The sequence below is a fragment of the Magnolia sinica genome, chromosome 3 (assembly GCF_029962835.1).
Source record: "Magnolia sinica isolate HGM2019 chromosome 3, MsV1, whole genome shotgun sequence".
Classification (NCBI taxonomy): domain Eukaryota; kingdom Viridiplantae; phylum Streptophyta; class Magnoliopsida; order Magnoliales; family Magnoliaceae; genus Magnolia; species Magnolia sinica.
The window spans coordinates 51,062,463-51,206,641 of NC_080575.1; the positions used below are offsets into that span (position 1 = coordinate 51,062,463).

Sequence of the window (144,179 nt, forward strand, 5' to 3'; positions counted from 1 at the left end):
AAAAGCATGAATATACGCTAAATGGGACTCGAAACGCTCGAAGGGACTTGGAGGCCCAAACGGTGCAAATCGGGGGGATCCAAGTGGACCTCGCACACATACGGCACCCCGAGGGGGTGGAGGGGATGGCATCGCTCCTGGGGCGAGTCATAGCCCCGGTGTTGAGGGACCGGTGAGGGCATTTTCGGATCGGCGAGGCCTCGCCGCCCGCTTGGTCTGGGCCTGTCGAGTCGGCGTCGGGCCGACCCTCCAACACGTATGGGGCCCACGAAAAGGTGTGGGAACCCCTTTTTCACCCCCATTTGCTCCCTTCTCATCTCTTACACACCTCTAAGCTTTCCAACTTCAAAAATTTCATTTTCCCTCTCTCAAATCCTTCCTCTATTCCCATATCTTCTTCATTTCCTTCATTCCATACGCACCTCCTACCATTCCTTTCAAACCCATCTTCTATCTCCCTCATTTCCTTTCATTTGAGTGCACAAGCTCACATTTGTGTTTCAAGATTCTCAAAGTCCACCAACCCATCCTATCCCTCCATTTTCTTTCACTTTCATGGCTCTTTTCGAGCTCGTGGCAGCAATTTTCTCCATTTCCACACTTCTTTCTCTCATGGGGAAGAAGAGGGCTTCCACGGATGAAGTCGGGCCTAACCGCCCTACCCATTCAAGAAGGTAGAAAGGCACTGCAGCAAGTACAAGCGTCGATCGGGAGATAAGGATGAAGTGGGATCTCGATCCCCAGGCTCCCCTCGAAAGAGCTCTATTAGCAGATCTGTCACATGGAAGATTTTGAGTGCCGTAGGGTCCTCTTTGAAGCACATGTGGATGAGAAGCTCTTTGGGTTTTATCCGGTAATGAATCGCCTATTGGACGCCGGATGGGGTCCCATATTTGAAGGCAAGTCCCATGCAAATGAGAGCACTGTTCGAGCCTTCTACACCCATATACGAGAGCCATCGTTGGAGCCTTTAGAGTTTAAAATTCCCGTGGGAAGGCTGGAAGCCACAGTTGACGTTAGTTTGATAGCCCGAGTCATGGGGATGTCGTTTGGTGAGGTTCGCACTAGTGAGAAGAGCCTCAGGAATGAGCGTAAAAAAGACTGCTGCACGAGATTTCTTTGTGGCTGGCTGGTCCACTAGAATCTAGGCAATTATCTCCTGGCATCCAAAATGACTCCTGACTTTTGCCTGCTCCACCATATCTTCACCCACAATGTGTATCCCAGATGGAGAAATCACAGCGAGTGCACGCGTCTGATTGTAGACTTTCTGTACCAAGCTGGGCAGGGAGACAAGTTGTGCCTGCCTACGTATATACTGTTACAGATAGTTCAGACTGCACACTCTTAGAGGACAAGCATTTCTCTCCCATTTGGTTGATTTATATGTAAGCTTGCTTGCGAATTCGGCTACAGACTTGGTGTAGAAATTCCTACGCCGATCCATTTCATTAACGACACTACTCTCAACAACATGAATATGGGGCCACGACAATGTCAAGCCTGACTTGATGAGAATAAGGATGAGACGGAAAGTGAAGAAGAAGAAGACAGTGATTAAGAAGGCAAAGATGGGATAGAGGAAGAAGGTGAAGAAGAGAAAGGGTAGGAAGAGGAAGAAGAGGAGGCCCAAGACATTAATGAGGGCTCTTCACCTGCTACATATGAGCCCCGCCATAATCAGGTTGCTATTGAAGCCTGCTTGGCACAGCTTGAGGAGGGCCAAGTCACCCTGTGACAGGAGGTTAGTGAGACCCGAGCCTTCGTGAAACAAAAATTCAAGAAAGTATCTCACACCTTGAGGGCTATCCTGTGTTACCTACAAGATAAGGGTGCCCCTTCACCATCACCAGATTCAGACGTCTAGTCATACATGTAGTCATCTTTTGGGTTGCTTTGTTGCTTGTTTTCTTACCTCTATGTATATCCTTGACAGGCTTAGTAATGTGGTAGAGTGGTTTGTAGGTTTTAGTGTGTGGAACCTTACTTAAATTACCTCACATGCATCTTCTATCATGATCCATGTAATACTGCATCTCATGTATTGTGACAAATTTTGTTAAATGGAATGCATGCAGCTCCTTTTGTTATAGAATGAGTAGAATGCTTAAAGAATTGAGTGTTGTATGCTAAATCTCACTCGGGTTGCACCCTATGTTGTATATAGGGAATGCCACCTAAGGCCACTCGGAGCACGGCATGTCTTTCACTTGGCGAATCGTTTGACGGGGCACCTCCCCTAAGCGATAGCCATACGGACCCTAGTTTGGGCCCAACTCATGAGACCATGTCGGATTTTCAGCTGGCCACTGGCCCCACCACTGGGCCATCACCTGTGGTACCACCTATTACACCATCAGTTCCTGAGCAGAACCGTGCATCTACCTCGATGCCTCATATGCCTCAGGCCGCTCCTCCTCCTGATAGGTTGTAGAAAATGATGCTCTTGATGCAGCAGCAATAACAGAAGCAGCGGTAATTTTTTACCACCATCGCAGGGGCCCTTGCCCAGAGCATGGTTGTGGTTCCACCTACACTACCTGTGCACCCTTCTGAAAATGTGGGTGTTAGCAGCCTATTTAAACGATTCCAGCACTTCCGACCTCCTACTTTTCGGGTACTCACAGACCCGAGGAGGCCGAGTATTGGCTTAACTGCATCTCTAAAATGTTGAAGACGCTGCACTGCACTGAGGTAGAGCAGGTGGAGTTGGTCACCTATATGTTTAAGAAGGAGGCCAGCCTTTTGTGGGATAGTATCCTACGGACCATTGTTGTTGGTTACATGTGGACGTGGGAGGCCTTTGAGATGCGCTTCCACGAGAAGTATTTCCCCCTCACGTACCGCCATGAGAAGGAGGGAGAGTTCCTTCACCTCCGACAAGGAGGGATGACAGTGGCGGAGTACGAGAACAGGTTCACGGAGCTGGCCAAATGCGCTTCGTTGATATTAGCTGATGAGCCGATGCGAATGTGGCGATTTTCAAAGGGTTTGCGACTGAGATACACTTAAAGATGTGTTGCGCTAGTATACCCCACTATGTTGAGCTAGTAAGCATGTCTCTACGAGCAGAGCAGGATGGGGATAAGCTACCCTGTACACATGTGCCTATGGTTCTTAGGCCTCGACCAGATTTGTCGAGCAGGCCGTTCCTCAGCAAGAGGCCCCATGCAGACTCGCCTCCCAAACTTACAGCTCCACCAGCCCCAACGAGGGATCAAACTTGTGGTGCAGTTACTGCAAGAGGTCGGGCCATTTTGACATGTACTGCTTCATTAGGATGAGGGACAACGAATTCTCACCGCCTCAGAGGATCAACCGTCAGATGCCACCAGCCATCTAAGCCCCACCTCTATGGTCAGCACTAGCACATCCATCTTTTCGGCCGCCTGCACCTCGATTTAGGCCACCTTAGTGGCCTATGGCACTTCAACCCAACCGTTCTCAGCAGGCGCGAGTATATGTGCGTGCCGCTGAAGCGCCTGAGGCAATAGTTACAGTCCCTTTGGCTTTCGAGCTCACTGCTCACATATAAGGTACACCAGTATTTCTATTGGTGGACACCGGATCTACTATCTTGATGATTTCATGCTCGGCAGTTAAACGTTTAGGGTTGAGTACGACCCCTATGGTAGGGGTGAGAGTGATCACAGCAGCAAGAACATTTACAAATGCTACTACGTTATGTAACGGTTGTTTGATAGACTTAGGAGGCAGAACCATATGCATTAACCTGATTGTCACTTCCTTATACCATTACGACATCATCCTCGGCATGAACTGGCTTACCAAAATGAAAGCTGAGATTGACTGCGACGTTAGACTAGTGACAGCTCACACGCCTAAGGGCACAACTTTTACATTTCCCGTGCAGGTCAGTTGCCCTTTTCGAGTTCTTTGTTACGCTTCTTTACTGAAGAATGTTGATGATCCGAAACTTGGGAACACACCAGTAGTTCAGGATTTCACGAACGTATTCAAGAAGATACTGAGATTACCTCCTCAGCGCGAGATCGATTTTACTATCGACTTGGTGCCTGGTGCGACACCCATTTTAATACCGACTTATCGAATGCCTCCATGTGAGATGGAGGAACTGAGGAGACAGATCGATGATCTGTTGGATGTAGGCTTCATATGACCGAGTGTATCTCCTTAGGGAGCACCCATGTTGTTTGTGAAGAAGAAGGATGGTTCACTGCGATTGTGTATTAAATATCGCAGGCTGAACCAAGTGACAGTGAAGAATAAGTATCCTTTACCTAGGATAGATGATCGGTTTGATCAGTTGAAAGGGGCACAATACTTCACCAAGATCGATTTACAGTCAGGGTATCACTAGTTGCGCGTCAGGAATGAGGACGTGCAGAAGACAGCGTTCAGGACTAGCTTTGGGCACTACGAGTTCCTTGTGATGTCATTTGGACTCACAAACGCACCGGCCGTGTTCATGGACCTAATGAACCGGGTGTTTCGGCCGTATCTGTTCTGATTCGTCATCGTGTTTATAAATGACATCCTGATATACTCCAAGAGTCGGAAAGATCACGAGGAGCACCTGCGACCAGTCTTCGATACGCTCAAAAAGCACCAGTTGTTCGTGACGTATAAGAAGTGTGACTTCTGGAAGGAAGAAGTGAAATTCCCGAGACATGTGGTGTCCAAGGCATTGCTGTGGACCTTGCTAAAGTGGTCGCAGTTCAAGACTAGGAGCAGCCCGAGTCAGTTACCAAAGTGAGGAGTTTTCTTGGCCTAACAGGCTACTACCATTGATTCATTAGGGATTTTTCCAAGATACCCAGACCGTTGTGTCAGCTGACTCAGAAGGATCTCAAGTTTGCCTAGAACAAGAAGGTAAAAGTAGCTTTTCAGGACAGAAGGACAAGCTGATGTCTGCCCCTGTGCTAGTATTGCCAGAATAAGGGGTCAAATACATGATATATACCGACACCTCTCATGTTGGTTTGGGTTGTGTTCTGATGCAGAAGGATAGGGTTATTGCCTATGCATCGTGATAGTTGAGGAAACACGAGGAAAACTACCTTACGCATGACATGGAGTTGGCAGCCGTCATCTTTGCATTAAAGCTCTAGAGACATTACCTCTACAGAGAGGAGTTCGAGCTCTTTTGCGACCACAAGAGCCTTAGATACATATTCACACAGAGAGACTTGAATATGAGGCAATGGCGATGGATGGAAACCTTAAAAGACTTCAAGTTCGAAGTCTCCTACCATCCTGGCAAGGCCAACCTTATAGCAGACGCGTTGAGCCACAAGAAGATGATAACATTTGCGGCTCTGCAAATGATAGCAGAGTGGGATATAGTAGAGTTTGTGTGAGACTTTGAGCAGAAACTTACGGTAGAGGAGCCGTTCGAGAGCATCACACATATTCACGTTCAACCACTTATCGATGACCGAATCATTGTGGCTCAGAAGGAAGAAGAAGGGTTGGTAAAGCTGAGAAAGCGAGTTAGTGATGATAAAGACTCAGAATGGAGAGTTGGTACGGATAATGGTGGTTTACATTATTGTGGCCGCCTATGTGTCCCAAATCTTCACGACTTGAGAAAAGAAGTTCTCAAAGCTGCTCACAATTCGAAGATGGCGATGCATCCTGGTAGTACGAAAATGTACCAAGACATGAAGCACTTGTACTGGTGAGACAACATGAAGGCCCACATAGCAGATTATGTATCATGTTGTCTCAAGTGCCAGCAGGTTAAGGCAGAGCATTGTCGACCTCCTGAACTACTTCAGCCCATGCCTATAGCTGAATGGAAATGGGATTTCATTTCCATGGATTTTATCTCAGGGCTACCAAAGATGAAGAAGGGGCATGACTCCATATAGGTGATTATGGACCAATTAACAAAATCGGCTCATTTTCTCCCTATCAGAGTTTCGAACTTCGCAGACGAGTTAGTCAGGTTGTACATTAAGGAGATTGTGTGTCTACATGGAGTTCTTATGGAGATCGTGTCGGACCGAGACACGTGATTCACATCTATCTTCTGGACTCGTATCCAGGAAGCAATGGGTGTAAAACTGAAGTTCCGTAACCGACGGGCAGACGGAACGGGTAAATCAGGTGTTGGAAGATATGCTGCGAGCTTGCGTGCTTGATTTCAAGGACAGTTAGGATGACTGTCTTCCTTATGCAGAGTTCACTTACAACAACATCTTCCAGGAGAGTATTGGCATGGCTCCCTATGAGGCCTTGTATGGGCGCCCCTGTCAAGCACCGCATTACTGGGCAAAGGTTGGCGAGAAGAGTTTGATTGGCCCAGAGTTAGTACAGGCGACCTCAGAGAAGATCGACATTATCAGGTGTCGACTCCTTGTAGCACAGAGCAAACAAACGAGTTACACCGATACGAGGCAGTGACCGCTAGAGTTCGAGGTCGGGGACCATGTATTCTTGAAGGTTTCCCCAATGAAGGGAGTTCTCCAGTTTGAAAAGAAAGGGAAGCTCACGCCGAGATTCATTGGCCTATTCCAGATACTAGATCGAGTGGGTGTGGTAGCGTACCGCCTTTCTTTGCCCACACTACTCGTAGCCGTGCATAGTGTCGATGTTGAAGAAATACGTTTCCGACCCTTCCCACATTATCAGATGGGAGCAGGTACAGTTGAGTGAAGATGCTACTTATGTACTGCGATCGACGTGTATTCTAGATAGGAAGGAGCAGGTGCTGCGCAGTAAAGTGATTCCACTTGTGAAAGTTCTATGGACAGATCATACTGAAAAAGAGGCTACTTGGGAAACAGAAGCCGAGGTTCATAAGAACTACCCTCAGATTCTCGAGGAGTATGAAAAGGTACTAATTTTGAGGATGAAATTTTTCTTTAAGGGGGGTAGATTGTAACGCCTCGAAAAAATCCGTACAAAGACATGAGTACCACCTCAGGTAGAAATCGCTAAGGACCGAATCCTTTAGAAATTAGACAGAAATTAATTAAGAACTAAACTGAATTAATCAGCAGATTAGCTTAAACCACTTTAATATATGAACTGCAAGCCCCAAAATGAGTAGAACCGCTAATGCTACGATACCTAAAAACACGGGATCAATCTCAAAACCCAATTACTCTCGGGAGCAGCTTGAAACTCCATTTCAGACCTGGGCTGCGCGTCAAAAGTCCGATAACCATGAAACTATATGGTTATGACTACCTTACTGGACTTGACAACCATCTCGGAAACCAAGTCCAGATAGTATTCAAAAACACAGAACTTGGACCCAGAGCGAAGTATATGAGAAACGTGAATATCTTTAGAAAATGAACTCAGATTTAAGTAAATTGGGCCTTTCACTTGTAAGCCAAATTTAAGGATTCAGACCATCAGAATCTGACCCAAATAGACCCTTAGATTAGGGAAATTTCTTTACACAGGTCAGTGTACTTGTGGCCCTGATCGAGTGATGATGACCGTTAAACTGAAACTGGTCCTCCGTGGTCAATCCATAAATCCGATCGGACTAAAAACTTAACCTGACCTAGATCCAATGTCAGGAAACTTCTTCTGGATGGTATGCAGAAAAGGGGGCCTTCAGATGTGCTTCGTTGGACCGAAACAATCGACTTTTGGCTATAACCTAAGTATACCATGGCCCTGGGGCCATTGAGGTCAATTTTGGGCCTATAGAAGGGCCTTAAAACCCCTCTCTCTCATTCCATATGAATTTCAAACCCTATGAGAGAGAAGAAAGGAGAAAGAGAAGGAAAGAGAGAAAGTGAGAGAGAGAGTGAGGGATTGTAGTAAGGATTCATCCCTGCCGCTCCATGTGCCGAATCATCTTACCCGTATCACTATTCAAATGATTTTGACCCCGTTCTTGGGTAAGAAATCCTAGCCTTAATTTGTTTTAGGGATCCAAATAGAGTATATGGTGAAATAGCTAACCTATTTCATGCTATAGGTAGTCGTTGTGCCGTAAACAACGACGTATTGTTCAAACTGAGTTCGATACGAGTTTACCGGTGAAAGATACGGACTATAAACATTTAGGTTATGGTTTTCAAGGCTTTCAATGTCAGTTAATGATTTATGATTGACTTGATTGCTATCACATATGCCTAGATCCGATGTTTTACGTATATTACATATATACGTAAACTAGGTTGATTTAAATGCATTCTATGTGTTTGCTGAAATGTCTGAATGATTATGGAATTATGATTTGTGCTTATTATGATTGATGTTGGGAATACATGATTGTTATTCGTGTGGCAACATCGGTGTGGAAAGATTTGATATAATATGTGTTTTAACTAATTTATTACATGTATGTAATATGTGTAGTCTAAGTGTTTGATAAAATGCCTGAATGAGAACATGCTTGTTGTAATGCATTTAATGAGGGTGTTGAGATAGGATTCTCGATCCCCTTATCTATAGTTATAGATTCCTTTATGTAACCTATCTTACTACTATATGACTCACGGATGAAATGCTTATGTATGATAACATGTGTAGCAAGTGTTTTGTTGAAATGTTCAAATAAGATTTATATTTAGATTTTGTTGTCACATACTGTCTCTGACTATCACATGTGAATGTTTTTGGTTGGAGTGTGATTGGGGCTATGATGTAGTCCAGGTGATCGGCAATGGTTTACGATCGGTGGCTGAACTGGTTTTGCCATGTTGGACACGTTCGATGAATTCGAGTCGTACACTGTTTGTCGACAGTGGTTAGGCCACGCGGAGTACTTACGCGCTCCATGTCGATTAATTCAATGTATGCTTGTACTAGTTGAGCTTGTCAAGTAATCCGATTGGCCCAATGTATGTTCACCATGTATAGACGCTATTGCTTGAATCCAAGGTACCAAACTTACCAGTGAAATGCCCATTTAACCTTGGTACCTCAATCTGCTAAGACTCATGAGCCGGGCATGGTGGTATGGGACACCATGGTCTAGCTGCCGGCCTACGCTGTGGTGACAAGCCTCCCCATAGTGTCCAGTAAGCAACCCAAACTCATGAACCGAATACGGTGGTATGGGACACTGTATTCAAGCTTTTGGCCTATGCTAAGGTGACGAGCCTTTCTCGTAGTGACCTCGAGTATAAACTAAGGCTCATGTTGATGGTGATGAGCCTCTTCATAGTGACCTAAACTTGCCTGTCCACTGCTTTTAAATCAGGGGTGACGTTGCCCTATAACTTGCCTATCGTATGTGATAAGCTAAGATTGACGACCCTAGATCGATCATCGTTTGGGTAAATGATATAAAGGGAGGTACCTTAGCTTTCCAAACCTGATATATGAATAAGCCTAATTAAGAACTTAGCTAATCACGTACATGCACCGCATTTGCATGTGCCTTTAGTGTTGGAGTTGAGCACAGAGGAAGGGGTGCATGCCACGATCGTGAGATTATGTCGCAGAGGGAGTGCAGGCGAGGGCCTGCATCATTAACTCATAGCATCCTTCCATTAATTAGAGTACATAGGAATGATTGTTGTATTGCTTTATCATTACTACTTGACTGAAGTGATAACATGTTAACCTTTACCTTATCGCTTCAATGAGTCGATCACTCACTCCCACTCTAGGACGATGTTTTAAAACACCAACCAGACTCTATTGTAGTTGCAGATGATGTTGAGGCTTACGTGCCGGAGCCTGACTTCTACGATGACGAGGAGTTCTCCTACATGTAGTTATTAGGCGGGTCTATGTAGACCATGTACTGATCGACGTGGATAACTGGGATGCTGCCTAGATGTCATTACACTTATTATTTTATATTTTGGAACACACATGCATAGTCATTTTGTCCATTTTGGGATTATACATGTAACTATTTAACCTAGTGACATGATCATACTCTGGGGACTCGCAACCATTTATATGCCTTATATATGTATCACAGTCTTCCGCTTGCGTAAATTAACTATCTTTGGAGTATGATATATTATTTTAGTGTAATCCCATTTATGTTTAATGTATTAATACAGACAACATTTAATCATCATTATCTATGTTGCATAAGTGATGCGTTAGAACTTGGGAGTTGGGCTCCTACTCGACCCCCAGTTTTCAGGGCATTACACGTCATTGTGGTACCAACGTCCCGTCTTGCATACCGATCCGATACCCTGGCCAGGAGATGTGGGCCCACGTTCAGTTTGAGGAAAACACCACGTGTTGCAAAACCTAAGAGAATCTCTACAACCGGTCCCATCAATCAATCAATCACTTCATGTCAAGTATGAGAACAACTCCAAAGTCAACTCTCTCCCTCTCTCTTACACACCCATACATGTCAAGTACACCTATCAACTCACATCCATCACTCACACCCATCACCTCTCTTACAACCACCCTCTCTCTCTCTCTTCACATTTTCCATGCAACCAAGGAGGTGCACGTCCAATCACTTCCAAGAGAGGAAAGAGTGTGTTGTGTGGCCCACTTCCTATTCCAAGATCCATCATCCTAGCCCTTCAATTCTCATCACCTTCCATCAAAGTAAGACATAAGAAGATTGGTGTTCCATTGGACCAAGAAGATTAAACGGTGGGTACTTTATAGGCCTAGATTTAATGCTTTGATGATGGACCAAGTGAGGCTTATTGATTGATGGCATGGATCTCACTTTGGACCCTAGATGTGGCCATTGGCCCACCTTGATTCTCATGATAATTCCATGATGGGGCCATTCACTACATGAAAATTGGAAAAAAAGGACGGATTTTGAGACGGTTGTGGACCGTCTCTAAAATTCTTTGGTTTAAAGACGGTTTAGAGCGGCCGTAAATCGTCTCTAAAATTTTAGACGGCTATTGATCGTCCCTAATATTGTCTTAAAATGTTGAATGTCCACAAATCATTTAAGACGGTCGGTCATCTGAGACGATCAAACACCGTCCGCATTAGAGACGGTCTTTGACCATCTTATATGCGGTCATCTAAGACGGTCATTGGCCTTCTGCATTAGAGACGGTCATTGGCCATCTTTTACTCGTAATATGAGACTGTCAAAGACCATCTCTATTAGAGACGGTCCTTAGCCGTCTTATAGCCCTGTCAAAGACCGTCTCTATTAGAGACTATCAATCTCTATTAGAGACTGTCAAAGACCGTCTCTAATGCTCAGGTCAAAAATTAAGAAGCTCAAAAAAATTATGAATTTTGAAAAAAAAATTAGTTGAGAAGCTTAGAAAAATAATTAACAATGTTTAAGAAAATTTTAAATTTTGAAAAAAAAAATAGTTGATAATTTTTTTAAAAAAGATTTTGATAAAAAAATGATATTTTGAAAAAGAAAATTAAAAAAATTAAAAAAAAATTGTGAAAAAATTGACAAATTGTAAAAAAAATATATTTTTTAAAAAAGAAAACTAGATTTTGTATTTTAATAAGAAAAATTGAAAAGTTAGATAACAAAAGTGAGATTTTGATGATGTGTTGTATATCCTTACCGCCCATACGTTTCTCCAACCCATTTTTGGGTCGGGTATAAAAAATTGTGTAGATTTAAATCTTAAGTGGACCACACCACTGGAAAGAATGATAATATAGCACCTTGCCATTAAAAATTATAAAGAGCCCATCGTAGGATTTTAGTAATGTTTATTTGCAATCCAACTTGTTGATATTATAAAGAAGATCTAGATGAAGGTAAACTACAAAGATCAAATTGATCCAAAACTTTTGTGGCCTTCAAAAGGTTCTTAATGGTTATTCATCAAATTGTTTTGATTGGTATGGCCCACCTAAGATTATTAACTTCTTATGATTTGAAATCACATCCTAAAATATGATGAAAAAATATATGGACGGTGTCGATATACATAAAATATATCAAGGTGGGCCCTACACGGTTAGAGTAACACCCATGAAGGAGTTACCTAAAATAGTAAAATGGTACTATAAGGTCACCTCATGGGAACTTCCCATGAGGTTAATCTGTGTGCGCCCCACCATGATGTGTGTAGAACATCAACACCATGCATTTGATGTGTCCCCTTTAAGTCCAAAAATCAGTCATATACGAAACTCAGGTGGGCCATAGCATCTAAAACTATGTGAAGACATCCATAAAACATATAAAAGCATTTGGTGGGGCCCACATGAGTTTTGGATGTGTATGAAACTTGGTCTAACTCCTCATCCAAGTGGGACATACATAATGAATGGGTTGGATCTATGAACCACATCTAGGTGAGCCCAATAAATGATTATGAATGTTTTAATGGGAGGGTAACCCTCTCAACTATAGTATGTAGTGTGGCCCACCCAAGTCATGGATTGACTTTATTTTTATGCTCGTGGCCCGCCATGGAATGGTGCATCTGATTGACGGGGTAGATCCAAAGTTCAAGTGGACCCACCATAGAAAAGAGTGGGATAGTGACACCCACTATTAAAACCTTCTTAGGGCCCACCGCGATGTTTATTTGAGATCCAATCTGATTATAAGTTAATATAGACATGGATGCGGTCGAAACTTGGTCTGATATCCCTCATCCAAGTGGGACACACATAATGAGTGGGTTGGATATGTGAATCACATTCAGGCAAGCCCAATATATGATTATGAATGTTTTAAAGAAACCCTTCTCTACTACATTTAGGTGAGTTACTCGTTACTTTTACCAGAGTAAACTCTATGGGGTCCATTGTTATTTATTTATTTTATCCACTCCATTCATCCATGTTAACAGATAATTTAAGGTTTAAAGAACAAAAAGGAAGCACATCCAAAGCTCAAGTGGACCACACCACAGGAAATAGTATGATTGAACCTCTACCATTTAAAATTTCTTAAAGGCCATAGAAGTTTTGGATCAAGCTGATGTTTGTGTTTTCTATTCATTCATATATTTTTGATATTATGAATAACCTTTAACCATTTTTGGACAATCTGATCAGTCCAGATTGAAAAGTAAATAACTTCAGATGTTTAAATCAAAATTCACTCAAATTGTTGATCAATCTTGTTTGCCCAATATCTCTCTCATATGTAGCATGATCGGGGCGAGTAACTAGTCAATTTGAGGGTAATGATCAGTAAAATAGAGTGAATGGACCAGATATGTAAAATAGGCCAAATATTCTGGTCAAAATTGTGACCTAACTTATTGACCTCGTGAGAACCTGTTATTTATTTATTTATTTTATCCACTCCATAAATCTATGTTAACGGATAATTTTAGGGTGTGATCCCAAAAATGAAGAAAATTAAAATCTCAAGTGGACCACAGCACATGAAACAGTTTGATTGAACATCTACCATTGAAAATTTTTTGAAGGCCAAAGAAGTTTTGGATCAAGCTGATGTTTGTGCTTTCTCTTCATCCATGTCTTTGTGATCATATTAATAGGTTGGATGACAAAAAAAAATTTACTTTAGACCCTAGGAAGGTTTCAACAGTGGAAATCACTATTCCACATTGTTTCTTATGTAATCGTCCACTTGAGTTTGGATCTACTTCAATTTTGGGATCAACCCCTAAAATTAGCATTAAAAATGGATGGATGGTGTTAATAAACCACATAAATTCATAGTGGGCCCAACTGAGTTTATTCAGTACGATAAAAGTGTACTAAGTAACTCAGTACACAATCCGCTCTCTCTCTCTCTCTCTCTCTCTCTCTCTCTCTCTCTCTCTCGTCGGTAGCTAATTTGCGTCCCCCTCTCCTCTCTCTCTCTCATCCTCCTCTTCTCTCTCTCTCTCTCTCAACCTGTCAGTAGCTAATCCGCGTCCCCCTCTCAGACTGTCAGTAGTCAATCCGTGTCTCCCTCTCCTCTCTCTCTCTCGCCCTCCTCTTTCTACTCCAAACCATAACCCATCATCCACCGACGATGTCCATAGTCTTCCCCATCTACGGTAGCAGCGGATCTCGTCCCAATGCATGGCCGCCCAACCTCCATCAACAACAGCTACCATCATAAGAGGCTACTCATCCCTCATTGTCAACAGCAGCTACCATCAAATTGAAGGTACTCTCTCTTGATCTCTATTCCTTCATCTCTGTCTATCTCACTTCCCCTTTCGATTTGGGGATTTCAGGGCTTACAGATTTGGGGATTTTAGGGCTTACAGATTTTAGGGATTTTAGGGCTTACAGATTTAGGGATTTTAAGGCTTACAGATTTAGGAATATTAGGGCTTACAGATTTTAGGGATTTTAGGGCTTACAGATCTTAGGGATTTTAGAGCTTATAGATTTGAGAATTTTAGGGCTTACAAATTTGGGGATTTTAGGGCTTACGGATTTGGGGATTTTAGGGCATACAGATTTTAGGGATTTTAGGGCTTACAGATTTGGGGATTTTAGGGCTTACAGATTTGGGGATTTTAGGGCTTATAGATTTGACCATACCATTCTCTTACATCATTGTAGATAAATGCTGATTTTTTTTTTTGAATTACTTTCATGTAGATAAATTATTGTCAGGATGTTATTTCCTTACTTTTACTGCTCCACTTTTAATCTTTAGTGATTTGTATTAAACACCTGTTGAAACTTGGAATGGCATTTTTCAGGCGCACATCTACTATCGTTCTAGGCACACATCCCTGCATGTGTCACTCTCACTGGGGCCCACATGATTACTGATCCCATTATTAGAACCGTCAAAATCTTCCATATGGAAAAATCCTAACCTTTCATTAGGTTGCCAAAAAACAGGTGAAGAAACAAAATACAACAAAAACATTAAAAAAAGAAAAGAAAAGAAAAAGAAAAGAGAAAAATACCAAGATGTTCTCTAGCTAGGATATTCTAGAATTTTTTATGAAGAGCCCTTGATGGTGAGGTCCATCATATCCGACAATTTGGATTGCCCATGGGCCTATATGATACTCAAGTGAGATATCAGAGCTCTCCATAAGGTGGGACAATATGACCAGGTCTTCTCCCTTAAATCAGGCCATTGTGCCCAAAAATGAGCTATTGGGTACAAAATAAATATCTAGCTAACTAAAAAAATTTAGTTATCCATTTATTTTGTTCATTTTGGCCCACTTGAAGAGTGAAATGTCCTGAATTTTTAGTGATTACATCTAATTAGTGTGCCGCACCTGATGGAAAGTTCGGATCTCCTGCACACATGAAATTGGCACTTGTGCTTGCATGTGGATGGCCAAGATCTAAACTAAGATAATAATATTTATTTTCCTAACTAAGATAATAATATTTTCTTAATGATTACTGCATTTACGATCTAAAGATGGAAATTTTCGACTGAGAGAAAAATTGGCGATTTTACCCAATTATTTTGCACCCTAGCTAAGGTATTAGGATGAACTCTTAGTTCAAAGGAATTTGATTCTTTCTCAATTTTCACTAAGTCAGCCCCATTTCTTTTAGAAGAGATCTAAGTGCTTCCTCATGCTGGTGGCATTCTTTGGAGTGGCCTGACCATTTAGACAGGCCGTGTTTATATTTGTATTTGCAGGTACCACACCCTTAACCTATAGCCTAAACCAATAACCTAAACCGGAACATAAACCCGAACCCGAACCTGAATTCCTAAACCTAAACCTATTCTCAAATCCCAAAACCTATAACTATAACCTAAACCTATAACCTAAACTCAATTCCCTAAACCTTAACCTACACCCTAACCTAAACCTATACTTATAACCTAAACTTATTCTCAAATCCCAAAACCTATAACTTAAACCTAAACCCGAACCCGAACCTAATTTACTAAACCTAAACCTACACCTATTCTCAATTCCCTAAACCTTAACCTATAACCTAACCTAAACCTAACTCTATAACCTACACTTATAACCTAAACCTATAACCTTAACCTAAACTTAAAAACTAACCTAAACCTTAACCTATAACCTATAACCTAAACCTAAACCTAAACCTTAACCTATAACCTAAACTTATAACCTTAACCTAAACCTATTCTCAAATTCCAACCAGAAACGATTTGAGATGACGTTTAATGATACTTTGTTAAATATGAAATTTATGACCATTAGTAACTTGGTTAATTAAAAAGAACTATGTAGTGGCTTGATCCCAATCTGACTTTTTGGGTACGTAGGTAGCCGTTCGTAATGTACTAGAATATCGGTGCAGCCACAAATCTTTTTTTTCCTTTGAATTATAACAGACTGTATGGGTTGCATTTTTCTCTGTCATATAGGTTGTGGCTATCAAAGATATAATATCACCTTCTTATAGGGAAACATTTAATGATGTGTACAGGTAAATTCATTTTTTCTTATTTCTTATATTGTTTCATAGTTATATTTATGTTGGTTTTAGAGTACAAGTAGTGATAAAAATTGTTGGTCGATTGTGGCTTATAGACAAAGGGATGAGTAACAAACAATACAAATATGGGAGGCATTCCCTAGGTATCCAGATGCTTTTAGATATATTTATGTTGTTTTTAAATGTATTAGCTCAAAATTGATGGAGCAGACCCGGATGTGCGTTGGAGCTATCCGAATGAGCGGGGGTCCCTGGAAGGTGGGAACCGCTGTTATGACCATGATGAAGCTGTCCATTTCCTATGGACAGCATTGGAGGGGCTTGGCCATTTGGACAGGCCGTGTTTATGTATTTGTTCAAAATTAATTAAGCAGACCCGGATGTACGTCAGAGTTATCCAGATGTTGAGCGGGGGTCCCTGGAAGGTGGGAACCGCTGTTATGACCATGATGAAGCTGTCTATTTCCTATGGACAGCATTGGAGGGGCCTGGCCATTTGGACAGGCCGTGTTTATGTATTTACTCAAAATTAATTAAGCAGACCCGGATGTACGTCAGAGTTATCCAGATGTTGATCGGGGGTCCCTTGAAGGTGGGAACCGCTATTATGACCATGATGAAGCTGTCCATTTCCTATGGACAGCATTGGAGGGGCCTTGCCATTTAGACAGGCCGTGTTATGTATTTGCTCGAAATTAATGGAGCAGACCCGGATATGCGTCGGAGCTATCCGGATGTTGAGGGGGGGTCCCTAGAAGGTGGGAACCGCTGTTATGACCATCATGAAGCTGTCCATTTCCTATGAACAGCATTGGAAGAGCCTGGCCAATTGGATCAGGCCGTGTTTATATCTGTATTTGCAGGGATCACACCCTTAACTTATAACCTAAACCTATTCTTCAATCCCAAAACTTATAACTACAACCTAAACCTTAACCTGAACCTATAACCTAAACTTAATTCCCTAAACCTTAACCTATAACCTAACCTAAACCTATTCTCAAATCTCAAAACCTATAACTATAACCTAAACCTTAACCAAAAACCTATAACCTAACTTAAACATAAACCTATAACCTTAACCTAAAGCTAAACCATTAACCTTAACCTTAACCTATAACCTTAACCTAAACCTATAACCTAAACCTAAAGCTAAACCTAAACCTATTCTCAAATCCCTAAACTTATAACCTAAACCGAAACCTATAACGTATAACCTATAAACTAAACCTATAACCTAAACCTTTTCTCAAATCCCTAAACCTATAACCTAAACCTAAACCTATAACCTATCACCTAAACCTATTTAACCTATAACATAAACTTAAACCTAAACCTAAACCTAAACCTAAACCTATAACCTAAACCCATAACCTATAACCTAAACCTAAAACCTAAACCTAAACATAAACCTTAACCTATAACCTAAACATTAACCTATAACCTATAACCTAAACTCAATTCCCTAAACCTTAACCTATAACCTAACCTTAACCTATAACCTAACCTAAACCTATAACCTTAACCTAAACATAAAACCTAAACCTAAACCTATACTTATAACCTAAACCTATTCTTATAACCTAAACCTATTCTCAAATCCCAAAACCTATAACCTAAACCTTAGCCTAAACCTACTCATATAACCTAAACCTAACCTATAACCTAAACCTATAAACTAAAGCTAAACCTAAAACCCAAACATAAACACGATCTCGAACCCGAACCTAATTTCCTAAACCTAAACCTTAACATATTCTCAAATCCCTAAACCTAAACCTATACCTATAACCTTAACCTAAACTTAAAACCTAAACCTAAACCTATACTTAAAACCTAAACCTATTCTTATAACCTAAACCTATTCTCAAAACCCAAAACCTATAACATAAACCTAAACCTTCACCTAAACCAAAACCTATAACCTAAACCTAAACCTACACTTATAACCTCTAACCTAAACCTATAACCTAAACCTAAACCTAAAACCCAAACGTAAACCCGATCTCGAACCGGAACCCAATTTCCTACACCTAAACCTTAACGTATTCTCAAATCCCTAAACCTAAACCTACACCTAATCCTAATCTCAACTCCCTAACCTAAACCTAAACCTAAACATGAAAACCTAAACCTAAACCCAAACCAGAACCCGATCCCTATTTCTTAAACCAAAACTTATAACCTTAACCTAAACCTATTCTCAAATCCCAAAACCAATAACCTAAACCTAAACCTTAACCTATAACCTAAACTAAATTCCCTAAACCTTCACCTAACCTAACCTAAACCTAAACCTTAACCTTAACCTAAACCAAAATCTATCACCTGAAACCTTAACCTATAACCTAAAACCTAAACTTATAACCTATAACCTAACCTTAACCTTAACCTATAACCTAAACCTTAACCTATAACTAAATCCTAAATGTATTCTCAAATCCCTCAACCTAAACCTACACCTAATCCTAATCTCAACTCCCTAACCTAAACCTAAACCTAAACTTGAAAACCCAAACCTAAACCCGATCCCGAACCCAAACCCGATTTCCTAAACCTAAACATTAACTTATTCTTAATTCCCTAAACCTATAGCTTATAACCTAAACCTAAACATTAACCTAAACCTAAACCTAAACCTAAACCTATAACCTTAACCTAAAATAAAAACTTATGACCGAAAACCATAACCTCTAACCTATAACCTTAACTTATAACCTATAACCTAACCTAAACCTAAACCTCAAACCTAAACCTTAACCTATAACCTAAAACCTAAACCTAAACCTAAAACCTAAATGTATTCTCAAATCCCTAAACCTAAACCTACACCTAATCCTAATCTCAAATCCCTAACCTAAACCTAAACCTAAACTTGAAAACCCAAACCTAAACCCGATCCCGAACCCGAACACGATTTCCTAAACCTAAACCTTAACCTATTCTCAATTCCCTAAACCTATAGCTTATAACCTAAACCTAAATCTTAACCTAAACCAAAACCTTAACCATAACCTAAACCTAAACCTAAACCTATAACCTTAACCTAAACCAAAACCTATGACCTAAAACCTTAACCTATAACCTATAACCTAAGCTTATAACCTATAACCTAACCTTAACCTAAACCTAAAACCTAAACCTTAACCTATAACCTATAACCTAAACCTAAACCTAAAACCTAAATGTATTCTCAAATCCCTAAACCTAAACCTACACCTAATCCTAATCTCAACTTCCTAACCTAAACCTAAACGTAAACATGAAAACCCAAACCTAAACCTGATCCCAAACCCGAACCCGATTATCTAAACCTAAACCTTAACCAATTCTCAATTCCCTAAACCTATAGCTTATAACCTAAACCTAAACCTAAACCTTAACCTAAACCTATAACCTTAACCTAAACCAAAACCTATGGCCTAAAACCTTAAACTAAATCTATAACCTAAACTTATAACCTATAACCTAACCTTAACCTAAACCTAAAACCTAAACCTTAACCTATAACCTAAAACCAAAATGTATTCTCAAATCCCTAAACCTAAACCTATACCTAATCCTAATCTCAACTCCCTAACCTAAACCTAAACCTAAACTTGAAAACCCAAACCTAAACTTGATCCCGAACCTGAACCCGATTTCCTAAACCTAAACCTTAACCTATTCTCGATTCCCTAAACCTATAGCTTATAACCTAAACCTAAATCTTAACCTAAACCTAAACCTAAACCTTAACCTAAACCTATAACCATAACCTAAACCAGAACCTTTGACCTAAAACCTTAAACTATAACCTATAACCTAAACTTATAACCTATAAACTAACCTTAACCTAAACCTATAACCTAAACCTAAACTTATAACCTAAAACCTAAAACCTAAATGTATTCTCAAATCTCTAAACCTAAACCTACACCTAATCCTAATCTCAACTCCCTAACTTAAACCTAAACCTAAACTTGAAAACCCAAACCTAAACCCGATCCCGAACCCGAACCCAATTTCCTAAACCTAAACCTTAACTAATTCTCAATTCCCTAAACCTATAGCTTATAACCTAAACCAAAACCTTAACCTAAACCTTAACCTAAACCTATAACCTTAACCTAATCCAAAACCTATGACCTAAAACCTTAACCTATAACCTATAACCTAAACTTACAACCTATAACCTAACAACCTAAACCAAAAACTTCAACCTTAACCTATAACCTAAAACCTAATGTCACGCCCCAGACTCGGTAACCGGACTCACAAGGAACCCGATGGCTGGTTCTGGCCGCAACAGCCTCTGTAGTACCCCATTCTCGGCTCCTAAGGTAGGTTCCGATCCTGGGATCCTACAAGGAGGATTTCTATAAAAGTATAATCATTTTCCAATATGAGCATACCCAAGATCATAGCAAGTAAATCTGAGAATAACAAAGGCACACATCGTAAAATCCACTATGAATTTGAACTTTTACAATCATCCATAAGGTCCAAAAGGACATAGATGAGAATAAAAGGAAAAGAGATAGAAATTAGCAACACTGGAGTCCTCACTGCTCAACTCTACTCCAACCTCTGCTGCTACGGCGGCTACCTAGAATCTCCTGCACGCATCAATCGTGCATAAGCTTATAGAAGCTTAGAGGGTGGTGTAAGTGTGTGACAATGGTGCACAGAAAAAAAGTAAGAGGTATAAGAAGAGAAGCATGATTAATGAGCATATCACTAGCCTTACCAAGGCTTACTATGAACGCAATGTAATGAGTAATGGGTGCCATACCAAGGCAATGCATGAATGGGACTTGTACAACCAATGCTAATGCGATGCAAGTAAGTCAGTAATCATATCTAAACCATAAGTCAAGTACATTTCCAATCATAAGGAAATCACCAGGGTCCATTACACTGCTGAATGACTGCCGCTTTGAGACCCTGCATAGTCAAACGAGTGTAAGAGACCTCATTACCCGCTTGTGGACAGCCAATCACCAGCAAGGCCTGACAGTAGCGGACCCATTTACTAGCTGGTCAGACTCAGCCTAGCAATGCCTCCTCACATCAGGTAGGTAAGGCCACACCCCTATCCAACTGACTACATGATAGTGGCAGTCACAGCCTAACGGTATAAGGCCCTCGTGCGCTCATATATTCCACCCGGTCACAGTGTTGGAGCAAATCCTTGGTACCATGAAAGTTTTAGGAATTTCACCCATGGGCATCCTATGCATCTGGTATGCTCAACTAATATTTTCGGTGTCCACCCATATGGCCATCTACGAATACCCCTGTGGAGGTAAGGCCCTGATGAAGTAAGGGCGGATATCCACAAGCTATGCAATGCCAGATGCATGAATCACACAATCACCCATACATCAATCCCAAGCATCCATCTCTCGGGGAGATACTAACATGTCCTACACAATGGTACAACCATGGCCAATCATACCTCAACTAAGCATGCATATGATGCGTATGGGAGTGGGCCATGAAGATGAATAGGGGTGTCAATGAGGTGAAGATGAACTCTCTACCTAACCATGAAGAGTCTAGGTACTTAACCAATTCTTCTTAAGGAATACAACCTCTAGTGGGGGCCCATATACCTGGGGTAGCCCACGAGACTAAGGAGAACAATGGTATGAGCCTAAATAGATGAAACGCGCCTAGCAAGGGTCTATGGTGGGCCTTTAACCACCCATAGAAGCCTATGGGCCTACCTTAGGGCCACCAATGTGGGCATCCAACCACAATTGGTCCCCAAGAGGTAGCCCATCTCTAATTGATCATGGATCAAGTCCCAAGGCCCACGCAACATCAGAAATAAGAAACAGGCAGCCATAATCATACCACAAACACTCATGTTGGGTTTCAGAAAGGCGGCCCAAGGCCTATCCAAAACATGGGTCCAAGGGAAACACACATAGCCCAACCTATATATACCACTGTGGGCTCATAGGGGAAAGGTTAGGGCCTAACATAAAGGCCACTAATCCCATATATTGTGGTGGCTTAGTGGGCAGCCCATTGCTCAAGCCACATGGGCAAATGTCATGCTCTTAGTCAAGTAAGTTGGGCCTACAACCCGACCCAAGTATTAAAGTTGATTTGGTGGGCAACTAAGGGCCCATCTACTTATGTAATCTGGCCCACTAACCCAATACAATAGTATGGTAAAAATGGCCCAAGAGTTCAATGGGCCTATCTGAAAAGTTCCAGCCCAATTGGGCCTAAAGAGTTCAACAACTAGCTACATTCATGGACCCGATTAAATTCAACTGTGGTGGGCCTCAAAAGTGCATTTATTAAGCCCAACATTTAAGGAACCAAAGGTATAAATTATTCCCTTTAAGATCTTCACAATGTGGTGGGCCTCACTCCTCAAAATTTTAGCCCAAAGGCCAAGCATAATTATAACAAGTTGCTGGATTTTTAACCCAACAAGTTTATGGGCCTTTTGGAGTCCAATAATTGTTTAATTTGATTAGGACATCAGCCCAAGTATTCCAGCTATCAATTTAAAGGGCCCCACTACATAGGGTTACATCATACGACACAAGGGAGTAGGTTGGCCACACTGCTAGACCAAAGTCCAGCAGGTAGCCCACATGGGGCATCCCATATAGGCCTAGGCGGTCCAAGACCTGGACGGCCTGGCTATACATACATCAAGGTAGGCTCCATGTACACTAAAGTGGGTCCCACAGGAGATGTACACATAGGTTACACCCTCCCTGCATGGGCCACCCATGGATAGGATGGCTGGGATATACAACACATCAAGGTGGGCCCATGAAGCAGGCTGGACGCCCTAGCCTGGGCGTCCCTGCCTAGCTGGACACTCCCGGCCCTACCACGGCCAAGTCAAATGTCTGTTGGGTCTAAAATTTTATAGAGTGATACTTCCATAGGTGGGTCACACCCTCACAAAATTTCAAAATTTTTGGACACTTAAAAATATTTTATTTTATTTAAATGAAATAGACTGTCCAGAAAATTGGACTGATCTGGACACCATATTGTAATGGGCCGGTCTAGCCACCACCATGGTGTGTACAGGTGTCCATTGGACCTAAAATTTTGTATCTAAGTCATAAAATGGGTGGACCACCTCTCTATAAATTTTTATGATTTTAGGATACCCAAAAGTATTTTAATTAATTTAAAGGATACAATCTGTATAGGGTGGAGTATTGCTGGAATATGACTGTGCTGAAGTTGGGTCATTCCAATGGGTGGGTCATGGGCCTCCAAAATTCTAGAAATTGAGGAAAAAGGTCTCTCATCATGTATACAATAACATAAAACCCAAAAATTTGGCCCGTCATCATCAAAATAATTTATGAATTTCAGTTTACAACAGTCTACATTGCTGGACTGCACAGCAGAAAATCAGGCTGACCACCCCTCTTGGCCCACCCTTTTGAATAACCAAATGGAGTCATTTGGGGCTGAAATTTGGTATAATTGTAGGTGGGGTCCACAAATTTAAGAAAAATATATTACATGGGACCAAACACCCCTCCAAATGCCCAAAAATCTGGTCTTAAGATGACCCAAAAATCTGTCCAAACCACCCCCAAAAGATAATTAAAAGGGAAATAAATCACCATTTTCTTAGGGTGGGGTCCACCTAGATGGGTCACACAACTCTCACACCCAAGCCCCTTCCAAGATCACCCATAATATCAAGCCCAAAGGCTGTCCAAAACATGACAAGAATATGGGGCAACAAGGTGGGCCATGACATCTAACCACTTGGGCCTAGTTGCATGGCACATTAAGTGGGCCACACATACATCAGATTTGTAAATGCTATAGTTTATATCCCTGTCTGTTGTCAAATTTGTGGTGCCAAAATCACTGTTATATATAACTTGCATAAGTGAAGCTCTCTCAAGGATCAACATTCATGAAAAAGCTAAGCTCACAACAAGCAAAGCTCACAAGTACAAGGATCAATCTTGAATGCAAGAACTGCTCACAAGACAAGACTCAAGCTACAAGACTTCAAGAAGAGTACAAGGCAGTTTGTAAAGAACTCAAGACACTTTCAAGATTGAGCTACATCAAGATTTCAAGATTGAACTACATCAAGACTTCAAGGCTCATACTTCAAGGTCACGATTTCCTAATGTTTCAATGTCCTTACTTCATGGTTGAGGTTTCACTGACCTTAGGTTGACCTTAGAAGTAGGTCACTTTGGATACATAAATCGAATGTTTATTTTACATAAGTTTGGTCTGTTCTTCGACTAGTCCTAGGCCTTCTTCGACTAGTCCTAGAGTTGCTTCGACCAGTTTAAGAAATTCCTCGATCAGTCGTGAGTTTGCTACAAATTTCGGATAAAATCTGTTAGGCTTCGACTAGTCCAGGAAACTATTCGACCAGTCGAAGGAACAGTGTCGACTGCATCTTCGACCAGTCGAAAATCTTTGACTCAAAATCCAGCGATGTTTTTCAGGTTCTTCGACTAGTCGAAGGTGACCTACGACCAGTCGAAGGAGACCTTCGACCAGTCGTAGAATGGTCAAAGCTTATCGCGCCTGATTTTTCAAATATCTGTTATTGCTTCGACTAGTCGAAGAGCTCCCTAGACCAGTCGAAGACGCGATCTGCTCACCTATAAATAGGGCACGAATCTCAGAAGAAATCATCGAATTAATTAATCCATTCAAGCCAATCTTCGTCGAACTTCTGAGAGATAATTATGTGCTCCATCTAAGCTAAGTGTGCTTATTTAATATTCTCTTTCCTTAGCTTTATTTAATTGATTTTGTTTCTGCTATTCCAATCTAATTTGATAAGAGGAATTGTTATTCCCTTTCTTTGGAATCAAAATCAATTAAGGCAAGCCCTATTTGGTTTAATTTAAAATCTATTAGAATTAGAACCATTGTAATTGAGTACTGGACATTGAACTTGGACATTCAATCATCTACTCTGATTTAGTTCTACCGGGCTACTACAATGAAGGAGATAATCAGGTATTTTACATTTAATTGTAAATTCCTTTCTGTTTTGGTTTCTTTCAAGATTTGCCAGAAAAATCTTGTTGTATTGGTTATCTGAGGAGAGCTAGGAAAACTCAGAAGTGGGTTTTTCCTAATTGTGTAAGCCCACAGACAAAGATACAATTGTAAAGGTTTTGGGTGAACCTGGGAAAACCTATTTTGTTAGTGAACGCTAATATCCCCTGTGTGAGGATATTAGGAGTGGAGTAACATTCTGTGTGGCTGTTGTTTAACAGTTGGTGAACACACAGGCGAACCACTATAATCCCTTGTGTTGTGGTTGAATGATTTATACTTCTAATCTTTAATTATTCTTTTATGGGATGTATGTATGGTGGTGAATGTTGTAATCAGTTAATTCAAGCATTGTAAGAATTTTGTAATAGTTTAGAATTTATTTTCTGTTATTCCTTTATCAGCTTGATATTCAATTTTCTTTAAAAGTTGTTCCAGCAAGGTTGCCCTGCCATTTTTATGGTGTATGGCTGTCCCTAGAACAATACATTTGTGATTACAATTTATTTCAATTCAGTTTGTATTTATTTCTGTATTCCTCTTTGGTTTGAGATTTGATACAAAGATCTTTCTAGAAATAAGGTTGTCCTACCATAAACTCTGGTTTTTGGTGTAAGGTTGTCCTGAGAACAACATTTGTATCAACCTCTCAAGATCTGAATTTTAAGGTTATTTTACTTTCTTGCATTGTGATTTATTTTGGCTATCATATTCTTTTTAATTTCGCTGTTATAAGTTTTATTTGGCATTGTCCTATTCACCCCCCCTCTAGGACATATAGCTAGGCCTTTTCAAGATTTACTATAAATATAGGAAAGAAAAGATGGAGAAGAAACACAATCCGGCCATGGGGTAGGGCCCCGCCACTAATGGGCCCTCCCAAGAATGAATCATACCCCTACAACTACATTGATTGTACATGCAACATAAAATCACTACATGCATGATCTATAATTGCTATGGATGGTTGGGATGCCATCCCAACATGATCTTTAGGGTTTAGATGACCTTAAGATGGAGTGGATCATCAAATACATCATGATGGGGTCCATGGAGAATGGCCCCATCATGGATCATGACATGCATGTAGGATGGACCAAGGGGCCACATCCATGGGATCAAATGGGATCCCCACCATGGATTGGTGGGTCTCATATGATCCATTTAGGAAGAAAAATAAGATCAAAGGGTAGAAAAGAAGATCAGAAATTATAATCACCCACCTTAATGGATCCCACTCTAAAGTTACATCAATCTTCTCTTCAAGCTCCAAGGGACATGTTTCAATGGGTGAGATGGATTGTTGAAGGTTAGATGGGAGGGAATTTGAGGGAGAAGGGGCTGGAGAAGAGAGGAAGATGGAAGGGAGGTTGCTGGAAATTCTAGCAATGGAGGGAAATGAGAGGGAGGGAGAGAATAAAGAGAGAGAAAAATGCCATTATTATTTTGTAAGAGAAGTCATCATAGCATAGGGAGGATATTACAATGTTTAGGCCTTTAGACTAGGCTTGGGTGGTGTTTGTTGAGATGGGTGGTGTTTCCATAGCATTTTTATGGTGTGTGTGTGTAGTGTGCATGGGGACTTGTGCCATGGGTGATGGTGGTTCACATGCATTCCACTTAAGTGGGCCACATGATCAATGGTCATATAATGAAATGTACACAACTTTTGATCTACATATCGGATTTATGCACAAAATGCGGTGTTGGAATCTCGGAGACGATGCGGTCACAATGACAGTGGTCTCGGGTCAATGTGAGTTGGTTCTACATGATCAAACTCAAGGATGACTGCAAACACTATCTGAGGGTCACGGGTCGGCAGAATTTGACCGGTAGGACCGTAGGACCAAAATGGATAAAGTGCATACCCACACACAAACATGCACACATGCTAACTTGGGACAGGTCTCACACTAAAACCTAAACCTAAAACCTAAATGTATTCTCAAATCCCTAAACCTAAACCTACACCTAATCCTAATCTCAACTCCCTAACCTAAACCTAAACCTAAACTTGAAAACCCAAACCTAAACATGATCCCAAACCCGAACCCGATTTCCTAAACCTACACCTTAACCTATTCTCAATTCCCTAAACCTATAGACTATAACCTAAACCTAAACCTTAACCTAAACCTAAACCTAAACCTTAACCTAAACCTATAACCTTAACTTAAACCAAAACCTATGACCTAAAACCATAACCTATGACCTATAAACTAAACTTATAACCTATAACCTAACCTTAACCTAAAGCTAAAACCTCAACCTTAACCTATAACCTATAACCTAAACCTAAACCTAAAACCTAAATGTATTCTCAAATACCTAAACCTAAACCTACACCTAATCCTAATCTCAACTCCCTAACCTAAATCTAAACCTAAATAGAAAACCCTAACCTAAACCCGATCCCGTACCCGAACACGAACTCGATTTCCTAAACCTTAACCTTAACCAATTCTCAATTTCCTAAACCTATAGATTATAACCTAAACCTAAACCTCAACCTAAACCTACACCTAAACCTATAACCTTAACCTAAACCAAAACCTATGACCTAAAACCTTAACCTATAACCAATAACCTAAACTTATAACCTAAAACCTAACAATAACCTAAATCTAAAACCTAAACCTTTAGCTAAAACCTAAAACCTAAACCTAAACCAAAAAACTAAATGTATTCTCAAATCCCTAAACCTTAACCTACACCTAATCCTAATCTCAACTCCCTAACCAAAACCTAAACCTAAACTTGAAAACCCAAACCTAAACCCGATCACGAACCCAAACCCAAACCCGATTTCCTAAACCTAAACATTAACCTATTCTCAATTCCCTAAATGAATAGCATATAACCTAAGCCTAAACCTAAACCTAAACCTAAACCTAAACTGTAACCTAAACCTATAACCTAAATGTATTCTCAAATACCTAAACCTAAACCTACACATAATCCTAATCTCAACTCCCTAACCTAAATCTAAACCTAAATTGAAAACCCTAACCTAAACCGATCCCGTACCCGAATACGAACCCGATTTCCAAAAACTAAACCTTAACCAATTCTCAATTCCCTAAACCTATATATTATAACCAAAACCTAAACCTCAACCTAAACCTTAACCTAAACCTATAACCTTAACCTAAACCAAAACCTATGACCTAAAACCTTAACCTATAACCTATAACCTAAACTTGTAACCTAAAACCTACCAATAACCTAAACCTAAAACCTAAACCCTTACCTAAAACCTAAAACCTAAACCTAAACCAAAAAACTAAATGTATTCTCAAATCCCTAAACCTTAACCTACACCTAATCCTAATCTCAACTCCCTAACCAAAACCTAAACCTAAACTTGAAAACCCAAACCTAAACCCGATCACGAACCCAAACCCAAACCCGATTTCCTAAACCTAAACATTAACCTATTCTCAATTCCCTAAATGAATAGCATATAACCTAAGCCTAAACCTAAACCTAAACCTAAACCTAAACTGTAACCTAAACCTATAACCTAAATGTATTCTCAAATACCTAAACCTAAACCTACACATAATCCTAATCTCAACTCCCTAACCTAAATCTAAACCTAAATTGAAAACCCTAACCTAAACCGATCCCGTACCCGAATACGAACCCGATTTCCAAAAACTAAACCTTAACCAATTCTCAATTCCCTAAACCTATATATTATAACCAAAACCTAAACCTCAACCTAAACCTTAACCTAAACCTATAACCTTAACCTAAACCAAAACCTATGACCTAAAACCTTAACCTATAACCTATAACCTAAACTTGTAACCTAAAACCTACCAATAACCTAAACCTAAAACCTAAACCCTTACCTATAACCTAAAACCTAAACCTAAACCTAAAAACTAAATGTATTCTCAAATCCCTAAACCTTAACCTACACCTAATCCTAATCTCAACCCCCTAACCTAAACCTAAACCTAAACTTGAAAACCCAAACCTAAACCCGATCCCAAACCCGAACCCGAACCCGATTTCCAAAACCTAAACATTAACCTATTCTCAATTCCCTAAACGTATAGCAAATAACCTAAGCCTAAACCTTAACCTAAACCTAAACCTAAACCTAAACCTATAACCTAAAACCTAAACCTAAACCTAAGACATAAATTTATTCACAAATCCCTAAACCTAAACCTACACTTAATCCTAATCTCAACTCCCTAACCTAAACCTAAACCTAAACTTGAAAACCCAAACCTTAAATCGATCCCGAACCCGAACCCGATTTTCTAAACCTAAACCTTAACCTTAACCTTAACCTTAACCTTAACCTTAACCTAAACCTTAACCTAAACCTGAACCTAAACCTATCTTAAGCTAAAACAAAACCTATGAACTAAAACCATAACCTATAACCTATAACCTAAACATATAAACTATAACCTAACGTTACCCTAAACCTAAAACCTAAACCTTGACGTAAAACCTAAAGCCTAAACCTAAACCTAAAACCTAAATGTATTCTCAAATCCCTAAACCTAAACCTACACCTAATCCTAATCTTAACTCCCTAACCTAAACCTAAACCTAAACTTGAAAACCCAAACCTAAACCTGATCCCGAACCCGAACCCGATTTCCTAAACCTAAACCTTAACCTATTCTCAATTCCCTAAACCTATAGCTTATAACCTAAACCTAAACCTTAACCTAAACCTAAACCTAAACCTTAACCTAAACCTATAACCTTAACCTAAACCAAAACATATGACCTAAAACCTTAACCTATAACCTAAACTTATAACCTATAACCTAACCTTAACCTAAACCTAAAACCTAAACCTTAACCTAAAACCTGATCCCTAACACGAACCCGATTCCTAAACCTAAACCTTAACCATATTCTCAATCCCTAAACCTATAACCTTAACCTAACCTAACTCAACTCCCTAACCTAAACCTAAACCTAAACCTTAAAACCAAAACCTAAACCACCAAAACCTATGAACCTAAACCTTAACCTATTCTCAATTCTCTAAACCTAAAGCTTATAACCTAAACCTAAACTTAACCTAAACCTAAACATAAACCTTAACCTAAACCTATTACCTAAAACCTAAACCTAAAACTAAAACCTAAATATATTCTCAAATCCCTAAACCTAAACTTACACCTAATCCTAATCTCAACTCCCTAACCTAAACCTAAACCTAAACTTGAAAACCCAAACCTAAAGCCGATCCCGAACTCGAACCCGATTTCCTAAACCTAAACCTTAACCTATTCTCAATTCCCTAAACCTAAAGCTTATAACCTAAACCTAAACTTAACTTAAACCTAAAACAAACCCTTAACCTAAACCTATTACCTATAACCTAAACCTAAACCTAAAACCTAAATGTATTCTCAAATCCCTAAATATATACCAACACCAAATCCTAATCTCAACTCCGTAACCTAAACCTAAACCTAAACCTGATCCCGAACCCGAACCCGATTTCCTAATCCTAAACCTTAACCTATTCTTAATTCCCAAAACCTATAGCTTATAACCTAAACATTAACCTAAACCTAAACCTATAACCTTAACCTAAACCAAAACCTATGACCTAAACCCTTAACCTATAACATATAACATAAACTTATAACTTATAACCTAACCATAACCAAAACCTAAAACCTAAACCTTAACCTATAACCTAAAACCTAAACCTAAACCGAAAACCTAAATGTATTCTCAAATCCCTAAACCTCAACCTACACCTAATCCTAATCCCAACTACCTAACCTAAACCTAAACCTAAACTTGAAAACCCAAATCTAAACCCGATCCCGAACCTGAACCCGATTTCCTAAACCTAAACCTTAACCTACTCACAATTCCCCAAACCTACAGATTATAAGCTAAACCTAAACCTCAACCTAAACCTTAACCTAAACCTATAACCTTAACGTAAACCAAAACCTATGACCTAAAACCTTAACCTATAACCTATAACCAAAACTTATAACCTAAAAGCTAACCTTACCCTAAACCAAAAACCTAAACCTTTACTTATAATCTAAAACCTAAACCTAAACCTAAAACCTAAATGTATGCTCAAATCCCTAAAGCTAAACCTACACCTAATCATAATCTCAATACCCTAACCAAAACCTAAACCTAAACTTGAAAAGCCAAACCTAAACCCGATCCCGAACCCGAACCCGAACCCGAACCTGATTTCCTAAACCTAAACCTTAACCTATTCTCAATTCCCTAAACCTATAGCTTATAACCTAAATCTAAACCTAAACCTTAACCTAAAACTAAACCTAAACCTATAACCTATAACCTAAACTTAAACCTAAAACCTAATTGTATTCTCAAATCCCTAAACCTAAACCTACACTTAATCCTAATCTCTACTCCCTAACCTTAACCTAAACCTAAACTTGAAAACCCAAACCTTAACCCTATCCCGAACCCGAACCCGATTTCCTAAACCTAAACCTTAACCTATTCTCAATTCCCTAAACCTATAGCTTATAACCTAAACCTAAACCTAAACTTGAAAACACAAACCTAAACCTGATCCCGAACCTGAACCCGATTTTCTAAACCTAAACCTTTACCTATTCTCAATTCCCTAAACCTATAGATTATAACCTAAACCTAAACCTCAACCAAAACCTAAACATAAACCTTAACCTAAACCTATAACCTTAACGTAAACCAAAACCTATGACCAAAAACCTTAACCTATAACCTATAACCTAAACTTATAACCTATAAGCTAACCTTACCCAAAACCTAAAACCTAAACCTTTACTTATAACCTAAAACCTAAATGTATTCTCAAATCCCTAAACCTAAATCTACACCTAATCCTAATCTCAACACCCTCACCTAAACCTAAACCTTAACTTGAAAAGCCAAACCTAAACCCGAACCCGAACCTGATTTCCTAAACCTAAACCTTAACCTATTCTCAATTCCTTAAAGCTATGGCTTATAACCTAAACCTAAACCTAAACCTTAACCTAAAACTAAACCTAAACCTATAACCTATAACCTAAACCTAAACCTAAAACCTAATTGTATTCTCAAATCCCTAAACCTAAACCTATAGTTAATCCTAATCTCAACTCCCTAACCTAAGCCTAAACCTAAACTTGAAAACCCAAACCTTAACCCGATCCCGAACCCGAACCCAATTTCCTAAACCTAAACCTTAACCTATTCTCATTTCCCTAAAACTATAGCTTATAACCTAAACCTTAACCATAACCTAAACCAAAACCTTAACCTTAACCTAAACCTAAACCTAAACATATAACCTTAACCTAAACCAAAACCTATGACCTGAAACCTTAACCTACAACCTATAACCTAAACTTATAACCTATAACCTAACCTTAACCTAAACCTAAAACCTAAACCTAAGCCTATAACTTAAAACCTAAACGTAAACCTAAAACTTAAATGTATTCTCAAATCCCTAAACCTAAACCTACACCAAATCCTAATCTCAACTCCATAACCTAAACCTAAACCTTAACTTGAAAACCCAAACCTAAACCCGATCCCATACCCGAACACCAACCCGATTTCTTAAACCTAAACCTTAACCAATTCTCAATTCCCTAAACCTATAGATTTTAACCTAAACCAACACCTAAACCGTAACTATAACCTTAACCTAAACAAAAACATATGACCTAAAACCTTAACCTATAAACTATAACCTAAACTTATAACCTATAACCTAACCATAACCTAAAACCTAAACCTAAACCTAAAAACTAAATGTATTCTCAAATCCCTAAACCAAAACCTACACCTAGTCCTAATCTCAAGACCCTAACCTAAACCTAAACCTAAACTTGAAAAGCCAAACCTAAACCCAATCCCGAACCCGAACCCAAACCCGATTTCTTAAACCTAAACCTTAACCTATTCTCAATTCCCTAAACCTATAGCTTATAACCTAAACCTAAACCTTAACCTAAACTTATAACCTATAACCAAAACTTAAACCTAAAACCTAAACCTTAACCAATAACCTAAAACCTAAATGTATTCTCAAATCCCTAAACCTAAACCTACACCTAATCCTAATCTCAACTCCCTAACCTACACCTAAACCTAAACTTGAAAACCCAAACCTAAACCCGATCCCATACCCGAACACCAACCCGATTTCCTAAACCTAAACCTTAACCAATTCTCAATTTCCTAAACCTATAGATTATAACCTAAACCTAAACCTCAACCTAAACCTACACCTATACCTTAACCTAAACCAAAACCTATGACCTAAAACCTTAACCTATAAGCTATAACCTAAAATTATAACCTATAACCTAACCATAACCTAAACCTAAAACCTAAACCTTTACCTATAACCTAAAACATAAACCTAAACCTAAAAACTAATTGTATTCTCAAATCCCTAAACCTAAACCTACACCTAATCCTAATCTCAACTCCCTAACATAAACCTAAACCTAAACTTGAAAACCCAAACCTAAACCCGATCCCGAACCCGAAACCAAACCTGATTTCCTAAACCTAAACCTTAACCTATTCTCAATTCTCTAAACCTATAGCTTATAACCTAAACCTAAACCTTAACTTAAAACTAAACCTTAGCCTAAACTGAAACCTAAACCTATAACCTATAACCTAAACCTGAACCTAAAACCTAAATTTATTATCAAATCCCTAAACCTCAACCTACACTTAATCCTAATCTCAACTCCCTAACCTAAAGCTAAACCTAAACTTGAAAACCCAATCCTTAACCCGATCCAGAAAACAAACCCGATTTCCTAAACCAAAACCTTAACCTAATCTCAATTCCCTAAGCTTATAGCTTATAACCTAAACCTAAACCATAACCTTAACCTAAACCTAAACCTTAACCTAAACCTGAACCAAAACCTATCTTAAGCTAAAACAAAAATTATGACCTAAAACCTTAACCTATAACCTATAACCAAAACTTATAAACTATAACCTAACGTTACCCTAAACCTAAAACGTAAACCTTAACCTATAACCCTAAACCTAAACCTAAACCAAAAACCTAAATGTATTCTCAAATCCCTAAACCTAAACCTACACCTAATCCTAATCTTAACTCCATAACCGAAACCTAAACCTAAACTTGAAAACCCAAACCTAAACCTGATCCCGAACCCGAACTTGATTTCCTAAACCTAAACCTTAACCTATTCTTATTTCCCTAAACCAATAGCTTATAACCTAAACCTAAACCTTAACCTAAACCTAAACCTAAACCTTCACCTAAACCTATAACCTTAACCTAAACCAAAACCTATGACCTAAAACCTTAAACTATAACTTAAACTTATAACCTATAACCTAACCATAACCTAAACCTAAAACCTAAACCTTCACCTAGAAACTAAAACATAAACCTAAACCTAAAACCTAAACCTTCACCTAGAAACTAAAACATAAACCTAAACCTAAAACCTAAATGTATTCTCAAATCCCTAAACCTAAACCTACACCTAATCCTAATCTCAACTCCCTAACATAAACCTAAACCTAAACTTCAAAACGCAAACGTAAACCTGATCCCGAACCCCAACCCGATTTCCTAAACCTAAACCTTAACCTATTCTCAATTCCCTAAACCTATAGTTTATAACCTAAACCTAAACTTAACCTAAACCTAAACCTAAACCTAAACCTAAACCTTAACCTAAACCTAAACGTAAACCTATAACCTATAACCTAAACCTAAACCTAAAACCTAAATGTATTCTCAAATCCCTAAAGCTAAACCTACACCTAATCCTAATCTCAACTCCCTAACCTAAACCTAAACCTAAACTTGAAAACCCAAACCTAAACCTGATCCCGAACACGAACCCGATTTCCTAAACCTAAACCTTAACCTATTCTCAATTCCCTAAACCTATAGCTTATAACCTAAACCTAAACCTTAACCTAAACCTATAACCTTAACCTAAACCAAAACCTATAACCTAAAACCTTAAACTATAACCTGAACTTATAACATACAACCAAACCTTAACCTAAACCTAAAACCTAAACCTTAACCTAAATCCTAAAACCTAAACCTAAACCGAAAACCTAAATGTATTCTCAAATCCCTAAACCTAAACCTACACCTAATCCTAATCTCAACTCCCTAACCTAAAATTAAACCTAAACTTGAAAACACAAACCTAAACCTGATCCCGAACCCGAACCCGATTTCCTAAAACTAAAATTAACCTATTCTCAATTCCCTAAACCTATAGCTTATAACCTAAACCTAAACTTTTTCTAAACCTAAACCTAAACCTTAACCTAAACCTATAACCTATAACCTAAACCTAAACCTAAAACCTAAATGTATTCTCAAATCCCTAAACCTAAACCTACACCTAATCCTAATCTCAACTCCCTAACCTAAACCTAAACCTAAACTTGAAAACCCAAACCTAAACCTGATCCCGAACCCGAACCCGATTTCCTAAACTTAAACCTTAACCTATTCTTAATTCCCTAAACCTATAGCTTATAACCTAAAACTAAGGCTAAACCTTAACCCAAACCTAAACCTATAACCTTAACCTAAACCAAAACCAATGACCTAAAACCTTAACCTATAACATATAAACTAAACTTATAACTTATAACCTAACCTTAACCTAAACCTAAAACCTAAACCTTAACCTAAAACCTAAAACCTAAACCTAAACCAAAAACCTAAATGTATTCTCAAATCCCTAAACCTAAACCTACACCTTATCCAAATTCCAACTCCCTAACCTAAACCTAAACCTAAACTTGAAAAACGAAACCTAAACCCGATCTCGAACCTGAACCCGATTTCCTAAACCTAAAGCTTAACCTATTCTCAATTCCCTAAACCTATAGATTATAACCTAAACCTAAACCTTAACCCAAACCTAAACATAAACCTTAACCTAAACCTAGAACCGTAGCCTAAACCAAAACATATGACCTAATACCTTAGCCAATAACCTATAACCAAAACTTATAACCTATAACCTAACTTTAACCTAAACCTAAAACCTAAACCTTTACTTATAACCTAAAACCTAAACCTAAACCTAAAACCTAAATGTATTCTGAAATCCCTAAAGCTAAACCTACACCTAATCCTAATCTCAACACCTTAACCTAAACCTAAACCTAAACTAGAAAAGCTAAACCTAAACCCGATCCCGAACCCGAACCCCAACCCCAACCCGATTTCCTAAACCTAAACCTTAACCTATTCTCAATTCCCTAAACCTATTGCTTATAACCTAAACCATAACCTAAAACTAAACCTAAACCTATAACCTATAACCTATAACCTAAACCTAAACCTAAAACCTAAATGTATTCTCAAATCCCTAAACCTAAACCTAAACCTATACTTGAAAACCCAAAACTTAACCCGATCCCGAACCCGAACCCGATTTCCTAAACCTAAACCTTAACATATTCCCAATTCCAAAAACCTATAGCTTATAACCTAAACTTAAACCTAAACCTTAACCTAAAACTAAACCTAAACCTATAACCTATAACCTAAACCTAAATGTGTTCTCAAATCCCAAAACCCAAACCTACACCTAATCCTAATCTCAACTCCCTAACCTAAACCTAAACCTAAACTTGAAAACGCAAACCTAAACCAGATCCCGAATCCGAACCCTATTTCCTAAACCTAAACCTTAACCTATTCTTAATTCCCTAAACCTATAGCTTCTAACCTAAACCTAAACCTTAACCTAAACCTAAACCTATAACCTTAACCTAAACCAAAACCTATGACCTAAAACCTTAACCAATAACCTATAACCTAAACTTATAACTTATAACCTAACCTTAACCAAAACCAAAAACCTAAATGTATTCTCAAATCCCTAAACCTAAACCTACACCTAATCCTAATCTTAACTCCCTAACCTAAACCTAAACCTAAACTTGAAAACCCTAACCTAAACCTGATCCCGAACCCGAACCCGATTTCCTAAACCTAAACCTTAACCTATTCTCAATAGCCTAAACCTATAGCTTATAACCTAAACCTAAACTTAACCTAAACCTAAACATAAACCTAAACCAAAACCTTAACCTAAACCTAAACCTATTACCTATAACCTAAACCTAAACCTAAAACCTAAATGTATTCTCAAATCCCTAAACATATACCTACACCTAATCCTAATCTCAACTCCCTAACCTAAACCTAAACCTAAACTTGAAAACCCAAACCTAAACCTGATCCCGAACCCGAACCTGATTTCTTAAACCTAAACCTTAACCTATTCTTAATTCCCTAAACCTATAGCTTATAACCTAAACATAAACATGAACCTTAACCTAAACTTAAACCTATAACCTTATCCTAAACCAAAACCTATGACATAAAACCTTAACCTATAACATATAACCTAAACTTTCAACTTATAACCTAACCTTAACCAAAACCTAAAACCTCAACCTTCACCTATAACCAAAAACCTAAAACTAAACCTAAAACCTAAATGTATTCTCAAATCCCGAAACCTAAACCTACACCTAATCCTAATCCCAACTACCTAACCTAAACCTAAACCTAAACCCGATCTCGAACCTGAACCCGATTTCCTAAACCTAAACCTTAACCTATTCTCAATTCCCTAAACCTATAGATTATAACCTAAACCTAAACCTCAACCTAAACCTTAACCTAAACCTATAACCTTAACGTAAACCAAAACCTATGACCTAAAACCTTAACCTATAACCCATAACCTAAACTTATAACGTATAAGCTAACCTTACCCTAAACATAAAACCTAAACCTTTACTTATAATCTAAAACCTAAACCTAAACCTAAAACCTAAATGTATTATCAAATCCCTAAAGCTAAACCTACACCTAATCCTAATCTCAACACCTTAACCTAAACCTAAACCTGAACTTGAAAAGCCAAACCTAAACCCGATCCCGAACCCGAACCCGAACCTGATTTCCTAAACCTATACCTTAACCTATTCTCAATTCCCTAAACCTATAGCTTATAACCTAAATCTAAACCTAAACCATAACCTAAAACATAACCTAAACCTATAACCTGTAACCTAAACCTAAACCTAAAACCTAATTGTATTCTCAAATCCCTAAACCTAAACCTACACTTAATCCTAATCTCTACTCCCTAACCTAAACCTAAACCTAAACTTGAAAATCCAAACCTTAACCCGATCCCGAACCCGAACCCTATTTCCAAAACCAAAACCTTAACCTATTCTCAATTCCCTAAACTTATAGCTTATAACCTAAACCTAAACATTAACCTTAACCTAAACCTAAACCTTAACCTAAACCTATCTTAACCTAAAACAAAACCTATGACCTAAAACCTTAACCTATAACCTACAACCAAAACTTATAAACTATAACCTAACGTTACCCTAAACCTAAAACCTAAACTTTAACCTATAACCCTAAACCTAAACCTAAACCTAAAACCTAAATGTATTCTCAAATCCATAAACCAAAACATATACCTAATCCTAATCTTAACTCCCTAACCTAAACCTAAACCTAAACTTGAAAACCCAAACCTAAACCTGATCCCGAACCCGAACACGATTTCCTAAACCTAAACCTTAACCTATTCTCAATTCCCTAAACCTACAGCTTATAACCTAAACCTAAACCTAAACCTAAACCTTAACCTAAACCTATTACCTTAACCGAAACCAAAACCTATGACCTAAAACCTTAAACTATAACCTAAACCTATAACCAATAACCTAACCTTAACCTAAACCTTCATCTAAAACCTAAAACCTAAACCTAAACCTAAAATCTAAATGTATTCTCAAATCCCTAAACCTAAACCTCCACCTAATCCTAATCTCAACTCCCTAACCTAAACCTAAACGTAAACTTCAAAATGCAAACCTAAGCCCGATCCCGAACCCCAACCCGATTTCCTAAACCTAAACCTTAACCTATTCTCAATTCCCTAAACCTAGAGCTTATAACCTAAACCTAAACTTAACCTAAACCTAAACCTAAACCTAAACCTAAACCTTTACCTAAACCTAAACGTAAATCTATAACCTATAACCTAAACCTAAACCTATAACCTAAATGTATTCTCAAATCCCTAAACCTAAACCTACACCTAACCCTAATCTCAACTCCCTAACCTAAACTTAAACCTAAACTTGAAAACCCAAACCTAAACCCGATCCCGAACCTGAACCCGATTTCCTAAACCTAAACCTTTACCTATTCTCAATTCCCTAAACATATAGATTATAACCTAAACCGAAACCTCATCCAAAAATTAAACCTAAACCTTAACCTAAACCTATAACCTTAACGTAAACCAAAACCTATGACCTAAAACCTTAACCTATAACTTATAACCTAAACTTATAACCTATAAGTTAACCTTACCTAAAACCTAAAACTTAAACCTTTACTTATAACCTAAAACTTAAACCTAAACCTAAAACCTAAATGTATTCACAAATCCATAAACCTAAACCTACACCTAATCCTAATCTCAACACCTTAAGCTAAACCTAAACCTAAACTTGAAAAGCCAAACCTAAACCCGATCCCGAACCCAAACCCGAACCTGATTTCCTAAACCTAAACCTTAACCCATTCTCAATTCCCTAAACATATAGCTTATAACCTAAACCTAAACCTAAACCTTAACCTAAAACCAAACCTAAACCTATAACCTATAACCTAAACCTAAACCTAAAACCTAATTGTATTCTCAAATCCCTAAACCTAAACCTACACTTAATCCTAATCTCAACTCCCTAACTTAAACCTAAGCCTAAACTTGAAAACCCCAACCTTAACTCGATCCCGAACCCGAACCCGATTTCCAAAACCTAAACCTTAACCTATTCTCAATTCCCTAAACCTATAGCTTATAACCTAAACCTAAACCTAAACATAAACATATAACCTTAACCTAAACCAAAACCTATGACCTGAAACCTTAACCTATAACCTATAACCTAAACTTATAACCTATAACCGAACCTTAACCTGAACCTAAAACCTAAACCTTAACCTATAACGTAAAACCTAAACGTAAACCTAAAACCTAAATGTTTTCTCAAATCCCTAAACCTAAACCTACAACTAATCCTAATCTCAACCCCCTAACCTAAACCTAAACCTTTACTAGAAAACCCAAACCTAAACCCAATCCCATACCCGAACACCAACCCGATTTCCTAAACCTAAACCTTAACCAATTCTCAATTCGCTAAACCTATATATTATAACCTAAACCTAAACCTACACCTAAACCTTAACCTAAACCTATAACCTTAATCTAAACCAAAACCTATGACCTAAAACCTTAACCTATAAGCTATAACCTAAACTTATAACCTATAACATAACCATAAACTAAACCTAAAACCTAAACCTTTACCTATAACCTAAAACCTAAACCGAAACCTAAAAATTAAACCAAAACCTATAACCTTAACCTAATCCAAAACCTATGACCTAAGAGCTTAACCTACAAGCTATAACCTAAACTTATAACCTATAACCTATAACCCAAACCTTAACCCGATCCTGAACACGAACCCGATTTCTCAAACCAAAACCTTAACCTATTCTCAATTCCCTAAACTTATAGCTTATAACCTAAACCTAAACCTTAACCTTAACCTAACCTAAACCTTAACCTAAACCAGAACCTAAACCTATCTTAAGCTAAAACAAAACCTATGACCTAAGACCTTAACCTATAGCCTATAACCAAAACTTATACACTATAACCTAACGTTACCGTACACCTAATCCTAATCTCAACTCCCTAACCTAAACCTAAACTTGAAAACCCAAACCTAAACCTGATCCTGAACCCGAACCCGATTTCCTAAACCTAAACCTTAACCTATTCCCAATTCCCTAAACCTATAGCTTATAACCTAAACCTAAACCTTAACCTAAACCTAAACCTAAACCTTAACCTTAACCTAAACCTATAACCTTAACCTAAACCAAAACCTATGACCTAAAAACTTAAACTATAACCTAAACTTATAACCTATAACCTAACCTTAACCTAAACGTAAAACCTAAACCTTAACCTAAAACCTAAAACCTAAATGTATTCTCAAATCCCCAAACCTAAACCTACACTTAATCCTAATCTCAACTCCCTAACCTAAACCTAAACCTAAACTTCAAAACGCAAACCGAAACCCGATTCTGAACCCCACCCCGATTTTCTAAACCTAAACCTTAACCTATTCTCAATTCCCTAAACCTATAGCTTATAACCTAAACCTAAACTTAACCTAAACCTAAACCTAAACCGAAACCTAAACCTTAACCTAAACCTAAACGTAAACCTATAACCAATAACCTAAACCTAAACCTAAAACCTAAATGTATTCTCAAATCCCTAAACCTGAACCTACACCTAATCCTAATCTCAACTCCCTAACCTAAACCTAAACCTAAACTTGAAAACCCAAACCTAAACCTGATCCCGAACCGGAACCCGATTTCCTAAACTTAAACCTTAATCTATTCTTAATTCCCTAAACCTATAGCTTATAACCTAAACCTAAACCTAAACCTATAACCTCAACCAAAACTACAACCTATGACCTAGAACCTCAATCTATAACATATAACCTAAACTTATAACTTATAACCTAACCTTAACCTAAACCTAAAACCTAAATCTTAACCTATAACATAAAACCTAAACATAAACCTAAAACTTAAATGTATTCTCAAATCCCTAAACCTAAACCTACACCTAATCCTAATCCCAACTCCCTAACCTAAACCTAAACCTAAACCCAATCCCGAACCTGAACCCGATTTCCTAAACCTAAACCTTAACCTATTCTCAATTCCCTAAACCAATAGATTAGAACCTAAACCTAAACCTCATCCTAAAACTAAACCTAAACCTTAACCATAACCAATAAACTTAACCTAAACCAAAACCTATGACCTAATACCTTAACCTATAACCAATAACCTAAACTAATAACCTATAACCTAACCTAAACCTAAACCTAAAACCTAAACCTCTACTTATAATCTAAAACCTAAACCTAAACCTAAAACCTAAATGTATTCCCAGATCCCTAAAGCTAAACCTACACCTAATCCTAATCTCAACCCCCTAACCTAAACCTAAACCTAAACTTGAAAAGCCAAACCTAAACCTGATCCCGAACCCGAACCCAAACCCGAGTTCCAAAACCTAAACCTCAACCTATTCCCAATTCCGTAAACCTATCTCTTATAACCTAAACCTAAACCTAAACCTTAACCTAAAACTAAACCTAAACCTATAACCTATAACCTAAAAGTATTCGAAAATCCCTAAACCTAAACCTACACTTAATCCTAATCTCAACTCCCTAACCTAAACCTAAACCTAAACTTGAAAACCCAAAACTTAACCCGATCCCGAACCCGAACCCGATTTCCTAAACCTAAACCTTAACCTATTCTCAATTCCCTAAACGTATAGTTTATAACCTTAACCATAACGTTAACCTAAACCTAAACCAAAACCTATAACCTTAACCTAATCCAAAACCTATGACCTAAGAGCTTAACCTACAAGCTATAACCTAAACTTATAACCTATAACCTAACCATAACCTAAACCTAAAACCTAAACCCTTACCTATAACCTAAAACCTGAACCTAAACCTAAAAACTAAATGTATTCTCGAATCCCTAAACCTAAACCTACACCTAATCCTAATCTCAACTCCCTAACCTAAACATAAACCTAAACTTGAAAAGCCAAACCTAAACCCGATCCCGAACCCAAACCCAAACCCGATTTCCTAAACCTAAACCTTAACTTATTCTCAATTCCCTAAACCTATAGCTTATAACCTAAACCTAAACCTTAACCTTAACCTAAACCTTAACCTAAACCTATAACCTATAACCAAAACTTAAACCTAAAACTTAAATTTATTCTCAAATCCCTAAACCTAAACCTTCACTTAATCCTAATCTCAACTCCCTAACTTAAACCTAAACCTAAACTTGAAAACCCAAACCTTAACCCGATCCTGAACACGAACCCGATTTCTCAAACCAAAACCTTAACCTATTCTCAATTCCCTAAACTTATAGCTTATAACCTAAACCTAAACCTTAACCTTAACCTAACCTAAACCTTAACCTAAACCAGAACCTAAACCTATCTTAAGCTAAAACAAAACCTATGACCTAAGACCTTAACCTATAGCCTATAACCAAAACTTATACACTATAACCTAACGTTACCGTACACCTAATCCTAATCTCAACTCCCTAACCTAAACCTAAACTTGAAAACCCAAACCTAAACCTGATCCTGAACCCGAACCCGATTTCTTAAACCTAAACCTTAACCTATTCTCAATTCCCTAAACCTATAGCTTATAACCTAAAACTAAACCTTAACCTAAACCTAAACCTAAACCTTAACCTTAACCTAAACCTATAACCTTAACCTAAACCAAAACCTATGACCTAAAAACTTAAACTATAACCTAAACTTATAACCTATAACCTAACCTTAACCTAAACGTAAAACCTAAACCTTAACCTAAAACCTAAAACCTAAATGTATTCTCAAATCCCCAAACCTAAACCTACACTTAATCCTAATCTCAACTCCCTAACCTAAACCTAAACCTAAACTTCAAAACGCAAACCGAAACCCGATTCCGAACCCCACCCCGATTTTCTAAACCTAAACCTTAACCTATTCTCAATTCCCTAAACCTATAGCTTATAACCTAAACCTAAACTTAACCTAAACCTAAACCTAAACCGAAACCTAAACCTTAACCTAAACCTAAACGTAAACCTATAACCAATAACCTAAACCTAAACCTAAAACCTAAATGTATTCTCAAATCCCTAAACCTGAACCTACACCTAATCCTAATCTCAACTCCCTAACCTAAACCTAAACCTAAACTTGAAAACCCAAACCTAAACCTGATCCCAAACCGGAACCCGATTTCCTAAACTTAAACCTTAATCTATTCTTAATTCCCTAAACCTATAGCTTATAACCTAAACCTAAACCTAAACCTATAACCTCAACCAAAACTACAACCTATGACCTAGAACCTCAATCTATAACATATAACCTAAACTTATAACTTATAACCTAACCTTAACCTAAACCTAAAACCTAAACCTTAACCTATAACATAAAACCTAAACATAAACCTAAAACTTAAATGTATTCTCAAATCCCTAAACCTAAACCTACACCTAATCCTAATCCCAACTCCCTAACCTAAACCTAAACCTAAACCCAATCCCGAACCTGAACCCGATTTCCTAAACCTAAACCTTAACCTATTCTCAATTCCCTAAACCAATAGATTATAACCTAAACCTAAACCTCATCCTAAACCTAAACCTAAACCTTAACCATAACCTATAAACTTAACCTAAACCAAAACCTATGACCTAATACCTTAACCTATAACCCATAAACTAAACTAATAACCTATAACCTAACCTAAACCTAAACCTAAAACCTAAACCTCTACTTATAATCTAAAACCTAAACCTAAACCTAAAACCTAAATGTATTCCCAGATCCCTAAAGCTAAACCTACACCTAATCCTAATCTCAACCCCTAACCTAAACCTAAACCTAAACTTGAAAAGCCAAACCTAAACCTGATCCCGAACCCGAACCCAAACCCGAGTTCCAAAACCTAAACCTTAACCTATTCCCAATTCCCTAAACCTATCTCTTATAACCTAAACCTAAACCTAAACCTTAACCTAAAACTAAACCTAAACCTATAACCTATAACCTAAAAGTATTCGAAAATCCCTAAACCTAAACCTACACTTAATCCTAATCTCAACTCCCTAACCTAAACCTAAACCTAAACTTGAAAACCCAAAACTTAACCCGATCCCGAACCCGAACCCGATTTCCTAAACCTAAACCTTAACCTATTCTCAATTCCCTAAACGTATAGTTTATAACCTTAACCATAACGTTAACCTAAACCTAAACCAAAACCTATAACCTTAACCTAATCCAAAACCTATGACCTAAGAGCTTAACCTACAAGCTATAACCTAAACTTATAGCCTATAACCTAACCATAACCTAAACCTAAAACCTAAACCTTTACCTATAACCTAAAACCTGAACCTAAACCTAAAAACTAAATGTATTCTCGAATCCCTAAACCTAAACCTACACCTAATCCTAATCTCAACTCCCTAACCTAAACATAAACCTAAACTTGAAAAGCCAAACCTAAACCCGATCCCGAACCCAAACCCAAACCCGATTTCCTAAACCTAAACCTTAACTTATTCTCAATTCCCTAAACCTATAGCTTATAACCTAAACCTAAACCTTAACCTTAACCTAAACCTTAACCTAAACCTATAACCTATAACCAAAACTTAAACCTAAAACTTAAATTTATTCTCAAATCCCTAAACCTAAACCTTCACTTAATCCTAATCTCAACTCCCTAACTTAAACCTAAACCTAAACTTGAAAACCCAAACCTTAACCCGATCCTGAACACGAACCCGATTTCTCAAACCAAAACCTTAACCTATTCTCAATTCCCTAAACTTATAGCTTATAACCTAAACCTAAACCTTAACCTTAACCTAACCTAAACCTTAACCTAAACCAGAACCTAAACCTATCTTAAGCTAAAACAAAACCTATGACCTAAGACCTTAACCTATAGCCTATAACCAAAACTTATACACTATAACCTAACGTTACCGTACACCTAATCCTAATCTCAACTCCCTAACCTAAACCTAAACTTGAAAACCCAAACCTAAACCTGATCCTGAACCCGAACCCGATTTCTTAAACCTAAACCTTAACCTATTCTCAATTCCCTAAACCTATAGCTTATAACCTAAAACTAAACCTTAACCTAAACCTAAACCTAAACCTTAACCTTAACCTAAACCTATAACCTTAACCTAAACCAAAACCTATGACCTAAAAACTTAAACTATAACCTAAACTTATAACCTATAACCTAACCTTAACCTAAACGTAAAACCTAAACCTTAACCTAAAACCTAAAACCTAAATGTATTCTCAAATCCCCAAACCTAAACCTACACTTAATCCTAATCTCAACTCCCTAACCTAAACCTAAACCTAAACTTCAAAACGCAAACCGAAAACCGATTCCGAACCCCACCCCGATTTTCTAAACCTAAACCTTAACCTATTCTCAATTCCCTAAACCTATAACTTATAACCTAAACCTAAACTTAACCTAAACCTAAACCTAAACCGAAACCTAAACCTTAACCTAAACCTAAACGTAAACCTATAACCAATAACCTAAACCTAAACCTAAAACCTAAATGTATTCTCAAATCCCTAAACCTGAACCTACACCTAATCCTAATCTCAACTCCCTAACCTAAACCTAAACCTAAACTTGAAAACCCAAACCTAAACCTGATCCCAAACCGGAACCCGATTTCCTAAACTTAAACCTTAATCTATTCTTAATTCCCTAAACCTATAGCTTATAACCTAAACCTAAACCTAAACCTATAACCTCAACCAAAACTACAACCTATGACCTAGAACCTCAATCTATAACATATAACCTAAACTTATAACTTATAACCTAACCTTAACCTAAACCTAAAACCTAAACCTTAACCTATAACATAAAACCTAAACATAAACCTAAAACTTAAATGTATTCTCAAATCCCTAAACCTAAACCTACACCTAATCCTAATCCCAACTCCCTAACCTAAACCTAAACCTAAACCCAATCCCGAACCTGAACCCGATTTCCTAAACCTAAACCTTAACCTATTCTCAATTCCCTAAACCAATAGATTATAACCTAAACCTAAACCTCATCCTAAACCTAAACCTAAACCTTAACCATAACCTATAAACTTAACCTAAACCAAAACCTATGACCTAATACCTTAACCTATAACCCATAAACTAAACTAATAACCTATAACCTAACCTAAACCTAAACCTAAAACCTAAACCTCTACTTATAATCTAAAACCTAAACCTAAACCTAAAACCTAAATGTATTCCCAAATCTCTAAAGCTAAACCTACACCTAATCCTAATCTCAACCCCCTAACCTAAACCTAAACCTAAACTTGAAAAGCTAAACCTAAACCTGATCCCGAACCCGAACCCAAACCCGAGTTCCAAAACCTAAACCTTAACCTATTCCCAATTCCCTAAACCTATCTCTTATAACCTAAACCTAAACCTAAACCTTAACCTAAACCTATAACCTATAACCTAAAAGTATTCGAAAATCCCTAAACCTAAACCTACACTTAATCCTAATCTCAACTCCCTAACCTAAACCTAAACCTAAACTTGAAAACCCAAAACTTAACCCGATCCCGAACCCGAACCCGATTTCCTAAACCTAAACCTTAACCTATTCTCAATTCCCTAAACGTATAGTTTATAACCTTAACCATAACGTTAACCTAAACCTAAACCTAAACCTATAACCTTAACCTAATCCAAAACCTATGACCTAAGAGCTTAACCTACAAGCTATAACCTAAACTTATAACCTATAACCTAACCATAACCTAAACCTAAAACCTAAACCTTTACCTATAACCTAAAACCTGAACCTAAACCTAAAAACTAAATGTATTCTCGAATCCCTAAACCTAAACCTACACATAATCCTAATCTCAACTCCCTAACCTAAACCTAAGCCTAAACTTGAAAACCCAAAACTTAACCCGAACCCGATTTCCTAAACCTAAACCTTAACCTATTCTCAATTCCCTAAACCTATAGTTTATAACCTTAACCTTAACGTTAACCTAAACCAAAACCTAAACCTAAACCGAAACCTAAACCTATAACCTTAACCTAAACCAAAACCTATGACCTAAAAGCTTAACCTATAACCTATAACCTAAACATATAACATAAAACCTAACATTAACCTAAACCTAAAACCTAAACCTTAACCTATAACCTAAAACCTAAACGTAAACCTAAAACCTAAATGTATTCTCAAATCCGTAAACCTAAACCTTCACCTAATCCTAATGTCAACTCTCTAACCTAAACCTAAACATAAACTTGAAAACCGAAACCTAAACCCGATCCCAAACCTGAACCCGATTTCCTAAACCTAAAGCTTAACCTATTCTCAACTCACTAAACCTATAGATTATAACCTAAACCTAAACCTCAACCCAAACATAAACCTAAACCTTAACCAAAACCTATAACCTTAACCTAAACCAAAACCTATGACCTAATACCTTAACCTATAACCTATAACCGAAACTTATAACCTATAACCTAACCTTAACCTAAACCTAAAACCTAAACCTTTACTTAAAACCTAAAACCTAAACCTAAACCAAAAACCTAAACGTGTTTTGAAATCCCTAAAGCTAAACCTACACCTAATCCTAATCTCAACACCCTAACCTAAACCTAAACATAAACTTGAAAAGCCAAACCTAAACACGATCCCGAACCCGAATCCGATTTCCTAAACCTAAACCTTAACCTATTCCCAATTCCCGAAACCTATAGCTCATAACCTAAACCAAAACCTAAACCAAAACCTAAAACTAAACATAAACCTATAACCTATAACCGAAACCTAAACCTAAAACCTAAATGTATTCTCAAATCCCTAAACATAAACCTAGACTTAATCCAAATCTCAACTCCCTAACCTAAACCTAAACTTGAAAACCCAAAACTTAACCCAAACTCGATTTCTTAAACCTAAACCTTAACCTATTCTCAATTCCCTAAACCTATAGCTTATAACCTAAACCTAAACCTAAACCTTAACCTAAAACTAAACCTAAACCTACAACCAATAACCTAAATCTAAACCTAAAACCTAAATGTATTCTCAAATCCCTAAACCTAAACCTACACCAAATCCAAATCTCAACTACCTAACCTAAACCTAAACCTAAACTTGAAAACCCAAACCTAAACCTGATTCCGAATTCGAACCCAATTTCTTAAACCTAAACCTTAACCTATTCTTAATTCCCTAAACCTATAGCATATAACCTAAACCTAAACCTAAACCTTAACCTAAACCTAAACCTAAACCAATAACCTTAACCTAAACCAAAAACTATGGCATAAATCCTTAACCTATAACATATAACCTAAACTTATAACTTATAACCTAACCTTAACCTAAACCTAAAACCTAAACTTTAACCGATAACCTAAAACCTAAACCTAAACCTAAAACCTAAATGTATTCTCAAATCCCTAAACCTAAACCAACACCTAATCCTAATCTCAACTCCCTAACCTAAACCTAAACCTAAACTTGAAAACCCAAACCTAAACCCAATCCCGAACCTGAACCCGACTTCCTAAACCAAAACCTTAACCTATTCTCAATTCCCTAAACATATAGATTATAACCTAAACCTAAACCTCAACCTAAACCTAAACCTTAACCTAAACCTATAAACTTAACGTAAACTAAAACCTATTGCCTAAAACCTTAACCTATAACCTATAACCTAAACTTAAAACCTATAAGCTAACCTTACTCAAAACCTAAAACCTAAACCTTTACTGATAACCTAAAACCTAAACCAAAACCTAAAACTTAAATGTATTCTCAAATCCCTAAAGCTAAACCTACTCCTAATCCTAATCTCAACACCCTAACCTAAACCTAAACCTAAACCCGATCCCGAACCCGAACCAGAACCTGATTTCCTAAACCTAAACCTTAACCTATTCTCAATTCCCTAAACCTATATCTTATAACCTAAACCTTAACCTAAAACTAAACCTAAACCTATAACCTAAAACCTAAACCTAAACCTAAAACCTAAATGTATTCTCAAATCCCGAAACCTAAACCTACACTTTATCCTAATCTCAACTCCCTAACCTAAACCAAAACCTAAACTAGAAAACCCAAACCAAAACTCGATCCCGAACCCGAACCCGATTTCCTAAACCTAAACCTAAACCTATTCTCAATTCCCTAAACCTATAGCTTATAACCTAAACCTTAACCTTAACCTTAACCTAAACCTTAACCTTAACCTAAACCAAAACCTAAACAAATAACCTAAACCTAAACCGAAACCTATGACCTAAAACCTTAACCTATAACCTATAACCTAAACTTATAACCTATAATCTAACCTTAACCTAAACCTAAAACCTAAACCTTAACATATAACCTAAAACCTAAACGTAAACCTAAAACCTAAATGTATTCTCAAATCCCTAAACCTAAACCTACACCTAATCCTAATCTCAACTCCCTAAACTAAACCTAAACCTAAACTTGAAAACCCAAACCTAAACCCGATCCCGTACCCGAACACCAACCCGATTTCCTAAACCTAAACCTTAACCAATTCTCAATTCCCTAAACCTATAGATTATAACCTAAACCTAAACCTCAACCTAAACCTACACCTAAACCATAACCTAAACCTAAAACCTTAACCTAAACCAAAACCTATGACCGAAAACCTTAACCTATAACCTATAACCTAAACTTATAACCTATAACCTAACCATAACCAAAACCTAAAACCTAAAGCTTTACATATAACCTAAAACCTAAACCTAAACCTAAAAACTAAATGTATTCTCAAATCCCTAAACCTAAACTAAAACCTACACTTAATCCTAATCTCAAGTCCCTAACCTAAACCTAAACCTAAACTTGAAAACCCAAACCTAAACCCGATCCCGGACACGAACCCGAACCCGATTTCCTAAACCTAAACCTTAACCAATTCCCAATTCCCTAAACCTATAGCTTATAACCAAAACTGAAACCTTAACCTAAACCTAAACCAATAACCTATAACCTAAACTTAAACCTAAAACCTAAATTTTTTCTCAAATCCCTAAACCTAAACCTACACTTAATCCTAATCTCAACTCCCTAACTTAAACCTAAACCTAAACTTGAAAACCCAAACCTTAACCCGATACAAAATGCAAACCCGATTTCCTAAACCAAAACCATAACCTATTCTCAATTCCCTAAACTTATAGCTTATAACCTAAACCTAAACCTTAACCATAACCTAAACCTAAACCTTAACCTAAACCTAAACCTAAACCTATCTTAAGCTAAAACAAAACCTATGACCTAAAACCTTAACATATAACCTATAACCAAAACTTACTAACTATAACCAAACATTACCCTAAACCTAAAACCTAAACCTTAACCTATAACCTATAACCTAAACCTAAACCTAAAACCTAAATGTATTCTCAAATCCCTAAACCTAAACCTACACCTAATCCTAATCTTAACTCCATAACCTAAACCTAAACCTGATCCCGAACCTGAACCCGATTTCCTAAACCAAAACCATAACCTAGTCTCAATTCCCTAAACCTATAGCTTATAACCTAAACCTAAACCTTAACCTAAACCTATAACCTTAACCTAAACCAAAACCTATGACCTAAAACCTTAAACTACAACCTAAACTTATAACCTATAACCTAACCTTAACCTAAACCTAAAACCTAAAACCTAAACCTTAACCTAAAACCTAAAACCAATACCTAAACCTAAAACCTAAATGTATTCTCAAATCCCTAAACCTAAACCTACACCTAATCCTAATCTCAACTCCCTAACCTAAACCTAAACCTAAACTTCAAAACACAAACCTAAGCCCGATCCCGAACCCCAACCTGATTTCCTAAACCTAAACCTTAACCTATTCTCAATTCCCTAAACCTATAGCTTATAACCTAAACCTAAACTTAACCTAAACCTAAACCTAAACCTTAACCTAAACCTAAACGTAAACCTATAACCTATAACCTAAACCTACACCTAAAACATAAATGTATTCTCGAATTCCTAAACCTAAACCTACACCTAATCCTAATCTCAACACCCTAACCTAAACCTAAACCTAAACTTGAAAACCCAAACCTAAACCTGATCCCAAACCCGAACCCGATTTCCTAAACTTAAACCTTAACCTATTCTTAATTCCCTAAACCTATAGCTTATAACCTAAACCTAAACCTAAACATTAACCTAAGCCTAAACCTATAACCTCAACCAAAACCCAAACCTATGACCTAGAACCTTAACCTATAACATATAACCTAAACTTATAACTTATAACCTAACCTTAACCTAAACCTAAAACCTAAACCTTAACCTATAACATAAAACCTAAACCTAAACCAAAAACCTAAATGTATTCTCAAATCCCTAAACCTATACCTACACCTAATCCTAATCCCAGCTCCCTACCCTAAACCTAAACCAAAACTTGAAAACCCAAACCTAAACCCAATCCCGAACCTGAACCCGATTTCCTAAACTTATACCTTAACCTATTCTCAATTCCCTAAACCGATAGATTACAACCTAAACCTAAACCTCAACCAAAACCTAAACCTAAACCTTAACTTAAGCCTATAACCTTAACCTAAACCAAAACCTATGACCAAATACCTTAACCTATAACCCATAACCTAAACTAATAACCCATAACCTAACCTTAACCTAAACCTAAAACCAAAACCTTTACTTATAACCTAAAACCTAAACCTAAACCTAAAACCTAAATGTATTCTGAAATCCCAAAAGCTAAACCTACACCTAATCCTAATCTCAACACCCTAACCTAAACCTAAACCTAAACTTGAAAAGCCAAACCTAATCCTGATCCCAAACCCGAACCCGAACCCGATTTCCTAAACCTAAACCTTAACCTATTCTCAATTCCCTAAACCTATACCTTATAACCTAAACCTAAACCTAAACCTTAACCTAAAACTAAACCTAAACCTATAACCTATAACCTAAACCTAAACCTAAAACCTAAATGTATTCTCAAATCCCTAAACCCAAACCTACACTTAATCCTAATCTCAACGCCCTAACCTAAACCTAAACCTAAACTTGAAAACCCAAAACTTAACCTGATCTCGAACCCGAACCCGATTTCCTAAACCTAAACCTTAACCTATTTTCAATTCCCTAACCTTATAGCTTATAACCTAAACCTTAACCTTAACCTAAACCTAAACCTAAACCTTAACCTAAATCTAAACCTAAACCAAAACCTATGACCTAAAAGCTTAACTTATAACCTATAACCTAAACTTATAACATATAACCTAACATTAACCTAAACCTAAAACCTATACCATAACCTAGAACCTAAAACCTCAACGTAAACCTAAAACCTAAATGTATTCTCAAATCCCTAAACCTAAACCTACACCTAATCCTAATCTCAAATCCCTAACCTAAACCTAAACCTAAACTTGAAAACCAAAACCTAAACCCGATCCCGAACCTGAACTCGATTTCCTAAACCAAAAGCTTAACCTAAACCTCAACTCAAACCTAAACCTAAACCTTAACCTAAACCAAAACCTATGACCTAATACCTTAACCTATAACCTATAACCTAAACTTATAACCTATAACCTAACCTTAACTTAAACCTAAAACCTAAACATTTACTTATAACCTAAAACCTAAACCTAAACCTAAAACCTAAATGTATTCTGAAATCCCAAAAGCTAAGCCTACACCTAATCCTAATCTCAACACCCTAACCTAAACCTAAACCTAAACTTGAGAAGTCAAACCTAACCCTGTTCCCGAACCTGAACCCGAACCCGATTTCCTAAACCTAAACCTTAACCTATTCTCAATTACCAAAACCTATAGCTTATAACCTAAACCTAAACCTTAACCTTAACCTAAAACTAAACCTAAACCTATAACCTATAACCGAAACCTAAACCTAAAACCTAAATGTATTCTCAAATCCTTAAACCTAAACCTACACTTAATCCTAATCTTAACTCCCTAACCTAAACCTAAACCTAAACTTGAAAACCCAAAACTTAACCCAAACTCGATTTCCTAAACCTAAACCTTAACCTATTCTCAATTCCCTAAACCTATAGCTTATAACCTAAACCTTAACCTAAAACTAAACCCAAACCTATAACCGATAACCTAAACCTACACCTAAAACCTAAATGTATTCTCAAATCCCTAAACCTAAAACTACACCTAATCCTAATCTCAACTCCCTAACCTAAACCTAAACCTAAACTTAAAAACCCAAACCTAAACCTGATCCCGAATCCGAACCCGATTTCCTAAACCTAAACCTTAACCTATTCTTAATTTCCTAAACCTATAGCTTATATCCTAAACCTAAACCTAAACCTTAACCTAAACCTAAAGCTATAACCTTAACCTAAACCAAAACCTATGACCTAAATCCTTAACCTATAACTTATAACTTATAACCTAACCTTAACCTAAACCTAAAATGTAAACCTTAACCTAAAACCTAAAACCTAAACCTAAACCTAAAACCTAAATGTATTCTCAAATCCCTAAACCTAAACCTACACCTAATCCTAATCTCAACTCCCTAACCGAAACCTAAACCTAAACTTGAAAACCCAAACCTAAACTCGATCCCGAACCTGAACCCGATTTCCTAAACCTAAACCTTAACCTATTCTCAATTCCCTAAACCTATAGATTATAACCTAAACCTAAACTCAACCTAAACCTAAACCTTAACCTAAACCTATAACCTTAACATAAACTAAAACCTATGACCTAAAACCTTAACCTATAACCTATAACCTAAACTTATAACCTATAAGCTAACCTTACCCAAAACCTAAAACCTAAACCTTTACTTATAACGTAAAACTTAAACCTAAACCTAAAACCTAAATGTATTCTCAAATCCCTAAAGCTAAACCTACAGCTAATCCTAATCTCAACACCCTAACCTAAACCTAAACCTAAACTCGAAAAGCCAAACCTAAACGCGATCCCGAACCCGAACCGGAACCTGATTTCCTAAACCTAAACCTTAACCTATTTTCAATTCCCTAAACCTATAGCTTGTAACCTAAACCTAAACCTAAACCTTAACCTAAAACTAAACCTAAACCTATAACCTATAACCTAAACCTAAACCTAAAACCTAAATGTATTCTCAAATCCCTAAACTTAAACCTACACTTAATCCTAATCTCAACTCCCTATCCTAAACCTAAACCTAAACTTGAAAACCCAAACCTAAACCCAATCCCAAACCCAAACCCGATTGCTGTAATAATGTAGCCTAATCACATGTGACAAACAAAAATGTATCCCTTTTAACGCATGCCCCTTTTTACAAAGCTTTAATTTTTGTTGTTGTTTCTATTAACTTGAATTGAAACACTTTTTTGCATTATTTGCTTGCATTAGTTTTATTTTAATTATCAGTTTTATTTTTAAAAAGTGTGCCTACTTTTTTGGAAGAAGTTTCCGCAATTCTTCATGATTCTGAATTATAATGTTTTGTTGGTTGAATATTTTTTTATTAGATGAAAGACACAAAAAGAAAATTGTTGCTGATTTTTTTCCTTTTTTATTTATGATGTTAAACATATGTGTATTTATGCGTGGATAAATGTAATGTGGGTAAGATTTTTGTGTTTGGATGGATGTAGTTTATGTTTGGATGACTGTAGTTTATGTTTGGATGGATTTACATAGTTTGGGTTTAGATGGATGTGAATGTGAATATGATGAAATATATTATATAACAGGTGTATATCAGGAAGAATACGATGAAATATATTGTAATAGGTGTATATTGACCACCTCATATTTGAAAATTTCTGACGGCTCTAAGCCATCCATATTTTTCTAAATATTCAAATATGAGACGGTCAAAGACCATTCTTTTAAGGGTCATAAGAGACGGTTCATAGCAGTTCTTTTTAAGGACGGTCCATGACCGTCCTTTTAAGGATCATAAGAGACGGTTCATAGCAGTCCTTTTATAGGACGATCCATGACCGTCCTTTTAAGGGTCATAAGAGACGGTTCATGACAGTCCTTTGTAAGGACGGTCCATGACCGTCCTTTTTACAGACGGTCCATGACTATCCTTTTAAGGGTCATAAGAGACGGTTCATAATAGTCCTTTTTAAGGATGGTCCATGACCGTCCTTTTTACAGACAGTCCATGACCGTCCTTTAAATGTCAATAAGCATGACGGTTCATGACCGTCCTTTAAGTAATACGACGCCTCAAAATATGACAACCCATGCGACAGTCCATGACCGTTCTTTTTGGTCATTTGAGATAGTTTTCAACCATCCTTTTTTTACTGTTTTGGTGTAGTGATTCTCCATGGACCCCATTATGATGTTTACTTTCTAGTTTGAAAGAGGTCATCTAGACCTTCCATTTTGGTGGAGAAGGAATCTCCACCGTTGATTTTTGACTTGGTGGGCCCACATGTATTGGGACCCACTTGATGTATGATTGAATGCATGGAAAGGGAGGGCCCATAGTGTCGGGGTCCCTCCATCGCACGTGTCTCTTTCTCTCTCTCTCTCTCCCTCTCTTTTTCATTTTTTGTGTGATAATGTGACCATGTGGCCCACTCAGATGGACCCCACCTTGATGTATGTCTTATCCACACTATCCAACCTTTTTGGTGGCCCACCTAGGCAGCACGTTTGTAGGTGGGGCCCACCTTAGATATGTGTTATATGCAAACCGTCAGAGAAGTGTGAACAGACAGTGTGGTGTATTGAAGCCCAACCTCCTTGGACACACGTTGGAGGTTGGGATGAAAATAAAAATATTAGCTTGATTCAAGCCGTAGGGCGGGCCACTCATGTAGGCCCCACCTTGATGTATGAGTCTAATCCACACCATCCATTCCATTCCCCAGCTCATTTTAGGCGTTGGGCCAAAAAATGAAGCTAATCCGATAATCAAGCGGGCCATACCATAGAAAACAACGATATTGATCGTTAAAGGCTAGGACCCACCTTGATGTTTTTATGAGCCAAAATATGCAGATTTTTGGGCTTGTATGGTCCATCTCAAGTCCTAGAATGCAATGGTTGGGCTGGATTCTCCTGATGCGAGCCCCACATATGAAAAACCACAAACATACACTTTTTTTAAAAATTATATTAAAAAAACTAAGCAGCAGACGCTGCTGCTGCTGGCGTCCAAAGGACACTGTAGCAGCATCCTGCTGCGTTTGACGCTGGAGGTAGGTGGTCCCAACCGTGGGCCCCACCGTGATGTGTGAGAACATCAACACCGTGCATTTGATGGTCCCTTAAGGAAGTGGGCCCCAAAAAAAAAAAAAAAAACAGCCATGGAGTTCAGGTGGTCCATGTCATAGGAAGCAGTGATGGTTGAATGTCTACCATTGAGACCCTTTTGTTGTCACAGAAGTTTTAGATCAATATGAAATTTGTTTTTCCTCTTCATTCAGGTCCTTGTGACCTTATTAACAGATTGGATGATAGACAACGTTATGGTGGGCCCCTTGTGGGACCCACTGATGTATGTTTTGTAATCCACACCATCCATCAGTGTGGACCCCACCATGAGGCATGTACTTTATCTATGTCGTCCATCCCTATGGGACCCACCATGATGCATGTGTTGCATCCAAACTGTCCAACCATTTTTAAAGATAATTTTAAGGCTTGTGATAGAAGAAAAAATGAGACAGATCCAGTTATCAGGTGGGCCATATTACAGAAAAATAGTGGATTTGAACGTCCACCATTAAACCTTTGGGCTTCAAAGTTTGGACCAATATGATATTTGTTTTTCCTCTAAATCCAGGTCTTTGTGATCTTATGAATAGGTTGGATGGGAAATAAACCCTATGATGGGGCCCACTAGAATTTAACCGTGAAAATCATTATCAACACGGTTAAATATGGTATGGTCCAGTTAATCTTTTGATATGATTCATTATATATATATATATATATATATATATATATTGATTTCTAAAAATAGATGAGTTGGGATCGGCCTATTTGAATTGGCCCATTCGACTTGGCCCCTTTAATTCAGCCCATTGATTCAGCCCATTTGATTAGGCTCGATGTGATATATGAGGCCCGTTGTTTGGGCCCACCTTGATGTGTATGAGGCCCATTATTGAGACCCACCTTGATATACATGAGGCCCATGTGATGTAGCCCATTTGATGTATTTGAGGCCCATGGGTTAAGGCCCAATGGGATGAATATAAGGTCCATTATAATGTATGATTCCACCATGGTTTGGGTAATGATATTTATAGCGGGCCGTGCCTTAGGAGCAATGATGGTTTGACATCCACATTGTAAGGATGATGTTGGTTAAATGTCCGCATTATAACTCTCCTTAGGGCCCATTAACAGGCCCCTACGGGTTGTGTGTAGGCCGCCTAGGCCCATCTTTGTTATGAGGATAGATCATCGCCATATAACATGCTTAGTATAATTTCATGACTCATGCCATACGCATCATATGTATGCTTGATATGAGTAGTGACTAATCATAACATATGCCATTGGGTAGATTATTTATGGGACTCACTATAGGAGTTACCCACATGAGTGTGTGGTACGCGCAAGATTGCTACATGATTGACGGTGTGACTCATGCATCTCGCATATGTGTGACATGATCATTGTACGCCCTAGCAACATCAGGGCCATGACCTCCACAGGTACATCATGGATGGCTGTATCGGATACCAAAAATACTTGGTTCTAGCACTGTGGGCACTTAGGATATCCTTGGGTAAAAGTCCCAGAACCTTTTTGGTACCAGGAGATGCTCCAATGTCTAGACTGAGTGGATACACGAGCACAGGAGTGCCGAATACCAGTAGGCCGCGTCTCCCACTATGTCATGGTCGGTTGAAAGAGGGTGTGGCCTTATCCGCCTGAGTGAGGGGGTTGTAAGCTAGGCCGAGTTTGACCAGCTCACAATTGAGTCCACTATCGACAAGCCGGGTAGGTATTGGCAGACTACTGGTCAAGCGAATAGTGTGGTCTATTCCACTCGTTGGGCTATGCAGCTAGGGAGGGGGCAGTCAGTGTGGAGTGTACTAGACCCCGGTGATATCCCAGAGAGGAACTGTACTGATATATATACTTGATGAGGACTGGCATGCTTGTATTGCATCTCGCATATGACATTTGGCTATGTAGGGCCTCGCATCGCATGGCCTTAGTATGGCCAATAGCATTCATGTCTCGCATTGCATGGCCTTGATATGGCCGATAGCATTCATGTCTTGCATCGCATAGCCTTGTTATGGTTGATAGTATTCATGGACTTACCAACATATTTCCACATTACTCTGATACTGCATACTTGGCACTTACCTTGTGCACACACTTGCACCACCCTCTAGGCTGTTGTATGCTTATACATGACCCTTGCATGTAGGTGACGTTGGATCGCAGCAGCGCTAAGGCAGGAGCGTGCATCAGATTATTTTGAAGCCTTTTGATCACCTTGTATTTCTCTTTCCGCATTGTACTTAAAGTTTTTAATATAGTGGATATGTGGTGATGTTGTTTTGTGACTTGGTTATGCTTGTGGTTATGCTCCATTACAAAAAAAAATCAGACTGAAAATCCTCCTTGTAAGATCCCAGGATCGGAATCTAGCATATGAGTGCCGGGAGCTGAGAACGGGGCACTACGGAGGCTGTCGGTGCCGGATTCGACGATCAGAAATTTTGTGAGCCCATTTTTCGAGTTTGCAGCGTGACACATACCCTCCTTACAACAACCATTCCTCCCATCCCATCTCCCTTACAAATCATATTCTCTCTCTCATTCTCTACCCATTCCAAGAGAGAGGACTGTCCAAGCTTTAAGGAGAGCATGGAGCCAAGTGTGGCCCACTTCCTAGCCCCTCATCTCTCATCCTAGCCCTTCAATCTTCATCATCTTACATCAAAATTGAAGCTGAGAAGCTTAGCATTCCAAGGAGCCTAGAAGATTAGCAAACGGTGGGTGTTCATAGTGCTAGATCTTGATTTTTATTTAAGGTCCACACAATTTTGAGGGGCCATCTTGATGTATGCATTGTAATTGCTAGAGGAGCTCATAGTGGCAGAACTCCTCCGCTACACATCTCTCTCTCTCTCTATCTCTCTCTTTCCCATGTGTTGTGGACCCACTGTGATGTATGATCCAGGCCGTCTATCTGACGGGCCACACCATGATATATGCATTTCATTCATGCTGCAAAGCAGCACGTGTGGCCCACTGGACGTGGGGCCCACCTTGATGACGTGCTACATCCAGCACGTGGACCCCACCCATTTGATATATGCATGGTATCTCCACCGTCCAGCTGCTGGATGGTGGGATCCACCTTAATGTATGCTTTGATCCACTCTATCCACCGTCCAACAGGACGGTGGGATGTCCCACATGAGGTACGTGTAATATCTAAATCTCCCATTTGCTGGGGACCCCACCTATATAGTTGTGGTATTGACATCAGCAAGTTCTGTGGGTCTGATCATGAGGTATGTGTTATATTTAACTGTCCGGTCCAGCTGGACGTGAACACCACCATGATGTTGTGGTCTATCCACACCGTCTATCCATCTGTATGAAGGGATAATTCAAATATCAGCTTGTTTCAAATGGTGGGCCTGTAACGCCCCTCATTTTCAGGACCAAGTATATGACCCGTTTCCCAAAAACTCGAGTGTTAACCTATAAAGAGCTAGATTTCAATTTTTTTTATCATTCAGAATTAGCAGTTAACGTAATATGGACAAATCAAATGTAAGGAAAAGCTGCATGATCATTCAAATATACAAGAAGCTGCCTATAATGACTTATACAACCAATGTCTCTGAAATTAACAATTACAAAACGAAATAATATTACATGTGAAACAAAATAAATTATGACAATCTTTGATGTAAAATCCTAGAGCAATCCTTAGCAAATACAATCATGCGCCCTTGTCAATTATAGCATACTTCTCATCAATAAGAACGTGAATATCATCTGGGCCACCTGTGCTACCTTTATGGTTATATAATTGATGGATGAGTGGCTAACTCAGTGTGAATTCCCCTCGAGATTATACGCTACCGCATTAGGTAAGCATAGTTGTAAAAACAAGGCATCCAAAACAATACATGATGCAATCTTATTAGATGCATGGATGCATGAATGCAATCATCGCCCTAGGGATGCTCGTCCGTGTGAACATTGGGCTCGTCACCCATGCAATCATCGACCTAGGAATGCTCATCTAATAGGACAAAATACGACATCACGTATGATAGCGATAGACGCGGGTCTACGTCATGTATGCATGATTAGCCAAACCATTATTAGTCCAGTTACGATCAGCCAATTTAAATAAGCTCAAGGTCATTACGAGGGCTCGTCACCAGTGTTGGCCGACAGCTTGAGCATAGGTCTCATACCATCATCCTCGGCTCATGAGACTACCACCTTAGGATATTTAATGGAAACCCATCGACTAGTGGCCAATCATATTGTAGTATATGGGGCTTACAATCACATGATTGCACAATATAAAACATTGAACCCATATAGGGCAAATACCAAAACAAAGCCACCTAGGTGAATTTCAAAACAAAGCCACATAGGGCAATTATCAAAACTAAGCCACATGGGGCCAATATCAAAACCATGCGATAAAAACCATCCTTAAAAACCACTTAGACACAGCAACCCCTGGATGGTAAGCCCACATCAATATTCAATTCAAGCCACCATTCAATAACCACTAAGTCGCGAGTCCATTTCAATCACATTCAACCAAGTTACATCCCAAGTATGGGTGTACATTTATAAGTGAGGGTTTCCCACTAATGTACCAATTTAAGTTCCACAAGCAATCTACAAATAATCCACAAACATGAAATAAATATGCAGGATCAATAATAAGCATGTAATATAGCAATCAATTCCAACAATTAATACATGTGATTATAACATGGAGATATCCATTATCAATCAAGGTTAAACTAAAAACTATCACTTAAGCTGATGGGAAAATGGAAAGCTCAAGGGGAAGAAATTATCACCTTATGAGTCAAATTGCTCCCAGTGTTGCCAGAGTTCGTTATATACTTAGGGATCGGAATTAACACAATTTAGTAACTAGTTGGTTGCCCAATCCCGTCTTCGAGCAAGGCTTGATTAGCTCCACCTAGAATGACTTAAATCCCTAGAATCGTTGTACCTAAATAACTATTATTAGTTACTCAATATTATAACGCAACGAGGTCTATTAGGTTAACTTGGTTCAATGATTTAGCCCAAACTCGAATCCGGTCTAGGATTGAGAGTGGCGGTTTGAAACTAGAACATGGAGTAACACCAAATAACCTTTATCTTAGAGAAGATAAAATAAAATGTAGGTTTCAAAACTCTTTTACTTTGCTTAACCAAGTTAGCTTGACTAGATCTCGACACAACGCAACTTGAATTGACTCGGTTGTTAATTTTTCTAGGGTAGTTCAAGCCCGCCTCCTTTTTAAGAGGTACGTTCCTAGGCAGGAGTTAAACCCATCCAACCCTTACAAAGACTTAAAAGCCCATTATCCAAAAGAGTTAAAAATGATGGGTGGCCAAGGTTAGCTGGGCTCGATTTATTCTGTCCTAGTAGCAACATTCCAAAACCACCGCCATTCTCATTTCCAAATGGGTTAGATCAACCTCCCATGGTCGGCGGGCCCACCTATTCGGTCCAAATGGGTCTCGGCTTATTGGCCTTGAAATTGCGATAATGACCGCTTTAGTAGAAGTATGAATAGGTCAAAGTGTCCTAGAGGGGGGTGAATAGGACTTTATAAAATTTTATGATAATTTAAATTCCTATTACCATTATCTTGTCAAGATATCAACAATTTAACTCTAATGGCTTCCCAACCAATTAGAGGATCCAATCATAAGACTGAGCAGAATCTAAACAATATATAACCTTAGTCTAAGATGGATGCACTGAGTGACTGTGTGTGGGAGGTGATACTTATTAGTTCTAAATAATCATATCATCATGCATCATGTGAACATCAACAGTAAACATAATAAGAGAGTATGCAAATAACAATCCCAAACACAGTCTTTTATAGTGGTTCGGCTATATGCCTACTCCACTCTCGGTAGATGCACTCAACCCTTGAGTGTACTAGATTTCATTAATAGAGGTTTCAATTCAAGTTTACATCAAACTAGTACAACCTACACAAGGCTGACTCTAGGACCTACACAAGGTACCTAACATGTCTCCATGAGACACAAGTTTATGCCCTACATAGGAGTAAGGGTCAACACACAGCATTCAAGTTTTATGCCCTACACAAGAGCAAAGGATCCACACAAGGAACCTAGGGTTTTAGGCCACACAGGCCAAGGATCCACACATGGACCCTAGAGTTTATGCCCTACACATGAGTAAAGGTCAACACAAAGCACCTAAGTTTTATGCCCTACAAGAGTAAAGGATCCACACAAGGAACCTAACTTTTAAGTCATACAGGCCAAGGACCTACACTAAGGACCTAAGTTTACACCCTACACAAGCACAAGGGTCAACACACAACATCCACACATACTCTTCCGTCAGTGGCCTCCTATGAGGACTTGAAAGGGGTGAGAAGCACCTTTGACCCAAACCTATAAAAGAAAAGATCAAAAGGGTCTCTGGACTCTAATGACTTATAGATAAGTATGTGAGCCCCGTTCAACACATTGATGAAGATCTTCTCCTTATTGATGAAGATTCTTCAGCTCCCTTGATTCACAACACTCAAAGATGTACTAATAAAGTTGACGGGTTGGGTCAATGTTATCTCGGAATCTACTCTAATAAATATTACCTCTTAAAGTAATGGAGAGATTCCAAGGTCGTAGGCATTCAAGGGATCATATCTCAATGATTTGTCATTAAGGTGGTAGCTGGATGATCCTTGAGTGCGGAAGTTCATTCCTCAATCCACTTTAGAGAATATCAATGATGAGGGTGGATTGAAGGATGAACTCCCATGAGAAAAAGGCTTAGGGTAAATGATGTATAGTTACTCTCTCAAAGCTCTCTCTCCTTTTCTCAATACAGCAACCAAGAATAAGCTCTCCTTGAATAGACAAAAAGTTCCAATGGTAATAAAGATGTTAGATTCTGACAGAGTTCGATATTATCGGCCCTGCTTCGATGTCATCAAAAGTATATTTTTGATTCCACAAAGCAAGTTTCGATGATACGAACTCCACTAAAGAATATCCCTAGAACTTTTTGCGAGGATCGATGCAATTGAGTGTGCGTCGATGTCATCAGAGTTTGAATTCTGATTTCATCGACTGTCTGCTTGCTACATCGATCATTTTTATAAATTTCAAAAGAGCTTGCTAGATAATTTTTGATCCATTTTGATAACATCGATCATATGTCGATTTCATCGATATTTGAATTACGATCATATCGAGACATCATCGATTCCTTGGTCATTCCCATATGGTTTACCTTGCAAGATTGTTGGAATAGTTTTTTTCCAGATTTGATCGTATCAATATACCTTCCATATCATCGAGATTTGAAATCTGATGATATCAAGTATTGTTTCAAGTCCTTGATCTTTCTATGTGATTTTCCTTTGAGGCTTGTTGGACAAAACTTGACCGAATTCGATGATATCGAACTCATCTCGATATCATCGAAGTTTAAATTCAGATGATATCTAAGATGGTTCGATTACTTGAGAAATGTCAAGACATTTTTAAAAAGTTGCTAGACAAATCTCAAGGTAATTTGATATCATCAATTCTCATTCGATTTGATCGATATTTGAATGTTGATATCATCAAAATGTTTTTCGATTAATCGAACATGTTGTTCAAAAAACTTTGTGGTTGCTGGACATATAATGGCCTAATTCAATGATATCGATTGGTTGTTGATATCATCGATCGTGAGTGTTTGATGCCATTGATGAGTACTTGATATCATCGAATACAGTCTGAAAAACTTGGAAGATTTTCCTATTTTGAAATTCAAGTTTACAGACATATGATCCTAAGTTTTTCTAATGTTTTTAAAGGTTTCATATACCTAAGTGTTTTGGGACATGGGATGTGAGGCTTAATTTACCTTTGACAAGTTCGGAGTGCACATCCAGTTGAGGCAGACGTTTGATGATCTTCATATGGGGCCCACTTGTCTTACCGACTCAATCCTCACGCTAATTGACAAACTAGGGCACTTTCAAGCCTAGCCCTATTGTTTCTGTAATACGAATGTTGGTACTGTGCATCCCACTACATACGATAGATGCACCAAAACCTCCATAATGGAGAATTTGTTAAACCTTTTAATAGGCCGACAGCTGAGAAACAGTTTGAGAAAGAAAACACAGAAATGAGTACCTGCTCAACCAATACAAGGTTCAGATGTTCTATAACTAGGATCTTCACGTTGGGGAGTTTTTTTTTTTTTTGCTGCACAGGCCATCGGCAGTGTGCCCCCCTACATTAGTGCTTAGATTATCATTGGCCCATTTGTGGTTTGGCCTGATTTTCGGCCTGGATCTAGACTGATTTTAGCCCGATTCTGGGACTGATTTCAACCCAACATATGGCCCACGTGAGGGACTTTTTAGTCCAGATTGTGGCCCAGGTGAAGGCCCATTTTTAGCTCAGTTCATGGGCCAGCTAAAGGCCTGATTCAGTTCATATCTTAACCCAATAGCATGGCCTGATCTTGGCCCAGCTATGGGGTTTCACAAGGTTTAGGCCCACTGCATTGGACGTGAGATGTGGCCCACTTAGATTTACCTCAGACGTGGCCCATCATATGTGTTGTGGCCCACTGAGTACGTGACTCGGTGAGGACCACTGTGAGTGATGGTGTGGCCCACTGAGAAATGGAGGGGTTACCTGTTGGTAATAGGGCTCGGATCTTCGTCCAGTTCTTAGGCTTGGAAGGATAATGACTGCAAGGAGGCTACGTGATGCACCAAGGTTTCCACGGTCAAACTTGAGCCGACCCGTTTTGGCCAGCTGAGCACGTCAACGAACTGGGATCTAGCCGTTGATCACACCGTCTCTGTTCGAGGTGGGACTAAGCTTGAGTGAGATCGAATCAAGCCCCTCAATGAAACTCGGCTTGGCATTTAAGTCACCACCATGACTCGGCAAAGCCCACAACACTTGAGCTCGCACTCCCTTCTTCCTCTCTTTCACTCGTTCTTCCTCCATTCTCTTTCTCTCCAACAGACGGTCTGGTCTTGACCAGATCCTCCTACTCAAGCCAAGACTCAGTCAGACTCGGGCGATAGAGTGACGGAGAAGGAGATGGCTGTTAATGGCGGAATATCGCCTGCAAGGTTATCCTTCAATCTAGCAGTTATGGACTGCTCGGATGGATGCCAGAGTGCTTGTGGAATGGGGATTTTAAAGGTTGAATGAGTTTTGGGTAGTGGGTTTGACTTGGAAGGAGACGGTCGGTTTTCTCTCTCTCATTCTTTTTCCTTTTCTAAAAACCTAGCTAGGACGGTCAAGAGATGCCTAAATGGAGGGCTAGGATTGAAGGATCCCCTCTCATGCGGATCACCAGCCTGGCAGCAACAGCTGATAGTTTCTTTTTTTGGAAAGTGATGTGTTTGTATGGCCTGTTTGCACCAAGGATTATATGCATGCAAGTGCGTAATATCAGGTGGGACGGCTATGGTATTGGTCTTCATCTCCCATTCAACGAGACGGACAGTCCAGATCACACATGTGACTGTAGGTGGTGGCCCACCAATCAAGAATTTACGGACGTTGTCTGTCCGCTGTCTAAAATGAAGAGAGGGGGAAAACCTTTCTTTTTTTGGAAAGACATGAGTCAGAGACGTCTGACCAAGCCCCTTCGCTCAGTGCACAGGGGGTGCACGCCCCCTGGTGCACTTGCGAGCCAGAAAGTGGGGTCCATCGTGATGTTCTGTGAAATCTACTCCATCCACTCTCTTTGTTAGGTTTCATCATTACCGTAGAATGAAGATGGGTTAAGTCTCCAATTTAGGTGGGCCATACAACTCTCTTTACGCATCATAAAAGGCATTTTCCACTTATCCAATGGTCGAATCATTCCAAAATCAAATGTCAACGGTTAAAAGGTCCTAAAGGGGCCATTTGTAAGGCTTTCATCATATATTATTAGCCAATACTAATATTAGTATAGATTTCATTACTTTTGAAAAGGCCGAGCTATATGTCCTAGAGGAGGGGGAGGGGGTGAATAGGACTATGCCAAATTAAAACTTAATAGCGGAATTTAAATAAATTAAATACAGATAGCAATAGACAATCCCACAATGCTGAACTTAAAGACAACCTCAAATGTACGAGTATTGAGAGGTTGATACAGATGTTGTTCTAAGGACAACCTTACACCATAAAAACCAAAGGTTTATGGCAGGACAACCTTACTAGAACGGTTTGTGTATCAAAAACTCAAACTTGATACAGAGAAATAAATAGCAAGGAAAGAAATCTATGATATTACAACATTCTCCACATTTGCATAAAAGAAATTACAACATTCTCCACAATGCAAAAAGAAAATTACAATCATCCATATAAAGAAATAAACAATCAATCCACAAGACCAGAAATTATAGTGGTTCGCTTGTGTGTACACCACCTGTTTAGAAAAACAGCTACACAACTACTCCACTCCTAATATCCTCACACAGTGGATATTAGCGTTCACTATGAAAATAGGTTTTTTCAGGTTCACCTAAAACCCTCACAATTGTCTTTCAAGTGGGCTTACATAATTCAAAAAACCCCCACACTCTGAGTTTTCTGGATCACCTCAGACAAACCAAAACATAGATTTTTCTGGCACAATCTCAAAAACCAAAATAGAAATTTACAATAATGTAAAATACCTAGATATTCTCTTTTTGATGCAGTCTGGAACAACTAAATCGGAATAGAATTTCAACGTAGAAGTTCAATGTCCAAACTCACTTATGAAATGGTTCTAGGTTCTAAATTGATTTTAAATTAAATCATGTTGGGCTAGCTCTATTTGATTTTGATTCTAAGAAAAGGGTAATCTTCAATCCCTTCTTCAAACATAAATGGAATATAGAATACAAAATCAAATATAACAAAGATAAATTAAGAGAATATTAAATGAGCATAATATAGCTTAAAAAGAACACTAACTTATCTCTCAGAGTGGCGTATTGATTTATCTTGAATTGAATGAAAAACTCTGAAATTCGTGCTCTATTTATAAGTGAAGAAATCGCGTTCATGACTGGTCTTGAGGACACTACGACAAGTCGTAGGACCAAAATATTTTTAAAATTTGGGCGCGATAAGATAAAGTCGTTCCACGACTAGTCGTATGCCTTGCACGACCGGTCGAGGGACCTCCACGACTGGTCGTGACTTATCCACAACTGGTCATGTGGAACCTAAAATAGTTGTTGGACTTTGAGTCGTAGCTGCAGGACTGGTCGAGAACGAGTTGAGCACTGTTCACATAACCGGTCGAGCAGTTTCCAGGACTAGTCGAGGCTTAACAAAAAATTTTGAAAATTTAAAACAAACTTACGACTGGTCGAGGAATTTCTTGGACTAGTCGAACAGAGTCCAAGACTAGTTGAGAAACAGTCTATTCACTTATAAAATGATCTAATTGAATTATGTATTCAAAATGACCTACCCTATGGTGAATCTAGGGTCATTCATATCTTAAACATGATGTATGAACATTGAAACTTCTTTTTCTTGAGTTGATAGTCGTTCTTTGAAGTTCACGAAGCTTGAGATCATTACACATGATGAAGCTTGAACTTGTGACCTTTTAAAGAATATTCAAACTTGAATTTATAGCCTTAAGAAGCTTGAACTTGAAATATCTTGAATCTTAAGCTTGAGGTACAAAGTAAAAAGACTTTGTCTTGACTTGGAGCTTGAATTATGAATCTTGAACATTGAACAATCACTTGATGTTGTACTCGAACATGACCATAAAATCTTGCATTTCTTGAAGTAAAGACCTTTGTTCTTGAGTGATGCAAAGTCTTCATTATGTAGAAGAGCTGGATAAGACACAGATTCCAAGAGAGGTTTTAGCACTACAAAATTTGACAATTATAGGAGCTAGAAACTATAACACTTACAATCTCCCCCTTTACAAACATAAACATTATACGCATAAAGAATCATGCATCAGTTATAAAAAGAAACCAGTTACAACCTAGTTAAAGAATCATGTACTAGTTATAAAAACAAAGCATCAATTCACTTTAATTCCTCTAACAATATTCCCCCTTACTTAACTCCCCTTCTCAAAATAGAATTATTCACAAACAACCCATCCACAATCCATATATCATATATCAAGCATGATAACCTTCTCCCCCTTTTTGTCACAATATGACAAAGGAAGAAACCAATGCATGGAAGTGGAAAGATATAAAGAAGGAAGAATAAGAAGAGTATTGAGGAATAAATTATCAAGATAGACAACATATTAATCAATAAGTCAAATTCAAACATAAGTAACCAAGTTCAACCAAGTACTACAAAGTTAAGTCAAGTACAACCTCACAAGACAAACTAAACCAAGTAGCATTAAAGTTATTACAAACCAAGATTAGAAAAAACTAATCAGATCCTAAAGAGGGAGCAGGAATAGATGGATCAATCTGATGTAAATCCTGATTAATGCACCTCATATATTAATGCATTTAAGTAAATTACGAATCCTGGGTTATACAGATCTGAGCCACCTATTCCTCAAGAGAATGCAACCTCTTAGCAAAATCAAAAGGCTGATAATGAGGGTCAGCCTCAGAATCTAATTCGAGCTCATCAAAGATATCATCCATGTTTATGTCATCAGGAGGTAAATCGCCTTCTTCTTCATTTACTACTTCAGCTCCACCACCACCCCCATTGACCTGGCCAGCGACCAACCTCAATTCATCTTGTTTATATTTGAGTTGTTGAAGATGAGGTGTTAAATGGGTGCCTCTCCAACATATGGGTGGCCAACACAGTCATAAGATATGTAAAAGGGATATCACTGTGTCCAGGATGGAGATGGAATTGTATGATGGAATGACAGATTAAAGCAGGAAGACAAACATTTGTACCAAAGATGATGCAATGCAGAAGTCGAACCATGAAAGAGGTGAGTTCGGTTTTATTACCAGAACGTGGATAAAGATTTGAAATAAATATCCTATGAAAGACCCTATATCTGGGTAACAAGTATTTCGAAGCAAGCGCATTGCCATTTTGACTCCATTGCGCATCTATATTGTACAATCTCTAGTAAGTATATGTTTTTCTGATTCAGATGGTTTAGCTACTAGAGTGCTAATTGGAATACCTTAATCATTGACAAGTATGTCCATTAGCCAGAAATCAGATGTCGATCTACTTCAAATGGACCTCTAGTTGCTATAATAAAAGTTAAATTTTCAGTTGAAAAATCAAAAATACATACATACATAACCTGCACAATAGACCAGTATGCCAGCCCACCCCAATGTAGAATGTTAGCCCATCCTACAGATTGTAGAAGAGGAAGGATTTCAAAACGAGCAAGATGTTCAACATACACAGGTCATTCAACTATAACATTTCGCAACCTTAAATCCTGCACATAGGAGGGATCATCTTCGGGTGACCGAAGGTGGCGCCTTATGATAGGTGTTGATCTAGATGTTGAAGGACCACGAGAACTTTTCTTTTTACCTCTACCTTCTATTTGCAACTAGAAAATCAAGGAAACAAAAGGTTGCAAAAGAGATAGAGTGAGTTTTCTCAAAATCAGATTTTGGAGAAGAAAACCCCAAAAACCTTAATGAAACAAGAAATAAATCACTCCAAAGATGAAAAAGAAGTGATATGGACTTGAATCTATAAGGAAAATGGAAATAAAGCACTAACTTGAAGATCTATGGAGATGGGTTCGACCGGTCGTGCTTAGACCCGTTGTAGAAGAAGCCTAAATAAAAGAAAAATAGATTTTTCCCCAAATAAAGGTCAAACCCATGATACCATGACTGGTCAAGTACATGCTCGACCGATTGTACCACGACTGGTCGAGCATGTACTCGACTGGTCGTGCACAACCAAAAATGTGCATTTTTCATTAAATTTTGAAATTTAAACATACAAACTAACAAGTATATACATTAAAATACAAAAATGCATGAATAATCAATTCAAATTGGACATACTAAGATTAAATTTTAATTTAGAAAACCTGCTTTTGTCGAGTGGTTTTGTGAATATGTCAGCAAGTTGAGTCTCGGTCAGAATGTATTCCAAAGAATTGTCTTTTTTTCCACTAATTCATGAATGTAATGATATCTAATGTCAATGTGCTTGGTTCGTGAATGCTGGATTGGACTTTTAGATATATTAATTGCACTGGAATTTTCACAATATAAAACCATAGAGTCCTGTGCAATTCCGTAATCGCTTAACATTCTTTTCATCCATACAAGTTAAGTTCATCTATTACCAGCTGCAATGTATTCAGCTTCAGCAGTTGAGAGCGATACGGAACTTTGTTTCTTACTTTGCCAAGAAACTAAATAGTTCCTAATATAGAAACAACCACCACTGGTTGATTTCCTATCATCAACGTTACCAGCCCATCAGTATCAGTGTAACCAGCTAATTGAACACTAGTATCATGTGGATACCAAAGACCTAGATTAGCTGTACTTGCGACATATACATAATCTTCTTAATAGCAGTTAAATGTGACTCTTTAGGGTCAGATTGATATCTAACACAAATTCCTATACTAAATGCAATATCAGGTCGGCTTGTAGTTAAATACAACAAACTACCTATGATACTGCGATATAATTTAGGATCCACTTTCTTACCTGTAGAGTCCTTTGAGAGTTTTAGAGTTGTACTCATAGGATTATCAAAGTTTTTTCCATTCTCAAATCCGAACTTTTTAACTAAATTCAGTGCATATTTGGTTTGAGAAATGAAGAAACCATCAGGTTACTATTTAACTTGCAGCCCTAGGAAATATTCAATTCCCCAACCATGCTCATTTCGAACTTAAATTTCATAAGATCTACAAACTCAACAGTCATGTTAACACAGGTAGATCTATAAATAATATTATTAACATAAATCTGTACTATTAAAATGTGATCATTGTGTTTCTTTACAAATAAAATCTTATCAACACTTCCCATTATAAAGTTATGACTTAGTAAAAACTTAGTCAATTTTTCATACCATGCCCTGAGAGCTTGTTTTAAACCGTAGAGAGCCTTTTTTGGATGATAGACATGATCAATATTCTTAAGGTCTTCAAAACCCATTGGTTGTTCAACATACACTTCTTCATGCAAATCGCCATTTAAAAAAGTACTCTTTACATCCATTTGATAGATTTTGAACTTTCTAAAGTAAGCAATGGATATAAATAGTCTGATTAATTCAAGACGAGCTACTGTGACAAAGGTTTCATCATAATCGATGCCTTCAATTTGAGTGTACCCTTGTACAACCAGTCTAGCCTTGTTTCAAATTATCTTACCAAGTTCATCAGACTTATTTTTAAAAATTCACTTAGTTCCGATAATATGTTTATCTTTTGGCCTAGGAACTAAGTACCAAACATCATTTCTAATAAATTGATTAAGCTCTTCTTGCATCGCAACTATCCAGTTTTCGTCAGTAAAAGCTTCTTTTACGTTAGCCAGTTCTATCTGGGATGTAAAGCACACGTAGTTACACACATCTTCTAGTTGTTTACGAGTGTGTACACTAATGAGAGGGTTTCCAAGAATTTGATTAGTTGGATGATCTTTAACAGTTCTCAGTTCAGAGTTGTTTTAATTTGATGAAGGATCTAGTTTATCAATTAGAATTACTTCATCATTATCTGAACTTGAGACAGGTGTATTCAAGTGATCATTAATAACCACATTAATGGATTCTTGAATTGTACCAGTTCTTTTATTAAGAACTCGATATGCTCGACTATTCATAGCATACCCTAAAAATATCCCTTCATCACTTTTGGTGTCAAACTTACCCAGATTTTCTCGGTCATGTAAAATATAGCACTTGCTGCAAAAAACTCGAAAGTATTTGACAATAGGCTTCTTATTAAACCACATTTCATGAGCTATTTTACCATTTGATTTTCTAGTTTAAACACGGTTAATTATATAACATGTAGTATTTACGATTTCGGCCCAAAGATTTTTAGGGAGCTTCATACTGTTTAACATAACATTTGCCATTTCTTGAAGCACTCAATTTTTTCTTTCTACTATACCATTTTGTTGTGGTATTTTGGGTACAGAGAATTCATGTGATATTCCCTGATCATTGCAAAACTTCTCAAAACCACTATTCTTAAATTCTGATCCATAATCACTACGAATCTGACAGACTTGAGTCTGTTTTTCAGTTTGGATACGTCTAAGTACCCTTTTAACTTCATCAAGAATTTCTGATTTGTCTCTTAAGAAGACTACCCATGTATATTTGGTAAAGTCATCAATGATTACCAGAATATACTTTTTGCCACCTCAGCTTTCTGTTCTAGTTGGTCCAATAAGATCCATATGGAGGAGTTCGAGCGGTTTAGATGTGACATTGCAGTTCACTTTTTTGTGAGAACTCCTAGTTTTCTTGCCAATCTGGCATTCACCACATATTTTTTCTATTTTTTTTGTATTTTGGGTAGGCCTCTCACTAACTCTCTTTTGCTCAATCTATACAAGTTACGGTAGTGTACATGTCCAAGGCGTTTATGCCATAACTCGGTCTCATCGGTATGGACCATGTAACACGATAAATTAAATGAGCTACAATCACTTACAATATAGCAGTTTTCAGAAGTTCTACGACCAGTTAATATTACAGAACTATTTTTATTTAAAATTTCACATCCTAGGTTAGAAAATTTTACGCTGTAATTTTTATCGCATATTTGAGAAATGCTTAATAAGTTGTGTTTTAAACCTTCTACATATAAAACATTCACAAATAAAGGGAGGTTAGAAAGTTGAACTGTACCTTGGCCAATAATCCTACAGTTGCTACCATCACCAAATGTGACTGAACCATCAGTCATGTCTTTAAGATTGGTGAACAAACCTTTGTCACCAATCATGTGCCTAGAGCATCCACTGTCTAAGTACCACTTTGAATGGCTTGAAGCTTTGAATGCCGTGTGGGCAACCAAGCAAGTAACCTTAGGAACCCATTTCATTACAGTTTTGGGTTTAGGAGTATAGTTGGTCTTCTTGTATTTATAGTTGATATAAGACCGACCCTTTGAGTTAGATTTTAAGAGCTCCTTAAGTAAATCAACAATTTTCTCAGCTAAAGGATTACGAATCTAATTTTTATAGTTGATATTGTTGCTTTTAGGTTTTAAGGAATGAAAAGTTTTAGCACTTTTAGAGTAATTTTGATTTAAACTTTTCCCTTTTAAGTTTGAAGACTCTTATAACGTCTTGGAAAAAATTCGTACAAAGACCCGAGTATAACCTCAGGCAGAAATCACTAAGGATCTGTAGAAATTAGGCGAAAATTAATTAAGTACTAAACTAAATAAATCGAATAATTAGCTCGAACCACTTTCTATATGAACTGCAAGACCCAAAACCATTAGAATCGCTAACCCAACATTACTTAGAAACCTAGGATCAATCTCAAAACCCAGTTGCTCTCGGGAGCACATTGAAACTTCGTATCGGGCTTAGACCGCGCGTCAAAAGTCTGATGACTGCGAAACTATAAGATTATGACCACCTTATTGGGCTTGACAACCATTGTGGGAATCGAGTCCAAATAGTATCCAGAAACGCACAACTTGAGCCTGGAGCGAAGTGTGTGAGAAATGCGAATATCTTTAAAAAATGAACTCAAAATTAAGTGAATTGGGCCATTCGCTTGGAGGCCAAATTTAAAGTTTCAGACCACCAGATTCTGACTCAAGTACACCCTTGGATCAGGGAAATTTCCCTACACCCATTGGTATACTTGTGGCCCTGATCGAGTGACGATGGCCATTGAACTGAAACAGGTCCACCATGATCGATCCACTAATCCGATCGGACCAAAATCTTAACCTGGCATAGATCTATTATCAGGGAACTTTCTTCGACTGTATGTGAGCAATGGACTTCCAAATGAGCTCCGTTGGCCTGAAACAGACGCCTTTTAGCTATAACCTAAGTATACCATGGCCCTGGGGCCATTGACATCAATTCTGGGCCTATATAAGGTCCTTAAACCACCCCTCTCTCATTCCATACGATTTTTTCTAACCCTAGGATAGAGAAGAGAGAAAAGAGGAGGAAAGAGTGAGGAGAAGAGAGTGAGATAGGGATATCATTGCTGGGATCCTTTCCCACGACTCCACCCACCGAATCGCCACCCCATCGTTGCTACACCATCGATTTTGACTTCGATTTGGGTAAGAAATCCTAACCCTAATCTTGTTTTAGAAATCTAAATAGAGGAAACGACGAACTAGCTAACCTATTTCGTGATTTAAGTAGCCATTGTGCCGTAGACAAAGACGTGGTGTACAAACCGAGTTCGTAACGAGCGTACCGATGAAAGGTGCAGACTATAAATCTTTAGGTTATGGTTTATAAGGTTTTCAATGTCAGCAATGATTTATGTCTGACTTAATTGTTGCCATATGATCATAGTTACGACATTTTTGATATATCATGTATGTGTAAACTAGGTTGTATACTAAATGCATTCCATGTGTTCGTTGAAATGTTTGAATGAATAGGAAATTATGATTTATGCTTGCCATGACTATTAATCTACAATTCATGTTTGTTGTACGTATGAAAACTCTTTTGTGAAAGGGTTTGCCATAATATATGTTATAACTTATTTATTACATGTATGTTGAAATGTGTAGTCTAAGTGTTTGATAAAATGTCCAAATGAGAAATTATTTCTTGAAGTGTATTTAATGAGGGTGTTGAGATAGGATTCCCAATTACCATATCTATAGTTATAGTTTCCTTCATGTAACCTATCTTGCTACTATGTGATTTATGGATGAAATGCCTATGTATGATAACCTGTGCAATATGGTTGTTAAAATGTCCGAATGAGATTTATATTTGAATTGGTTGTTAAATGTTATTTTGACTATCACATATAAATGCCTATTATATTTGAGTATGATTGAGACTAATACGTAGTCCAGGCAATCGGTAACGGTTTTCGATCGAGTAGCCAAACTAATCTCGCCACAACGGATACGTTCGATGAATCCGAGTTGTACAGTGATTATCGACAGTGGTTAGGCCACAAGGAGTACGTATGCGCTCCATATCAATTAATTTAGCATGCGCTCGTACCAATCAAACTTGTCAAGTAACCCGATGGGCTTAATGTGTGTTTACCATGTATGGACGCTACTGCTTGAATCTAAGGTATCACTTACCAATGTAAAGTCAGTTTAACCTTGGTACCATGATCCGCTAAGACTCATGAGCCAGGCATGGTGGTATGGGACACCGTGGTCGAGTAGTGGGCCTACGCTGGGTTGACGAGCCTCCCCGTAGTGACCAATGAGTAACCCAAACTCATGAGCCGAATATGGTGGTATGGGACACTATATTCTAGCTGTCAGCCTACGATCAGGTGACGAGCCTCTCGTAGTGACTTCGAGTATAAAATAGGCCAACACGGATGGTGACGAGCCTCTCATAGTGACCTCGAGTGTAAACTCGTGAACTTGCCTATCCACTGCTTTCAAATTAGGGGTGATGTTGCCCTATAACTTGCCTATCGTATGTGATTAACTAGGATTGACGACCCTAGATGGATCATTATTTGGGTAAATGATATAAAGGGAGGTACCTTAGCTTCTCGAATCTATTGTATGAATAAGCCTAATTAAGAACTCGGCTAACACATACATGCACCGCACTGCATGTGCTTTGGTGATGAAGGCACAGTGGGAGTAGCATGTGCGACCGTGAGATGGTGTCACTGAGGGAGTGTAGGCGAAGGCATGCATCATTACCACATTCATCCTTGCATTAACTAGAGTAGTTAGGGAATGTTTATTGTATTGCTTTATCATTACTGCTTGACTGAATTGATAACATGCTAACCTTTGCCTTATAATACCACTGAGTTGGTCACTCACTCCCACTCTGGGACAGTGTTTTAAAACACCAACCAGACTCTGTTATAGATATAGGTGGCGACGATGTCTACGCTGCTGATTGGGATTTCATAGACGAGGAGGAAGAATTCTCCTACGTTCAGCTATCAGGCAGGTTTACGTAGACCATGTACTGATCGATGGGATTACAGGGACTATAAAGATTAGTTGGACATTTACATTTTTTTTTATATTTTATAAATTTTGGATCAATACATGTACATATTCAGCCTGGTAACATACTCATACTCTGGGGATTGAGAAACACTTCTATACATTATATACCTATCTCAGTCTTCCGCTAGCTTAACTTAATTATCTCTAGAGTATGATTTGCTGTTTTAGTATAATCCCACTCATGTTTAATGTACTAATATGGAAACTATTTAAACATCATTATCTATATTACATAAGTGATGCGTTAGAACTCAGGAGTTAAGCTTCTACTCGACCCCCGATTTTCGAGGCATTACAACTTTCCTTTCACAAACTTAGGAGGAGTATTCTTATGTTTGGGTGGAATATTTTTGTTGTAGCCCAAACCGGATCAGTCGCCACATTTTCTGGATCCGGATAATAGTTTTTCTAACTTAGTATCACCTTGGGCATACCTCCATGTATCCTTTAAACTCAAAAGTGAAGAGACTTCAAGTTTTAGTTTTTCATTTTCAGATTTTAGATTTTCAATAAGGGAGGTTTTGAAATCTAAATTGCATTTAGTTTTTTCAAAAGAATCTGAAATGTGGGATTTTTATAAAACAAGAGTATTAAAATTTTCTTTTAAGTTTCAAAAATGTTTCTTTCTGAAGTTTTTGTTTTACCGCAATCTTACAACTTTCCTTGTATAGGGCATTGTAAGCATCTTGAAGATCTTCTTCATTTTCATGATCGCTATTCAAATTTTCTTCACTAGTTGAATCATCATGATCTGAAAAAGTAAACTTGGCTAGAGTCATAAGGGCTTTGACTTCATTACCCGACTTAGTTTCAGAACCTTCTGATTTAAAAGAGGCTTTAGAGCCAGAAGATTCATCCTAAGTAGCCAACATACCTTTCCTTTTAGGTTTGTCCTTTTTAGGACACTTGTTCGCTAAATGCCCATATTCATGGCAGTTGCAACATTGACTATCTTTTAAAGATTTCTAAGTTTTAGATTTAGATCTTTTCTTATCATTTGCTTTTTGAAAATCAATCTCTTTTTACTTTTGAAAATCTTATAAAACTTTTTAGCTAAAGGGGCCATATCTTCTTCAAAATTTTCTAAATCAAAATTACTATTTCTTGAGAAATACATTTAAAATATTTAAGGGTGATAGATTTACCTTTAGGAGCTTTAAAGTTTAACTCATAGGTTTTTAAAGAACCAACTAACTCTTCTACCCTCATATTATCTATATCACGAAGTTCCTGAATCGCGGTCATCTTTGAATTGAACCGTTCAAGTAGTGAACGTAGTATCGTTACACAAACTTTACTTTATGGGATTTTATCACCGAGACCCCACATAGAGTTAACAATGTCATTTAATCTAGTATAAAAGTCCATGAATGTTTCACTTTCCTCCATACATATTTCCTCAAATTTGGTTGTGAGGATTTGGACTTTAGATTTCTTGACAATTGTTGTTCCCTCATGTGTCATTTTTAAAATATCTTAGGCTTGCTTTGCAGTATCACAGGATATAATTCTTTTGAATTCATCCGGTGATAGTGCGCAAGTTATGGCATTTAAAGCCTTTGCATTGGTACTACTCTCATTTTTCTAAAGAGTGGTCCAAGAAAAGTAAGGTGTAATCTCTTTTTACTTTTGAAAATCCATTCAGTCACTGTGGCTTGCCACATGCTCTCATCCATGGATTTTAAGAAAATCCTCATTCTGGCTTTCCAATAGACATAATTGGAGCCATCAAATGGTGGAGGCCTAGTGACTGAAAGACTATCAAAATTTGACATCTTAAATAGCTCAGATCAATTAGCTCAGGAAATAAATCCAAATAGAATAATTAAAACCGAGCTATTAGACTTTAATACCACTTGAAAAGGCCGAGCTATATGTCCTAAAGGGGGGGTGAATAGGACTATGCCAAATTAAAACTTAACAGCGGAATTTAAATAAATTAAATACAGATAGCAATAGACAATCCCACAATGTTGAACTTAAAGACAACCTCAAATGTATGAGTATTGAGAGGTTTATACAAATGTTGTTCTAAGGACAACCTCACACCATAAAAACCAAGGGTTTATGGCAGGACAACCTTACTAGAACGGTTTGTGTATCAAAAACTCAAACTTGATATAGAGGAATAAATAAATAAATAGTAAGGAAAGAAATTTATGCTATTACAACATTCTCCACATTTGCATAATAGAAATTACAACATTCTCCACAGTGCAAAAAGGAAATTATAATCATCCACAAAAAGAAATAAAAAAATCAATCCACAAGACCAGAAATTATAGTGGTTCGCTTGTGTGTACACCAACTGTTTAGAAAAACAGCCACACAACTACTCCACTCCTAATATCCTCACATAGTGGATATTAGCATTCACTATGAAAATAGGTTTTTCCAGGTTCACCTAAAACCCTCACAATTGTGTCTTTCAAGTGGGCTTACACAATTCAAAAAACTCCATACTCTGAGTTTTCTGGATCACCTCAGACAAACCAAAACAGAGATTTTTCTTGCACAATCTCAAAAACCAAAACAGAAATTTACAATAATATAAAATACCTGGATATTCTCTTTTTGATGTTGTCCGGAAGAACCAAATCAGAGTAGAATTTCAACATAGAAGTTCAATGTCCAAACTTACTTATGAAATGGTTCTAGGTTCTAAATTTATTTTAAATTAAATCAAGTTGGGCTAGCTCTATTTGATTTTGATTCTAAGAAAAGGGTAATCCTCAATCCCTTCTTCAAATATGAATGGAATATAGAATACAAAATCAAATATAACAAAGCTAAATTAAGGAAATATTAAATGAGCACAATATAGCTTAAAAAGAACACTAACTTATCTCTCAGAGTGGCGTATTGATTTATCTTGAATTAAATGAAAAACTCTGAAATTCGTGCTCTATTTATAAGCGAAGAAATCGTGTTCACGACTGGTCCTGAGGACACTACGACTGGTTGTAGGACCAACAGATTTTTAAAATTTGGGTGCAATAGGATAAAGTCGTTCCATGACTGGTCGTAAGCCCTGCACGACCGGTCAAGGGACCTCCACGACTGGTCATGACCTGTCCATGACTGGTCATGTGGAACCTAAAATAGTTGCTGGACTTTATGTTGTTGCTGCAGGACTGTTCAAGAATGAGTCGAGCACTGTTCACACGACTGGTCGAGCAGTTTCCAGGATTGGTCAAGGCTTAACAAAAAAATTTCAAAAATTTGAAACAAACTTAGGACTGATCGAGGAATTTCTTGGACTGGTCGAGCCAATACTAGGACTAGTTGAACAGAGTCCAAGACTAGTCGATAAATAGTCTATTCACTTATAAAATGATCTAATTAAATTATGTATTCAAAATGACCTACCCTATGGTCAATCTAGGGTCATTCATACCTTAAACATGATGTATGAATATTGAAACTTCTTTTTCTCCAGTTGATAGTCGTTCTTTGAAGTTCATGAAGCTTGAGATCATTACACATGATGAAGCTTAAACTTGTGACCTTTCAAAGAATATTTAAACTTGAATTTGTAGCCTTAAGAAACTTGAACTTGAAATATCTTGAATCTTGAGCTTGAGGTACAAAGTAAAAAAGACTTTGTCTTGACTTGGAGCTTGAATTATGAATCTCGAACATTGAACAGTCACTTGACGTTGTACTCGAACATGACCATGGAATCTTGCATTTCTTAAAGTAAGGACCTTTGTTCTTGAGTGATGCAAAGTCTTCATTATGTAGAAGAGCTGGATAAGACACAGATTCCAAGAGAGGTTTTGGCACTACAAAATTTGACAATTATAGGAGCTAGAAACCATAGCACTTACAACTTTTATATATTACTTGTAATTAAAATACTTAAAACCTCATACATTTATATAAATATAATTTCTAATATTAACATACTACTAGATGCATGCTATCAATCACATATTTATTAATATATCATTCATAATATACAATATCATATTATACATATCTATGAATTGAGAATTGTACAATATCATGTTTCAAAATCACATTGTTAAATAATATACCATTTTATTAAAATATCTAATATATATTTTTTTTGTATACTTGTTTAAAAAATATTTAATACTACGTTAATATTTATAATTCAATTATATATTGTAAAATTATTATCCACTACATTTAGTTAATAAAATCTTATTTTCGTAATATTTTATACACATTAAATATATACATATCACTCTATTACATTACATTTTTATACATTTTTGTATGATAAATTGATTATCAAAATACATCTATAATTTTTTAGATCTATGTTTGTGTAACATTTTTAATATAATAAATAAAGAAAATATACTTATTAAACATTACTAGATGGTTTAATTCTTCTATCGCGGTGACCAAAGTCCTAACAACGGGTTGTACTGATGATGTGATGGTCCGTCTCAAAAATAATGGATGAATAGCCTGTGTATGGATGGGAACCGTTCCTCAATGGTTGGATTTTGACTCGAATGCATGTGAACGTTCGCTCGAGCTAGGTTTGTACTTATACTAAATAGGGTTACTCGATAGCACCTGAGTACCGAAAGTACGGGGTGTTATAGGGCCACGTACACGTGGACCCACCCCGATGTATGTTTCATCCACACCATCCGTGCATGACGTGGACCCCACCCATGACTGATGTGTTGCAACCTCCACCGTCCAGTAGGTAGGACGGTGGAGCTCTAGCACACATGTGATTTATCCACATCCTTTATCCAACTCCCATGCCATGGGCCTAGGAATGAGATAGATTCAAATATCAAGTGGAGCACACCACCGTCCATTGCTTGGATGTGGGGTCCACATGGTGTACGTGTTTCATTCAAACGTCCACCACATGGACCCACCCGAACGTGTGTGATTTATACACATAATCCAATAATGTGGCGGATTCAAATCTCTGGTGGGCCACGCTCGTTGGACCCAACCTTGATGTATTTGTTGTATCCTCATCGTCCATCAGGGACGATGGGATCCACCGTGATTTATGTGTCTTATCCTCACCATCCAGCTGGGACAATGAGAACCACCAGATGTGTGTGTTGTCCGCACTGTCCAGCTGGGATGGTGGGCCTTACCCTGATGTATGTTTTAATCCACACCATCCATAGTCCACATGGGATGGTGTGACCCACTTTGCTATATGTGTTTCATCCGCACCGTCCAAGAAGGGACGGTGGGATACACTATGATGTATGTGTTTCATATCCACACTGCCCACTCGATGGGATCCATCTGCCAAGTGCAGGGCCCACCTGCTGTTGTGTATGGCCCAACTGATGTATATGAAGCCCAGGTGATGCGGCCCATGGTGATGTACATGAGGTCCATTATGATGTTTGAGAGGCCCATGAGATGAGGCCCATTGTGATGTGTATTAGGCCCATGTGATGCGGTCCATCGTGATGTGTATTAGGCCCATGTGATGCGGCCCATTGTGATGTATTTGAGGCCCAAGTATGAGGCCCATGAGTGAGGCCCAATGCAATGTATATAAAGCCCTTGTGTAGGGCCCAAGGTGATGTATATGAGGCCCATTGTGATGTGTGATTCCACTAAGATGTATGTAATGATGCTTATGATGCCCATCATGTTCCTAGTTGATATTAAATGGGCCATGCCTTGGGAGGAATGACGGTTTAATGTCCAAGTTGTAAGAGCAATGATGGTTAAATGTCCACATTCTAACTCTCCCTAAGGCCCGTTGTTAGGCCCATTCTCATCTCCCCTTAATAGGCTAACCCAAACCGTTGGGCCCCCATTGATGATGGTTATATTACCCATCTTTTCCTTGATTAGGCTATCCCAATCCATTGGGCCCCTATTTGATAATGATGCTTTCCACCATACCCTATAGGACCACCCAAGCCTTGGAGCCCATCTTTTGTTCATACCGAGCCTTCCATAGGGAATGTGGCCCACCTAGATGCATGTGTTTGTCCAAGCTTAGTAACCCAAACCCAAGGCCCACTTAGATGATGAGCAGGACCGTTTGTACAGTTACGTAGTCCTGGATGTGTGGATCCTACCAAGGGCCACCTTGTATTCATATCAGGCCCTCATAGGAAAGCCCAGTTGTCATGATAAAGGGAGTGAGGAAGCCCACTTGTTGTATACCCACTTGACTCTCCCCATAAGACACATCTTATCCTTATATCTAGTTGTTAGGACCTCAACATCACGTATATATCGTCAACACCATCCATTTACTTCTTTGGGACAAGTGTGAGGCCTATCCTTGACGCTAGTACACCATCACCTCTTGCCATATATGGGAGAATATGTGGTACCAGATTTAGTATATCCACTATGTAGTGCCTATCTCGATGTATGGGTTAGACCCGCAGTCCTTCCAGTGGACCCCATCTTAGGATATATGATATATTAGTGCTTTGAAAGGCTAATCTAACATAGGACATACCACATGGACTCCTACAGTTGTAGAAGGGGCATGTCGTTTAGCTCCTACTCTTTGTATGTGATATGTCGGTGATGGTCGATTGTGGATTGTTATTGTCTGTCCTATCAGATAATCATGCCTCTGTACTTTATTACATCGTGACACATGCCCATACACATCATATGTATGCTTGTTATGAGGAGTGATTGATCATAGCATATGTCATTGGGTTGGTTTACTATGAGACTCCTTGTGAAACAGAGTTACCCCACATGAGCGCGCGGTACACGCAAGTTTAATGCATGACTGGATGGTATGATTCATGCATCTCACATTTTATGATATAACCACTATACGCCCTAGTGACATCACGGCCGTAGCCTTCATAGGCATATCATGGATTGTAAGCCCCGTATCCTAGACCGTACCGTTCCATAGGCTTCCGCGGTCTTTCCGGTCGAATTCCGGCAACCTTCGACCCTTAACCGGTATTTGCGCGTGACCTGGATTCTCATGCCGTCAACCCGAGTCGACTCAACCCAGGACTTATACCTTAGCGACCGCGTCGTCGCCGCGGTTCCGATGCCGCGACTTGCGCGCCGAGGCGATACCGTGGTCGGGAGATGTGGGCCAGCGTTCGGTGCGAGGAAAACACCGCGCGTGCGAATTCCAAGGGAATCTCTACAAGGTGTCACATCAATCAATCAATCCCATCATGTTAAGTACACATCAACTTTCACCCTTTCCCAAGCAAACCCCCAAAGTCAAAAAGTTCTTACACAAGCCTTACCTCTCTTACAACTTTTGCCAAAAAAGTCAAAAAGTCTCTTACACTCCCATCCCTCTCTCCCATTCATCACTCCATCACCCATCACTCCCTCTCTCTCTCTCCCTTACAAGTCTCTCTCTCATTTCCAAACTTTCCCAAGCAAAAATCCATACGTATGAGCCTCTCCCCATATCTCCCAAGCTACATGTGTGGCCCACCTTTCCACCCTTAGATCTCTCATCTCAACCATCCATTTCTCATCTTCCTCCATCAAAGAGAAGCACAAGGAGCTAAGGAAGCCAAGGGAGCAAGAAGATCAAGCGGTGGGTGTCTTGATAGGGTAGTTTTTGATGTTTTTAAGATGGGCCAAGTGAGGCCAACCGATCAATAGTTTGGATCTCACTTTGGACCCTAAGATATGGCCAATGGCCCACTTGGATCATCATGATCATTCCATGATGGGGCCATTCTCCATGGACCCCATCATGATGTTTACTTTCTTGCATATTTAGGGTCATCTAGACCGTCTAATTTAGTGGAGAAGGGATCTCCACCGTTGGATTTAATTTTAATGGGCCCACATGTAATGGGACCCACTTGATGTATGATTTAGTGCAAGGGAGGGCCCATAGTGCCGGGGTCCCTCCATCATGCGGGTCTCACTCTCTATCTCTCTCCCTTTTATTTATTTTATTTTATTTTATTTTTTTATGATAATGAGATTGTGTGGCCGACTTGAATGGACCCCACCATGAAGCTAGTATGTTATCCAAACCATTTACAAGTGGGGCCCACTTTACGTGTTTTCGGTCCATCCAAGGCTCAGGTGGCCCACACCGTAGGAAACAGTGGGATTGAACCTCTATCATTGAAACCCCTTTTGGGCCCACAGAAGTTTAGGATCAACATGAAATTTGTTTTTACCCTTCACCTAGGTCCATGCGACCTTATCAACGGTTTGGATGGGGTCTAAACATTATGGTGGGCCCCACATGGAGCCCACAGTGATGTATGTGTTCTATGGCCACCGTCCAGGTGGACGGTGGGGCCAACAGTGATGTAAGTATTTTATCCCCACCGTCCAGGGATGGTGGGCTTGTTGCGTGCATGTGTGGTGTGTGCGTGTGTGTGTGTGTATATATATATAGATATATATAATATTATATTATATAATATTTTATGTACTATATATATATTATATATATTATTTTATATATATTTCACTGGTGGTGGGAGGCCCACCTCAGTTTGCTTGAGGCCGACCTTGATATGTATTTAAGGCCCATTTCAGCTTACTTGTGGCCCGTGGTTGAGGCCCACTTTGATTTATATGTAAGGCCCATGGGTCGAGGCCCATTTGACATATTAGGGGCCCATGGGTTAAAGCCCATTAAGATGTATTATGACCTATGGGTTGAGGCCCATTTAATGCATGTATGGGGCCCAATTGGTGAGGCCCATTTGATACACATAAGGCCCATGTGAGTAGGCCCATTTGATGCACTCTAAGGCCCACGGGTTATAGCCCATTGCAATGTACATAGGGCCCATTGGTGCGGCCCATTAATGTGGCCCACTTAATGAATATAAGGCCCATGTGATTTGGCTCATTTGATGTATTTAAGGCCCAATGGATGTACCTAAGGTCCATTGCAATGTGTGATCCCAACATAATTTATGTAATGATATTTGTGGCAGTCGTGCCTTGGGAGCAATGTTGGTTTGACGTCCACATTGCAAGTGTAGTGTGGTTAAATGTCCGCATTATGACTTTCCCTAGGGCCCATTGTTAGGCTCGTACATCTAATGTGTAGGCCGTCTAGGCCCATCTTTGTTATGATTATCATCCATCCCATATAACATGTTTAATTCCATGATTCATAATCATATGCATCATACGTATGCTTGATATGAGAAATGACTGATCATAGCATATGCCTTCGGGCAGATGGTTTAGGGGCTCCCGTACAGGGGGTGTTGCCCTACATGAGCGCACGATACGTGCAGGATTGCTGCATGACTGGATAGTGTGATTCATGCATTCGTATTGTGTGATATGGTTACTGTACGCCCTAGCGACATCAGGGCCGTAGCCTCCACAGACGTATCGTGGTTGGCAGGATTGGATACCGAAAATACTGTTCTACATGGGGTGCGATAGATATCCTTGGGTGAAAGTCCCTAAACCCTTATGGTACCAGGAGGTTGCTCCAACGTCTAGACCGAGTGGGTGCATGAGCGCCGATTGCCGATTACCAGACGGTTGCGCTTTCCACTGTGTCGTGGTCGGTTGGAAGGGGGTGCGGCCTTACCCGCCCGAGAGTAGGGGGCAATGCTAGGCTGAGTCTGACCAGCTCGAGGAATGGGTCCGCTATTGACGAGCCGAGCCCGATTTTGGCAGGCAGATAGTGAGGTCTTTTCCACTCACCTTATTGCGCGCGATGGGGCGGCAATCTGGCTTGGAGTGTACTAGACCCCGGTGATATTCCAGATTTTGAGTTGTATTGATATGTGGACTTAGATGAGGATTTGTATGCTTGAGTTGCATTTCGCATTGCATGGCCTTGGTATGGTCAACATCATTCTTTACACCGCATGGCCTTGGTACGGCTAATGGTATTCTTGGCATTCATCAGCATGTTCCGCATTACTCTGATACTGCATAACTGCATTACCATCTTGAGCATACACTTTTACCACCCTCTAAGCTTTCTATAAGCTTATGCACTACCGTTGCGTGCAGGTGACGTTGGATCGCAGCAGCGCTGAGGCTTAGACGCGTGGCAGATCATTTTGGAGTTTTTGTTCATCATCCTTGTATTTCCCTTTATGCTCATTATACTTGTAAAGTTTTTTATCATAGTGGAAATGTGATGGAGTTTTTGGTTGTTGTTTGTGGGTTATGCCTTTGGTTATGCTTATTACGAATCAAACTGATGTTGAAAATCCTCCTTGTAGCATCCCAGGATCGGAACCTGGCGAATGGGCGCTGGGAGCCGAGAATGGGGTTCTACGGAGGCTGTCGGCGCCGGATTCGGTGATCGGGAATTTTGTGAGCCCGATTTTCGAGTTTGGGGCATGACATGGATGGCCAAATGGGACACCAAAAATCTTTTTCTACATGGGGTGCTATAGATGTCCCTGGGTGAAATTCCCTAAACCTTCTCAGTGTCAGAAGACACTTCAACGTCTAGACCGAGTGAAAATACATGAGCGCATGAGGGTCGTATACCAGTAGGCCGTGTCTCCCACTGTGTTATGGTCTGTTCAATGAATTCGGGCTGCACGATGATTGTCGAAGTGGTTAAGCCACAAGGGGTGCTTATGCGCTCTATGTCGATTAAGTCAGCTTGTGCTCATACCAATAGAACTTATCTAATAAACCGATTAGCCTATTGTGTGTTTACCATGTATGGACACTACTGCTTGAATCTAAGGTACCCCTCATCAATGTAAAGGCCCACTTTAACCATGGTACCACGATCCGCTAAGACTCATGAGCCGAGGATGGTGGTATGGGACACCATGTTTAAGTTGTCGGCCTACGCTGGGGTGACGAGCCTCCCCAAGTGACCAGTGAACAACCAAGACTAGTGAGCTAGGCATGGTAGTATGAGATACCGTATTCGTGCTGTCGGCCTACGCTGAGGTAATGAGCCTCCCGTAGTGACCGCGAGTATAAACTTTTGAATTTGCCTAACGATTGCTTTTCATTAGGAGTGATGCCCTACAACTTGCCTATCGTATGTGTTTAACTAGGAGTGATGAACCTGGATGGATCCTTTAGTTCAGGTCAATGATATAAAGGGAGGTACCCTACTTTCCCAAATCTGATGTATGAATAAGCTTAATTAAGTACTCGACTAACACGACCATGCATTGCATTGCATAAGTTAGGATGTGCTTTAAAGACGATGAAGTTGCATGAGAGGCAGTGCTGTCATATACGAAATAGGTTGTCGAAGTCGCTTTTGAGGGAGCTTTGATGCGAGGGCATACATCATTACTTGCACTCCATTCCTATATTAACAAGAGTAGTTAGGAAGTGATTGTTACATTGCTTTATCATTACTGCTTGATTGACTTGATAACATGTTAACCTTTGCCTTATAGTACCACTGAGTTAATCACTCCCACCCTGGAACGGTGTTTTAAAACACCAACCAGACTCTGGTTTAGATGCAGGTGTTGATGAAGTCTATTCAATGGAGCAGGACTTTATGGATGAGGAGTTCTCCTACTTTCAGCTCTCAGGCGGGTCTATGTACACCTTGTACCGATGCACAGGGACTACAAGGATAAGTGGCTGTGAGACCCGACCCGAGTTCCCAGGTGTGCATATGTGTGTGTGAGTATGCATTCCGTCCATCTTGATCCCGCGATCCTACTGGTAGAATCCCGGCGACCTGTAACCCTTGGATAGTGTTTGCGGTCATCCGTGAGCCCAGTCGTGAAGACCCAACTCGGATCGAGTTGAGACCTATGCCATTGTGACCGCATCGTCGCCGCGGTTCCAACGATGCGTCTTGTGTGTCCATCCGATGTGTGGATCATAAGTTATGTGCATCTCATTTGTAGCCTTTGAGCATGATCATGTGGCCCACCTAGTGTGGAGGGCACATTTTTTAAGGTGGCCACCCTCTTTTGTGCAAATTCCAACACACACTACCCATACACTACCTAAACCCCCAAATCCTACACCACCCACCACCCACACATTACCCATCCCTACTCTAGCCTAGCAACATAGTTTATATCACCATAGGCTATGATGATTTTTCTCTTATCTAGGAGAGAGAGTGATGATTACTTTTTCTCTCTCTCTTTTCTAGCAAATTTTCATACTCTCCCTCTCATTTCTCTCTACTCTCTTCTCTTTTTCTTTATCTCTTAAAAAAAATCTAGCCCCATTTTCCCTCTTCTCCAGCCCCTTCTCCCTCAAATCCCCTCCCATCTAACCTTCAATAATCCATCTCACCCATTGAAACATGTCCCTTAGAGCATAAAGAGAAGATTGATGTAACTTTGGAGTGGGATCCATTAAGGTGGGTGATTATAATTTCTAATCTTTTTTTCTACCCTTTGATCTTATTTTTCTTCCTAGATGGATCATATGGGATGTACCAATCCATGGTGGGGATCTCATTTGATCCCATGGATGTGGCCCTTTGGCCCATCCTACATGCATGTCATGATCCATGATGGAGCCGTTCTCCATGGACCCCATCATGATGTATTTAATGATCCACTCCATCTTAAGGTCATCTAGACCCTAAGGATCATGTTGGGATGGCATCCCAACCATCCATAGCAATTATAGATCATGCATGTAGTGATTTTATGTTGCATGTACAATCAATGTAGTTGTATGGGTATGATTCACTCTTGGGAGGGCCCATTAGTGGCGGGGCCCTACCCCTATGGCCAGATTACTCTCTTTTCTTCTTCTCTTTTCTCTGATGTATGGATGATAATGTGTGTGTGGCCCATTTAGTGGGCCTTGGATGTCCCAAAATAAATAAAAATAAAAATCCAGCAAGGTGAGATGCCCTTACCACCCAATTCCATGATCATTGGACACCTTAATCAATGCATGCAAGTGTCCTAGTCCTAGTATGTGATCTGGACTTATGTGGGGCCCGCTGAGGAAGGCCACACACCCTTTTTATGGCTGAGATTATTGAAATATAGGTTGATGTGTCCAGCCATGTATTGCTGTCCAAAAACCTGGACTGTTGCATGGATTGTCATGTTCAACTTTGGCATGGATTTTTGGATCATGATTGCCATTATTTTCTTTATAAGTATGGGGTGTAATGAGAAGGTGTGGACCCCACCATGAGGTGTGATGGGTCATACCTCAGATGGCCCATGATATGGTACCCAAAAAAGAGGCCCATAGGGGTGGGCGGTCCACCTTGTTGGGCTGTCCAACCCACATGTATGGAGGGAAAACATACACTTCAACTTGGTTTCTCTAAGGGATGGGCCACTTTTATGGACCCCACCTTACTTTATTTTATTAAGAAAATACTAAACCTCCATTTTCCCCCTCTTGGATGAAGGTTGGGCCCACCTTATTGGTTAAACAATGCATGGACAACAACATCTCTTCCTGGACAGATTGAAATTCCTAATTTAAATAAAATATTTATGAGTATCCAAAAATCATAAAATTTTACAGAGAGGTGGTTCACTCATGGTAGGACCCACCTACAAAATTTTGGGGCCAATGGACACCTATACATACTATGGTGGTGGCTGGACCGACCCATTACAATATGGTGTCTAGATCAGTCCGATTTTCTGGATAGTCTGTTTCATTTAAATAAATTAAAATATTTTTAAGTGTTTAAAAATTTTGAAATTTTTTAAAGGTGTGACCCACCTATAGAAGTATGACTCTGCAAAATTTTAGGCCCAACGGACAATCGAGCTGACTGTGGTGCAGCCTGTAAATTTGGGTCAGTTTGGGCCAAATACCCAGGCCCATATGGGACGCCCCATGTGGGCTACCTGCTGGACTTTGGTCTAGCAGTGTGGCCCACCTACTCCCTTCTGTAGTATGATGTAACCCTATGTGGTGGGGCCCTCTGACTTGATAGCTGGATCACTTGGGCTGATGTCCTAATCAAATGAAACAATTACTAGACTCCAATAAGCCCATAAACCTATTGGGTTAAAAAAATCCAGCAACTTGTTATAATTATGATTGGCCTTTGGGCTGAAATTTTGAGGAGTGGGGCCCACCACATTGTGAAGATCTTAGAGAGAATAATTTATACCTTTGGTTCCTTAAATGTTGGGCTTGATAAATGCACTTTTGAGGCCCACCACAGTTGAATTTAATCGGGTCCATGAATGTAGCTGGTTGTTGAACTCTTTAGGCCCAATTGGGCTAGAACTTTCTAGATAAGCCCATTGAACTCTTAGGCCATTTTTACCATACTATTGTGTTGGGTTAGTGGGCCGGATTACACAAGTAGATGGGCCCTTGGTTGCCCACCAAATCAACTTTAATACTTGGGCCGGGTTGTAGGCCCAACTTACTTGACTAAGAGCATGACATTTGCCCATGTGGTTTGAGCAATGGGCTGCCCACTAAGCCACCACAATATATGGGATTAGTGGCCTTTATGTTGGGCCCTAACCTTTCCCCTATGGGCCCATAGCGGTATATATGAGTTGGGATATGTGTGTTTCCCTTGGACCCCTGTTGTAGATAGGCCTTGGGCCGCCTTTCTGAAGCCCAACATGAGTATTTGTGATATGATTATGGCTGCCCGTTTCTTATTTCTGATGTTGCGTGGGCCTTGGGCCTTGATCCATGTTCAATTAGAGATGGGCTAACTCTTGGGGACCAATTGTGGTTGGATGTCCACATTAGTGGCCCTAAGGTAGGCCCATGGGCTTCTATAGGTGGTTAAAGGCCCACATAGACCCTTGCTAGGACCGTTTCATCTATTTAGGCCTATACCATTAGTCTCGTGGTCCTTAGTCTAGGTCCTTAGTCTCGTGGGCTACCCCAGGTATATGGGCCCCCACTAGAGGTTGTATTCCTTATGAGGAATTGGTTAAGTACTTAGACCCTTCATAGTTAGGTAGAGAGTTCATCTTCACCTCATCGGCACCCCTATTCATCTTCATGGGCCACTCCCATACGCATCATATGCATACTTGGTTGAGGTATGATTGGCCATGGCTGTGTCATTGTGTAGGACATGTTGTTATCTCCCCAAGAGATGGATGCTTGGAATTGATGCATGGGTGATTGTGTGATTCATGCATCTGGCATTGCATAGCTTGTGAATATCCGTCCTTACTTCATCGGGGCCTTACCTCCACAGGGATATTCGTGGATGGCCGTATGTCTGGACACCGAAAATATTAGTTGAGCATACCGGGTGCATAGGATGCCCATGGGTGAAATTTCCAAAACTTTCATAGTACCAATGATCTGCTCCAACGCCGTGACCGGGTGGAATACATGAGCGCACAAGGGCCTTATACCGTTAGGCCGCGACTCCCACTGTCGTGTAGTCGGTTGGATAGGGGTGTGGCCTTACCTGCCTGGTGTGAGGAGGCATTGCTAGGCTGAGTCTGACCAGCTCGTAAATGGGTCCGCTACCTTCAGGTCTTGTTGGTGATTGGTTGTCCACAGGCGGGTAGTGAGGTCTCTTACGCTCATTTGACTATGTGGGGTCTGCAGAGCGGCAGTCATTCAGTAGTGTAATGGACCCCGGTGATTTTCTTATGATTGAAAATGTACTTGACTTATGGTTTGGATATGAGCACTGACATTACTTGCATCATATTAGCATTGGTTGTACAAGCCCCCCTTTCATACATTGCCTTGGTATGGCACCTATTACTTATTGCATCGCGTTCATAGTAAGCCTTGGTAAGACTAGTGATATGTTCATTGATTATGCTTCTCTCCTTATACCTCCTACTATTCTTCTATGCACCAATGTCACACACTTACACCACCCTCTAAGCTTCTATAAGCTTATGCACGATTGATGCATGCAGGAGACTCTAGGTAGGCGCCGTAGCAGCAGAGCGTGGAGTAGAGTTGAGCAGTGAGGACTCAAGTGTTGCTGATTTCTCTCTGTTTTCTTTCTATTCTCATGTATGTCCTTTTGGACCTTTTGGATGATTGTAAAAGTTTAAATTTTTAGTGGATTTTGTGATGTGTGCCTTTGTTATTCTCAGATGTACTTGCTGTGATCTTGGGTATGCTCGCATTGAAAATGATTATACTGTTATGAAAATCCTCCTTGTAGGATCCCAGGATCGGAACCTACCTCAGGAGCCGAGAATGGGGTACTACGGAGGCTGTTGAGGCCAGAACCAGCCATCGGGTTCCTTGTGAGTCCGGTTACTGAGTCTGGGGCATGACAGTGGCTTAGTTGGACACCTTAACATTTTCACATTTTGTATATTTTGAAACAATACATGTATATATTTAGCCTGGTTACATACTCATACTCTAGAGGTTGTGAAACACTTACATACATAAATACATAAGCTTCAGACTTTCACTTGGTTAATTTAATTATATCCGGAATATGATATGCTACTTTAGTATAATCACTACACCAAAATAGTGAAAAAAAGACAGTTGAAAACTGTCTCAAATCACAATAAAGGATGGTTTTGAACCATCGCATGGGCCATCTTATTTTGCTGCATCGTAGGTCATGAACCGTCATTGCTTATTGACATTTAAAGGACAGTTATGGACCGTCTGTAAAGAAGGATGGTCATGGATCGTCAATAAAGATAGGCGTTAAAACAACGGTTATGGACCGTCTATTATGAAGGACGATCATGGACCATCCTTAAAGATGGACAATAAAAGGACTATTATGAGCAGTCTCTGATGTTACACGGTTGCACTTTAAAAAGGGACGGTTATGGAACGTCTCTAAAGAAGGACGGTCATGGACCGTCATGAAAGAATAGACCTTAAAAGGACGGTTATGGACCATCTCAGATTTGAATATTTTAGAAAAATATGGACAGCCTAAAGCCGTCAGAAAATTTCTTGCATTAAAAAAATAGAAAAAAAAAATCAACAACAATTTTCTTTTTGTCTTTCATCTAATAAAAAAATATTCAACCAACAAAACATTATAATTCAAAATTATGAAGAATTGCAGAAACTTCATTTGCTTTTTTTTTCCATAAAAGTGGGCACACTTTTTTAAAATAAAACTGATCATTAAAATAAAACTAATGCAAGCAAATAATGCAAAAAAGTGTTTAAATTCAAGTTAATAGTAACAACAACAAAAATTAAAGCTTTGTAAAAAGGGGCATGTGTTAAAGGGATACATCCTTAATTCCCATGCATGAGAGTCCAATGATGATGAGAACAAGAATCGCAACACAAGGGCCCATAAATACAGCAATGTTATCCTACAAAGGAATAGGATAGTATTAAATGTTAATGCACTTGATCAGATTGTACATAAAGTTCTGATTACAGTCACAGTTTAGTAAAGGTTTGCAGTGCCATGCATGGATGATAAGGAAGCTTAAAAGAACTAAAAAACTAAGCCCTTTTCTTTTCCTTTGCAACAGATTATGTACAATCTTATGGAAACTAAGCAATGAATTAAAAGAGAGTTTAAAAAAAGATAGAAACAACAATAGGTTAAGGTTAGGTTTAGGTTTAGGTTTTAGGTTTAAGTTAAGGTTAGGTTATAGGTTTGAGGTTTAGGTTAGGTTATAGGTTATAAGTTTAGGTTAAGGTTCAGGTTATAGGTTTTGGTTTAGGTTAAGGTTATAGGTTTAGGTTTAGGTTAAGGTTCAGGTTTAGGTTATAAGTTTAGGTTAAGGTTTAGGTTTAGGTTATAGGTTATAGTATATAGGTTATAGCTTTAGGGAATTGAGAATAGGTTAAGGTTTAGGTTTAGGAAATCGGGTTTGGGTTCGGGATCGGGTTTAGGTTTGGGTTTTCAAGTTAGGTTTAGGTTTAGGTTAGGGAGTTGAGATTAGGATTAGGTGTAGATTTAAGTTTAGGGATTTGAGAATACATTTAGGTTTTAGGTTTAGGTTTAGGTTATAGGTTTAGGTTATAGGTTTAGGTTTAGGTTATAAGTGTAGGTTATAGGTTTAGGTTTAGGTTAGGTTATAGGTTAAGGTTTAGGGAATTGAGTTTAGGTTATAGCTTATAGGTTTAGGTTATAGGTTATACATTATAGGTTAAGGTTTAGGTTATAGATTAAGGTTTAGGTTTAGGTTATAGGTTTAGGTTTAGGTTTAGGTTAAGGTTTAGGTTTAGGTTTAGGTTATAGGTTTTGGGAATTGAGAATAGGTTTAGGTTATAAGTATAGGTTTAGGCTAATGTCGTAGGTTATAAGTTTATGTTAATGTTGTAGGTTATAGGTTTAGGTTTTAGTTTAGGTTTAGGGATTTGAGAATATATTTAGGCTTTAAGTTTAGGTTTAGGTTTTAGGTTTAGGTTTAGGTTTTAGGTTTAGGTTATAAGTGTAGGTTATAGGTTTAAGTTTAGGTTAGGTTATATGTTAAGGTTTAGGGAATTGAATTTAGGTTATAGGTTATAGGTTATACGTTATAGGTTAAGGTTTAGGTTATAGTTTTAGGTTTAGGTTTAGGTTTAGGTTATAGGTTTAGGTTTAGGTTATAGGCTTTGGGATTTGAGAATAGGTTTAGGTTATAAGTATAGGTTTAGGTTAATGTTGTAGGTTATAGGTTTAGGTTATAAATTTTTATTAATGTTGTAGGTTATAGGTTTAGGTTTAGATTTAGGGATTTGAGAATACATTTAGGTATTAGGTTTAGGTTTAGGTTTTACATTTAGGTTAAGGTTACAGGTTTAGGTTATAGGTTTAGGTTTAGGTTATAAGTGTAGGTTATAGGTTTAAGTTTAGGTTAGGTTATAGGTTAAGGTTTAGGGAATTGAGAATAGGTTAAGGTTTAGGTTTAGGAAATCAGGTTCGGGTTCAAGTTCAGGTTTAGGTTTGGGTTTTTAAGTTTAGGTTTAGGTTAAGGAGTTGTGATTAGGATTAGGTGTAGGTTTAGGTTTAGGGATTTGAGAATACATTTAGGCTTTTAGGTTTAGGTTAAGGTTATAGGTTTAGGTTATAAGTTTAGGTTTAGGTCTAGGTTTAGGTTATTGGTTGTAGCTTTAGGGAATTGAGAATAGGTTAAGGTTTAGGTTTCGGAAATCGGGTTTGGGTTCGGGATCGGGTTTAGGTTTGGGTTTAGGTTTTAGGTTATAGGTTATAGGTTTAGGTTATAGGTTAAGGTTTAGGTTTAGGTTATAGGTCTAGGTTAAGGTTATTGGTTTAGGTTTGGGTTTAGGTTATACGTTTAAGGATTTGAGAATAGGTTTAGGTTATAGGTTTAGGTTTAGGTTTAGGTTATAGGTTTAGGGATTTGAGAATAGGTTTAGGTTTAGGTTAGGTTATAGGCTATAGGTTTATGTTAAGGTTATAGGTTTAGGTTTAGGTTAGGTTATAGGTTTTGGTTTAGGTTTATGTTTAGGTTTAGGAATTCGGGTTCGGGTTCTGGTTCGGGTCCGGGTTATATGTTTGGGTTAAAGTGCAGGTTTAAGTTAAGTGAATTAAGTTTAGGTTATAGGTTTATATTTAGGTTTAGGTTTAGGCTAAGGGTTTAGGGATTCAGATTCAGGTTCGAGTTCGGGTTTAGGTTTGGGTTTTCAAGTTTAGGTTTAGGTTTAGGTTAGGGAGTTGAGATTAAGATTAGGTGTAAGTTTAGGTGTAGGGATTTGATATTAGGATTAGGTGTAGGTTTAGGTTTAGGGATTTGAGAATACGTTTAGGTTTTAGGTTTAGGTTTAGGTTTTAGGTTATAGGTTTAGGTTTAGGTTTTAGGTTATAGGTTTAGGTTTAGGTTTTAGGTTATAGGCTATAGGTTCGAGCTAATACATAAACACGGCCTGTCCTAATGGACAGGCCACTCCAATGTTGTCCATAGAAAATGGACAGTTTCATCATAGTCATAACAGCGATTCCTACCCTCCAGGGACCCCCGCTCAACATCCGAATAGCTCCGATGCACATCCGTGTCTACTCCATCAATGTTTAATACATAAACATGGGCCTGTCCAAATGGTCAGGCCACCCATATTGCTATCCATAGGAAATGGACAACTTTGTCATGGTCATAACAACGGTTCCCACCTTCTAAGGACCCCCGCTCAACATCCGGATAGCTCCGATGCACATCCAAGTCTGCTTCATCAATGTTTAATATATAAACACGGGCCTGTCCAAATGGTTAGGTCACCCATATTACTATCCATAGGAAATGGACAGCTTCATCATGGTCATAACAACGGTTCGTACCTTCCAGGGACCCCCGCTCAACATTTAGATAGCTCCGACGCACATCCGGGTCTGCTCCATCAATGTTTAATACATAAACACGGGCCTGTCCAAATGGCCAGGCCACCCATATTGCTATCCATAGAAAATGGACAGCTTCATCATGGTCATAACAATGGTTCCCACCTTCCAGGGACCACTGCTTAATTAAATCATAAATTAGCTACCCATCCAAGGTTGGATAGATTGTAATACTTAATACCGACCTTCCATACTTAGTTCAAAAAAGGAAGAAAAAAGAAAAAGAAAAAGAAAGAAATTGCATGTAAAATTACTTTAAAGAGAAAATGCTTTTAACAGCCTCGAAGACCTCTTCAACAAGCTTTCCAGCATCAATCTGACCAAAAGTAACAGCAGTTAGTTGTTGCAAATAGCATCCTTGTGTTCTATAGTTTACGTGAATTTGCAACCTCATGTGTTCTATAGCATAAAACAATATTCATGAAGCATTTATAAAGTCATGGAAATTTATTTTCACAATATTGGCAAACTATTTTTACTAGCAAGTGTTTAGGCAAATCAACTTTTAGTCAAAGTCAACTCCATAGCAGCTTCCATAATCCATTATAGACCTCTAAATCACTAGCCACAATATCTGTCTTATTCCCAACCTCATGTGTCAAGAACAGCACACAACGCCTTTGGTACAAGCAAGGTTCTCCAACAAAGCTAGCTTCTTAACACCTTCCACAAAATTATTGCATATTTGTAATGTTACATTTAGTGCAAGAATAAAATTCATATACAAGCTTCTCAACTTGGTGCAAGTCAACTCACCTTTGTTTAATGCCAATAATTCTATGGATTGTAGATTAATGAAAATGTCCCAATCCTCTTGCTTTACACCAATGGGACAATTTCTTCTTCTTTCTACATCATTATCCAATTTATCATATTCCTTTCGTAAATTGTATTTCCATACCTTCCAAGCTTTGCTTACTTTCGAAAATGCATATTCTTTTAACTCATCATCGATGTCATACGTGGCCTATTTCATTAAATTAATAATCAAACAATCTTATTGAGTAAGAACTAGAAATAAAATCAAGAATAAACATGCTCACTAAAACCATAGACTAGATATTATCTTTAATTGCACTAGGCACTTTGCGCCAATCAGCGTATGAAATTGGACAGTGGGTCCTGCCAAGTTACCCTAAAAATGTGTTGAAAGGTGCTGATGTTTCTCCGACTAGTTTTTTATATTCATTTAATTCAAGTCTCTTCCTTGTATTGCTTCCTTGGGCTGAAGCTGATAAACCACCAAAATGTGACATAATTCCTGCAATTTTATAAAATTAAAAAAAATATCTCATTATTAGGTAATTGGCATTCTACTAATATTTTGATAGCTAAAAAATTGTAACAATCATTACTAAATAGAATTTAACTCACTTTCAAACTAATTTGAATCTTATTAGTTTCTTTTCCATTTCCTATTATGTGAGGTACTCGCCTCACTCTCTACCCATTATTTTTCCTATACATCTTCATCTTCTTCATTTAAATCATCAATTAATGAAAGTGTTGAAGAACCTACATTCATTCTGGCCTCAAAGTAAAGTGGATCTTCAAATGCATATGCATCTTTCGTCAATCTCTTAGGAGCATCCAGTCTAACATGCTAGTCATCTCTAGTTGGATCCGTACAGTAGAAGACCTGAGCTGCCTGAGATGCAAGAATAAATGGCTCATCATCTTCCTTTAAGTTCCGTCTAAACCTTCCTAGATTGACAAATATCAAATTTGTTTTGGGATCTATGAAACATCCATTCAATTTATCTTCAATATGCACCCAATCACAGTAGAAGAGTGCTACTCTGAAGTCGAAGTAGTTCAATTCGAGAATTTGTCTAATGATGCCATAATAAGTGACTTCTTCTTCTATAGGATTCCTATCACTGGCACTTGCCCTGAAGCTAGTTAGCACTTTCATTGAGACTCCACTGTTCTGTGTTGTTCTGTTCATTTCGGAATTCGCAGTGTTAAAAACATATCCATTTACTAAGTAAGTTTATATGATATGCATTTTAAGTCAGGACCATCGGCAATTCTCTTAAATTGAGACATTTCTTGATTATTTAGTTGATGTCTTAACCAAGGAATGTATTCCATTGATTTTCCTGCTGACAGATTACCCTTTCGATTTTGTCCCGTACATGTGTGGCCCTGGATGTATTTTGGTACTTCCTACAAATTCCAAATCATAGCAATTAATTTTATGTATATAATAATGTTTATTACCATAAGCCATTTAAAAATATAAAAAAGAATAATATACTTCATTAACTTACTCCTCCTATTGATGATTTTCAACGTGATGTTGCAAAACCCATCTGGTATTGCACTGTATAAGATCATAAACTTTTCCTTTCTTATCATTCTGGGAATCACCGGCATTTTCATTATCATCATTGAATATTTTTAGTCCATGCTTATGACATCCTATTGTATTATTAGGATAGTATTCCATGCAGTACATCATAGATTCCTCTATAATGTAGCGTTCCACAATACAGCCCTCTGGGTAAGCTTGATTCATCACATACTTCTTGTATGTTCTCATCATCCTGTTAAATATTAAAATCAGATATTGATGAAAAAATATAAGCTATTTTGAAAAAGTTAATAAATTAAAATAGTTAAAATTACCTCTCAAAAGGATACATCCATCGATATCTGACAGGTCCGCAAAGTTGTGCCTCCTCCGCTAAGTGCACAACAAGGTGTGTCATAGAAACAAAAAACGATGGTGGAAAATACTTTTCGAAAACACATAATGTTTCCACTATTTTATTTTTCATTTCTTGAAGCTCCATACGATGAAATTCTTTATAACATATGACATTAAAGAATCTTGACAATTGTATAATGGCGGCGCGCAATGACTTTTCTTTCTTGAATGAATGCATCAATAATACGGGTAGTAACTACTGCATTAGAATATGATAATTATGTGACTAAAAGCCCTTGAGTTGATAGTCATCCATACAGATATGATGTTTCCAGTTTGCACTATACCCTCTCGAAACTTTCAAATCACTTAAGGTTCGACAAATGAGTTCTCTTTCAGATCTGGATAATGTGAAAGGAGCTTTAGGCAATAACAACTTACCATTTTTTTCCTCTGGCCAATATTTTAATCTTATCTTCATAGCCATAAGATCCTGACAGGCTTACACTACGTGAAAAATGGAAAAAAAGGATGGATTTTGAGACGGTCCAGGACCGTCTCTAAAAATCCTTGGTTTAAAGACGGTTTAGAGGCGGCCATAAGCCGTCTCTAAAATTTTAGACGACTCTAGACCATCCCTAATATTGTCTTAAAATGTTGAACGTCCACAAATCATTTAAGACGGTCGAAGACCGTCTTATATGTGGTCATCTAAGACGGTCAAAGACCGTCCGCATTAGAAATGGTCCTTAACCGTCTTATATGCAGTCATCTGAGATGGTTATTGGCCGTCTACATTAAAGACGGTCATTGGCCATCTTTTACTTGTAATCTGAGACTGTTAAAGACCATCTCTATTAGAGACGGTCCATAGCCATCTTATAGCCCTGTCAAAGACCGTCTTCATTAGAGACTATCAAGGACCGTCTCTATTAGAGACTGTCAAGGACTATCTCTATTAGAGACGGTCCTTAGCCATCATATAGCCTTGTCAAAGACCGTCTTCATTAGAGACTGTCAAAGACCATCTCTATTAGAGACTGTCAAAGATCGTCTCTATTAGAGACGGTCCTAAACCATCTCTTTAAATTTTCTTTTTCAAAATATCATTTTTCTTAAACATTGTCAAAAATTAAGAAGCTTAAAAAAATTATGAATTTCGAAAAAAAAAAAATTATTGAGAAGCTTAGAAAAATAATTAACAATGTTTAAGAAAAATTTAAATTTTAAAGAAAAAAAAAAGATTTCGAAAAAAAATGATATTTTGAAAAAGAAAATTTAAAAAATTAAACAAAATTGTGAAAATTTTGACAAATTGAAAAAAAAAAATATTTTTTAAAAAGAAAACTAGATTTTGTATTTTGACAAGAAAAATTGAAAAGTTATATAACAAAAGTGAGAATAAAAAAAATGATATTTTGAAAAAGAAAATTTAAGAAATTAAACAAAATTGTGAAAAAATTAACAAATTGTAAAAAAATATATATTTTAAAAAAGAAAACTAGATTTTGTTAAAAAAAAAATGTTAAATTTATTTATAATAAAAACGATATTTAGTTAAAAGAGAAAAAAAATATACATTTTGAAAAAAAATGTTAAATTTATTTGTGAAAAATAAAATTACTAAATTATTAGGCACATTCACTAATTGAACCTTTAATCATTTTTGGACAATCTAATCAATTCAAATTGAAGAGTAAATAACTTTAGATGTTTAAATCAAATTTCACTGAAATTGTTGATCAATCTTGTATGCCCAATATCTTTCTCATATGTAGCCTGATTGAGGCGAGTAAGTAGTCAAATTCAGAGTATTGATCAATAAAATAGAGTGAATGGACCAGACATGTAAAATGGGCCAAATATTCTGGTTAAAATTGTGACCCAACTTACTGACCTCGTGAGAACCTAAGAATTGATGTTAGTAAGTTTTGTGGGCCCCATCATGATGTGTGTCGAACATCAACACCGTGGATTTGATGTGTCCCCTTTAGGTTATAAGATATCTCAAAACTCATCGGTAAATGAAACTCAAGTGGGCCATACCATTTAAAACTATGTGAAGACATCCTAAAAAATAGAAAAGCACTTGGTGGGGCCCACATGAGTTTTTGATGCGGTTGAAACTTGGTCTGACCCCTCATCTAAGTGGGACACACATAATGAGTGGGTTGGATATGTGAATCACATTTGGGCAGGCCCAATGTATGATTATGAATGTTTTAAGGAAACCTTTCTCCACTACATTTAAGTGAGTTACTCGTTACCTTTACGAGAGTAAACTCTGTGGCATTCACCGTTATTTCTTTATTTTATCCACTCCATTCATCCATGTTAACAGATAATTTGAGGTCTAAAGAACAAAAAGGAAGCATATCTAAAGCTCAAGTGGACCACACCACAGGAAATAGTGTGATTGAACCTCTACCATTTAAAATTTCTTAGAGGCCATAGAAGTTTTGGATCAAGCTGATGTTTGTGTTTTCTATTATTTATATATTTTTGACATTATGAACAACCTTTAACTATTTTTGGACAATCTGATCAGTCCGGACATGAAGAGTAAATAACTTCAGATGTTTAAATCAAAATTCACTCAAATTGTTGATCAATCTTGTTTGCCCAATATCTTTCTCATATGTAGTATGATCGAGGCGAGTAACTAGTCAAATTGAGGGTAATGATTCAGTAAAATAGAGTGAATGGACCAGACATCTAAAATGGGCCCATCATGATGTGTGTTGAACATCAACACCGTGTATTTGATGTCTCCCCTTTTAGCTTATGAGATATCTCAAAAATCATCCATATACGAAACTCAGGTGTTGATTACCATCTAAAACTATGTGAAGACATCTAAAAAAATATAAACAGTAAAATATTGGATGTCATACCATTTTGGGGCTATAAAAGTTTTGGATCAAGCTGATTTTTATTTTTTCCCTTCATCTGGCCCTGTATGACCTAATCAACATATTGGATGTCAAATAAACAGTATAGTAAGCCTTAGGAGGATTTTAATGATGGATATCCAATTACTATTGATTTCATGTAGTGTGGTGCACACAAAACTTGGTGGATGTTGGTCGGTGCTCTATGGGTCCCACCATGATGTATGTGTTTCATCCATGTCGTCCATCCATTTTTACAAATCATATTAGGGCTTGATGCCAAAAATGAGAGGGATATAAATCTTAGGTGGACCACACCACATGAAAACAATAGTGATTGGATATCCACCATTAAAACCCTCTTAAGGCCCACCGTACTTTTTATTTGACATCCAATCTGTTGATTAGTTCATATAGGCCCAGATGAAGGGAAAAAATATCAGATTGATTCAGAACTTTATATGGCCCCCTGTTGAGGGTCGAATATTGCATATTAGACCCCAGTTATTACTTGTTTTTACGAACATGATACTGTTTAATGCCCTATTTAATCGTACGACTGAAAAGGATGCTTAAAGCATGCATTTAACACTCTGATGACACCAAAGGCAAGGGACAGACCCCAGGGGACCAAGATCGAAGGATTTACACGTCAGATATCCTAGGAAATCAAGTCGTTCAAGTTAAAGAGGCCTGAAAGTCATCCAGTACATAAGATCATAAGGTTCCCACCATCCGTTTGGCTCGAAACTGTATATATGCCCTGAGGACCATAAATTTACCGTACATGTCAAAATTCATCCCTTGGATCAGTGTATATGTGACCCGATGGGCAAGATCAGACAATAACCATTAAGAAAGCATCTTGGACATCCTTGGACGATCGGGACCGAAACTGAACCGATGGAAAGATCACGAAAAACGGTGGATATTCACCAAATTTCACTTCTTTTGGATGGTGCAGTAGGGAGGAACGAACGACAGACTATTCTAAAAGGGAGAGTGGTAAATTTGTAAATAAATAAAATTCCATATGCATGCACATAAAGGATAACAGAGGGTTGCTTTAACGGTGGGTAGTGCCTCATCACAGGTGGATAGTGTGGCCCACATAGAGTTTGGATCTACTTCATACTTTGACCCATGAGCTTACACGTTAATGAGAAAATGATGAATGGAGTAGATCCTTGAGAATATCATCGGAAGTGGGCCCCACCTATTTTTTGAAGAAAGCATCCAAATAGTTCCCTTCTGGTGAAAAACGTTCAGTGACGGACGTGCTTACTACTGGGTTTTGACAGTGGGTCCCACCTATCATCACTTTTCATGATCTGGACCATCCAATGTGTCCCATGGAGTGGCAACAACCCATGCCTACATGGCAGAATTGCACAAGATCGCGAAGATTGGTTTTCATCCTTCAAACGCAATTCGGACGGCAGTCTAAAAAACTCAATGGGCTGCATCCACACAAAACCAAAACCATCCATATTCGGTTGAAATTTTGACACGCATTCAATGGATGGACTGGATTTCCAAGCCAGCATCGACCAGGGGCCCCACAGCCGACGCAAATCGAATTTTTTCACAAATCAGTTGAAATTTCGACACTCATTCAATGGGCTGCCCTTCCATCAGAAACCCGCACGCCCTTTTCTCCTACTCGTAGCAAACCTCCCCATGAAAACCCATCTCTCAATCTCTCTCTTCATCTCTCTCTCGCACTCAGCCTCTCCATCTCCCTCGCCCTCTCTCGATCTCCCTCACGCGCTCAGCCTCTCTGTCTCTCTCTCTCTCTCTCTCTCTCTCTCTCTCTCTCTCTCTCTCTCCTCATAGCTCGGGAACCCTATTTTCGGCGTGGACTCGTGATCAGGGCTCCAACTCAAACAGGAACTCGTTCTCTTCCTCAAAGCTTGAAAGGTAAAGACCCTAACCCATTTTGAAGGTGGTCCCTAATCTCATTTTGAATTTAGGAATTTTGGTACCCTAATCCCAAATCAAATTTCGTGGTTTTGAAATTGGGGATTTGGGTACCCAAATCCCACTTCAACTTTGGGGATTATGGTACCCTAATCACATTTTGAATTTGGGGATTTTGTACACCCGGCCTGGTGGATATCGAATCACTATTGTTTTTCTATGGTATGGTCCACCTGAGATTTATATTCCTCTCATTTATATTCCTATGGTATAACACATGCAGAGAAGGGCATTACTCGGAAATCTTTGGTGGAGTTGTTATTACTACTATTACTGTTACTGCTCAAACTTCAAGTGTAGGCTATTAAGAACATGAGATTTATAGTGGATAGAATTGAATTGTGTTGGTATTGGTAATGTGTTGCAAAAAAAATTTGTATGGTGTTCAAATGATAATTTGAACCCTAACTACAACTGACTATTTTCAAGATCAACAATGTTTTCAGTACAAACCTCTTGTTTTCATTGATGGGTTGTCTTGATTTCTATTATTTAGTTAAATTTAGATGATGGATTTTTCATTTATTTCCTTATCTGAAATGGGTTCTCTTTAATTTTCTCTTCTAACCTTTTTTTTATCTTTTTTATTTGATATTTTCTTTTCTAAATATTTTTTATTTGGATTTTTATTCTAATTTTGGTTTTTTATTGTGAGATTTTTTATTTAGGTTTTTTTCTTTAATATATATTTATGTAGGAAAAATAGTGATAGAATCTTAGGCTCTGCTTGACTCTTCCGCTATACACATGTCATAGTTTTATGACAATCCAAGCCGTCCAAACAGCTAGCCCAATTGTGATGTATTTGGAATTTCGAATTTTCCACAGTATTTGGCGGCGATTAATATGTGGTAATTATTTTAAATTATTATTTTCAACAATGTTTCTAATCCAACTAGTTGAACCATTAGTCATTTTCCACCTAGTGAGTTACTTCCAACTGAGCATGTTTCTGTGACATCCAACCTTCCAATAGGTTGGGTCCACCATGAGGATAGTCTTGCATAAAAATTACTCCCATCTACTCATTAAGTGGGTCAGACTAGCAATAATGTTTATTCATTAATAAATAACAAAATATAATTATTTATTTTTTTTCAGGGATATAAGCCACAATAACTTTGTTAATTGGCTCCCACCATAAGTGGGGAATTTGTCAACTGCAACAACTGTAAGTTCTGTTTTTTTTTTTTTTTTTTTTTAAAAAAATTTATTAAAGTATTCTTCTTCAGAAATACCATATGATGTGTTTGGAATTATGAATTTGCCACCCAATTTGTTAGTGGTTAACATGGGATAGTTTTATTTATATATCTATTTTAGAAGGTTTTAAGTTCAAGACTTGTTGGACCATAAGTTATTATCCATCCCTTGAATTATTGCCAACCTATCATGTTTGTGATGATACCAACCCTTCTAATTGGTTGGCTTCGCCATGAGGATACTCTTGTACAAGAATCAGCCCCAACCTCTTATTAGGTGGGCTATACCATTACAACAATGTTTGCCTATTGATGAATATCAAAGTATAATTATTTGTTTCTTTTCAGGGATATAAGCTTCAATAATTTCATTGGTTCGCTCCCACCTCAACTGGGGAATTTAGAAAGTCTGCAACAACTGTAAGTTTTTTTTTCAAATCTAATTAGTTATTCTTCTTCAAAAATGCCATAGGCTTTATTATTTATTAATTTTAATAACTTAACTTTTTAAAAAAATGCCATAGGTTGTGTCTGGAATTTCGAATTTGCCACCGAATTTGGTAGTAATTAATATGTGTTGGTTTTATATTTTATATTTTTCTTTTTGAGAAGGTTTTAAGTTCAGCCACTTGTACCATACGTTACTATCCACCCAATGAAATACTTACAACCTATATATTTGCATGACATCCAACCTTCTAATAGGTTGGCTCCATCATGAGGATAGACCTGTACAAAAATCAGTCCATACACTTATTAGGTAGGACAGACCATAATAACAATGGTGAGCTATTGATAAATAACTAAATATAATTAGTCATTTATTTTTAGGAATATAAGCTATAATAACTTCAATAATTCACTCCCACTTGAGCTGGGGAAGTTGGCGAGTCTGCGACTACTGTAAGTTCTATTTTTCTTTCTTTATTCTATTTAATTATTCTTCTTAAGAATGCCATTTTAAGTGTTTGGAATTTCAAATTTGTCATGAAGTTTGGTGGTGATCAATATGTTATAGTTTTATTTATTTATTTATTCATTTATTTTCTCTAAGAAGGTTTTAAGTCCAATCAATTGGACCATAATTCATTGTCCACTAAGCTACTTTCAACCCATCATGTTCATGTAACATCCAATCCTTCCAATAGGTTGGCTCGACCCTGAAAATAGCCTTGTACAAAAATCAGCCCATCCACTCATTAGGTGGGCCTACCATATGAAAGAAATTAGTTAACCTTATTAAGGTTCTCTAACAGTACTAAGGCATGCTTTGTGTAGAAATACTTCACCTCTGATCTTCATCAGGAGGTCCTAGAGACGGACAAAATCCTTATCCAGCTGGTTTTCCTTGCCCAAGCGGGCCAACCCATCTGTTACTCTATTAGCTTCCTTCATGACATGCTGAAAAGAGATGTTTGGGATGAACAGTTTTGATGTTTCCAAGTGGTAGTTCAAGGTTAGTCGTGAATTCCAAAGGCAATGCTCTTTTATTAATAGGCCACCTAGTACTCATAAACAGGCGTATTATGGACGTAGACATTATTTACATTAATAGGCCACCTAGTACTCATAAACATTCATTGCAAGCATTTTCTTTCTATGTGCATGATGACCATACTGTTAAGATCAATCCTCTTATTTTCATTTACAGAAACTAGTGGATGACAAATTCACAGAAAGACAAGTAACATCAGTGGCCACAGATTGCAACCTGGATTTAAACAAGATTCGAGGTGCCGTCAATAATACTAACAGAATCCTCCAGGTCAAATTGTTGATTGGACCTGATTTTATTTAAATGATCTTGATAATCCATTTTATTTAAATGAGCAGACCCGGATGTGCGTCGGAGCTATCCAGATGTTGAGTGGGGGTCCCTGGAAGGTGGGAACCACTGTTATAACCATGATGAAGCTGTCCATTTCCTATGGACATCATTGGAGGGGCCTGGCTTTTTAGATAAGCCGTGTTTATATCTGTATTTGCTCGAAATTGATGGAGCAGACCTGGATGTGCATCGGAACTATCCGGATGTTGAGTGGGGGTCCCTGAAAGGTGGGAACCGCTGTTATGACCATGATGAAGCTGTCCATTTCCTATGGACAGCATTGGAAGGGCCTGGCCAATTGGAGCAGGCCGTGTTTATATTTGTATTTACAGGGACCACACCCTTCACCTATAACCTAAACCTATTCTCAAATCCCAAAACCTATAACTACAACCTAAACCTATAACCTATAACCCAAACTCAATTCCCTAAACTTTAAGCTATAACCTAACCTAAACCTATTCTCAAATCCCAAAACCTATAACCTAAACCTTAACCTAAACCTATAACCTATAACCCATAACCTGAACCTATAACCTAAACTCAATTCCCTAAACCTTAACCTATAACCTAACCTAAACCTATACTTATAACCAAAACCTATTCTAAAATCCCAAAACCTATAACTATAACCTAAATCTTAACCAAAAACCTATAACCTAACCTAAACCTAAACCTATAACCTAAACCTAAACCTAAACCTATAACCTTAACCTTAACATATAACTTAAACCTATAACCTAAACCTAAACCTATAACCTAAACCTATTCTCAAATACCTAAACCTAAACCTAAACCTAAACCTATTCCCAAATCCCTAAACCTATAACCTAAACCTAAACCTTTAACCTAAAACCTAAACCGATAACCTATAACCTATAACCAAACCTAAACCTATAACCTTAACCTAAACCTAAACCTTAACCTTAAACTATAACCCAAACTTAAAACCTAAAACCTAAAACCTAAACCCAAACCTAAACCTGATCCCGAGCCCGAACCCGATTTTCTAAACCTAAACCTTAAACTATTCTCAATTCCCTAAAGCTATAACCTATAACTTAAACCTAAACCTATAACCTAAACCTATAACCTTAACCTAAACCTATAACCTAAACCTATAACCTAAATGTATTCTCAAATCCCTAAACCTAAACCTATAACCTACAACATTAACATAAACTTGTAACCTAAACCTATAACCTACAACATTAACCTAAACCTAAACTTATAACCTTAACCTATAACCAAAACTTATACTTATAACCTAAACCTATACTTATAACCTTAACCTAAACTTATAACCTTAACCTAAACCTATTCTCAAATCCCAAAACCTATACTTATAACCTAAACTTAAACCCTAACTTATAACCTTAACCTAAACTTATAACCTTAACCTGTAACCTTAACCTATAACCTATAACCTAAACATATACTTATAACCTTAACATAAACTTCTAACCTTAACCTAAACCTAAACCTAAACCTAAAACCTAAACCTAAACCTATAACCGATAACCTAAACCTATAACCAAAAACCCAAATGTAAACCCGATCTCGAACCCGAACCCGATTTCCTAAACCTAAACCTTAACGTATTATCAAATCCTTAAACCTAAACCTATACCTAATCCTAATCTCAACTCCCTAACCTAAACCTAAACCTAAACTTGAAAACTCAAACCTAAACCAGAACCCGAACCCGAACCTGATTTCCTAAACCTAAACTTATAACCTTAACCTAAAACCTATTCTCAAATCCCAAAACCTATAACCTAAACCTAAACCTTAACTTATAACCTAAACCTTAACCCATGACCTTAACCTATAACCTAAACCTATAACCTAAAACCTTAACCTATAACCTAACATAAACCTAAACCTATAACCTACACTTATAACCTAAACCTAAACCTATAACCAAAACCTATAACCTAAAACCTAAACCTAAACCTAAACCTAAAGCTAAAACCTAAATGTATTCTCAAATCCTTAAACCTAAATCTACACCTAATATTAATCTCAACTCTTTAACCTAAACCTAAACTTGAAAATCCAAACCTAAACCCGATCCCGATTTCCTAAACCTAAACCATAACCTATTCTCAATTCCCTAAAGCTATAACCTATAACCTAAACCTAAACCTATAACCTAAACCTAAAACCTATATGTATTCTCAAATCCCTAAACCTAAACCTACACCTAATCCTAATCTGAACTCCCTAACCTAAACCTAAACCTAAACTTGAAAACCCAAACCTAAACCCGAACCCGATTTCCTAAACCTAAACCTTAACCTATTCTCAATTCCCTAAACCTATAGCCTATAACCTAAACCTATACCTTAACCTAAACCTAAACCTAAACCTTAACCTAAACGTAAACTTAAACCTACAACCTTAACCTAAACCAAAACCTATGACCTAAAACCTTAACCTATAACCTATAAACCTAAACTTATAACCTATAACCTAACCTTAACCTAAACCTAAAACCTAAACCTTAACCTATAACCTAAAACCTAAACCTAAACCTAAAACCTAAATGTATTCTCAAATCCCTAAACCTAAACCTACACTTAATCCTAATCTCAACTCCCTAACCTAAACCTAAACCTATACTTGAAAACCCAAACCTAAACCCGATCCCGACCTCGAACCCGATTTCCTAAACCTAAACCTTAACCTATTCTCAATTCCCTAAACCTATAGCTTATAACCTAAACCTAAACCTTAACCTAAACCTAAACCTAAACCTATAACCTAAATGTATTCTCAAATCCCTAAACCTAAACCTTCACCTAATCCTAATCTCAACTCCCTAACCTAAACCTAAACCTAAACTTGAAAACCCAAACCTAAACCCGATCCCGAACCCGAACCCGATTTCCTAAACCTAAACCTTAACCTATTCTCAATTCCCTAAACCTATAGCTTATAACCTAAACCTAAACCTAAGCCTATAACCTTAACCAAAACCAAAACCTATGACCTAAAACCTTAACCTATAACCTATAACCTAAACTTATAACCTATAACCTAACCTTAACCTAAACCTAAAACCTAAACCTTAACCTATAACCTAAAACCTAAACCTAAACCTAAAACCTAAATGTATTCTCAAATCCCTAAACCTAAACCTACACCTAATCCTAATCTCAACTCCCTAACCTAAACCTAAACCCGATCCCGAACCCAAACCTGAACCCGATTTCCTAAACCTAAACCTTAACCTATTCTCAATTCCCTAACCCTTAACCTATAACCTAACCTAAATCTAAACCTAAAACCTAAACCTAAGCCTAAAACCTAAACCTAAACCTAAAACCAAAATGTATTCTCAAATCCTTAAACCTAAACCTACACCTAATCCTAATCTCAACTCCCTAACATGAACTTAAACCTAAACTTGAAAACCCAAACCTAAACTCGATTTTCTAAACCTAAACCTTAACCTATTCTCAATTCCCTAAAGCTATAACCTATAACTTAAACCTAAACCTTAACCTAAACCTATAACCAAAACCTATGACCTAAACCTTAACCTATAACCTATAACCTAAACTTATTACTTATAACCTAACCTTAATCTAAACCTAAACCTAAACCTAAAACCTAAATGTATTATCAAATCCCTAAACCTAGACCTACACCTAATCCTAATCTCAACTCCCTAACCTAAACCTAAACCTAAACTTGAAAACCCAAACCTAAACCCGATCCCGATCCCGAACCCGATTGCTGTAATAATGTAGCCCAATCACATGGCAACAAACAAGAATGTATCCCTTTTAACACATGCCCCTTTTTACGAAGCTTTAATTTTTGTTGTTGTTTCTATCAACTTGAATTGAAACACTTTTTTGCATTAGTTTTATTTTAATGATCAGTTTTATTTTTAAAAAGTGCCCACTTTTTTGGAATAAGTTTCTGTAATTCTTCATGATTCTGAATTATAATGTTTTGTTGGTTGAATATTTTTTTATTGTTGCTAATTTTTTTCCTTTTTTTTATTTATAATGTTAATCTTATATGTATTTATGCGTGGATGAATGTAATGTGGATAAGATTGTTTGTGTTTGGATGGATGTAGTTTATGTTTGGATGAATGTAGTTTATGTTGGATTTACGTAGTTTGGGTTTAGATGGATGTGAATATGATGAAATATATTATAAAACAGGTGTAATCAGGAAGAATATGATGAAATATATTGTAACAGGTGTATATTGACCGTCTCAAATTTGAAAATGTCCATTGAAGGCTCATAAGAGACAATTCATAGCAATCCTTTTTAAGGACGGTCCATGACCGTCCTTTGAAGTCTCATATGAGACAGTTCATAGCAGTCCTTTTTAAGGACGGTCCATGACCGTCTTTTTAAAGGATGGACTATAACCGTCCTTTAAAGGCTCATAAGAGATGATTCATAGCAGTCCTTTTTAAGGACGGTCCATGACCGTCCTTTGAAGGCTCATAAGAGACGGTTCATAGCAGTCCGTTTTAAGGATAGTCCATGACCATCCTTTTAAAGGATGGTCCATGGCCGTCCTTTGAAGGCTCATAAGTGATGGTCCATGACCGTCCTTTTTTCATCAATAAGAATGACGGTTTTCAACCATCCTTTAAGTAATATGACACATCAAAATTTGACGGCCCATGTGACGGTCCATGACCATCCTTTTTGGTCATTTGAGATGGTTTTGGACCGTCCTTTTTTCGCTGTTTTGGCATAGTGTTGTAAACCATCTTTAGACTTGTCCTTCATGTCCATGATTGTTGCACTAAGGTTCTCAGTAACATTTTTCTCAACATGCATCAATCTAAATTATGACGAATGAGTATATGCTCCCAATACGGCAATGTAAAGAAGATTGATCTCTTCGACCAAGCAGTAAGGTTAGACTCCTCATCCGTGGTCTTCTTCCTCTTATTTCCTATATGCTTTCCGAACTTGGTTTGTATATTATTCATTTTAACCAATACCTGTTCTCTAGACAAACGCTTTGGAGCCTGCTGATTTTCATCATTCCCATTGAATCGAGATCTTTGGCTCCTAAAGATATGAGCTCTTGGGAGAAATCTTTTGTGCCCCGTATAAGAAAACTTCTTTCCATGTTTTATCCAAACAGAGTCAGTCTCCTCACTACAAATAGGACATGCATACTTTCCTCCTGTCCTACACCCAGAAAGATGTCCATAGGCTAGAAAATCATGTATTGCCCATAATAAAATCGCCTTCATTATAAACTTGTTCTTCCCGAACGAGTCATATGTTATAGACCCTTTCCATAATTCATTTAATTCTTCAATTAATGGTTGTAAATATACGTCAATGTCATGCCTTGGACCATTTTTTCAGGAATTAAAAGTGTTAACATAATAAATTCCTTCGGCATGCATAAATGTGGAAGATTATATGGAACAATCATAACAGGCCAGCAACTACATGAGATGCTCATATGCCCAAAAGGGTTGAATCCGTCTGTTGCAAGTCCCAACCGAACGTTACGTGGATCCGCAGCAAAATTACTAAATTTTCTATCTACAAACTTCCACATAGAAGAATCCACAGGATGATGCACGTACGAGTCATTTTTAGCCCCCTTTGATTGCCACAACATATTCTCTGCAATCCATGATATGCTATAAAATCTTTGTAACCTTGGTGTTAATGGGAAGTATCTTAGCACCTTCCATGGTACATGTGAGACTCTTGATCTTACAACACTATTCACTTTCCATCTGCTTGTTATACATGTAGGACAACTTTCCTTATTAGCATGCTCCTTCCAGTACAGAATACAATCTTACGGCATGCGTGTATCACCTCATAGTTCATACCCAACGAACTGATCAATCTCTTTACATTATAGGTACTATCTAGCAAAGAGTTCAATTGGCAAAATCTTCTTGAGCAGTTGCAACAAACTCGTAAAGCTATTATCTGACCACTGATATCTAGCCTTCATGTTCATCAACTCAACTATCACTGACAACTTTGTATACTCGCATTTACACGATGGATATAGGGGTTGTACTGCATCCTCCCTTAATTTATTGTACTGAGTATCATTGTCTATGTCATCTTGAGGCTGACTACAATGTTCCTCATTGACATCATTCATACATGCATCTAAGTCATCGGATTGAACACGACCAAAAGTATCATTAACCAAATCAACCATTCTGGGCAACAACTCTTCATTACAATTAGTGTCAGATGTACTAGGAGCCTTGGCATTGACACCCATATTGGGAAGTTGTTCTCCATGAAAAAACCAAGTTATGTATGTCTGATCTATACCATTCATAATCAAATCCTTAGAAACTGTACTTAGTATTTTCTTTCCACGCACATTACGACATCTAGCACAAGGACAACTATACCAATCAACACCTCCCGAATTACTTTTCACAAAAATAATAAACGATTCTACACCTTTAATGTATTCATCACTCAATATATCTTTCATCATCCAATTCTTGCTTGGGGGCATCAAATCCATTTTTGATATCACGTGCATGTAGCATATAAAAAGTGACATACAATAAAAAGAGGCTCTTCATAAACTATCAAAACATGCCACACATGTGGTCACCAATCACAAAAAAATAAAGATCTATATATATCCGCAAATATATGCACATGATCATTCATACCACATGAATTAATTAATTACAATTTCCCAAGAAGAGTGCAAATCATTGAATCATTGAATTTAATCTAGTCATCAATTATTTATAAAGAATTACTCAATTAGAACTAACGTTTATCATCATTTCCATATTGTATTAAGAAATCAATAAGATAAATGAATGAATATAATTAAACAATGCCTACTATCAATTAAACGATTTTTTTTGTAGGTAAAAATATTTACAAAACTTTTACCGACGAATTGTTTTGTCAGTAAAAAATAAGTTAAAACTTTTACCGATGATTTGTTCCGTAGGTAAAAATATTTCACAATACTTTTACCTACGAAAATTTTCATAGGGAAAAAACGTGGATGAGACTTTTACCTACGACATATTTCTTAGGTAAAAGCGTGGATGAAACCTTTACCTACAAAAATTCAGGGGAATTACTAGTGTATCTATTTTTCGAGCTGATACATTTAAAAACAACATAAAAGGTAAGTAAAGCAAGAAACATCCATATAAAGATATTGAGGGGAATTACTAGTGTATCTATATTCCTTCTATGTACTAGGTTGATTTTGAGTTGATTATGACTAAGATGTTGGGATGGATGCCTTAAGGCATGCCATTATTTGTTCATATTGCATCCCTATGACATGGTGAATTGTCCTTGCCATGAGTTGAAGGAATATCTAGAATGTTTCTTGCTTCATAGCATTCCTTGAAGGCTAATGGTTCAAAAATCAATAGCCTTCAAAGAAAGATCCCACGTTAACAAAATTTTCAGCTACTACTATATTAATGAGATTTGTCATCAGCTTCACCTTGAAACATAAATAAATAAGTAAAAGAAATATATGACAATGAACAAAAAATCCCTTTGAAAAAAAAAAGAAGGAAAAGCATGAATAGTAAATAAATGAAAGATCCATAGAATAGAAGCAAGTTAAGCATATGTAATAGCATGAAACCCAATCATGACATCAAATCTCTCTATACTTTTATGTGCAGAGACAGTAATGTAATACCATCTGGATGGTAACTAGTTTCTATAGAGTCTAAGATGGAAAAGGATTTGTCTATCATGACATCAAATCTCTCTATACTTGAGTTTTGGATTTGTCTCATTTTGAGGTCATGTCCTAACATGAGTTGGCAAAATGGATAGACCGGGTGATTTCTCATAAACATATCCGTGGGTTCTCGCAGACATCGTGGTGGGTCCCACTTAGGGGGTTGAGTAAAGTCAATGGAGAACTAATTTACTCTGGCCATGAAGCAGAGTTTTGAGTAAACTCTATTAGGCCATGGTGATGTATGTGTTTTATCCATGCTGTCCATTCATTTCCCAGCTCATATATTAGTGCATGGGCCCAAAATTGAGTATATCCAAAGATGAAGTATGCCACACCATATGAATCATTGGCAGCTCATATATTAGTGCATGGGCCCAAAATTGAGTATATCCAAAGATGAAGTATACGACACCATATGAATCAGTGCCAGCTCATATATTAGTGCATGGGCCCAAAATTGAGTATATCCAAAGATGAAGTATACTACACCATATGAATCAATGGGAATTGAACGCCTACCCTTGAAAACTTCTGTGAGGGGGGTATACACGAAAGTTTTGGATCAAGGTTATATATTTGTGTTTTCCTTTCATTCATGTTTACCTGGCCTTATGAACTGGTTGGATGAGAAATAAACATCTTCAAGTTGTTGGACTGAATACTAAATGGTTGTCCTGTTTAGTGTTCTTTCTCTTTATCGGTGTTTTGTGTTTTTATTTTTTGCATAAAACACATGCATAGGGCATCTTTGAGTGAATCCAAACTGCACAACTTGAGACCAAAATTTCTCTTTCAAATCTGGAAGGTGAAATCCCTAATTTTAAAGTTCTCAAATTCCCAAAATCCTAAAATCCCCAAATCCCCAATTTGTAAAATCAGAAAAACCAAATTCAGGGTCCACATTCAAATCTATAAGCCCTAAAATCCCCAAATCCCTAAATGAGGGTCCATATTCGAATTGGAAATCCACAAATTACTAAATCCCCAAATTCATAAATCAACATTGAGATTGAGAGAGATTGAGAGGGGGGGGGAGAGAGAGAGAGAGAGAAATACCTCGCATTCGTGAACCTAATTGAATCGAGCTTCAGAGAGAGAAAGGGAGGTTGTGATTAAGAGAAGAATGAAGGTGGTGCATGGATAGGAAGGGCCTTGGACCACCGCTCAGCCAAACGAGGATCGGCAGGGAGAGAGATGAGGAGTCGAGGATGGGGTTATTTTTGTCGGGAGTCGAGATGGAGAGAGATTGAGAGAGATGGGGAGTCGAGATGGAGAGAGAGAGAGAGAGAGAGAGGTGGGGAGAGGATAGAGAGAAAGGAGCGAGAGGGCTTTGGAATGAAATGTGGACACCCACTTGAGATGAAATGCAGGCGTTGGAATGAAATGTGGGCGCGAAATGTGGGCGCTAGAATGAAATGTGGACGCCCACTTGAGATAAAATGCGGCCCCACCCTAATATATATCATTTATCTTTGCCATTTATTAAATTCAACTAATGTTTTAGGGCTTTATCCCAAAAATTTTGGAAAATAGAAGGCTCACATGGACCACACTAGAAATCACTGAAAGGCACTTAATCTCCACTGTTTCCCATGGTGTGGTCCACTTGAGCTTTCAATTTACCTACTTTTTAGGGCTAATGCATTAAAATTAATGTCAAAATGAATGGACGGCTTAGATTAAATACAAATATTGTGATGGGCCCCATAGAACTTCTAATAGATGTACCTTTGTCATGAGTGGCGTTTTGCGAGTCGCTGCAACGAGTAGGCGTCTCTTGGACTGACATCACCATTTTCTGTGGGCCCCACTATGATGTATTTGTTATATCCACACCGTCCATCCATTTTGAGATATCATTTTAAGTCATGAGCCAGAGAATGAGGCAAATATAAATCTGTAGTGGACCACACCACAGAAAACAATGGGGAGAGTGATTCCCACCGTTGAAACTATATTAAGGCCCACCGTAATGTTTATTTGAAATCCAACCCGTTCAAAAGTTAAAACATACATTAAATAAGGGAAAACACAAATATCATATTGATATATATATATATATATATATATATATATATATATAACTTTTGTTACCTTTAGAAGTTTTTAATGGTGGGAGTCACTGTCCCACTGTTTTTTGTGCTGGGGTCCAATGGAGCTTTGGATTTAACTCGTTCTTTGGATATTGCCCTAAAATGATCTCTCCAAATGGATGGAAGGTGTGGATATAAAACATACATCATGGTGGGGCCAAAAATGAGAGGTATATAAATATCAAGTGGACCACACCACATGAAATAATAGTGATTGGATATCCATCATTTAAATCCTCGTAAGGCCCACTGTACCATTTATTTGGCATCCAATCTATTTATTAGGTCATACATGCCTAGATGAAGGGGAAAAAAATCATATCGATCCAAAACTTTTATGGCCTCTAAAATGTTTTAAATGGTTGCACTCATTCAGCACCGTTACCTGTAATGTGGTCCATTTTAGATTGGGATATGCCTCATTTTTTATCTCATGCCATGAGAGGATCTTTAAAAATAGATGGACGGCATGGATTAAACACATACATCATGGTGTGGCTAAGCCATAGAGCACCAACCACCAGCCATTGGATGGTGTTAGGGGGAGTAGCTAATTTGTTCCCCTTATTTGTGGTGTGGTCCATTTAATCTTTGGATATGATTCATTTTTTTGGATAATTCACTAAAATGATTTAGAAGAATGGATGAACGGTGTGGGTTGATCCCAAATTTATAGGTAAATCCAAAACTCAAGTGTACCATGCCACGCGAAACAGTGTGGAATAATAATTTCCACAAAGGTGGTACTCGCCGTGCAAGCTACCCAAGTGGTTGTTAAGGATTCTCTTTATTCCACCTGGTGGGCTTATCAAAGATATTGTTCGGGTCTGTGAGAGTACTTATTAAAGCATGATACAGCTTGCCACTAACAATGGAAAAATGCAATTATGTGCCTGTCACCAGTAATAGATCTTCATCCATGAAGGTGACAATTGCCATGCAAGTTGCACAAGTGCTTGGGAAGGATTCCCACCGGGTGGACTCGTCAAGGATAATCTTTGGGGTCTGTGGAGCCCTTATTAATAGGGCTATTAATAGGTTTGGTTTGGGTCGGGTCTTATAGCACCTATTCCTGGGCTAATCAAGTTCGGGTCTTGCTGGGTATTGGTATGGTTCTTGAATACCTGGACCTCGATCTGCTTGGGTTCGAGTACCCATCAGGAATCCATCAGGTCTTTGGATCTAGGTTTTGAGTTGGGTTTTGGAATTGTAATAGCATTTACATGGTTGAACCCACCCGATGGATAGATTACATCACACACACGTGCCACTTTGACATCATTAAAATTATTACATATCCATCATTAAAATCCTCCTAAGGCCCACTGTACTATTAATTTGACGCTCATTCAACACTGTTTCCTGGAATGTGGTCCACTTAAGATTTGGATATATCTCATTTTTGGTCTCATACCGTAAGATGATCTTTAAAAATAGATAGACGACATAGATTAAACGCATACATCATGGTAGGGCTCACAGAGCACTAACCACCAACCATTAGATGGTATCAGGGGGAGTAGCCAATCTGTTCCCCTTATTTTTGATGTGGTCCATTTAATCTTTGGATATGATTCATTTTTTGGATAATTCTCTAAAATTATATCGAAAAATGGATGAACGGTGTGGTTTAATCCCAAATTTTCGGTAAATCCAAAACTCAACCTACACCGTTCATCCATTTTTCGAGATCATTTTATAGAATTATCCAAAAAATGAATCATATCCAAAGATTAAATGGACCACACCACAAATAAGGGGAACGGATTGGCTACTCCCCTGCACCATCCAATGGCAGGTGGTTGGTGCTATGTGGGCCCCACCATGATGTATGTGTGTAATCCATGTCGTCCATCTATTTTTAAAGATCATCTTATGGCATGAGACAAAAAATGAGGCATATCATAATCTGAAATGGACCAGTGGACCCCAGCACAGAAAATAGTGGGACAGTGATGCCCACCATTAAAAACTTCTAAAGGCCACAAAACTTTTATATCAAGTTATATTTGTGTATCCATACCATTCATCCGTTTTGTCGGCTCATGGAGCACATCCAAATTTCAACGTACTGAGTAAACTCCATGAGGTAGACCATGATTTATGTATTTGATCCACTCCGTCCATCCATTTTATCGGATAAGTTTAGGACTTTAACCCAAAAATTAAGCATATCCAACACTAAAATGGACCACACAACAGAAAACAAGTGTGAATTGAACATCTACTGTTGAAAAATTCTTGGGGGCCACAAAAGTTTTAGATCAAGCTTATTTTTATGTTTTCCATTCTTCCATGTCTATACGATCATATGAACAGGTTGGATGACAAATAAACATCATTGGGGGGCCTCGTAAGGTTTCAATGGTGGAATTAAATCATTATTCCCACTGTTTCCTGTGGTATGATCTGCTTGATCTTTTGATATGCTTCAATTTTGGGTTCAACCCCTTAAATTATTTAGAAAAATGGATGAACGGCGTGGATAGACTACATACATTCACGGTGGACACAACATACATTGATCTAAAACTTTCGTGGGCCATGTCAAAAGAAAACAGTTTTCTCCTTTGATTTTCATATCACTTTTCTATGACCCACCGGAGTTTTAGATCATAGTGAAAATTAGTCCCTGGGGGTTTAATGGGATGTTTCATCACATGAACCATTCAAATTAGAGTCCCATGACACGTGTGGAAAGGATCACACGTGCACACGTGCACAGGTGAGCATGCATACGAGTAACACCTAATCCACTCCCATTTTCAAAGCAGAAAAGGAAACATTGCGATCAAACCCTACCATTTTGGGGAGGAGTAGAGAGGGAGGGCGGTCGTTGCAGACAGAGAGAGAGAGATATTATAGAGAGGGAGGGTGGTCATTGCAGATAGAGAGAGAGAGAGAGAGGGATTGCAGAGAGGGAGGGCGGCCGTTGTAGACGGAGAGAGATTGCAGAGACGGAGGGTAGTCGTTGTAGATGGAGAGAGATTGCAGAGAGGGAGTGCGAGAGATTGCAGAGAGGGAGAGTACATTTCTCCATCTTCCCCTCTTTTTAAATCTCCAGCAACATTGAGGTATTTCTCTCTCAATCTCAATTCCGATTTAGGGTTTTTCAGATTTTAGGGTGGATTCCACCAGAATGTTTATTTGTCATACAACCTGTTGATATGCTAGGTGGGGCCCACGGTGATGTTAGTCGCAACGGGCCGTGTAGCCCGCCTTACCCAATAATCCGACCTGGATTTGGGGATTTTAGGGCTTACAAATTTGAATGTGGACCCCAAATTGGTATTTTTTATGATTTTATAAATTAGGGATTTGGGGATTTTAGAATTTTGGGGAGCTGAGTAATTTTGTAATTGGGAATTTCACCTTGTCTTTTATTTATTTATTTCTATTTTCTTTATTGACATTTACAAACATCTAAATTTGGAATTCATGCATAGTAGCAGTTATAGTCATGAATCTGATTTAGCTACTTCCTGAACTTGGTATTTAGCTCTATATATATATATCTACTCATTTTTTGAATTTTTAATTAAAAACCAACGATATCTTTCTTTGTTTCTTCAAAATTCATATCTGGTTTATTGTTGTTTTGCCAATTGAGTTAGTTGTCGAGTCAACTCACTTCAGTTAAATTCTGCATGCTGATTCAAGCCCGTATACAAAGAGTGCGCCATTGGGACTTGGCAATAATCGTTGTATCATGAAGGCCAACTGTCCAAGTTTCCTATTGCACTTAGGACGCAGTTCAAAGAGGGCAGATTTGGTTTCAAGCCAAGTGACTCAATCATTCTTTGACTCAAATAATTAAGTTATCTTTACTTACTTTATTATATTATTTAATGTTCTATTTTTTCAAATATTATATACTATTTTCATCACATTATTTCCAACAATCTTGCAACCAAATATTCCTGTCTTGGATGAAGCTCTTAGTTGTAGTGTATACTTGGATCACTGAAGGTTCTTTTCAGTTAAGTTGCTTTCAGCGGTTGTTCATGGCTCCCAAATTCCCTAATTTGGCTTGTTCAAGAAATGTACAAATATGTAGGGTGTTGAGATTCTAAAAATCCCTAATTCCCAAATTTGGCTTATTCGAGAAATGTACAGATATGTAGGGTGTTGGTTTGTGGTGGTTATGCTGGTTCATTTCAGTACATAAGAGGAATATAGATACACCAATAATTCCCCTCAATATCTTCATATGGATGTTTCTTGCTTTACTTACCTTTTATGTTATTTTTAAATGTATTAGCTCGAAATTGATGGAGCAGACCCGGATGTGCATCGGAGCTATCCAGATGTTGAGCGGGGGTCCTTGGAAGGTGGGAACTGCTGTTATGACCATGATGAAGCTGTCCATTTCCTATAGACAGCATTGGAGTCGCCTGGCCATTTGGATAGGCCGTGTTTATGTATTTGCTTGAAATTGGAGCAGACTCGGATGTGCATCGGAGCTATCCGGATGTTGAGCGGGGGTCTTTGGAAGATGAGAACCGCTGTTATGACCATAATGAAGATGTTCATTTCCTATGGACAGCATTGGAGTGGACTGGCCATTTGGACAGGCCGTGTTTATGTATTAGCTCGAAATTATTGGAGCAGACCCTAGTATAACCCTAAACCTAAACCTACACTTAAAACTAATACTTAAAACTAAACCTAAACTTATAACCTAAACCTATAACCTACAACATTAACCTAAACCTATTCTCAAATCCCAAAACCTATAACCTAAACCTAAACCTAAACCTAAACCTAAACCTAAACCTTAACCTATAACCTAAACCTTAACCTATAACGTATAACCTATAACCTAAACTAAATTCCCTAAACCTTAACCTATAACCTAAACTAAATTCCATAAACCTTAACCTATAACCTAACCTAAACCTAAACCTATAACCTACACTTATGACCTAAACCTAAAACCTAAACCTAAACCTAAAACCTAAATGCATTCTCAAATCCCTAAACCTAAACCTACACCTAATCCTAATCTCAACTCCCTAACCTAAACCTAAACCTAAACCTAAACTTGAAAGTCCAAACCTAAACCCAATCCTGAACTCGAACCCGATTTCTTAAACCTAAACCTTAACCTATTCTCAATTCCCTAAAGCTATAACCTATAACCTAAACCTAAACATAACCTAAACCTATAATCTTAACTTAAACCAAAAACCTAAACCTAAACCTAAACCTAAAACCTAAATGTATTCTCAAATCCTTAAACCTAAACCTACACTTAATCCTCATCTCAACTCCTTAACCTAAACCTAAACTTGAAAACCCAAACCTAAACCCGATCCCGAACCCGAGCCCAATTTCCTAAACCTAAACATTAAACTATTCTCAATTCCCTAAAGCTATAACCTATAACCTATAACCTATAACCTATAACCATAACCTAAAACCTAAAACCTAAACCTAAACCTAAAACCTAAATGTATTCTCAAATCCCTAAACCTAAACCTACACCTAATCTTAATCTCAACTCCCTAACCTAAACCTAAACCTAAACTTGAAAACCAAAACCTAAACCCGATTTCCTAAACCTAAACCTCAACCTATTCTCAATTCCTTAAAGCTATAACTTATAACCTAAACCTAAACCTATAACCTAAACCTAAACCTAAACCTTAACCTATAACCTAAACCTTAACCTATAACCTAAACTCAATTCCCTAAACCTTAAGCTATAACCTAACCTAAACCTAAACCTATAACCTACACTTATAACCTAAACCTAAACCTAAAACCTATAACCTATAACCTAAACCTAAAAGCTAAATGTATTCTCCAATCCCTAAACCTAATTCTAATCTCAACTCCCTAACCTAAACTTGAAAACCCAAACCTAAACCCGATGCTGAACTCGAACCTGATTTCCTAAACCTAAACCTTAACTTATTCTCAATTCCCTAAAGCTATAACCGATAACCTATAACCTATAACCTAAACCTAAACTTAACTTAAACCTATAACCTTAACTTAAACCTAAAACCTAAACATAAAACATAAATGTATTCTCAAATCCTTAAACCTAAACCTACACCTAATCCTGATCTCAACTCCTTAACCTAAACCTAAACTTGAAAACCCAAACCTAAACCCGATCCCGAACCCGAACCCGATTTCCTAAATCTAAACCTTAAACTATTCTCAATTCCCTAAAGCTATAACCTATAACCTAAAACCTAAAACCTAAAATCTGAACTTAAACCTAAAACCTAAATGTATTCTCAAATCCCTAAACCTAAACCTACACCTAATCCTAATATCTACTCCCTAACCTAACCTAAACCTAAACTTGAAAACCCAAACTTAAACCCGATTTTCTAAACCTAAACCTTAACCTAATCTCAATTCCCTAAAGCTATAATGTATAACCTAAATCTACACCTTAACCTAAACCTATAACCTAAACCTAAATCTAAACCTAAACCTAGAACTATAACCTAAACCTAAACCTAAACCTATAACCTAAACCTTAACCTATAACGTATAACCTATAACCTAAACCTATAACCTATAACCTAAACTCAATTCCCTAAACCTTAACCTATAACCTAACCTAAACCTAAACCTATAACCTACACTTATAACCTAAACCTAAAATTGAAAACCCAAACCTAAACCCGATCCCGATTTCCTAAACCTAAACCTTAAACTATTCTCAATTCCCTAAAGCTATAACCTATAACCTATAACCTAAAACCTAAACCTAAAACCTTAAACCTAAACTTAAACCTAAAACCTAAATGTATTCTCAAATCCCTAAACCTAAACCTATACCTAATCCTAATCTCAACTCCCTAACCTAACCTAAACCTAAACTTGAAAACCCAAACTTAAACCCGATTTCCTAAACCTAAACCTTAAGCTATTCTCAATTCCCTAAAGCTATAAAGTATAACCTAAACCTAAACCTTAACCTAAACCTATAACCTAAACCTAAATCTAAACCTAAACCTAAACCTAAACCTTAACCTATAACCTAAACCTTAACTTGTAACGTATAACCTATAACCTGAACCTATAACCTATAACCTAAACTCAATTCCTTAAACTTAACCTATAACCTAACCTAAACCTAAACCTATAACCTACACTTATAACCTAAACCTAAACCTATAACGTATAACCAATAACCTAAACCTATAACCTAAACCTAAACCTAAAACCTAAATGTATTCTCAAATCCCTAAACCTAAACCTAAACCTAATTCTAATCTCAACTCCCAAACCTAAACTTAAAAACCCAAACCTAAACTTGAAAACCCAAACCTAAATCCGATCCTGAACCCGAACTCGATTTTCTAAACCTAAACCTTAACCTATTCTCAATTCCCTAAAGCAATAACTTGTAACCTAAACCTTAACCTAAACCTATAACCTAAACCTAAACCTTAACCTAAACCTATAACCTTAACCTAAACCAAAACCTATGACCTAAACCTTAACCTATAACCTATAACCTATAACTTAACCTTAACCTAAACCTAAACCTAAACCTATAACCTATAACCTAAACCTAAACCTAAAAGCTAAATGTATTCTTAAATCCCTAAACCTAAACCTACACATAATCCTAATCTCAACTCCCTAACCTAAACTTAAACCTAAACCCGATCCCGAACCTGAACCCGATTTCCTAAACCTAAACCTTAACCTATTCTCAATTCCATAAAGTTATAACCTATAACCTAACATATAACGTAAACCTAAACCGATAACCTAAACCTAAACCTTAACCTAAACCTAAACCTATAACCTTAACCTAAACCAAAACCTATAACCTAAACCTTAACCTATAATCTATAACCTAAACTTATAACCTATAAACTAACCTTAACCTAAACTGAAAACCTAAACCTAAACCTATAACTTAAACCTATAACCTAAAACCTAAACCTAAACCTATAACCTAAATATATTCACAAATCCCTAAACCTAGACGTAAACCTAAACCTAAACATAATCCTAATCTCAACTCCCTAACCTAAACCTAAAGTTGAAAACCCAAACCTAAAGCTGAAAACCCAAACCTAAACCTGATCCCGAATTCGAACCCGATTTCCTAAACATAAACCTATACCTATTCTCAATTCCCTAAAGCTATAACTTATAACCTAAACCTAAACCTTAACCTAAACCTATAACCTAAATCTAAATCTTAACCTAAACCTAAACCTATAACCTTAACCTAAACCAAAACCTATGACCTAAACCTTAACCTATAACCTAAACCTAAACCTAAAACCTAAATGTATTCTCAAATCTCTAAACTTAAACCTACACCTAATCCTAATCTCAACTCTAACCTAAACCTAAACCTAAACTTGAAAACCCAAACCTAAACCTGATCTCGAACCCGAACCCGATTTCTTAAACCTAAACCTTAACCTATTCTCAATTTCGTAAAGCTATAACCTATAACCTAAACCTAAAACCTAAACCTAAACCTAAACCTACAACCTAAATGTATTCTCAAATCCCTAAACCTAAACCTACACCTAATCCTAATCTGAACTCACTAACCTAAACCTAAACCTAAACTTGAAAACCCAAACCTAAACCTTAACCTATAACGTATAACCTATAACATATAACCTAAACTCAATTCCCTAAACCTTAACCTATAACCTAACCTAAACCTAAACCTATAACCTACACTTATAACCTAAACCTAAACCTATAACCTAAACCTAAAACCTAAATGTATTTTCGAATCCCTAAACCTAAACCTGCACCTAATCCTAATCTCAACTCCCTAACCTAAACTTAAACCTAAACTTGAAAACCCAAACCTAAACCCGATCCTGAACCCGAACCCGAACCTGATTTCCTAAACCTAAACCTTAACCTATTCTCAATTCCCTAAAGCTATAACCTATAACCTATAACGTAAACATAAACCTCAACCTAAACCTATAACCTAAACCTAAACCTAAACCTAAACCTATAACCTTAACCTAAACCAAAACCTATAACCTAAACAAAAACCTATAACCTAAACCTTAACCTATAACCTATAACCTAAACTTATAGCCTATAACCTAACCTTAAGCTAAACCTAAACCTATAACCTAAACCTATAACCTAAAACCTAAACCTAAACCTAAAACCTAAATGTATTCTTAAATGCCTAAACCTAGACCTACACCTAATCCTAATCTCAACTCCTTAACCTAAACTGAAACCTAAACTTGACAACCCAAACTTAAACCCAATCCCGAACCCGATTGATGTAATAATGTAGCCCAATCACATGGCAACAAACAAAAAAATTTTACTTTGTTGGCAAGCATACTCGAACTCAAGCATCACAATGCATCTATTTCCATCTCCATTATCTCTTATAGCATAGATTATTTGAGATTTGGATTTATCTCATTTTTCGAGTCATGTCCTAACACAATATGATAATATTAATAGACAAGGTGGATTTGTCACCAACATTATTCCAAGACCCATATAACTTCTCCTTATAGTAAGTTTTTTACCTACGAAAAAACTCGTCGATAAAAGTTATTTACTTATTTTTTACCGATGAAAACATTCGTCGGTACAAGTTTTTTAAATATTTTTACCTATGAAAAAAATCGCCGGTAAAAGTTTTTACTTATTTTTTATCGTCAATAAAAGTCTTACCTTTGCCGACGAAACTTTTTTCATCGGTAAAACCCTTTACCGTCGGTCTTTTACCAACGAATTTACCGACGAAAAAAATCGTCGGAAAAACTTTTTACCTACAAAAAATGTGGATTTAGTGATGAACATTTTTGTCGGTAAAAGTGGGTTTTCTTGTAGTGACTGTTTATTTGACATCCAATCTGTTGATTAGTTCATATAAACCTAGATGAAGGAAAAAAACTAATATCGGCTTGATCTAAAACTAAGACCTCCCCACTAGCACTGTCAGTACACAATCCGTGTCCTTGACATGCTTCACCTTATGTGAGGGTGCCTTGACAGTTGAAGGATTAGATGGCCAAGGACGGTCTCTATTGCAAATAGTCTTCAACAGTCTCAAATGACTGCCTATAAGACTGCTCCCAACCATCTCTAATGTAGACAGTTTCTAACTGTCTCGGATGACCACTAAATACGATGTCTTTTATTCTAGATGGTCAGTAGCCGTCTTTTATCCATCGTTACCGACGGCTTCTGACCGTCTTAAATGATTTATGGACGTTCACCATAAGACTGTTAATGACCATCTCTAATAACCACCATAAGACTGCTAATGACCTTCTCTCATGCAAACGGTCTTTGACTGTCTCAGATAACCAATTTAAGATGGCTAAGGACCGTCTCAAATGCAGACGGTCTTTGACTGTCTTAGATGACCGCTATAGGACTGCCAATGACCATCTCAAATACAGACAGTCTTTGACTGTCTCAGATAACTGCATATAAGACGGTGAAGGACCGTCTTTAATTCTAGACGGTCGATAGCCGTCTTTTCCCTGAAGTTACCGACGGATTCTGACCGTCTTAAATGATTTTTGGATGTTCAACATTAATAAGACTATTTTGCTTGATATTAAAGACGGTTAAGAGTCGTCTCTAATTTTAGAGACGGTTAAGAGCCGTCTTTAAACCAAGGGATTTTGCAGACGGTTCACAACCGTCTCAAAATTTGTCTTATTTTCCCATTTTTCACGTACTGAATCTTACTCACGTTTAACTCATTAATATGGACGAAATCTGAACATCATTATCCATATTACATTAGTGATGTGCTGGATCTCGGGAGTAGAGCTTTGCTCGACCCTCGAAATTCAGGGCTTACATCTTTCCTTTGTCATTTTGTGACAAGAAGGGGGAGAATTCTTAAGTAGAAAGCAGAATGAATGAAGATGCGCATTATATAAATGTCGATATATGGTTGGAATGGAAAATGTTGATATATGGTTGTTGGAGTTTTGCATGAAAAATGTATGTCATAATACATGGAAAAGCTCACTTTGAGGGGGAGTAGTAAAAGTCTTTGCGCATTCATTAAAGTTGCACCTTCTACAACATGAAATTCAAGATGCCATTCTAGTTGTTGTAATATTAAGTGTTTTGTCACCAATTTGACAAAGGGGGAGATTATAAGTGTTATATTGTATAAAGCACATATTTATTTGTCAAATTTCTTTTAGACAAAATAGCTTATGAAGTGGTTCGTCTAATGTGGATCAAGATGGAAAGTTCAAGTCTTTACTTCAAGTCAAGAAAGTTCAAAATCTACTAAGTTCAAGACTCTACTGAAGTTTAAGTCAAGAAGTAGATTAAGATGAAAAGTTTAAGTCTTTACTTCAAGTCAAGAAAGTTCAAAATCTACCAAGTTCATGACTCTACTGAAGTTCAAGTCAAGAAGTAGATCAAGTTAGAAAGTTCAAGTTTTACTAAGTTCAAGATGAGTGAGTTCAAGTTCTACTACACTTCGACTAAAAGATCAAGCTCTATCTTCAACTATAAGCTATATTGGAGAATCAAGTAGAAGAACAAGTTCCATAAAGTTCAAACATCTCATCTACTTCAATGTTCAGTCTTTTCAGGTATAACAGACCCTAGAAAGACCTTAGGCTTCGATTCTTTCAAGATATAAACTTAAATGGGTTTTTATACTTATATTAGGCTAAATTTCAACTAGTCTAGGCTAAGGTTCGACTAATCTAAGTTGTGGCTCGACCAGTCTAAGGATTCTTCGACCAGTCCTAATTTAAACTCAGAAAAACAGATTTTTCCATTACTTCTTCGACTAATCGAGCAGACTACTCGACCAGTCGTAGAGAGGCATTCGACCAATCGAGGGTTGCTCGACTCAAAATCCAGCAACTGAATTTTGGCACCCTCAACTAGTCGAACAGGGCCCTTGACCAGTCGAGCAAGGCCTTTGACCAGTTGAAGTTCTGTTTTATCCAATCGCGCTCAAAAATTGAAATTTTGTTAGTTCTTAGACGAGTCAAAGCAACAACTTTTTTGCCTATAAATAGAGGCCTTCTCTCAATCCGAAATTACCAATTCAAGTTGATAAAAGCCTTCCTCGAGAGAGAGAAGTCCCGATTATTGTTAAGCTATTGCGTGGTATTTTTAATATCTTTTTAATATCTTTTTTGTTTTAATTCTTTGATCTCCTATTTTATAAATCTTATTCTATAAAGAGAGTAGATACTCTTCTTTGAAATCTTAAAAAATTCAAACAAGTAGCCATTGGTTTGAATCTATTTAAAATTAATCTAGAACCTAAAACCCTTGTTTATATGATTGAACATTAAACAATCTATTAGAAGAGAAGTGGTTCCATAGGCTACATCAATAGATACGTCTTCAAGGTGAAGATAAATATATTCTATCTTTTGTTTTTGGTTTTATTAAGATAGTCAGAAAATCTCATTTGTTGGTTTTTCTAAGATAGCCAGAAAATCTCAGTAAGGGGTTTTCTGTTTGTGATACCCTTTAAAATCACAATTGTATCAGGTTTTAAGGTGACCCTGTGAAAACCTTGTTTATAGTGAAAGCCAATATCACGTGGATAGTGATTATTGGGAGTGGAGTATGTGTGGTTGTTTAAGAACAGTTGTTATACGCACTGAACCACTATAACTCTTGGTATTGTAGTGAATGTTTACTTTTTACATTTGTGGAGAATGGTTGTAATTTTATTTATGCAAAAGTGATGAATGTTTGTAATAGATAGCTTTATTTTTTTTTTCTTTGCTTGGTTTGAGATCTTGATTCTCACAATTGTTCGTGAAATAGGGTTATCTTACCTAAACTTTGTTTTAAGTGTAGGTTGTCTTACGAACTAGTTTGAATCAATTTTTTTTAATACTAGTGTAATTGAGTTTTCTAATTTATTTATTATTTCAGCACTTTAATTTTTATTTAGCATTGCGCCCCCCCCCCCCCCCCCCTTTCGGACTGTTAACCTCGTCTTTTTCATATAGGCTCTCAATTACAAGTGGCATTGGCCTCATCTTTGATTGAATTGCACAAACACACTATTCACATAAAAGGCCAGGCCGATCCAAAACTTAGGTCAACCCATAAGCTAAGGAAAATGTGAGTTCCCTTACTTCCATGAAGCCCATGTAAAACAGTTTTGTGGGGCCATAGAGATGTCTTTGTGACGTCCACTCTATTCATCAATTTAATCGGTTCATGCTGGAATGTGAACCCAAATGTGAGACAAATCAAAAACTCAGGCGAACCACACCATAAAAAACAATGAGGATTGAACTCTCGAGGCCCACAGAAGTTTTGGACCTGACTAATATTTGTGTTTTTATCTTCATCTTGGTGGGAATTACCCTATGAATGGGTTAGATGGCATATAAACATCACAGTCGGTGCCAGTAATGTTTCAATGGTGGGCATTCAATGCCTGTTGTTTTTTTTTATGGTACAGCCCACTTGAGTTTTGGAGAAATAACCAACAGACCAGATGTCACAGGGACATCGGGGTAGGCTCCATATAGCCTCGTGTTACACGGAAAATTTCCAATCGCTCTAGATCCACACGAGGTGTCCACCTGGTTTTGGATTTATTTATTTATTTTTATTATTATTTTTTAATCCCTTCATCCAGGTGGAGCGCATCTAATGAATGGATTAGATGGCATATTCACCAAATGGTGGGGGGATGGCTTTATTGGTTGGGTGTCCCATCCTAACTGTTCCCAGCGGCGTGGCTTAGCTAAGTTTCCATTCAGGCTAATCGTGATCGTTTGGCTCCTTGGCCTAACATTGAAGGATGCGTCTAATGATGCGGACACCATGCAAACCTGGTAACACCAAAACTTTTAGTGGTACAGATTTCATATACAAGGGTCGTTTGGTTGTTTTCAATCGTAGAAGGATATTGCAGGGTAAAATCGCAACAGTTATTGTTGCAAGCAGCCACAAACACCATTTACCCAATACTGACATCTTTATTTGAAAACATATTCCTTGTTTTTTTTTTTTTTTTTTTTTTCTAATGAAAAAAAAAAAGAAAAAGAATGAAGAAGAAGAAGAAGAAAGCCCCAGATTCCATGAAGACCAATAACAGGAGCAGAATCGTCAAAGGTACTGGCATTGTATGTAGCAGAAACGTTCCACTTGTTTAGTTGAAAGTGATGGTGAAACCGATACCAAAACATTGCAGAACTTGCACTTTCCCTGAGGACCCCACCCACGCACAATCCTCCCGCGTCCAAACCGATCCCAAAACCTGAAAGTGATTGTGCACTTTCAAAAATGCTGTGAGCTCGACTTTCAGCAGAACAACCAATTTAAATAACAGTTTTTTGTGGACCATTTGTCTGTTGCGATGAGCATTGCTCTGCCGAGCGGAGCAAACAGTTTGATCCAGGCCATTTGGTCTGTTTAATACCACGCGCAAGCAAGCCCTGAAAATCTCCAAGACAGGAAAGATCTCCCAGCAACTAAAATATTAGGAGCTCGTTTTTGTTTAGAATTTTGATGCTCGGGCACAATAGACAAATGAGATGTGGGACTATAAAACCATGGGTTCCCAGTTTCTCAGAAATGAGACGGAAGGCATTATTTTCTTCGTTTAGAGCAAACATCTTGACAGATTGGAGATTGTTCACTCATTTAAAACATAATGATATTCAATTTGGGAGAGTCCATTGTCCCAATTGGAAATTGGAAAAAGATGGGTCCCATTTGCTAATAGCTCAACTTCTACACACGCAGAGAGGAAGGAAACAAATGATTAATCACGTTATGGAGCCCTCACCGGTGGTTCATACATGTCATTTACAATAAAAGAGAAATGCTTCAGTGCTCTAGTGGTCCTAGCTGCATTAGTTCACTTGGACAGCTCCATCGATCAAACTGAATTTGTCCATTTAAGTCTTCAGCAAACATGAAATGGATAATCCAATCCATCTTTGATTTGGTTCTTTTTTTTTTTTCTTTTTCCTACAGCCATCCATTCTCCAATTAAATGCAATCCATAATGGTCCCTAACAAATAGACAAATCAAATAATTGCTTCGACCCATTCTGTGTAAATGAATGACCGTACATATTTAAGGCCATTGATCAAATGGTTAATGTTTGTCATATCAGTATGACATTTTAAGGGTAGCCCACAAAATGTGCTTTAAGACATAATGCACAACCTAGACTAATGGATTGAGCTAAGTGTCTTAATGCAACTAGGAGTACCATAACCCACAGTGCTGAAGCATTTCTTTATAATAAAAATGTTTTAATCTTTTCTTCTTTTTTTTTGGAGAAATTCCCCGTAATTAAATTTGTCACTATGGCTACCACCAACTGCTCTTTTGTGGGCCACTGCCTTAGCTTCAGGAGAGCTCACAATTACTTGGCACAATAATAATGTAAAGATCAATCAAGCAATATTTAAATCAACTTTTTTTTTTTTTTCCATACAAACCCCCTTCACATTTAAGATTAAAAGGGAAACGATACTTCCACTCCAGTTATCGTTTTTTATTATTATCTTTTTCAACACCATTTAAGACAAGTTCTAATAATTGGTATGCACTTTACCAGAGAGGAAAAAGAGGGTGGGTGAAAGAAAGCATTTAAGAAGAAGAAGAAAACAAAGGTGTAAATGTCAGCTGTCTAATGTAAGTATAAGCAGCGGAATGAAAGAGATATAGGTAAAGAACTGATTCCAACACAAACACACGAGTTAATACCTAAGAGCAGAAGAGTGATGTGCTGTAAGACTGATTGAGGAGAATCCCAGGTGCTTACCCCCATTCAAAGGGCTTCCCACATGGGAACTCCTCTCTCTCTCTCTCTCTCTCTCTCTCTCTCTCTGTGCTTTTTTGATTTTGTTTTTTTTTTTTTTTAATAATGTGAAACTTTCATATGTACAAATAGACAGGAGAAATTGGAACACCTGAGACGACATATCAATCTGCATGGACATGGTGACGATGATGCAATAGTGAATGAAGAGAAGCTAGAGAGAGAGAGAGAGAGAGAGAGAGAGAGAGAGAGAATCAAGAACTAACTGAGATCAATGTCAACCCGCTCTGGGATGCCTCTCTCACTCTGGTGAGCCATGAGCTCGATGCCCAACTGTCCTTTGTCTCCAGCCCCAAAAGCATACAACTTCCCCGATTCAGTGAGGGCGAATGTGTGCGCATTCCAATATATTGAATTAGTGAGGCTGATCTGCACAACCCTCTCCTTCACCTCCTTCAATGAAGTGACTAGCTCTGGGCTCAACACATTTGAGTGCCTATTTGCCTGTTGGACATCATAACAAAAGCCACCACATTCTATAAATCAACTCCAAATTATTTGCCATTTATTGCATGAAATGATAGCTTAAAGCATATATGGATGCAACTATCCACGCCTACCATACCCCTATAAAATCTTAATTTTACTGATTTGTTACGCATGTATTTTCATCTATGGATGCAGTGCACGTGGAACACATCTACAAGAACCAGGCCATTCATTTGTTTGGGCCCTAATATGAATGGTCCATTCTCCGCTTGTGTTTCTTTCCCAATCCTCCATTTCCAATTATTCTTCCAGTTGGTGGCTAGGATCATCCCATTGGGTTCATTTTGGGAGCACGGTTTCTGTGGACCCCTGGGTCCACTGAGGTAAGTGGGACCCCTGACTGTGGGGCCCACCATGATGTATGTGACTACATCCAGCTGTCCACGGTACTGAAAGCTCATTTTAGGGCATAATCTAAAAAATGAAGCAGATCCAAATCTCAGGTGGACCATAGTACAGTAAACAGTGGTAGTTGAACATTAAAAACTTCTTGTGGGCCACAGAAGCTTTGGATCAAGACAATATTTGTGTGGTCTCTTCATCTAGGTCTTTGTGACCTTATCAACAGGTTGTACCACAGAAGCTTTGGATCAAGACAATATTTGTGTGGTCTCTTCATCTAGGTCTTTGTGACCTTATCAACAGGTTGTATGGAAAATTAACATTCCGGTGGAATCCATGAAGTTTTTAATGGTGGGGATTCAATCAAGACTGCTTCCTATGGCATGGTCCAGTTAAGATTTGGGCCAGCTTCATTTTTGGTATCATGCCTTAAAATGAGCTGTCAAAATGGTTGGACAGTATAGATTTGAGGAACATGCATCACTGCAAGCCCCACTGTTAGGGATCCCACCCACCTCAGTGGATCCACGCTCTCATTTTGGGATACAGCCCATTCAGATACTGTACATGTGAGCCAGATGTATGACATAAGCTGATTACTTCAGTACAAGTGAAAACACCAGATTATTCTTCAATATAAGTTAATATTTTCCTTACCTAGGTATCATTTGCATGTACCCAAATCACCATGTGATCCAATTTCCACAGCATAGTTTAATATGAAAAAACCTCGACTCATCCAGGTCGACTATACCTAATAAGTTTTATTACAAAAAAGAAAAAAAAAAAAAAAAAATGAACTCAATTTGATCACCACTGAGTCGACTTGGATAAAACTCAGAAAGAACTCAATGAAGCTTGATTCAAGGCGACTCTGGCAATATTTACATTTTTTTTAATGTTTTAAATATTGAATATTATTCGGAGGAAAAAAAAAAAAACTCAGATTGAGAGATAAATACGGAAAAAAAGGAAAAATAAAAATAAAAAATCAAAAGAAACTAACCAAGTTTCTTGACTCGACTCAATGTGCTTTGTGAGTTGAGTAGAGTTTTCAAGTTTTTAAACTATGATCCATAATGATGGCAGCAGTTACGTTTTTTTTTTTTTTTTTTTTTTGAAAGACTGAGGAAGGGAAATCAATTTCCTGGTATGTGACAGTTTCCTTCATTTGAAAAAGACGAGGACTGAGGAAATCGATTTGCTTTTCCTCAGATTTCCTCAAAAAAGAGCAACTTCTTTTTCCTCTCTAAAACAAAACAAAAAATAAAAATAAAAATGGAGATTTCCATCCCTGTTGAGAGACAACTCTCACTTTTTGACCATTGGCCATTCCACATTTCCATTGAAATCAGAAACATGCTAAAACAAACAGGTTATTTAAGGATTCTTTTCCACAGATTTCCTTTTCTATGGTTTTCCTTTCATCATCTACTTTTTGATTTCCACAAATCCAAACATCATTGGCATTAGTTAGCGAGAATGTTGGAAACAAACAAAGTTAAAGTCTGAAAGTTTGATGTATGCATACCTGGCCATCAGTCCCAGTAGAGTGTCCGAGGCTCGACGATTCTCCACATCCAAAGGAGTACACATCACCATCTTCGGAAACCACAAAAGTTGTGTAATCACCTGTGGCGACATGAACGGCCTTGATCTTGCTCAAAGCTTCCACAACCTTTGGAACTGACTCACACTCTTCATTCCCATGCCCCAAGCAGCCATATCGCCCCCAACCCCAAGTGCATACACGTCCGTCACGTCCCACGACAGCGGCATGCCAAGCGCCTGCTGCAACAACTGCAGGCTGAAGGTTTAAGGCCTGAAACTGTTCAATCAAACGAGGGTACCTCTCGTCAGTTCTGGATCCATGGCCAAGCTTTCCTCCCAAACCGCAGCCCACGGAGTACACAGACCTGCATTGGAATGGCTCAACCGACAGTGATTTAAGTCAACATGAGCAAACCAGATGATTTACTCTCCCCACCCCCCCCCCCCCTCTTTATTCTCTCTATTTATTTTTTTACCTTTTGAAAACACATGGGGGCACCTAAGGATAAGACCAACTTGGTTATCAAGCCAACTCACATACACAGAGTTGCCCCACTTGAAGAAGAGCATAAATCTGACCACACATCCGTCCATGCCAAATTTGGCAAGCATGGAGAATGTAGGAATCAATAACAAATTTCACAGGTAGCCATTGCATTCTCATAGTTATGGACATCATATATTGATTTAAAAAGAAGCATCATGGCCAACTGTGAACTTAACTCATCAGCAGCAATTTCTCAGCAGCTGTTTCTAGATCCCATACTAATTAGATTGAGGTCATCCCGTATCCTCACCAGAATCCAAAAAAGTAGAAATTGATATGGGATAAGGGGGGAGCTTACATGCCACTAGGTTGGCATGCTAGTGCAAGAAGGTAGCAATAGCCAGCTGCGATTTGCACCACTGGTATGTTAGCTAGGGGTCCCAAGAGGAGATGAGGCTCCTGATCATTCGGCTCAGTTTGATGGCCCAGCTTCGCATCACTGCCCCAAGAAAAAGTATAAACTCTGCCTTCCCTAGAGAGGACGGCCGTGAAGAAATTCCCAATTGCAGCTTGCACCACGAATATGCCCTTCAAGGATTCAACTGGCTGTGGAGTCATAACATATTTAGTGCCTTGAACGCCATACTCAGTTTCTCCAAAGGAATCTTTCCCAAATGCATACACCTGTCCAGCCTCACTGATCAGCATTGTCCGACCAGCCCCCGCTGCTGCTTGTATAATACGAATCCCTTGCAATGATCTGTGCACAGTTAAGAGATTGGTTTTTTATGTTCTTGATCTTGTTCCTCCATGATTTCCTCTCTTTTCCTGGATTTTTTTTTTTTTTTTTTTGGTGTCTTGTTTTGACAGTACAAAAGTGGTGTGAATTTACAGACCTGATTTGGCGTGGCCGCCACTCCTCTTCCACAGTACCATGGCCCAGCTGCCCTGAGCTGTTAGACCCAAACGAATATACCATCCCGTTTGATGTCACAGCTATGCTGTGACCAGGCCCTGCTATTGCCTGTGACTTCTCTCTCCTGCAGCATGCTTCCCCTGCCAGCAAAAACCTCAGGACCAGCTTCCACGATCCCCCACACTGTTGCTTCAGGGCAGCCCGCTCTTCTTCTGTCATTGGCTTAAAGATGGCCCTCTTCTGGCACATGTCCAGTGCAGCAAGCTCCGATATGGAGAGCTCGAAATCAGGGGGAAAGTTCGCAGGATGCCTGAAGAAAGAACATGTTGCCTGCGACAGCCGGGCATTCCATCAGCAGCATTATCAATTCTAAGAAAGACAAAACCAATTGTTATTGAATTGAATAGAAACAAGTACTTGCCTCAAGCTTTGCAAGGTCTTGCGGGTCCAAATTGCAGCCTGTGAGGACATGGAGAACAACAGAGGGGTTGGTTGCCAATGGGAATTCTCCTGGGGTGGAATCCCCAAAGCAATGCCGCTGTTGGCGTTGGAACGTTTGCAATGGGGAGACAAGGGTGAGGGGCTGGTCGACTATGTTGTGGAAATCAACAGATGGGGTTCCGCTCGTCGTGGCATCCATGGGCACTGTTGCAAGACACAGTGCCCGAGTTTGACGAGGAAGTGGGAGTTTGAACTGCAGGGTAGTTGAAAAGTAAACCATCTTAAATGATTAATTTCTGCAATTGTTTGATAAAAATTATCTCAAGTCCTTTCTAATATGGAAAAAGGCTTACATGTATTTATTCAATGGAAGTTTTCTTCAAACAGAAGTCTCCACAATGTATAGATAGATCAATCAACTGATTCCAATTCTTAAGCCTATTCAGGACAAACATGAACACAGTCACCAGCTCCCCCTTGTGGACAAGCACAAGACATGAAATATATGATTTATTTTTTTTAAAAAGAACGTCACTCTAGTGAGTAATTATGTGATTTTGGCATTAACGCTGACAATATTTGTCAAGAGTGAGTATAATTCCCAACACATTTTCGTCATATTGCAGACTGCTTTGTGAGAGGCAACAAAACAAAATTTTACAACATAGAAGCCCAGACGGTAATATAAATTGGGCAATAGAGAATAATCAAGAACATCTGTTAAATTGCATTTTAGTTCATGATCCATTCCTCTGACAATTTGACAATATTTGATGCAACTTTGATGAATTTCCATCTACCACGGCATAGAAGCAAAAGAGGATCAGCAGTTAGGAATGAAAAAGAGATCCAATCCAGAATCGATGATGCTTCTGTGAATAAATGAGTACTGGAGTGAATCCCAATGAGACATCTGTCTTCATCTCAAGAAGCAAAAGATCATCAAAGACTAGATACGAAGAATAAGGAAGATTCCTCATACAAGAAGTTATCAGATCTGCTGTTTTAAGAACAAAGATATTCTCTCCTCAAAAAATTTGTTATTGAAAGAAAAGAATTCTGCACCCACACGAATACTTTTCTTCCTCTATTCATCGCAAATCCCAACCTTAGACAAGCCGACAATAATTTTTAAAAAATAAAAATAAAACAAAATATTTCCACCTAAATCAGTAAAACAAACGATAATAAAAAAGTCCAAAAGAATAGAGGGAAAAAAAAAAAACAACTTTCATAAAAGATTTCTAACATATCCAACCTATAAATAACATATCCAAGATCAACTATATTTCACGCATGCCAAAGAAAAAGAAAAAATAATTTATTTTTTTCTTTTTAAAAAAGATAATTCTAGAAAAACAGAGGAATCGGATTCTCGTTTCTACATAGGAATCCTCCAAAATAAAACCGACCCACTTAATAATAATAATAATAATAATAATAATAATAATAATAATAACAATAATAAAATTTTAAGATATCCAACGTCAAATAATAAATAACGAAAAGAGGCAATCTAAAAAAAAAAAAAAAAATCCAAGGAAAAATCTAAGCAGAGGCATAGAATTAGCAGTTTCTGCAAAGAAATCTACCAAAAAGGAAAAGAAAAGAAGACAGATAAACATGGTACTTTGAAAGGACCCAAGATCCAAAACATGTTACGGAATTCATTCCCGTAACAGAGCGATCCATAATCCGATGCTCTTTTGTAGCCAACATGAAACAAAACACGGGAGAGCACCCACACACACACACACACACACAGAGATCAGAACCTTTCAGATCGAGCTACAAAGAATCAGAAACGAGAATTACAAATTATAATTGACGATAATTCCTGAGCGCCACGAAATTCTAACGGCATCTGCGGATTGAAGAATAAGATTTTAGAGTATCTATTCCTTTCTCACAGAATCAAGCGATTCCGGGCTCGGATTGGAGAAGAAGACAATCTAAAACCGATCCAAGCTGTTCGATTGTCTGGTTCTGCGACTGGAATGAAATTATTTTGACAGACAACGGAAGAAAAATGGGATTTTTTTTTTTTCTCGTCTTCCTTTCTATAGCTTTCCTTCTCTTGTATACGTTTCATAAAGCGATGAGGTGTCCGCAAAGGGGTGAACAAGCAAAGCTATTTCCATTATATATGCAGGAGCTCCTGCCACGTCAGCAGTCCCAACTAGGGTTAACGGATTTAACCACAGTATGCGGTTAAACGGGAAGAGTGGGGAAGTTCTCACCCTTGCGCTGCGTTCTCCCCAACTTGGCCTTCCCCATTTGTACGAATTGCCTACTAAGTGGTGGAGATGCTAATCCAGTCCGGTGCTTGATTTAGGGACAGGACGCGGTGTGTTTGGACCCAACACCTCCACTTTCATCAATGGAATAGGTGCTCAAATAATGTCTACATTAATAAAGGTCCCAGGAGAATTTGGTCCACACTAATCCACAAACTGAATATTTGTAGTACCCAGCTAAAAGGAGGGTAATCAGACTAGGCGTGCCAGCCGGATGAATTTTTATTTCATCCGCTCACTCTCGCATATATGCACGTATGAATGGTTCTCGTGGGAAGTTTTCGAAAACTCAATCTCCTATCAGAATAGCATTTCAGAGATATATATATATATATATATATATATATATATAGAGAGAGAGAGAGAGAGAGAGAGAGAGATGCAGCTGTGGTCTCTCAGCCGAACTACAACTATTGGTATGTAATATCTTACTCATTTAAATAAGATTTCGTTGGACCTGGCATGTTGGTGTTTGTGCCTAATTTTATCATATCAAATTCAACAACTCAAATTATGCTCTGTGTAAGCAAAATCTCGACAAAAGATAAATGATCATGAGTAGTCTAAAAAGGATAAGCTAACTAGCTACAAAAATAAGACATGTAGCAAATTTCGCTCACATGGTGGAACCAAGCGACACTCACATGGCAGATCCAACGAACCACCTTAGTGGCCTCATGATTGAAAATGAACATCGACTGAAACATAGTTGTGGCAAATGACAAATTCAACTGATGCACCATGGCATCATATATTGCCGAAACATTTAACAAGTAGAATAATATCAACGCCAAGTTAGCCGAGTTTCACAAAACACTGCATATGTTTGGGCAGCGAAATGGATATTTCTCACTAATACGTGACAAGTTAAGAGAAACTCTTATCCGCATAATAAGAGTAAGACGTGTAACAATCAATGGCCAACCAATAAGAAACAATTAGTATACGTGGTGTTGTTTGATAAGTCACAACTATCTTCAGGTCCAGACGATTATTTCCACATCAGTAGATATCTCTCTTCAGCTACTGCCTTAAAATCCTATAAATAGGAGAAAGATTAAAGAGCTTTGGGCCCTCGCCAACCCAATACAAATCAAATCTACAGTGTAATACTGCTTATCATTTTATTTTATCTTATCTTATCCTAGTTTATCTTAAATTATGACAACTTGTCTATGCTACTATATTAAACCGGCTTCACAATATGAGTAGTATAATCCTATTAATCTACGCTGCCACACTAGACCAACCTAAATTAAGAGTAGGGTAATTCCCTTCCATTTATACCAAGCACTGGATCACAATGAAGACTTTTACTTTCCTCTTTTAGTAGTGTAAGTCCCTTCATCTACACTTAAATCACTAGTGTAATATAATGTCATGGATTTCTCGATACTCGAGTATTAAATGTACTTGGGTAACACTAGAAATATTTTCAATTCAGTAGGTGAAAACATATACATGTCTGAATTAAGACTCAAAGACTTCAGAAATTTGTACATGAAACTCCGATTCTGGAACCCCCAGCTCCATCGAAACTTCGTAAGAGACTCGAGTAAACAAATCTAACTGTATAAATTTGATTTGACACCCTTAGAAAGCCACTAATTTTGCTTGATTGTTGAGAGAAAACCCCAAGTGCAGGGTCTCTCAGCCCAACTACAACTATTGGTACGTAATATCTTACTCATTTAAATAAAATTTTGATGGTCCTGGCATGTTGGTGTTTGTGCCTAATTTTATCATATCAAATTCAACAACTCAAATTATGCTGTGTGTAAGCAAAATCTCGACAAAAGATAAATGATCATGAGTAGTCTAAAAAGGATAAGCTAACTAGCTACAATAATAAGACATATGTAGCATATTTCGCTCACATGGTGGAACCAAGCGACACTCACATGGCAGATCCAACGGACCACCTTAGTGGCCTCATGATTGAAAATGAACATCGACTGAAACATAGTTGTGGCAAATGACAAATTCAACTGATGCACCATGGCATCATATATTGCCGAAACATTTAACAAGTAGAATAACATCAACGCCAAGTTAGCCGAGTTTCACAAAACACTGCATATGTTTGGGCAGCGAAATGGATATTTCTCACTAATACGTGACAAGTCAAGAGAAACTCTTATCCGCGTAATAAGAGTAAGACGTGTAACAATCAATGGCCAACCAATAAGAAACAATTAGTATACGTGGTGTTGTTTGATAAGTCACAACTATCTTCAGGTCCAGACGATTATTTCCACATCAGTAGATATCTATCTTCAGCTACTGCCTTAAAATCCTATAAATAGGAGAAAGATTAAAGAGCTTTGGCCCTCGCCAACCCAATACAAATCAAATCTACAGTGTAATACTGCTTATCATTTTATTTTATCTTATCTTATCCTAGTTTATCTTAAATTATGACAACTTGTCTATGCTACTATATTAGACCGGCTTCACAATATGAGTAGTATAATCCTATTAATCTACGCTGCCACACTAGACCAACCTAAATTAAGAGTAGGGTAATTCCCTTCCATTTATACCAAGCACTGGATCACAATGAAGACTTTTACTTTCCTCTTTTAGTAGTGTAAGTCCCTTCATCTACACTTAAATCACTAGTGTAATATAATGTCATGGATTTCTCGATACTCGAGTATTAAATGTACTTGGGTAACACTAGAAATATTTTCAATTCAGTAGGTGAAAACATATACATGTCTGAATTAAGACTCAAAGACTTCAGAAATTTGTACATGAAACTCCGATTCTGGAACCCCCAGCTCCATCGAAACTTCGTAAGAGACTCGAGTAAACAAATCTAACTGTATAAATTTGATTTGACACCCTTAGAAAGCCACTAATTTTGCTTGATTGTTGAGAGAAAACCCCAAGTGCAGGGTCTCTCAGCCGAACTACAACTATTGGTATGTAATATCTTACTCATTTAAATAAGATTTCGATGGACCTGGCATGTTGGTGTTTGTGCCTAATTTTATCATATCAAATTCAACAACTCAAATTATGCTGTGTGTAAGCAAAATCTCGACAAAAGATAAATGATCATGAGTAGTCTAAAAGGATAAGCTAACTAGCTACAATAATATGACATATGTAGCATATTTCGCTCACATGGTGGAACCAAGCGACACTCACATGGCAGATCCAACGGACCACCTTAGTGGCCTCATGATTGAAAATGAACATCGACTGAAACATAGTTGTGGCAAATGACAAATTCAACTGATGCACCATGGCATCATATATTGCCGAAACATTTAACAAGTAGAATAACACCAACGCCAAGTTAGCCGAGTTTCACAAAACACTGCATATGTTTGGGCAGCGAAATGGATATTTCTCACTAATACGTGACAAGTCAAGAGAAACTCTTATCCGCGTAATAAGAGTAAGACGTGTAACAATCAATGGCCAACCAATAAGAAACCATTAGTATACGTGGTGTTGTTTGATAAGTCACAACTATCTTCAGGTCCAGACGATTATTTCCACATCAGTAGATATCTCTCTTCAGCTATTACCTTAAAATCCTATAAATAGGAGAAAGATTAAAGAGCTTTGGGCCCTCGCCAACCCAATACAAATCAAATATACAGTGTAATACTACTTATCATTTTATTTTATCTTATCTTATCCTAGTTTATCTTAAATTATGACAACTTGTCTATGCTACTATATTAGACCGACTTCACAATATGAGTAGTATAATCCTATTAATCTACGCTGCCACACTAGACCAACCTAAATTAAGAGTAGGGTAATTCCCTTCCATTTATACCAAGCACTGGATCACAATGCAGACTTTTACTTTCCTCTTTTAGTAGTGTAAGTCCCTTCATCTACAGTTAAATCACTAGTGTAATATAATGTCATGGATTTCTCGATACTCGAGTAT

General features: G+C 38.0%; 1 protein-coding gene and 2 long non-coding RNA genes across 3 annotated transcripts; all 3 read right to left on the reverse strand.

Annotated features, from left to right (window-relative positions):
• Positions 1-20,190: 20,190 nt before the first annotated feature.
• On the reverse strand, positions 20,191-111,330 carry LOC131239911 (uncharacterized). Its single transcript, XR_009168481.1, has 3 exons — positions 110,584-111,330; positions 40,520-40,588; positions 20,191-20,284 (listed from the first exon to the last, which is right to left on the reverse strand). It is a non-coding gene; the product is annotated as an uncharacterized LOC131239911 (long non-coding RNA).
• On the reverse strand, positions 49,944-52,510 carry LOC131239912 (uncharacterized). Its single transcript, XR_009168482.1, has 3 exons — positions 52,377-52,510; positions 51,660-51,708; positions 49,944-50,055 (listed from the first exon to the last, which is right to left on the reverse strand). It is a non-coding gene; the product is annotated as an uncharacterized LOC131239912 (long non-coding RNA).
• A 22,161-nt stretch (positions 111,331-133,491) lies between the features above and the next one.
• LOC131239913 (ultraviolet-B receptor UVR8) lies at positions 133,492-140,048 on the reverse strand. The gene is made up of 7 exons (XM_058237839.1): positions 139,782-140,048; positions 138,320-138,404; positions 137,947-138,219; positions 137,506-137,855; positions 136,968-137,369; positions 136,103-136,487; positions 133,492-134,184 (listed from the first exon to the last, which is right to left on the reverse strand). Exons 3-7 carry the CDS (start codon positions 138,163-138,165, stop codon positions 133,942-133,944), a joined length of 1,599 nt encoding a protein of 532 aa, XP_058093822.1. The 5' UTR covers positions 138,166-138,219; positions 138,320-138,404; positions 139,782-140,048; the 3' UTR covers positions 133,492-133,941.
• Between the last annotated feature and the right edge of the window lie 4,131 nt (positions 140,049-144,179).

What these genes read in the sequence shown, in the direction of transcription:
- LOC131239913 (XM_058237839.1), bottom strand. Translation starts at nt 138,165, where the DNA reads ATGGATGCCACGACGAGCGGAACCCCATCTGTTGATTTCCACAACATA. An exon ending in AAGACCTTGCAAAGCTTGAG is followed by an intron (nt 137,856 to 137,946) that starts GCAAGTACTTGT and finishes CGGCTGTCGCAG; the next exon opens with GCAACATGTTCTTTCTTCAG. An exon ending in CTACTGGGACTGATGGCCAG is followed by an intron (nt 134,185 to 136,102) that starts GTATGCATACAT and finishes GATGTCCAACAG; the next exon opens with GCAAATAGGCACTCAAATGT.